Raw genomic sequence first — 118,704 nt, forward strand, 5'->3', positions numbered from 1 at the left:
AACAAAACGAATCAAAACAGAACCCTACACAAAACAAAAGTTATGGGATAAAATATTTTGGGAGAAGGTGGTGCCAGCTGTGCCTTTAGAGCTGGATAGAGCTGGATAGAGCTGGATGCCTGGTTGTTGGTAATGCATTCAATAGGAGGGGGCAAACAGAAAAGAAGAAGCTGGGTCTCAGGTTGAATAAATGCTACTCTCTACATCCTGTGAAAGGTGGACACTTCCAGCTTCTTCTGTGGGATCATCAGCCCCAGTCAAATGGCTTTGTGAATTTTGGCTTTGTGAATTTGGTGCCACCGTGTTTAATTTAGGTCTATTTACACGTATACATTTCCCAAGTCTCTTCGCACTTAACCCTACATTTCCCAAGTCTTTTCGCACTTAACCCCTGTTTGGTTCATAAAAATAAAGTGGGAATTAAAATCTAACAGCACAGGGATTTTAATGCATGAAGGGTCCCCTAAAACTAGAGTTAAACTTCTACTTTTTAATGCATCCACACAGGGTTTGACAACAATACAATTGTTTTCCTTGGCTTTTTCTATGATGTTTTTCCACTCTGGAACTCTGGCATCCCCTGGGTCTTCATTCAACCACCCTCCACTCATTCCTAGAGACTCTTGGGGAAGCCAGCTACATACTAGGTTACTTTGAGACACTGATATGTGAATATTTTTCATGCACTTCAACATTGGGAAGAGTCTTATACCAGTGCACTCCATCCCATGAGTGAGTAAAGAAACAGTCAAAGCCAAAGGACACTCCAAATTAATATCAGTAATTCCTTTGCTAAAACTGATCAAGATTTAAATTAATCCATAATTATTCCTCAACCAAAGTCTGCCAGATGCCTGTGAAAAGGAAGATTGCAACCAAGGTAATATGAGCGCTTCTTTCTTGCTATTTAACCTCAGCAACTCTGTAGGTATCATGGTTATTTATTTATATTGGTTAGATTGTCATCCTAGCTTTCCTCTAGGAGCCAAAGCTGGCATATATAAACATTCCTTTCTGAGCTGAGAGAAGGACAAACTTAAGGCCACACAGTGATTTTCCTTGGCTGAGGGTGGAGTTGGGGTTAGCTCTCCCTGGATCTTAGTCCAACACTTTAATCCTGACACATTTACTTTTATTCTGTTTTTGCTTCTAGAAAGGACAGAAATACTTAAAAGTGAGTTTCCTGTTTTTGTATTGTTAAGTTTAATTCTCTTATTTTGTTAACAATTGACTAAAATTCTTAATTCTCTTGTTTTGGTAACGTAATACTGACTAAAATTTGTATTTTTCTGCAGATTTTTCTATACATATTATATAAAAAAAATCTCTAAATACAGTCTTTGCGGTCATCCATAACCAATGCAATGAAACAAGACATGCTTGGTGCAGAATTTTATTATTTTTTATTGACAGTTTGCTTTGGAAATTTTGAGGGACAATTGATTTTCACTTTGTATATTGGTTAATAATCTGAACCTGGAAATTGTTGCATTCAGGTGCAAACCAAAGAGTTATCCTCACTGATATTATTTGCTCCTAATAAATGTTCTGCTGTCTCTTTTCTATTGATACAGATTTCCTGGACTGGTTAAATGGTATATTTCTTCCTGATAGGTGCTGTTCACCAAGACAAAAATCTATTTAATTTTTTCACCCTTCCCTACCCCACTCTCACCAATTTAGGCAGATAAAGAGGAATGGGAATCCTATTGTGAATGAGTGAATCCTACCTTTATCCTACAGACAAAAGCATTACCGTAGTAATTTCTATTTGAATATAACAATATTTTCCCTTGGAAGATGTCACCATAAAAAGGCAGTCCTGAACTTACAACAGTTCATTCAGTGATTTTTCAAAGTTATAACAGCACTGAAAAAAAATTACTATTTTTCACACTTACCGACAGTTACAGCATTCCCATGATCACATGATCAAAATTTGGGCATTTGGCAACTGGATCATATTTGTGTTGGTTGTATGTGATCAGTTTTTGTGATCTTCTAACAAAGACAATGGGAAAACCAGATTCACTTAACAACCATGTTGCTAACTTAACCACTGCAATGATTAACTCAACAACAGTGGCAAGAAAGGTCATAAAATCGGTCAAAACTCTCTTAACGCAAGTTTCACCTAGCAACATAAATTTTGGGCTCAATTGTGGTCGTATGTATGATGAAAAACAAAGAAACAAACCAATCATATGATTAATTTTAATAGGAAATGGAGAGAATGAAAGAATAAAATTCTGTTTCTTACATTTATAAGAAAATAAGTTTGTTACATGTTATTTTCCTGCTTTTAAAAAGTTCTGAAAACATATAGTCTGTCATTAACCTGTGTAGACAGCCTTATATATAGTATAGAGGGACAGCCTGCTTAAGCCCTGCTATATCTGCTTCTCAGGTTTTGTGGGATGAAGTCACGGCTAAAGATTTCAGCCCGTACTAGTAACCGTAATGGAAATTGTGTGAACGCATGATTATATAAATAGTTCCACTCCCCTTTCGTTTTCTTTTTCCAACTTTCTCGATCTTTGGTTTTGCACTGCCAATTTCATTTTCGTGAAGAGAGTCACTAATAAGAACTGAACAATCTATTCCCATAAAATATGCTCACACAATGATTTTTTTTTGGCTACATCACAATATGTTTATTCGGTATTCTCAGAAGACTGCACTTTCTGTATTGCTTTCCTGTAACATAATTAGTCTGATGCATAACCCTAAGTTTTCAAAAAATAGATTTTGGTCCCACCACCCCATTGCTTAAAAAAACAACCTCTTGTTATAACCCTGTAATCCCTTAATTTACGGATTAGAGTTGAGGTGATTGGATGGAGCTGAGCATTTACTGGCTGGTTGCCTTCCTGATGCCTATGCAGAATTTGTAGTAGATATTTTCTCTTTGCACCCTAGAAACATCTGCCACTACCTAGGATTGAACTCTCAACCTTCCAAGTGTGAGGCAAGTGTCTTCACCATTATACTACCATGCCTCTCACCATAATAATGCCTAATATCTATCAAAACTTTTTTAAAAATTTAATAGCCTCACAATGTTTTGCCCTGTTAGAAAATTAGGTTTCTAAAGGCCATTGAGATGAACTTATTTTGTATTAGGTTGGTAACCATGATTTTCTTCCACTGAATGTTGGTTCCATCCTTTTACTTGGTTTGTTCAGCAGCTCTAAATGTAACTTCTATTGATTAACCTTCTATTTAATTTAATTTGATTGAATATTAGTTCCTGAAAGCATCTTGTTTTTTGTATTTGTTCTTTAGATCTTTAAACAATTGAGGTTGATGAAATCTGCTGCTGATAGTTATGTTGTAGTCAATTTAACTGATAATTAAAACAATTGATCAACTTGATTAATCTAAGTTTAATATTCGAAGATATTTAGAATATTTAGATGGGTCCTAATTCATTAGTTATTTGTATGTCTTGTTCATCTGAGATATAGCACATTAGTCTAGATCAGTGGTTCTCAACCTGTGGATTGGAACCCCTTTGGGGGGGTCGAATGACCGTTTCACAGGGGTCGCCTAAGACCATCGGAAAACACATATTTTCGATGGTCTTAGGAACTGACACCAATTTTATGGTTGGGGGTCACCACAACATGAGGAACTGTATTAAAGGATCATGGCATTGGAAAGGTTGAGAACCACTGGTCTAGATGGATAACTGAAATCATATTGATTTCAATAATTAAATATAATTATAAATGAATATAATCCAATGCCTAAATGTGATAAATGGGAACTTTCCAGATCACAGTAATAGGCTGGGCAGAAAATGTTTTATGATCAGCAGTGTTTCATTGAAATACTACCATTATATTTTTTAGATCATTTTTCTACTGCCATTTGATGCTCTTATTTAATTCATGTCAATATTGGATGCCAATAAGATTTAATTCATAAAAATATTTCTCTCATTTTAAACATAAACTAGTCTATTCAGTACTCTCCCTACCAGGCATCTGGAAGCTTATAGAAGAGTAAATTTTAAAATTGCCAAATCTGGATGATCAAGATATAAAATAAAATTATGGATGATTAAAAGGTGAGATAGAGCACTATTTTTTTTGCTGTCATGTCCATTGATTATGTTGATTTGTGCAACCCATATATGACAGGCAATTCTAACAAATTCCAGAACAGTAGCTATATTAATTTTATACAAGAGAAATGGGGGGGGGGGGGGAGAAAGCTTGTAGCATGTTAAAAACTAATGGATTGTAGCATTTTTTGGGGCGGTATAGAATCTCTTCATCAGGGTCTTAATTGAAGTTGAGGATAAAAATGAAACTTGGAGATGGAGTTTAATTCAGAAAAGGGAAGATTATGTATTTAAATATACATAGTAAGCAACAATAAACAATTTTAATATCTCATATTAAACCCGGGGCTTGTTTTCAGCTTAACATGATGCGTGAACTCTTTGTCATGGTGGTTTCTAAAGCATGGTTTATGCATTATATGTGAACCATTATGTTTTGTTCTGTGAAATATTGTTAAAACTGTGCTTGATGTGTACAGCAATGGGACTTACTTTGAGTAATCATACAAAACTTGTATTTTAAGTCTTTATTGAATCATAAAATACCCTCTTCTTCTTGTGATACAAGGAGAATTTATCTAGTCTTTTTTTTTTTAAAAAAAAAACCTAAATGTATAAAGCATTAAAAAATTTTTTACCAGAACAAAATCATTCCCAGATTGTAAGAAGACTGACATATATTCTTATTTTATGGATTTAAAGTTTCAAAAAGAAAAGAATGACAAAAAAGATACTTTATTACTTTTATTTCCACTCCAACTGGCTGTTGCGGTTGTCTTACGATTTCCTTCCTGCATCAACAGCTACTAATTTTAGTTTCTAGAGTTATTGAGGTATTCCATTTCTAGGAAGCCATTCATGTTTTTGAGAATGTTCAAAGGTGACTTGTTCTGAGGGGAACAATATCTCCAGGCTAATTTTAGGGTTCTCAAAATGAGCTCCTTCATCAATACCTAATTTTCTTTTAAAAGACCATGAAGAGTGGGTAGATTCTACTACAATATGTATAGGAAAGAGTAAATGCCCATGTAATCCAGCATGTTCTTTTTCCAAATGATTAACTTCCAAAGGGAAGCCATCACATAGAAGTATCTCCACTGTTGTATCCAGGAACTGGTAATCTGTGCTCTTAACCTCAAAATCTAGAAATAGCAATTGTGTCTAGTAGCCCTCCACCAATATGTCCTCAATCTGCTTAATTTCCTTTTAAAGCCCTCTAGGTTGGTAGCCATCATGACATTCTGAAAAAGTTAATTTATAGTCCAACTATATTTCATGTGTTTTGCTCTTTTACTGTTCCATATCCCTCAACATTCAGTATCCCTTGTATTATAAGACAAATTAACAACAACATCATCTCTGTCTATTTTCTCTACATCATAACTGTCTATAATTTTAAAAGGTCTCTCATAAACTATTATTTTTTTCTAAACCAGACAGTGAGTTTTCCCAGTCTCCTTTCCTCCAACTTTTTGATATGTTCAGTACAATGTTTGCAATTGGGCACCCAGAATTACATACTCTATTCCATATATGGTCATACTGTAGATTTCTATGGCATGGTACAAACAGGCTTCCTTAATGGTTGGATACCAGAAACATTTTGCACCTCCTCATCCTTTGAGAGAGTGCAATGGTGGTTGGAAGAGAGGGATCCATGTCATGGAGGTCAGGAGAATTCCTAGGATGATAAGAAGAGCAGTTTGCTCTTTCATCCACAGTGAAGAAATAGCCACTTAAGCAGTCCTCGGTAGCTTTTCAAGCAAAGCCAAATTGGCCCAAGAGGAGCAACATGTGTCATCTCCTAAACTTCAGGGCTAAGCTTGACTCAGTTCAGCTTGATTGAGTCCTTATGATGAGAATAAAAGGATGCACAACAGTTTATTTCTCACTGCTAGTGAATAGTTCCAATAACAGAGAATATCTGTAGCTCAGGGTTGAACTACGCTCTCTCAGAACTGATGATGTTACCTAGATGGGTAATGAAACATCATAGTCAATAGTGATAAATAACTTCTTTGGCTCTCAGAACTTTAAATTTGAGGAGCCTCCTGCTACCCATTAAAATGATAGATATTTGGCATGGTCTTTGATGACTTCAGATCCAAGGAGGTACTGTGTGCCAGATTGCGGACACAACATATCTGGATTTAGTCATATTTTTCTGGCTGATCCTCAAAACTGGGTTTCCCCTTCCTTTATATTGATTGTGAGCTGAGGTATATCTTGTACATGCATCCTGTTGCTATGGTTCAGTTGTATACTTCCTTGTTGTGTAATAAGTTGGGCTTCATATATTGCAGTTTCATTTCATAATCTTGAATTGTAAAGTAACTTTATCATAAATCATTTTCCCTTCTGACTTGTTCAGTTGACTTTTGGATCTCCCCTAATTCAATGCGCACATTAATTACAATATAAACATTAGGATTAGAGGTTAGAATTAGAATAACAGAGTTGGAAGGGACCTTGGAGGTCTTCTAGCCCAACCCACTGCTCAGGCAGGAAACCTCACACCATTTCAGACAAACAGGCTCTCCAATCTCTTTTTAAAAGCCTCTAGTGATGAATCACCTACAACTTCTGGAGGCAAGTCATTCCACTGATTAATTGTTCTGTCAGGAAATTTCTCTTTAGTTTTAGGTAGTTTCTCTCCTTGATCAGTTTCCATCTGTTGCTTCTAATTCTGTCTTCAGGTGCCTTGGAGAATAGCTTGAGTCCCTCTTCTTTGTGGCAACCTCTGAGATATTTGAACACTGCTATCATGTCTCCCCTAGTCCTCCTTTTCATTAGACATACCCAATCCCAGCAACTGTTTTTTATATGTTTTAACATGAATCAACCTGTCAGAGGAAAACTGAGATTGTGGCTGCAACGTACTTTTTTCAATTTTATTCAAACAATGAATGGAGAACCTTCAGTTACGCTGCTTGAAAATGCAGAGTTTCCATCCTTTCTGCAAAGCATATATCCTTTTTCTTCAACTGTCATAGTAAACGGCGTTTTGAGGGAAATAAGACATGTTGGTCCGGTCTTCATTCATTGTTTTTAAGCAAGGAATTAGATTATCTGGTATTAAAGTCTGTTCTTGAATATCTTCATCCGAAAGCAGAAGCCTCAACTGGTGTGTCTTTTGGGTTCTTGGGTCTTCATCTTTTGAGCCGCCCCTGCTTTGCCCACTTCCACTATTCCTGAGAATAAGGCTGATTTTATCAAATAAAGACTTATTTTCATTTGGGTCGACAATAGGCCATGTGGGAGCCACAGGACTGGTGTAATCTTTTCTTAAATTGTTTATGGGCGTAACAATTGAAATTGATTTGGTGTCCCAGTTTTGAAAAGGTGTTTCACCGGTGGTGCTGGAACTAGTTCTCAATTGAGCCTTATTAGAAATCTGAGGTTTGTACCCATTTCTTGTAGTCACATCCAAATTGCTGGCAAACAGTACATCTTCTGAGCTACTGACTTCCTCAGAAACTGTTTTGCTTCCCTCCTTTTTTTTCTCCACAGCCCTATAGTGGTCCTGCCTCAATATTTCTTCAACTTCAGTTACCACAACATCCAAAAATGGCTCGGAAAAATTGTCTGTCACAGCATCATTTTCCTAAGCAGAAAAATAACATAGAAAGTGTTGAATATTCTAGCACTCTTGTGGGCACATCATAAAGGGTGGAAAATGGAGGGAGCAGACACCTATTGAGGTACTAGCAGCATCACAGGATTCTGAGTATAGATAGCTTTTGACTTATGATCACAATTAGGAGTTGTTGCAGTCATAAGTTGAGTTGGGCCCAATTTTATGGCAATTTTTACAGAGGTTGATAAGTAAATTCTGCTTATCAACCTCTGCCTTTGCCTTTGTTTGCCATAAATCAGCCAAATTGGTTGCAAATTGTGATTACGTGACCACAGGATGCTACAACCACTCGTAAACGTAACCTGGTTGCCAAGCACCAAATTGTAATCAGAAAACCATAGTGGTGATTCAACTGTCATAAGTGTGAGTACTGACAATAAATCATTTTTTCTGAGGCCTTTGTAACTTTGAATCATCATTAAATGCATGGTTGTAAGTTGAGGGATTTATATCATGCTCTGCTCAAAAAGGAAAGGGGAAAAATGGATATCTAAGTACTTCCTGGTTTCCTCAAACATAAAAACATTTTAATCCGGAGGGAGGAGCCAATGTCGCGATGAGATGGTTGTGTGGTCTCAATGCTCTGAGACCACAGCCAACACTTTTGCCACTGGGTGGTCCAAACGGACCTAAACCATCCCGAAGAGACAGTGAACAGGAAGAATACGTCTTGCTGATCTCAGGGATATCGCAAAATCCTCGAAAGAAGCAAGAGAAGTTCTTCAAGCTGGTGACAGAAAATCCAGCCAAGGCTGACAAAGTCGGGCGGCTCCAAAACAGAAGGATACGGAAAGAGAAAGTGTTTCCAGCTGGTGAGGAATTGTTATTGTTTTAAAAAAGAGACTGCCTATAAAAACTCAAAAACCTATTTAAATTAAAGAATAGAAGAATTGAATTTGAAATGGTTTTGGACAGTGGTTATCTTACTTTTTACATGTTATTTACATGGATCGAATCTACCTTTTGAAATTGATAGATTAAGTTTTCTTCTTCTACCTTCTCTTTGTGACTCTCTGTAATTTACAGACTAAAGTTTTCCTCTTTTATTGTTGTGGGTATTTTTCTAACTCATTTAAAGATTGGACCGCTTTTTCTAATTTGATATACAAAAAAGATACAAAAAGAAACTCTTTAATAGTGTCTCCACTCCGGAGGCTGGGAGGTATTGTTGATTGGAGTTTTGTGTATTCAAAATGGTGCCACAAGGCTTTACTGTTTGGCTACAGACTGATAAGAGCACACAGATGTCCCTTTGAAGTATGTTTTCGACCAGAGAGAAGTGAGAGCAGCGTTCTTTGTGAATCTATGTTTTAATTTTGTTGATCTTTCAAGCTAGAGTAGCTGTGTTTGTCAGAATGACACAATCCCAAGGAAAAATAGAGGTCTTGACTTTGCAAAATATATTTTCAGAACTACAGAAATTATCAAATATAGTAGAGAAAAAACTGGAATACCTAGAGCACATAACAAGAAAATATGATGAAACAATTGAAAATGTTCATCAAATGCAAAACGGGGTGATAGAAACTCAAAACACCCAAATGGAAAATGAATATAAAGAGACTAAACCTGCTGATATCTATGGTAATTGGTTTGTTCCTGAAAATGGAAAGACTGGAATACAGAAAGAGGAATTAAATGGAGAGGAAATCTATTTCAAAGTTCAAGATATAGAAGAAGATAAAATTAAAGAACCTATGGACTTAAAGAAAGAAATTCCACTAACAAAAGTTTTGATAACACTGCTGACAATCAAAGACAAACTGAATAAGGAAACAGAAAGAGGGCATCAAGATTATATGAGAGATCTTATAAGCCAGGAGGTGCTAAGAGAAGTCCATACAAAGCTGATCAAGAAGATGACTAGAGGATTGGTACCACAAATGGCAGAAGATATGAGATTGTTTTGTTATTGGAAAGATACAGGTTGATAGATGGAGGAATATAACTTAAAACTAGTTAAAAGTGAAATTTAGTGGTAATAGATATAGTTAAAGAAATAATTGATAATGATAATAATGTATACAATGTGTAGTGTTATGATAAGTAATAATTGGATATGAATATTGAATGGTACCCATGAAAGGAAGATTAGAAATCCTTTTGGATTATATACAAAGGTTAATTAAAATAAAACTAAATTAGATACAGTTAAATTTTGATTATTAGGGGGAAACTGTTATGATACAGGATATAGTCAAATAAAGGAGGGATAATGATGACAACATATGTATATATGGATACAATAAAAGGAAACTGGATGAAAATTGCAAAAAGTGATCTGGAAAGGAGGATTAGAAAAGTTTGTTACTAAATATTATGGATGTTTGGCTAGAATAGGACATAAGGATTCAGTGTTATTGGAGGATTTTAGAAATATTAAATGAAATGCCAGTATGTGGTTATGTTTAAATCTTGGTATATTTTATGATGAAGGACGTTTAAATAATTATAGTCAAATAAAAATGGAGGTATAAGAGTAACATGTATAAATATTTGAGTTAAAATACTTGAGTTAATATGAATTATGCTTGATGACTGTGGAAGAGATGCACAAAAATCTTTTGTAACCAACTGATACACTTTCTACTGTATGTAAACAAGGAAGATTTTATGTGTTGTGTTTGTTTTGAAAATAAAAATAAATTCTATTTTTTTTTAAAAAAATATTTGAATCCGAAGAATTACCTGGAGATATTTGATTACTTTGCTGTTTTGTATCTTGGGATATTCTTCATAAAGCCATTTTGGTGCTACCGAGCTAACCATTTTGTTAACCCTTGAAACAAAAACACAACATGTTAACTTGCTTTTTAAATGATGGATTAGAATTCACATTCTTAACTGAGAGAAATATCAATGTAATTTTCAACACTTATTGTGGCTGCATATTCTTGTCTAACTATAGATCATCATAATGCAGACCTAAACCGGTGTTGGTAAAGAGCTTTGAGCAGCTATTAAACCAATACGTCTTCTGCTACTAACTTTTATCCTTGCATATCCTCTTTTCACTCCTCTTTCTTTCCATTCACCATTTTTTTTAATCTTCAAAGATGATGGGAAGAATACGAAAGGAATGAGAGGAAGTGCTAGGAGCAAAAGGTTTCTTTTTGAAGCAGTGTTATTCAGCTCAAATGCTTTTCTATATCAACTTGTTTTGCAAGCTGCTTTTAAGACAGTCACTTACACTGCGAGACAAAGATTCTTGTCCTGCTTCAATAAAGGAAATCAAGATTGATACAAGGTAGTCCTTGACTTCAGACTCGTCACTTAGCAACCAAATGAAATTATCATGAACCAAAGCTACTTATGACCAGTTTTGAAGTTAAAGCTGGGGTGGAGTGGGTAGTAGGCACAAAGCCTTAGGGGAGCCCAACGAATGGGAAGTATGGCATGAGGTACTTCAGGGAGCCCTACGCCTCCCAAGCCCTCCTGCAGTCTCTGAGGCCTGTGCTAGACTTCCCAGGACATCTTCTACCCCTGAGGCACCCTAGTCTCTGCTCAACATCTATATCAGGGAGAGCAGGTGGGAATTGTTGAGTGGATCATGTGAGTGCCTCCCTTAATGATTGTCATGATTTGTACCTGTAATGGGCGGTCTTTGTTATGGTCATAACTTGAGGCCTACCTGTATTGGGCCTGTACATTCCCAAATTATGCTCTCAAGAAATGCGTGGTTACATTCATTTGACACATCAATAAATAAAACTAAACCTTCATTAACCAAAGCCTGGGACAAAGACTGATTGGTACCTTTTTCTGCACGATTTAATTGCAATCAAAGTGAAAACAGAGATTGATAAGAAAGCCACTCCAACACCAGTTCCCAACAGAATCCCAGTATCATAATCATCATTTCCTGAGAGAGAGAGAAAGGTGGGGAGGGAAAGGGAAAGATGAATATACAAATTTTATATCACATCCATGCATTCTGTATGAATTCAGAATAAAACAAGCAAGAGAGTGCAACTCCTGGGTTTTTAAAAAACAACAACAACTGGATAAGTGTTATCATCTGCTGGAGAAGAGGATAATTGCCAGATTCTAATAAATAAGACTCTAGCAAGGTCCTTTGTTTTAAAACAGTTTTACTACTGTTTCTGGCAGATAAGAAACAGAAGACTAGGGACAATACTGCAAGTAAAGAGCAGTTGGATACATGTTTTATTTTCTTTGTCAGCTTTTTAAACAGTAAACCACTCAACGCAACACTACTTGCGTTTCTAATTAAAAGCCACAGATTTCAGCCGAATATTTTTTTTTCCAGTTAAACAAAGAATAAAACTCAGTAAATTGTGCCCAGATTTATATACAGAACAGAAAGCTTAATGAGTTGTGGCTTCAAATCTGATTGGGCAATCTACAGCCCATTGTAGATCAATTGATAAAGTTAGTGGATTTTTTTTTTCTAGCATTCTGGCTCCCCCCCTGTAATGGTAACATTTTTTGACCAAGAGCTCAGCAGAGCTATCAATTGATCAGCAGGTGTTTTAAATAGCTTTTCATGTGGGATTTGTCATTTCTGGTAATGCCCTAATGATAGATTCATTCAAATTATTACATCCCATTTATTTCTATGGTTCTATGTAAGTTGAAACAATATTATTCAAAGTAGACATTATGGAGAACAGTGAACTCCCAAGCACCTATGTGTAGAATTGTAGTTATGAGGACTTATTAAAATTAAAACATGCTTATTTCCTTGATTGTTTTGGTTGTCTCATTTTGAAATGTTGCACTAATATTTTATGATCCAGAGTGTTATGAATGTGATCTCTCCATGGAGGGGATCTAAAGACAACTGCTTGGAATAAACCAAGTGAAATCAATGAAACTTCAGTTGACCACGCAAAAGAATTCCCAAAAGTTATTGAGGAATAATTGAGTTATTTCACTACAAAATTATTGAGGAATCTTTCTTAAGGAGGCTAAGATGAAGAGAAACATGTTTGGGTTGCAATGAAAGCAATCCTACTGCAGAGAGTCTTTTCTCATCTCACAGTGGTTTCTATTTGGTTTCCTGTTCTGTCTGTATTTAAATCTTTTTTTTAAAAAAGTCTTATTACTTCTTACACTTTTAATTTTTTTTAAAAAGTGCTTTTTGTTTAAGTAATATTTATTGTCCCACCTTTATTTTTGTTTTTTTTAAAAACTACCATATTTTTCGCACTATAAGATGCATCCCCCCCCCCACAAAAGTGGGTGGAAATGTTTGTGTGTCTTATAGATCAAATACTGCGCCTGGGGAGAGGGGGGTTGTGCGACAACGGCATTTGCCCCTGCTGTCTGTCACCGCCACTGCCTGTCACTGCAACCTCCTGTCACAGCTGCCGCCTTTCACAGCTGTTGCCTGTCATCACCGCTGCTACCTGTCACTGCCGCCACTTGTCACGACTGCCGCTGTTCGCCACTATTTGGGAATGCTGGAGCCTTTGCTGCCGAGCAGCTGATTAGTGATCGGATCAGCCTCTCGGAATACCGCCGATCAGCTGTTATAGGCGGCAGGGATCACAGCCACTGATCATCGCCATTCACCGCTGATATTCACTGCTGTCAATCACTGCTGATCACCACTGCTGCCAGTGATCGAGAGTGTAAGTAAATAGTGCCATCAGTGACTGGCGGTGGCACTGGTAAATGGCAGCGAATGGCATTGGCGATCAGTGGTGATTGGCGGCAAATGGCGGTGAATGGTGGCAGTAGCAAAAGGCAAATTGCAGCGGCAGCAGTGATAGGTGGTGATGATCCCCGCCACCTAGAACAGCTGATCAGTGGTATTTCGGGAGGCTGATCCAACCACCAATCAGCTGCTCAGCAGCAAAAGCCCCAGCATTCCCTGACAGTGGCAGAAACTCCGCTCAGTTGACTGGTGGTGGGTGCAATGGAATGGAGCCCTGATGAGCCATGTGCTGGGGCTGCGATAACGTGCTGACCAGGCTGTTTGCTGTTTGCTGCAAGGATGCTGGCCAGATGAATACTGGATGGATGCTGGGAGACAGAGGCAGAATTTTTTTCCTTGTTTTCGTCCTCTAAAGCTAATGTTTGTCTTATGGTCCGGTGCATCTTATAGTGCAATAAATATGGTAAGTTATCTTGTTCCCTTTCATGAGTTTCTTGACTTTGGTCATTAATGGGTTTCCAAAGATAGTTATAGTAATTTATTAAATTACATTTAATGGTAGAAGTTCTTGTTTTTTATAATTTAAATTCCCCCTGGACCTATGAGAAATGGAAATCAAAGCCCCCGGATTCCTCTGAGTGTCCTGCTTGCCCTGGAGGAATGATGTCCCACAAACCATTTACACGACATGACATGAACACATTATGTCATCCTCAATCCAGTGGTGGGATTCAAATCATTTAACAACTGGTTTGCCCAGGGTCAGGTTGGCTGTTGTGGGAGGCATGGCCATGAAAGGCATCCCTGTCCTTCAGCTCTGCTGCACAAACTGACCCTGCGTGAACAGGTTGTTAAATCCCCTGCCCATTCTCAAAGTAGACCCTGGGTGCTGCGCTGCAATGGGAAATGTAGCAGCCAGAATGAGGGAAGGAGGGGGAGTATGGAGAAGGAAGAGGGAACACGGTCTTCTTCTCTTATGCCAGCAGCTCTGTTGCCTGTTTCTCCATTGCAGTGCAGCACCCAGGATCCACTTTGATAAGGGTGGGGGTGGTAATTTAACAATTGGTTTGCCCAAACTGGTGTGAATCGGCTAAATCCCACCACTGTCTCAATTTATCCTTGAACACCAGAAAATCAGCCTCCACCCATCTTTCCTTGCACCAGTTCAAAAGTGCTCTGGCAAAGTAATTTTTCAAAGCTCCAATTCCTTCCCCCTTTCTAAAACTCATTGGCACCATTGTTGCCTTACTTTTTAAGTAGATGAAACCTAGAATCTAGCAAGTTCATCTTCTGCGTTTGGCCTCTGTTTTCCCTATTGATGGACTGACCTATGTCCTATCCCTGCTTCCCATCTCCCAATCAGCATTTATTGAGAACTTTTTGTTATCGTTCTCTTCCCACAGCGTTACCATTTCTCCTGTTTCTTGAGCAAAAAGGGGAGAATAATGGAACTCTTGTCAAATGCAACTGGTTAAATAAATGAACAAACAAACAAAAGACAGCCTCCTGCCACACTGTTCCATCAATGTCAATAAACAAATAAATAAGGTAGAAGGCTCAAGATTGAGGAAGACACATATTCTCCATGGGTGAGAAAGGACTTTTTTGTCTATCCTTTAATTATTTCATTGGTGAACTAGTAAAAAACAAAAGAGGGCCACCATTTCATTGTTTCATCAGTGGCAACGGAAAAACACCAGCTTTCCACTAGTCCACTACTGAATTTGTAAAAGAAAGGGCCCCAGATGACCAAGACCAGCATCCAAAAGGGAGGAGACATTTTTGCCAGAGCACACAGTAATCAAGTAGTGTGGAGAAGTTTGTCCACAATTAATTGAAGCGTAGCAGATGCTACATCCCAGAAGAAGAAAAAAGTCTGAAGGTGCCTTCTCAGTGGGAGTGAATAAAAGATGCAGCTGGCTTTTCCTAGCCATGAGAAATGCTTAATAGCCTTTACCTATGCTGACCATCACATGCCCCAGTTTTTACTCATCAAGGCTCCTGTGCAATTGCTCATATGGAACCTTATTGGGAAGAATATTTTGCAAATTGCCTAGGCAAATGTATTTATAGTAGGAGAATGCCATAATCTTGATTCACTTTACTTTGTGAAGAGACCTTTGCAAATTCACAGAGCACCATAAGCTTGGGTGAGATGGCAGATGGGGGTAGTGCAATCGTGATTGGCCAGCCTGAAGCAGGATTAGAACTGTTTGGCTAAATCCAAAGGACCAAACCTAAACAATAATTGACTGGTGGGGTGGTCTCTGAATTCCATACATATAAGACAATGACTTCCTGAAAGGGTTTGAGATCTTCAGATAGTGATGACTATGTGGAGGGCTTGGGAGCTGATTTTATAGTATGTCGTGAATTATATTATTGGGAAATGAAACAGCTTTCTCATTTCCTGTAGAGCAGGGATGTCCAACCTTGCCAACTTTAAGAACTGTGGATTTCAATATCCAGAAGTTCTGGGAGTTGAAGTTGACAAATCTTAAAGTTGCCAAGGTTGGATACCTCTACAGTAGAGTAAACCAAGCCAAGAACTCATTTTAATTATCATGTTGGTTTGGATGCACACATTTTCTATTCAAGAATTCGGTCAATGACTGACAATTTAACAGTGGAGGTGCCCATGTGTGTTTGTGTGTGTGCATGTGTCTGAATCAGGGGGTGGTTCAGGCTGGCTTTACTGCCAGTTTGTGCTTGCACGCACATGTGCAGTTTAATTAAAATTGTTCTGCACATGCGCAGAACTCAAAAACAAGATGGTGGTGATGACCAGGGAAGCGGTTTGGGGGCATGGCAGTCCTGGATCACTGCTGGTTCCAGCGATCAGGCCACCATACCGCTACCGGTTCTTCCGAACTAGTTTGAACCGGTAGGAACCCACCTCTGATCTGTATGTATGAAATCTAGATGGTTCCAAGTTGTGAGTAATCATAGGTTACATCTTTAGGTCTTTAATGTGTGTAAGCAATCTGAAGTTTTATTTTCTTGGAATCATGTCAGTGCATGCTATAAACATTTACTGCCACTTTGAAATGTCAAATGTTGCAAAAGCTGTGCATTCTGATCAGACAGAAAATCTCTCCCCCTGCCCGCCTCCAATTATTAGAATTCTTTCCTACCCCTGGTGACTGCAAGGCTCCTTTCTTGGGAAATGTCAAGTTCTTTCTTTTCTTTCATCAATGCTACCCAGAAAAGAGAAAAAAAAATAAGAAAGTGAGAATGAATGAATTCCTCTGTAATGTGAGAACAAGAATGATTCATTTAAAGTATCCTGCAAACATTATATTGATTTTGCATGAAAATCATCTACTCAGTCACTATGCTAAATCTTTGGCTTGCAGGACCTACAGCACTACTATAAGATCCAGCCAGCAGTCACACTTCCTACTGATCAGGTTTTTTGAGGGAAAGCCTAGAGAACTTTAGAAATAGCATTAATGCTGGGTTATTCCATAAATCTTGTCATCATGTGATTCAACAACTTTCACTTGACTTCCAATTGTCATTCAGCCCACAATTTGGATCATAAATAGTGACAGGTGAATGCCAGTTTCTGGCAAAACATCAAAATTGCAATCATATGATTCCAAACAGCCATAAATGCAGGCTGGTTGCCAGGCACCCAAAATGTGGTTACATAACCACAAAGAGGCAGATGTTGGAACTTTAAATCCAAATTTTCAGGCTCTAACTAAGTGACTACTTGTAAGATCACTTAAGGACTACTTGTATAACAACAATAATCATCATCATTCTATCCAGAAAAGAGAGTTATTTTTTGACTTTTTCATTTCTTCTACCAAGCAGCAAAAAAGTTTTAAATGCTCCTTTTAAAGAACATAATTAATTCTCTCAGTTTTCACATGAATGGACTAAGATGTCATCTTAAATTTGAAATGACATTTTGTTCAAAGCTGTGTTAGAATGAAAATTAAATTGCCAGAGTTTTAAAAGGGAAATTCTGTCACCAAGTTTTAAACAAACACATGAACAAACAATATCAAAAACACATTTCTGCAAGATTTTATCTGTGTAAAATATTTACCATCCTTGATTGGTCTTACAGGACCTATGGAGATACCATATTTTCACTTTGGGAAAAATGTCTTCTAGATGAAAATCTTGACAAAGATTTGATGAATTAGCAACAGTTTTACATCTAAAGATGAAAACCAGATACAGGTGATAGCAGTTAAATTAGACTTGCAATTGTTAAATTGTTTGACAATTGGAAACTTTGTAGGGGAGGCTGAATAGGCCTTCCATTAAAAAGATTTAATCACAATGGAGACGACACAATGGGTTGGTGATGGACTGGATCTTCTTAAGAACAATGAAGGAGCTTTAAGAATATACTTATTATATATAGCCAGAAGATAACTCTTGGGGGATGTTATGATTTGGTTCATAGGAAAACCTACTGAACAGAAATATTCTACAGAAATATTCTCAACCGAGACTGATGGCTTTGGGGAGTGAGATGTAACTATGTGGAAGATCCCAGTTATAATTTCAAGGAAAAGTTTATTGTCAAGTATCAATTGAGGATATTTGATTCTGGATGGCTCAGAGATAATGATTGCAGTAGGTTTATGGTAGTCTAAAAGCTGTTTATGGCAGTGGTGGGATTCATTTTTTTTTTACTACCGGTTCTGTGGACGTGGCTTGGTGGCCATGGCATGGTTTGGTGGGCATGACAGGGAAAGGATACTGTAAAATCTACATTCCCTCCCCATTCCAGGGGAAGGTTACTGCAAAATCCCCATTTCTTCCCGATCAGCTGGGACTTGGGAGGCAGATTTTATTTTAAATAAAAGAATTTTATTGTCATCCACTACAGTACAGACATATTGCAAACAAAAGTGATACAATGTCCTTTTTACTGAGTTCTGAATCATAATAACGTTTTTCCAGTGTTTTCAGTATCAGTATGATTTTTCTGTGGGTAGAACTAGAGAACAAATTTTACTCAATCTTCAGAATCTTCCACAAGTTACCAAAATACTATAAATGTATGATTTTATCAGAACTGCCAACTTTATTTATAAGAATCAGTTTCTTTTTATCACCAGAGCTGAGATATCAATCTGAATGGCTGTTTTTAACTTTTTATTATCGCAGTGGCTTAAGGTGATTGGATTTTGCACATCCTTATGAATTTATTTCTATTTCATTGCTTTTCTTCTTCTTCTCTATTTCATTGTCTGAAAACAGACTGTCTACGGATAGTCCTCGATTTAGGACTACAATTGAGCCCTACATTTCTGTTAATGAAACATCTGTTAAGTGGGTTTTGCCCCATTTTATGACCTTTCTTGCCATAGTTGTTAAGCAAATCATTGTAGTTGATAAGTTAGTAATATGGTTGTTAAGTGAATCTGGCTTCCCCATTGACTTCGCTTGTCAGAAGGTTGCAAAAGGGGATCACATGAACCTTGGACACAGTAATGGTCATAAGTATGAACCGGCAGCCAAGTACCTGGATTTTGATTACATTGTCATATGGATGCTGAAACAGTTGTAAGTGTGAAAAATGGTCATAAGTCACTTTTTTCAGTGCTGTTGTAACTTTGAATGGTCACTAAATGAACTGTTGTATGCCGCCTTCTCAGTGAAGGACAAGAAACTGAAAGATTAGGTCTGCATCCACTACTCTGTATTTCATTAGGTTGCATGATTGGATGATATGTTCAGTGGTGCACAAGAATTTTTAATTCTTTTGCCTTCTTGACAATACCTATACATCCCTTTACATCATGAATCCAGCAGGGAATTGTTGTTGTTGTTAGTACTTGCGAAGTCATGTCCGACCCATCGCGACCCTATGGACAATGTTCCTCCAGGCCTTCCTGTCATCTACCATTCTCTGGAGTCCTTTTAAGCTCATGCCTACTGCTTCAGTGACTCCATCCAGCCACCTCATTCTCTGTCGTCCCCTTCTTCTTTTGCCCGCAGTCTTTCTCAGCATTAGGCTCTTCTCCAGTGAGTCCTTCCTTCTCATTAGGTGGCCAAAGTATCTGAGTTTCATCTTCTGGATCTGGCCTTCTAAAGAGCAGTTAGGGTTGATCTCCTATAGGACTGACTAGTTTGATCACCTTGCAGTCCAAGGGACTTGCAGGAGTCTTCTCCAGCACCATAGTTCAAAGGCCTCAATTCTTTGGCGCTCAGCCTTTCTTATGGTCCAGCTTTCACAGCTATAAATTGCAACTGGGAAAACCATAGTCTTGACTATACGCATGGAATATTGAGAGGTTGAAAACAAATCTCTCTCTCTCTCTCTCTCTCTCTCTCTCTCTCTCTCTCTCTCTCTCTCTCTCTCTCTCTCTCTCTCACTCACTCACTCACTCACTCTCTCACACACACACACACACACACACACACACACACACACACACACCCTGCTTTCTGGATGACATAAAAAACAGACCTGAATTTAGTTTCACATGCTTTCATGATTGAACATTAAGATTTTGAATGCAAAATACTTTGGGGGTAAGACTCTGTTCTAGACAAGTCTTAAAAATAAAATACTATTTTGGATGAGCGTCATTCTTTGTTCCATCTGTAGAGAACCAGTTTGGTGTAGCTATTTAGGGCAGGCTGGAAACTGGGTGACTGCGAATTCTAGTGTTCCCTTAGGCACCAAGCCGAGTGGGTGACTTTGGAATAGTCACTCAATCTCATCCTTAGGGCAGAGTCAATGTCAAACCACTTCCAAATATTTTGCTAAGAAAACTGCAGGGACTTGCCTAGGCCAGTGATAGCTAACCTTTTTGCCACCGTGTGCCAAAAGCGCGCACACCCTTAATGCAATGTGTGTGCAACACCCCCCCCCCGGCACCCTGTTTTGCACCTGGAAGGCCTCCTGCACCAGCCTGAAAGCCAAAACAGGGGACAGGGGGATGCACGAGGCCCCAAAATGCAATGCAAGTGCCCCCCATGTATGCGCCCTGCCCCCTCGCACGGCAGAGACCTGAACACCAGCTGGCCGGCGAGAGGTGCACATGCATGCATGGTGGGGCTGGGCTGGGGTGATGGCTGGGTTGTCCGCAGAGAGGGCTCTACGTGCCCCCGTGGCACACATGCCACAGGTTCTCCATCCTAGGACTAGGCAATCATCTAGAGACAAGATTGACTGAAAGAAACTCATAAACACACACAATCTGTAGAGTACACACCCAGATAAAAGAAACCTATGGTTTGGACGAAATGTAGCTGGAAATTTTCTATATCAGTAACTATCATTAATCTTTTACAATTTGTCTGCTTGAGTTGTACTCACTCTGGATAGAGCTGGCTCGGCTGATGCCTTTCTGATACACAGCGTATACTGAAATGACAGAGTTCTCTCCCATTCCGATGCCTTCTGTGAAGGTGAAGTTTAAAACATCACATTACTTTTATGGAGGTTCGGTTCTAATACATACTCTTAAAAGGAATCGTCATCATCCAAAGAACCTTTTTCTAAGAAGGAAATCATGATTTAACTGTTTTACATGAGCAATAATAGCATTAACCTCAGGCACATCCATTCTGGAAATGCTTTTAATGAGTCCATTTACTTCCCATCCAAGTGAGGTCTAAATGGCTCTCTCACTATGTTCTTACAATAGCTGTATTCATCCATGTGAAAACTACTTGGGTAGCTGTAAAAGACAAGCAGGCAAATTCATGGAAGATAAGACAATTGATTATAATACTTATGACAGCCATCTGTTAACTCCAGATGTCCATGAATACCAGTTGTTGAGAGTCTTGAATGGAAAGACTCAATTGTACACGTCCTCCATTTGATTACTTGCTGTGAGAAATGAATGGTGACTTTCAGTCTCACCCAGCATAATAACTGTAATGTTCTTATGATTTTAATACCTTTTTTTAAATCCATGATTTATTAGATCGGGGTTTTCTTGGATTTAAAGCAGATCACACCTTTGAAAAAGCATTCTAGATTACTAGGATTCAAAATATATATGTTTACTAGAGGTAATCCTGTGTTATTAGATATTGTACAAGTAGTCCTCAGCTTACAACCGCAACTGAGCCCAGAATTTCTGTTGCTAATAGAACAGACATTTGTTCAGTGGATTTAGCCAAATTTTATGACCTTTCTTGCCACAGAATTAAGTTAAGCACTGCAGTCGTTAAGTTAGTAAGGCGGTTGTTAAGTGAACTGCCTTTGTTTGTAAGAAGGTCGCAAACAGGAGATACATTACTCTGGGAGACCATAATCGTCATAATTATGAGTCAGTTGTCAAGTTTTTGAATATGTGACCATCAGGATGCTGTAATTGTCATAAGTGTGAACATTTGTCATAAGTCACTTTTTCATGGCCATTGTCACTTCGAACAGTCACTAAATGAACTGTTATAAGTTGAGGATTACCTGTACATATCTATCTGTCTGTCTGTCTGTCTGTCTGTCTGTCTGTCTGTCTGTCTATCTATCTATCTATCTATCTATCTATCTATCTATCTATCTATCTATCTATCTATCTATCTATCTATCTATTTATCTATCTACCTATAAATCTTTCATTTCTATTGTGAAGACACCAAAATAATTGACTTGTAGCTTACCTTCAATAGAAGTTGATGTATTTTGGAAAGGGACTTTCTTCCATGCAACAATGCTATGATGAAAATGACTGAAGTTTGCAGAAATCCATTCCACTATGTACCATAAAAGTGTTTTTCCAATAGATTTAGGAGGTTCCCATTTAACAGAAATTCCTTTCTGTTTATCAGATAATATTTTGATATTAGTAGGGGGTGGGAAAGCTATGGGGAAAACACAGAGGGGTTTATATGTCAGCATATCATTTTTGTTACTGCATACTTCCATAACTATACTGTATATTGACATCATTCAAAAGGATTGCATTGACATAGTTAAAAGTGTTCTTGAAATTAGTGAACAATTTATAGATTCATTTCTGTAATGTGGTGACCTCCATATATATTGATTTCCATCTCAGACATTATGGAATTTTGCCTGGGAAATTGTAGGGAGTGGCTATGCTCAATCTCTTCCTCTTCCCATGATGCAGTTCTGGACTTTGCTGTCTCATCTCTCCCCCCCCTTTGGGTGAACCAGCAGTTTTTAAATGCTAAAAAAAGTAAAAAAACAAGTTCCAACAATCAACTGTGTGACAATCAGTTGTGCTGCATGATTGTCAGAACTTTTTAAAAACCCTTTAAAGCATTTTTAAACTACCAATTTGGGTGAACCAGCCCAAACCAGTAACATTTTACTCCTGGCATACATGTATTGTATGCAACACTATATTCAACAAGCCATAGCTAAAAGAAATTAGGACTCAGCTTGATGGATTGCTCATTTTCTGTTGTAATGCACAAGGTGAAATACCCTATTTCCCTGAAAATAAGACCTCCCCGGATAATAAGCCCAATTGGGCTTTTGAGCGCATGTATTAAATTAATCCCTCCCCCCAAAATAAGCCCTCCATGAAAATATTGCAACATAGCAGCAGCCATGAGGTGACCACACTCGCTGCCTCTTGCACCTCAAAAATAATAAGACCTCCCCCAAAATAAGCCCAAGTGCTTATTTCGGGAGTCAAAAGAAAATAAGACCCTGTCTTATTTTCGGGGAAACATGTTAGGTTTGGTGATACTCTTTCCCATGCTGTTATCCTCCGTGGTAACATTTCTCTGTGCATCCCACCTAAAACTCTAAAGCAGTGTTTCTCAACCTTGGCGACTTTAAGTCCTGTGGACTTCAACTCCCAGAATTCCACAGGACTTAAAGTCGCCAAGGTTGAGAAACACTGCTCTAAAGGGTGGCTTCATATATTCCAATGCAAATCATCGATTGGGATAGGATTTTGTGAGTTTTCTGTATTTTCAGAAGCTGCAGGAGTTGAATAATTGCTGGTAGGTCAAAAGGGTACATTTTGATAGAAAAGTTTATGTCATTAATGTCTATAAACTGATTCAATGAGGCAAACATATAGAACTTTGTACAGTATCCAGAGGTGAGTTTAAAAAAATATTGTTTCTATTAGGAGCACTCTTAACAAAGAATTGTTTTTTGAAATGTTTCTAAGAATGGTATATTTAGATTGAACCTGTAGAGGGCATTGTAGGAAAACTAGTCGACAACAAGGCAGACATGTGCTATGTAATTGTAATTCTTAGAGTGCGGAAATGATAAAAATATCAGTCTGACTACTATAGGCTGAACTGCAAAGGCATATTTCTAAGGCAGCATCATGACTATTAACTCATTTGTGGCCTGAAATTTAGCAGACACATTTTTATATAGATAAGGTTTTAATAATCACAATGACAGGAAACTAATCTTTTAAATATATTTTTAGATCCCAATTTCCTGCTATAATATTTATGCCTGCATTGGAATTGTATATTTTTCAACTGGATGTCTCCGAAATTTGGGTATATATAAATATACATACTTTATTGCAGTTATAGTCATATTGGAAGGAAGTAATCTGTCTGAATTAATTTAACGGCTTCAATCTGAAGATGGCAAAATTCAAAATGTATAAATATTTACAAGCGACCATTGCCATTTACAATGGCACTGAAAAAAGTGACTTACACTTATGACCGTCGCAGCATCTTCAAGGCCATGTGATCAAAATGTGGACACTTGGCCGCAGGCATGTATTTATACACCCGCTGCTGTGGCCTAGAGATGGAGCTCTCACCTTACAATCAGGGGGTTGTGAGTTCAATCCTAGGTAGAGGCAGATGTAGGGTCTCCTGCTTGGGCAGGGGGTTGGACTAGATGACCTGCAAGGTCCCTCCCAACTCTGTTAATCTGTTAATGACTGTGGCAGTGTCCCAGGGTCATGTGGTCACCATTTGTGGCCTTCCCAGTCAGCTTCTGATAAGCAAAGTCAATGGGGGAATCCTGATTTGCTTAATGATCACGTTAACTTAACTGCAGTGATCTGTTTAACAACTGTGGCAAAACAGTTTTTGCAAAAGTATGTGCAATTCATTTAACAACTGCTTTACTTAGCAATGGAAATTCTGGTTCCAGTTATGATCGTTATGTCAAGAATTACCTGTAATATATTAAATAGTAATATTACAATTGGGACATACATAAGTGTGAGAATAATGTAAGGGAGTCCCCAGTAGGATATTTTATTCCATTCCATTTAATATCTTTAAAAAAAAATTCTTATGGCCACCGATTCCAGAGGACTCTGAGTGTCTTATTATTCTAACACTGTTCTAACATAATATAACGCAATACCAATTTCTGAAAAATTTGCCTGCTTTGTGATATCTTACCTTGGTAATTGTGAGGCGGTTGTTTCACTATAATATTTGCTGGTTTGGAACTTCCTTTGGAATTGTGTGCTGTCACATAAATAATGGTCACCGCTGGGGGCACCCTCACTTTGCAATGTATTTCTGTTGTTTTACATAAATCCACCTTCTTTCCTTGTTTTTCATAAAATATTCTATAATTCAGAATTTTTCCTCTGCTTTCCTTTGGAGACAGCGGCTAGAGAAATGCAGAATTGCCTTTAGAGAACAGCAAAAACTAATACTTCATTATTTGTACATATAATGTTCCAAAAGGTACATAAATATGAAATCCAAAGGAAAAAAAAAGATTGAACTGACAGCTGCTTGGGAGGGCTAAATTACACCTGAAATGCCACCCAGCCCAGGTAACAGTAGTATTTGAAAAGATTCATGAAGAATTAATCAGAATCAAAGAAAAAAGTAGGGAGCCATTTAAGTATTTGACTGTCTGCCATTTCAGCTCTTCAAATTGTATCCCCAAGCAGAATTTTAGTAGGATTTTTAAAAATTTGAAATGTTTGGGATGTTCTCAAAATCAAGTGAGAAGAAAAAACTTCTTAATATGGATAAGTCCACCTCTTTCAAAGCAGGTGGAACTTTTCTTTCTATAAAGAAGTCTTTGCTATGTTCAATCTCACCATTACCTGGGAGGTCTTTACCTGCAAAGAGGGACTTGGATTTAAAAGACAGGTGGCCACATCCTATGCCCACTTCTTCAGAAACTACAGTTTGGAACTCTCCCTAGATAATCAAGCAAGACTGTACATCATACTTTATTTCTGGACATTTTTACTTATACTCTACTATTCCATAGAACCATCCCAATCAAATACAAGGTCCAAATCTGAGAGATTTTATCCATTAAATGCTTAGAATAGTTTTCACAGTGCCTTCGCAGATGTTCATTTGCTCCTCCTTCCCAAGGAGTGATCTGATTACTCAAAATGAAGATGCCAGCCAGCTATCTGGTCACTCAATAAGAGCACCCGTTTCAATGCTCTTATTGCCACAAAGTACGCCCTAACAACGGTTATTAGCTAGTCTCTGTCAGATTTATTCTTTGCCTTCCTCCATTGGTGCTTCAGGCATGTCTTGCATTGTTTCATCTCAGGAAATCCTTCTAAAAATTGGATGAATTCAATTCAAATCCACAAATGCAGAGAGCCAGAACAGGAATGATCTGATCCAAGGCTATCATTGCCTGCTCATTCCAAGTGAAGGCTTTCGACTAGCCATGCAACAGAGTTTAGGAATAAATCTAAGGTCTCTATGGAATCCAACTGGATTCATGAATTGTCTGGGGCAGACCAACTGAATTGGTACTTCCTTCTTTTAGTGGGAGTTAGCGGCATAGAATATCAAGACTAGGAGAGCATGATCTCTCCTTGATAAGATATTGATGTCAATACTCAACCAAAGCACACCATAATTTTGAGATGAAGAACAGATCTAGTAGCCCCCCCCCCCTGCACCTCTGAGTATGGTCCTTAATAATCTGGATGAAGTCCATGGATGCAAGATGCCTCTGTATCTGGGTCCACAGAAGGCAGGTTGAAATCCCTCAGAATCATGAGCCTAGAAAACTCCACCTGATCTCTCCCACAGAGTTGAGAAGTATAGGCAGGGAAGCTGCTACACAAGAGGAAAGTTGGTACAGAAGCAACAATCCCAATTGATCCCTGTAGTCCAATTTCACAAACAAGGTCTCATAGTCTATCATATCCAATGCAGCACCTCTAAAAACTTCCAAAGATTCCTGAATGATTACAGCCACACTTCCTCCTCTTTCCCAGAGTAATATCTGATGCCACATTCAAAACCCAGAAAGGCAAATTTCTAAGTAGGGAATCCTTCACCTTTGGATCCAACCAGGTTTCAATAATATAGAATAGATAGGTATTTTCTTTAAGAACAGCCCACACCTGTCTTCTGCTGCATTGCTCCATGCCACACCCTCGCACATACTAGTGCAATGTGATAGACACACCCACACATCATAGTTCTTCTGCCTAGCACTCAGCATCTGCTATGTGGGACATCTGCCCATATGACACTAGACATCCAACTCCACCCCATACATTATCTCCCAACCACCCTTCTCTCAGGTGATGAACCAGGAGAATAACCAGCTATACCCTCATTGGCCCAGATATGTTTTCCACTGTTTTTCCACAGAAGCAGGAGAAGAAATTACCACCTCGCCCAGTGCCCCTTTTCACAGCCATTTTAGATTATTAATCCAGCCCTTTTCTTTGAATCCTTTGGAACTACTGAGGTAAACAGATCAGGTCTGCTTCAAAGTGCAACCCATAAAGCAGTCTTCACCCCTTTTTAATGTGCATTGCATGACCAACAAACATTTAAAAGATTTGACTGTGTGGTCAAATCTTCCCTTTTTTCCTTTTTTGACCGACACTCCCACAGTGGTGCCTGGTTTTCATTTAATAATGATAATCTCTATTTTTTTTAAAATGGTGTTTATTATCACCTTGATCAAGACAGTCACTTCTTGGGTACTATTGGGATAAAGTGGGCCGAATTTCCTCCATACATCAAGTACCGCAGCTGGTTCTGCATTTAAAAAGGAGAGACACATATGACAAAAGTATATAAAATGACTTCTATTATAGCATTGCTCTTACACTGGGGAATAATTATAAAAATGGAGCAAATGAACTATTTTTAAAAATAGATTTTAAAAGAGAATAAGCAAGCATGGAAAATGAGAGTATGTTGATTTTGGAAAGATAGTGTAGGAAGCTACTATAGTACTACACTATATAGGAGGTTACTCTATTACAGCAAATAGATTTAACTTCAAGAGCTGTAGAAAATCCAACCATATACTATATAGCAGTAGACTTATATACCGCTTCATAGGGCTTTCAGCCCTCTCTAAGCGGTTTACAGAGAGTCAGCATATTGCCCCCAACAATCTGGGTCCTATAATCTATGGGATGGCCATATTTCCATTCTCCAATCAATGGTAAACTGATGCTTCCTTCATTTCTTTCTAGAACCGTTGCTGTATCATAACTTGCAATATCAGTCACTGAACCTGCATTGTTTGAATTCCCTTGGAGTTGTAATTCAATTCTATATGGAGAGTGACAGCTTCTCTGCCAGCTGGCTGGAGAAGAAAACTACCTATAACTTTCTACCTACCCATAAGTATGACAGTACTTATTACTAATACCCAGTAATTACTAATAAATTATGTAGCAGACCAGTAAGTAACTATTTGTTGCTGCTTCATCAACCCAAGTTCACACTTTCAGTTGAAACATAAAAGGCAGTCCTTATTCTCAAGACATATGGAATCACAATCTAGTCAATCACATTTAAGTTTAGTGTGTTATGTAAACTCATTGTTATCACTTTCTGGTTCAATGTATTATTCAGAGAAAATTGAGTCTATGGTGTAAACTAAGTTAACTTTATATAAATATGTTGGGTGATAGTACTGTAGTGGAAAACTTTTTAAGTATTTGAAGATATCATTTCTCCCCTCTTCCTGACAATGAGAACAGAACAACAACAGTATAACAATAAAAAGTATCACAAAACTGACTTTGCCATATAAGGGCTCCCAATAGCTAATACATTCAGGAACTGACAGTTTTAATCGGAAATTACAGCAATGGGAAAGAATTCAGCTGATGAATTTCAGATCAGAATGTAGCTACTAAAGGGAAAGAGGGCTTGCTAAAATAAAGGTGCTAAACGACTCTTGAATGGGAAAAGAAAAATATTTTTTTCTTACTTAGAACCCAGTTCTGTCAGCAGGGGTCACTAATTCTCTGATAATATATGGCTTCTTGTAATGTGCCAACTTTTATCTGATGTTGGCAAACAAGAGTGACACCGTGGGCTAATCAGAGTTTTATCTCAATATGTCACATTTCTTACTGAGGTTAGAAAGTTTCTCCTTAGAGCATGGAGCTTGTGGTAACTTTCAGAGGGAAAGAGCAGAAAAAGCTTGGTGGTATTTTACCACTAAAATTTTCCTCCTGTTTCTCAGTGAGATCCCACTGAGAACCATGGAGCCGAGATGGCGCAGTGGTTAAATGCAGCACTGCAGGCTACTTCAGCTGACTGCAGTTCTGCAGTTCGGCTGTTCAAATCTCACTGGCTCAGGGTTGACTCAGCCTTCCATCCTTCCGAGGTGGGTAAAATGAGGAACCGGATTGTTGTTGGGGGCAATATGCTGACTCTGTAAACCGCTTAGAGAGGGCTGAAAGCTCTATGAAGCGGTATATAAGTCTAACTGCTATTGCTATATTTGTTCTTTTGTAGAATATTTAGCTGATTAGGTCAACTCAGTTTTTAAACTTGCTTTCTTGTCCTCAGTTGCTGCTATTTTAACTATTTAGGTGAATTGAGGGAGCAAAAAGCGGAATGGGTTATCCTTAATTTTGACAGTAGTAGGATTGGCAAGGACCAAATAGAGAATAGGGTTTCTTACCTTGAACCTTTGCAATTTGATATGAATTATACTAGACACATTATTTCTATCAAATGATGAGGATTGGTTTCCTTCCCATGTCTTGCTTTTCCCAGTTTGAGGGGGGTTGCTCAAAGACAGGAGCACATATTGTCCTCAACCTGTCCCCATCATACATAAAGGCAACCTCCACCCTTTCTTTCTTGTTCCATTTCAGCAGCAACAACAATTTATTATGACAGTCTTAGACCAGCGACCAGAACAAATAAAAGCACTCAGTATATATACACTTAAAACTTCTACTATACAATAATAAATAACAACTAAAAACTATAATAAAATCCAGTGTCAATTATATATGGTCTGATTATAAGATAGTTGCCATCCCTAAACTGTGTGGCCCGTTGTAGGTTCAATGTTAAAAGCGAAGTGACTATGCAGTGCAAAGGGTTTGCCACAATTGTTATATAACATCACTATGATGGAGAAGACACGTGTTTGCAAGGAATCCCCAGTGCTGCTGCGCAGAATCTGGCCACCTGCGCTATAGTTATGGACTGTTCATCTTTAAGCAGCTACTGGAGATTCTATTTCAAAAATAATTTTTAACAACTTCTGCCAGCCAGCCTTAGACATTGTTGTATGGTTGAGCATCCTTTCTTTCTAGGCAAATATCTCTCTTCCAGTTGGCCAACATGGTAAGAAGACCACAATCTGTCTGGTCATTGGTTGCTATCTTCCATGGGCTTTTCGTGAAAGGCTTCCTGCTCCTTCTAAAAGGATATTCTTATTGTGGACCAGTAAAGCTCTGGACATTTGCCCTCCACTTGTTTTTAAAGGGTTTGGTGGAGGACTGGTGAAAAAGTAGACTTTTTCTTTAACAAATTAATCTGTGAAAGCATGATCCTTCCTGTCATTTTTTTAACCAGATGGAATTGATAAGCATTCTGCCAATTTCCTCTGCCTAAGCCCTATAGCAAAAAGCAGGGTAAAAGTGTATTTGACACCACACTTACCCGTTCAGTGGCAGATAGAGGGGAATGGGAAAGCATTGAGGGGGAGATAAATAGGAAGAGTCTTATGCAAAAGAGCTATCAAGGGAAAGTTCATGTCCCCAAAGATTGCCTGTGTAAAAGGAAGTGATTAATAGATCTGCTACTACCTGAGGAGCAAAACTGGCCAATCCTGTTGATTGCAAATATTTTAATGAATTTCTAGCACACATGACTGGAAAATGATAGGGTTAATATTCCATACATGCATTTTCCACAAACATCTCAAATTCTTAAAGACTACAGTGCTATGGTTATATATAACATGATGAATATAATACAGGAAACAAGCACAGAAAGATATAATCTAGTATTCCAGTTCCTGAGTGACAGCTTCCTTTTGCTGTATATATTTTCTAGTCTGTCTTTTTTGCTGAAAATACCCAGAAACCTGTAATTAGTTGATTTGTGGCGGCTTCAATTCTCTACCCATTCTCTGTTTTTTTACTTGAAAAAGATGTTCAAGAAAAAGCAGCGAAACTTACCCTTCTCTGGAGTAATATATACTGTAGATTCACTCCATCTGCTCCACAGACTTCTGGGCTGTGTTAATTTGCATCTAATTTGAAACTCATACTTCGTATTTGCATCTAAGTTGTACTCGGTGTTAAGTTCATTTCTTAAATTAGCATCCCAGTCTCTCACCTAAAACAGAAACAGTGAAATCCAATTTTGCACTCTTCTGTAGTAGGTAAAGGTAAAGGTTCCCCTTGCACATATGTGCTAGTCATTCAACACTCTAGGGGAGGTGGTCATCTCCATTTCAAAGCCGAAGAGCCAGCACTGTCTGAAGACGTCTCTGTGGTCATGTGGCCGGCATGACTAAACGCTGAAGGCGCATGGAACGCTGTTACCTTCCCATCAAAGTGGTCCCTATTTTTCTACTTGCATTTTTACATGCTTTCGAACTGCCAGTTTGGCAGAAGCTGGGACAAGTAACAGGAGCTCATTCCATTACATGGCGCTAGGGATTCAAACCGCCAAACTGCAGAGCTTTCTGATCGACAAGCTCAGCACCTTAGCATTCTTCTGGTCTTAGCCTAAATCTTTGGTTCCTACATAGCGTGGTGTGAACCCTGTGTGAAAGGCCTCCATCTGAAACTGATTTCTGATTTACTGTTGTAGCTTCTTTTCCTAACAGTCAACTTCTTTTTAAAATCAGTGATAATTGAATAAATCAAACATAAATAGAGCATTCTCAGGGCTAGCTTCCTTAAACAGGGAAATTAAAAGCAGCAATATAGGGGATAATGTTAGATTCTGGATGTATATGACTTAGATCAGGGGTGAAATCCAGCAGGTTCTGACAGGTTTTGGAGAACCGGTAGCGGAAATTTTGAGCAAATGCCACCTCTGTCTGGCCCCAGAGTAGGGTGGAAATGGAGATTTTGCAGTATCCTTCCCCTGCCACACCCACCAAGACACACCACACCCACCAAGCCACGCCCACAGCACCAGTAGTGAAAAAAAATGAATTTCATCACTGACTTAGAGGGCAATAAATATTATTTTAGCTGCATTTGGCAATATTCCTGTTAATTATACTTAATGGGACCTACTTTTGCCTCAAAGTCATGTTTGGATAATAACACTCAGTAGAAACTCAGAGGTTTCTGAAGTTCAATCCCAAACTATATGTACATCATTGGGTCTCTCAACATGTCTGTTAAGATAATGTACCTGAATTTAATGGAGCAATGATGCTTACTCACTCTGATTTGAGATTATCTGAAAAAGAACATTAATTTAAGCGAAAGTAGTGCTAAAGGAAAGCTTTAAAACAATCTTTCCATTACATTTACAGCTATGTATATATTTAATTTTCTAAAAATAAAATATGAAGATAATAAATATCTCTTTCCTATTATGTGGTTAGCAACATTTTGCTCACACTGCTGGAGGGAGGAAACATACTTATCTATAACAACTGACATTACATCAAAAATGACAAACATCATGCAAACTCTTTTTTTCTACACTTGTTCCCAAGATCTGAGTATGTTAGCTGTGTGTTTAGTGCCATGATATGAAACCTGTTTAGTCACTTTCCCCCTTGCTTCCCCCTATGGACCCCCACGTGTTCCTGTGTTTCCTAGTTTGTTGCTCTGGAGATGATACACTTTCTGGTGAAAGAAGAATCATCACAGATTGGGTAAAGAAAGATCTACTGCATCCCAGCACCATCAGTTTTCTATATCAGCCTGTTAAATCATAGAATAGCCAAGCATTCAACTCAATCAGTCTAAGAGTTGCATGGTGTATTGAAAATATAAGAATATATACGGTAGGGGTGGCATTCTTTCAATTGTATTAACAAATGTACTCCTCTATTATATATTTATGAAAAATATTGGAGACACTCCCTGGATTTATTTTTCTTACAATTTAAAATCTTTTCAAACCATATAACAGGGACTATATCAAAGAATAATCACTTATAATTCACTAAATTGATCATAGGACAAATATTCTTATCAACTTTGCCCTCCTGATAAGCTTTCAAGCATGATGGATTACAGTTTCTATAATCTCCATTCATCATGGCCAAGCATATGATTTTTATTGATGGATTGCATTCATATACTGCCACAATAGCAGTTAAAAGGGTTGTAGATTATGAAGTCCCACAACAGTGGTGCATACTAAGATGAGGAAAGCTGTTTTAGACAAACTGAATATGGATGGGTCTAATGTGAACCTGAGTTGTTTCATGGTTTTGTATGTTTTTAAAAAAGTAAACCTATCTTTGTAGCATCAAAGGCTGAAAAGCTATAAATCTGAATTCTATGCATATGAAAACAAGTTTAATTATGTGTTGTTTTGTCTATTGCTTTTTCTGGAATATAGGAAATATATATTCCTATATCTTTTCCTATACATTTGTATAGTGTAGTGTTTCTAAATATTTAAACTGTATCATACAACCACTCACCCATCCACATGCATACATATATATTTAGTTTCATATATATGTATAAACATTACACACACACACACACACACACACACACACACACACCATGAACCATACTAAGCATTGCTAATATTAACTGCCAGGATCCATTGTTTTGCCAACTTCCATTAATCTGAAGACTTCTGTAATTTCTGTGAAGAGAATATTTCTAGGAGCAAAAGCTCCTACCACATATATAATGAAGTTAAAATCCATTTTTGGGAAATACTGAATTGCGTAATATGAACCATGTGTGTAGAGGAAATGTTTCACCACAAAATCAAAATGCTGAGCCTACAAAGTTATTATCATCCAACTGAATTATGAAATTGAATGATCAATAAAAAATGTCACTGCTAATTAGAAGAAAGAAGGAAGGAAGCCAATGTCTCACATGCCAAATTTCACTTATTGTCTCCTTATATCGCTCCTCACAATGCGTCTCATTGATTGCTGTTTGCCTTTTCCAATGTATTATCGTCTTGAATGCTGGAGACTCCATTGTTTTATTTTGAACAACAACTGGGACAGCTGGTATTACTAAAGGAAACATGAGGATAGCACATCAAATTTACAACAATAACATTGTTAGCATTTCCCCCAACATACATATTTTAGAAGATTGTTCTTATACTTCAAAAGAAATACAGTAATAGCGGCTATAGTTTCTGCATCAGTTCATTTCTTAGATCTTTTGCTATATAGTTATTTTCCACAAACACATTGTTTTGTTAATATTTATGTATCAGTTCCACTGTGTTTTCCAAAGGGAGATTATTTTATAAAAATGCTATCACTATCCAGAATTCTTATTCTTACTTTGACAGTTCACTTAATAGTTATTGATGATCCAAGTGAACCTAATTCAAGAATTTTCGTTAAGTAAAGTGAGACATTTAAAAAAAGGACACTCAAATTTAATCAGCTGCCCTGTTCAAGTATCCAAATCAAAGGCTATGAGCTTTTCTATAATTGCACTTAACCATTTTATGTGAAAGAGTCTTTTTCTGCCTTGTCACTACAATATTGCCTTCAGCTTATCCCCAAGTCCATGAATAAGAGCACTGGTGATATTACGTAGTTAGGTTAACGGAACGTCTGCAAGAAAACAAGGAAGTTCAGAGAGCACCAAGGACTCCTCATTTCAAACCTGAGCTACAAATATTCTCCCGTATTGGTTCAGACATTCTTCTTAACTGTACCATTGTTAGATCATAATCTTTCCTCTTATTCTATCCACCCAAAGATTCTCTGGAAGTGTACAAAAGTAGATTTCTCAATTACTGTGGAGGGAGGTTGAATGAGTGGCAGTAACCCAATGCTGCCATAGGACAGAGATTGACAATGGAAATGTGAAGCCCATATAATTTTCTGCTGATACAAGAATCAGTGGATAGAACTTCAATTCAAAGAGATCCTGTGACATAGCAGAAATTAATCCTCAGTGTGTTCATATAGTTTGTTAAGAAAAATATCAAAAGTATTATAGCTCAGATGACACCCTCCAATCTAAGGTGTTTCACCATTAGAGATTTATAGCATTTTCATACCATTGTCCAGACATTGCTGAAGTAATACTAGCCTAACCTTAACCCTGACCTCATTCTGGTTATTTTAGCAAAAAGGTGATTGAATGCTTGTAGAAAACATTGAAAATCACTAGTAGGAAAATGACCTTCTTCAGCCTCACATACTTAGAAACAGAAGAAGATAGGATTATTTTTCATTAATATTTTTCAAGTCACTCCAGCTTACATCCTACATGGCACCAGTGGTGGATTAAGGCTCACTGGTGCCCTAAGCACTGACAAATCTTGCCCCCCCCTCCTTTGAATTTGAATTTATTGCACTTATATGCCGCCCTTTTCCCCGAAGGGGACTCAGGGCGGCTCACAATCCAAGTCAGGGAAGGGGATACAGATAAGGGATAAAAAAGATGAACAAAACAATACACAATTTAAAAGCACACAACAACCATACCATTCGAGGAGGGGGGCAAAATCTCTTTAGCCCCAGGCCTGTCGGAACAGCCAGGTTTTATGGGCTTTGCGGAAGGCCTGGAGGGTGGTGAGGGTTCGAATCTCCACGGGGAGCTCGTTCCAGAGGGTCGGAGCAGCCACAGAGAAGGCTCTCCTCTGGGTAGTTGGCTGGCGGATGGAATTCGGAGGAGGCCTAATCTGTGGGATCTAATCGGTCTATTGGAGGTAATTGGCAGCAGGCGGTCTCTCAAATACCCAGGTCCAATACCATGAAGGGCTTTATAAGTGACGACTAGCACCTTGAAGCGTATCCGAAGACCAATAGGCAGCCAGTGCAGCTCGCGGAGGATAGGTGTTACGTGGGTGAACCGAGGTGCACCCACGATCGCTCGCACGGCTGCATTCTGGACAAGCTGAAGTCTCCGAATGCTCTTCAAGGGCTGCCCCATGTAGAGCACATACTGTACAAATCTTCACTGGGTTTTTTTCTCTATCTCATCATCATTATAATTTATTAAATCTGTAAGCCACAAAACCCAACTCTGAGCAGTTCACAACGGAACAAAGAAATAATAAAATTAATAAACCCTAAATGGTGAATGTGTATAAAAAGATTGGATTCCTCTGCTTATGATACATATTGTTTAACTTTCATCAGATGAAGAATCAGGGTATCCAAGAATATATTTTCCAAGTCTTAAGCCGCCACTTCTAAAATTCCTTTAAAAGTTTTTACTATAACAATACTAGTGACAAATTTCATGGAAACTGTAACATGTACGTCTGGGGGAGGGGGAAATAGTTTTTTCTTTAAAAAAACACCTGAATCATATATTACCTATAGTGTTGAGATCAACATGAAGTTCTTCTGAACGAATTCCACCCAAATAATTTTCAGCACGGACAGAGATGGAAAAAGTTTGGTTTTTCTGTAGTTGATTCAACGGAATGGTAATTGAGCTATTGTTTGAGACAAATTCTTTGTTCTCTTCTGTGAATAAACTGTAAAGATCAAAGAAGAGCTTAAATAAAAACATAGCTAGTTAAATATTTGAATGTGTAATTAAAACAAGATCTGTAAATACTGTTCTACTAAAATCATTGTTATTCGGGGTCAGCATGTTTTCCCCACATGTTAAGCATAATCCAACCATTGGTAATTTTGTTTATATTATGCTGCTTTGTAATACAATATAGTCCTTTAAAATTTCTGCGCAGCAAAACTTATCATTTCCAAGGCAATGTTATTCATCAAATAGAGAGAACAATCTGTAATTTAAAACAAAATAGCAGAAAAATACTTAATTCTTATTCTGCCAGATAGTTTTTCCATAAATTTTCTTTCTTTGGCCATTAAATAAGTTTTTCCTGCTGAAAAACTTAAAACAACTGTTCATTTCTCTGCCTAAAATTCAAACTAGAGTTATAAATGTAGAGAGGGACCAATAACCTATTTTAGGGATATTCCTGAGAGTTTAGTAACAAATTAAGTTTGTTTACTTTTTCTCCTTTGAATTAAAATCATCCCACACTGCTGTTTATCACCCAAACCCACAGAAAAAAGTTGGAAGACCTGCAATTTTTCTCACTTTGGTTAACCTTGAAATTAAAATAGTCAAAGAATATGATGAGTCAACCTATGTTTTCATTCTAAACGACTAACAGGAGGTTGCACAAATATAATATTCTCAATGTCCTGACTCCTAAACGTTTGTGAAACAACTCCCTTACTCTCTACGCTACGCCACAAAAACAGGCATTGTTAATACCTTCATCCAAATTTAGTTTACATAAAGTGTATATTTATCTGATTTACATAATATGCACTCTGAGGAGAAAGGAAGATAGGATTCTTGCTAATTTCAACTGCTCATATCTAGGTTACTGTGCCTCAAATAATTGCTAGGGCCATAAACTATCAAATTAGCCTGAACTGGGAGCTGCATTTTAGATGGATTTTGACAGACAAAGTGTATTTGTCTGGTCATAGTTCAGAAACAAACATGTTTCTCCAAGCCCTCATGCCACTTTTCCCTTTGTAAATAGGTTACAATATTAGTTGGCAACCAGGGAAACTGTCTGAAGAAACAGTTGCCACTAATGATAGTAATAATAAAACATGTCAAAAGCTCTACTAAATTTCAGCACTGGCAATAGAAAGCTTGCCCCCTTCCTCCAACTTCACTGCCCAGTCATAATGAGGGTATGATAATACAGGACACAAGGGCTCAGAGCTGATTGAAAAGCTGGGGGACAAAAAGGCTGGATGGAATGATAAAAGGATGAATACTATAAAACTGAAAAGATACTGCTGAAGCAGCCTTATATTTCTACTAATATATACAAATCGCTCTGTGTGTGTGTGTGTGTGTGTGTGTGTGTTCCAGCATAACTCTGGAACACATCAAGCAATGTCAACCAAACTTGGTACACAGATGACTTACTCTCTGGAAACAAACACTGTGGGGGTTAAGGCACCCCTAAAACTCCTTGGTGTGTGTGTTCTGTTAAGATACAGCCTCTTGTGCCTTAAAATGCCTTCTATTGTATTGCCATAAAATGGATTCTACTGTGCAGTGCAGTGAGTTGCCATGGTAACAGCTTCACAGTACTCCACAAGGGGGCTCTGGTAAGGAGGAATATCCAACATTAGAAATTACATTTGGTCAGGACATTTTCCCCCCATAAATAAATACCTAGGCAATACCGGATTATTGACTAGTCTACTATATATAGAGCTCTCCAATGTGAAAGCCAGAACTGCCTCCAAACATAGAAGTAGGAAGAACATATTGAGATATATTTTCTGCTGGAATGGGAATATCCATTCCATGCATGACAACCCCTTTTCATCTTGAATGTATACAGTCAGCATTAAGGAGATGGCAGCACTGGAAACCTTTCTGACTGTCAATCAGTGGAATAGTCACCTGCTTTTTTATTTCATTTCCTCTGTGTGTTCTTTAAGCAAGTACTGATTTCCAGCTATTTATTTATTTATTTATTTATTTATTTATTTATTTATTTATTTATTAATTAGACTTATATACCGCTTCATAGGGCTTTCAGCCCTCTCTAAGCGGTTTACAAATTTTTTAGCAAATTGAGTCAGCAATTTGCCCCCACAGTCCGGGTCCTCATTTCACCCACCTCGGGAGGATGGAAGGCTGAGTCGACCTTGAGCCGGTGAGATTTGAACCGCTGAACTGCAGATCACAGTCAGCTAAAGTGGTCTGCAGTACTGCACCCTAACCACTGCACCCTAACCACCTCGGCTCTCATTCTCACAATAATTCCTAAACCAAAAGAAGGCAGCAGAAATCCAACTTAAGCAATATCCTTTATTTTGGCTTCTATTTGTATGGAAATATCCACTTTATTTAGAATGGAATAGAGTAGAATAGAATAGAATAGAATAGAATAGAATAGAATAGAATAGAATAGAACAGAACGGAATGGAACGGAATGGGAATAGAATAGAATAGAATCTTATTGTCACTTTAAATGTACACTAATCTACATTAAAATGAAATTTCATTGCATTTCAGCTCTCAAAAAATAGCCATTATGCATATACCCACATAATGACACAGAGAAACATCACAGTCTAGTTTGAATATATACATATACATGGCAAAAAGAGAGAGAATCCTGCAAATATACAAGATGGATAGCATAAGGGACAAACCTGTTACAGAATCGAGTAGTCCTGCTGTAAATACTTTGAAACCTCCTCCCAGAGGCGAGCAACGAAAAAGACTGTGAAGTAGGTATGTGGGATCTCTAACAGGGCTTTAAACTCTAAGCACATAGCATTTATAAAGCAGTATCCTGAATAACAGGAAGTGAGCATCCTATAATCTTCTCAGCTGTCCTTACCACTCTCTGTATGGACCTTCTATCTGAAGCACTACTACTACCAAACCAAAGTGATGCAGTTTGTTAAAACGCTCACAGTCGTGCTTCTGTAAAAAGGGGCCATGACAGAAGGAGAAAGATGTGCTCTCCTCATCCATTGCAGAAAATGCAAATGCTGGTTTGCATGCTTCACTAAAGATAACGTATGAAGAGATTGAGTCAGGTTGTTAGTTATCTGCACCTCCAGATATTTAAAACTGTTGACCACATCCACAGATACAGCCTTGATACAAAGTGGAGTATGATTATGCTGGCTCTTTCTAAAATGATCTATTTTCTTTTATTAACACTCAAAACCAAGTTATTTTTATTGTACTGGTCCACCAAAGCCTTCATCTCCTCCCTATAAGAATCTTCATTGTTGTCCCAGATGAGACCCACCACTGCTGTGTCATCCCCATACTTCACAATATGATTCGTAGCAGACTTGGCACAGCAGTCGTGGTCAGCAAGGTGAATAGTAACAGACTCAGGACACAGCCCTGTGGCGGTGGTGGGATTCAAATTTTATTACAACTGGTTCTATGGGCTTGGTGGGTGTGGCAGGGGAAGATTATTGCAAAATCACCATTTCCTCCCGACCAGCTGGGACTCAGGAGGCAGAGAATAGATGGGGGCGGGGAAAGTCAAGGTGGTATTTACCGGTTCTCTGAGCTATTCAAAATTTCCGTTACTGGTTCTCCAGAACTGGTCAGAACCTGCTGAATACCACCTCTGCCCTGTGGGATATCCATACTCAAGGAGATGGAATTGGAAACTTTTCTTCCAACTTGTACAAACTGTGGCATATCAATAAGGAAACCAAGTATCCAGTGACATAAAGAAGTACTAAAAACTAATAGGCCTAGTTTGTTCACCAAAAGCTGAGGAATGACTGTGTTGGATGCTGAACTGAATTTATCAGTCAACTTTCATGTGGTAGGAATAAACTTCAAAAATATGAAATATGAAAAATATGAATTCAAAAACATTGATTCTCAAAACTGAATTAATGTAAGGCACTGTATGTAATTATCCCTTTAGACAATTTATTTCTCCAAATGTCAACTTTTATGGTACAGGAATAAACTTCAAAAAACATATCATCATCATCATCATCATCATCATCATCATCATCATCATCATCATCATCATCTAAAACTCCAATAAATATAAAATATTTTTGTTGTTGAAAAAGATGCAAACTAAGAACCTATTGCAGTTTTAACATTTTTTTAAAAAAAATTGAGATTTATTCTTATCACATGGAATTCAACATCTGGCCAAATAAAATGGATTATCAGTAACTTACTTACAGCTAGTATAGAAGGTTTGTTGCTCAGCATTAGAAAGATAAACATATGGTCCCAGCTACCAAATGTAGAATTAGTGTTACTAGCAACGTATGAATCAAAAGCTTATTTATATAGATTAAGTAAGCTGATTATAATGAATGATAATTTCCATTGATTGAAATGTTTATTTTACTTTTATGCATGTATTTACATCTGTGAATATACTCTTTCTCTGCTTTTTTCTTATTTTAGTTTTTCCTTTTGCTTTATAGCAATAGCTGTAGTATTTAGGCTTATATACTGCCCCATAATGCTTTACAGCATCCTCTGGGTGTTTACAATGTCACATTATTCACATATTGCCCACAACAGTCTGAGTCCTCATTTCACTGACCTTGGAAAGATGAAAAGCTGAGTCAACCTAGAGCCCCATTAGGATTGGCAGAGTTTGTCCACAATACTGCCCTTTAACCACTGCCACACCGTAATTTCAGTTATGTATACAGTTAATAAAAACAGAAAAAAGTCACCCTGCACAATATACAAACCAATTTTGGCATCTGAGAGATACAACCTCACAGTGTTGCTGCCTTTTTCTAGGCATCCAAAACCTGGTGTCTGCATGGCTATCTTACTCTGCCCAATTAATCAGTGGAACAACTTGCTTCCAGAAGCTATGGATACTCCAACAGTGGAAATTTTTAAAGAAGAGATTGGACAACCATTTGTCTGAAATGGTATAGGGATTCCTGCCTGAGAAGTGCTTTAGACTAGAAGATCTCCAAAGTCCCTTCCAACCACTGTTCCCTCTAAGGTGCGCGGCTGCGCGGCCGCGCACGTGGCAAGAAACCCCCGCGCAGCAGTTTCTAACTGCCACGCAGAGATTTCTATCAAAGTAAACGTGGGGAAGTCCTTTGCAGGCAGCTAGAACTGGCCGCCCACAAAGGACTTCCCCAGACTGGGAGAGATATTAAACAAAAATGGCGGTCCTTCTAGCTCGCTTTGTTGCTTGGTTTGCTGCAGCCCTTTGGAGCCATGGAGAGGGCGAGTCAGAGACAGCCCAGCACCTGGTGTCCCATCCCCCTGGGCGGCACCGAGATGGCTCTCCTGGATGCCCAACCTGCCGGTATCTCTCCCCCCCCCTGCTTTCTGCCTTCCGGAAGCCCATCGCTTCGGGTGCTTCAGGCTCTTTTCTTTCCTCCCATCCCTTGCCCTGCTTTCTGCTCGAACGGAATATCTGCTGCTGCCTCCTCCTCCCCCAACAGCACTGCCAGATTTGCCGCCCAATGCTGCGGCTGAGGTGAAGCCTCCAAAGCTCCCGCCAGCACCCCTGCTTAGGTGAGGTGTTCCGAGCGGAGGGGGAGACAGGCACCACCGCCGCTGCCATGGGCATGGGCGCCAGTGGGAGCTTTGGCGGCTTCACCTCAGCTGCAGCACTGGGCAGCAAATGTGGTGGTGCTGTTAGAGGAGGAGGAGGTGGCGGCAGCAGTTATTCTGGTGGGGGGGGCTCGTCAGAGCAGTGATAAGGCCATAGATCAGTCATTTTTAGATGAAGGACATTTTCATACAGTAATGTAGAAAAAGCAATGCTGTCTGCCAAAATGCTGTCACTTAATGAATATGTATAAACATATCAGTGAAAAGTGGGTGAATGAAAGGCAGTAAAAATAGGAAATGTTTGCTGAAAGCAATGCAAACAGAAATGCCTTCTTGTTAAATTCTTCAAATACAAATTTTAAAGATTGTCTTAAATTTCTTGCTGGTTTACAGGCATTATTTTTTTTCTTCCAAAAATTAAGTTAGCCTCAAGGAATTTCATTCCCAAGAAAATGAACACAGAAATGAATGTAAAAAGAAACTATTAAAAAAAAACCTGTTCATTAATTATATAAAGCACTATTTTACTTACACTATTTTCTCCAACTACCATTTCAAATTATTCACCCTTTGAAGTTCCTATGTTTCCCTCTCTCCGTGTATGTGTGTGTGTGTGTGTGTGTTTAAAATGCAGGAATAAAAATGTTCAACACACCACAACTTTAAAGGCTATTTTTTGTTTCAAATGCCAGACTCTCTGAGCCAACATTTTGGTTGCTAAGCAGGAGTGTTGTTAAGTGATACTGATATTATATAACACTTTTAATTAAGCGGGTACCTTGAATAAACATAACTTTGAGTTTCAAATAACACTGATTTCGTTGTTGTCTTAGGTGACATCTGTGAAAAAAATTCAGGTGCTCAGGCATGAAAATATGCCGCTCAAACACTATACTTTTCTGCTCACACTGAAAAAAAATTAGAGGGAACATTGCTTCCAACTCTATTTTTCGATTATTTATTCAATGGTGTAATTAGACCTATAGTCAGGATAACTTGCCCAAGAACTCATGGCCATGGCACCCAGCAACTACCCCAGTTAGTCTAGCCAGTGGCTATATTGCAATCATGAAGGGAACTCTAGTCAAATACATATGAAGACAACTGGGAGAAAGCTGCTGCTATACATTGCCTTGTTCTCAGGAAATTAAGAAAAACCCATAAACTTGGGAGGTGCTGCATCTCATGAGTGGTGCCAGAGTTGCATAAAAGTGTGCATTGTATATCAAGTCAAAAACAATTATTTTGTTATTTCCTTAAATTAGATTTAAAAATAAGCTTTGTAACCTCTTTTTTTTTGCAGAAAATGTAAGTGGGTCACATTTTTCTTTTTCACTCATCAAAAGCATGGCATTAAAATGTTTGACCTTGGTTTGTGGCTCCAAGCAGGGAAACCACAGCACAGATACCATTCTTTCACATTTGTCAAAGTTTAGTTGAATTGGTAGCTAACCTAGTTTTAGGATGAGACTTTAAGCAAATACTTTAAGCAAATACATATCACAAAGTCCCAACCCTGCTGGACTCTGCTGGCTGCATTTGTCAGCAGAGGAGTCATAGCATGCTTAATGATATCCTGGCAATTACTTTTCCCCATAAAATTCCATCCCAAAACACTCTTCTCAAAAATTCCAGATACAAATTTATGCTTGTATATATATTTACATCAGAAACCATCTGGCTCGGAGGTGTATAGTAAAATGTCTGGTGATTAAACAATTCCCTTCCTTCTCAATCCTCTGCTGGTCAAAAGAATGACCTATGAAAATGTTGGAGTTTATCTTTTCAGAGAAATTGCTAAGCATCTCATCCTCAGTATAATTAACATGAATGATGACTGGAGCTTCAAAAATAGGGAGGGAGGGTGGAAGACAGAGAGAAAGGAGAAAGAGAGAGGGGGTGGGGAGATAAAGAGAGAGAGAGTGCATCATTTTATCCAAAAGACATTCAGGCAGCTGATAATTGAAAACAAAAACATTTAAGATCTGATAAGAATGTTAACATGAACCTATTAATTAATTCAAAGTAAAAGGACATGACCAAAGTGAAAGATCTTGAAACTTCCCTTAAAAACAGAAAGAAGGGTATCTGAGCACATTTCTGATATTATTCCATTGTTGTTTTTATGCTTTATCAAGAGTGGCCAAAATCTTGGAGTTTGACAAATGTTGCGAATTCTTTGTTTCTTGCATGAGGTCTCATAAGATCTCAGGCAAAAATATATGAATGCTTGTGAAAGGTCAGATATTTTACTTTTATTTTGGTGCACCTACAACATTGTGCAAAATTGTGTAATCATGCCAGTCAACTCTAAAAGTTGCTAATACTTGGTATAAAATGTCTAGCATGGGATAAAGACTTTTCTTACCTTTTCACATACAGAATGTAGTTAGTGTTTAAATGTGTTTTCTTTCCTGGTTCCCAAGTGCAGATCATATGACTTGATTGCTCAGGTTTCATGCAGGTTAAATTGGCTGGTTTTTCAGGCAGATCTATAAATCAAAGAGTTTGCAAAATTATGCTAATTTAAAACATACCCAGAGAATACATAATCATATATCTCTGTTAAATAAACATTTCCTCACTATCTCCTTTGGCATTTTAAATGAATATATTCAAAGTAGCTTTAAGTCCCCTTTTCGTCTAAGATGTGCCAATGAACACAGTTGCTTCAATTTGAATAAGATTCATTTGAAGACTTGCAATTTTCATCTTAAAATATAACTGATACTCTAATTGATTTTACAATACTTTTATTTGTCACAAAATACTTTATTGTGTAGCAATTAAATGTCCTAAAAACAGCATTTAGTTCCTTTGCGGCTAGCATTTTTTGTAATTTTGTCTCTAAAATTGTATCAATACTGGTCTTTTCAGAAAAGTGTCAAAACAATTCCTAAAAACTATTATCCAGCATTGAGTGTCATGTCACCCTACTATCATTCTGACAATATAAGCTATGTTCCCATGATTGGCATAGTAGTAGTTGGATGATGCAATAAAGTGCTATAAACCACCCACAAGAAAATGGCTATTAGCTCAGTCATTTTTCATTTGTCTTAACTATCTTTAATCAGTGACCAGGATTTCCCATTACTTCTCCAATGGTTATATATAGAGCAAAAAGTACATCTAGATGGCATATACAATCAGTCCCAATTAATGTGAAATTGCTGTCAATAACATTTCTACCTATTGTATAATTAGCAACATAGGCTAAAATTTATTGTTGGCAATACTTGTTTACCATTATTTGAGAAATAAACATGGAATCTTTAATACGTCTACCTGGGAGCATATAATGTAAGTTATTTGGACTATGCATGTTTTGGAGTCTGTCTTACTGACTTTGGTGATACTTACTTTAAAGTAGATGCAATTTAGAGTGCAACATGTGCATATTTACCCAGGATTAAGCCCCATTCATTTTGCACTACACGGCTTGGCTTGCTCCCTTAGTTTAGATAATGCTTAGACTACAAACCAAGCTATAATACCTCCTGAAAATGGACTATTAAAAAAAACATAAGTACCACCTCAAAAACATACCTTTAGATAATTGACTATACTAAATTAATTAAGGTATTCTAGAACGGCTTAGCTCATGCTGCATAGCCATGATACTTACATCCCATGCAAAATTGTGTTCCACAGATCAGTCGGCTAGCACTTTTGAGAAGGCATGACACTGTGGAAAAGGGCTTATTATAATTCTGAAGGTTGAGCTGGACTGTAGTTTGGTTTATAACTGACAGGAGTGTATCCTCAACTTCATTGTTATTTAAGATCAGAGATAGTTTTCCTTTCTGACAGTTTTCCATGCAATGGCAATTTATAGAAACATTTTGGCCCATTTGAATGATTGGGGCTGGTTCTGTCCACACACGTCCAGAACACTCTATGATACCTGAAAAGAAAAAGAAGAACAGGAGGAGGGAGGATTACTATGAATACCTTAGCAATTCATTAGGTATTTATTTAGGTATTTATTGGGATTTATATGCCGCCCTTTTCCCTGAGGGGACTCAGGGCGGCTTACAACCACAAGGAAGGGGAGGTGCAAGGTCAAAACAAAACAATATGTGAACAACAGAAAAGTAATAAAAACCCAACTTTCATTCAACAGTCAAACACTCGGGCGGGTAATTAGGAGCCTATCCCCAGGCCTGCTGGGAGAGCCAGATCTTGAGGGCTGCGCGGAAGGTCTGGATAGTGGTGAGGGTGCGGATCTCCATGGGGAGCTCGTTCCACAGGGTCGGGGCAGCAACAGAAAAGGCTCTCCTCCGCGTGGTCGCCAGTCGGTATTGACTGGCGGATGGGATTCGGAGGAGGCCCAGTCTGTGCGATCTAATTGGTCGATTTAGGGAGGTAATCGGCAGAAGGCGGTCTCTCAAGTACCCAGATCCACTACCATGGAGTGCTTTAAAGATGGTCATCAGTATCCTGAAGCGCACCCGGAGACCAACAGGTAGCCAGTGCAGCTCGCGGAGGACAGGTGTAACGTGGGCGAACCGTGGTGCGCCCACTATCACTCGCGCGGCTGCATTTTGGACTAACTGTAGTCGCCGGATGCACTTCAGGGGCAACCCCATGTAGAGCCCATTGCAGTATTCCAGTCTAGAGATCACAAGGGCTCGAGTGACTGCTGTGAGAGCCCCCCGATCTAAGTAGGGCCGCAACTGGCGGACCAGGCGAACCTGGGCAAATGCCCCCCTGGTCACAGCCGACAGCTGGTGATCAAAAGTCAGCTGTGGATCCAGGAGGACTCCTAAGTTGCGGACCCTATCTGAGGGGTATAGAATTTGACCCCCCAGTCTAAGCGTTGGTGTATTAGCCAAATTATTGGGGGGGAAACACAACAGCCACTCGGTCTTATCCGGGTTGAGTACCAGTTTGTTAGCACTCATCCAGTTCTTAACGGCCTCCAGACCCTGGTTCATCACGTCCACCGCTTCATTGAGTTGGCACGGGGCGGACAGATACAATTGTGTATCGTCCGCATATTGGTGGTATTTTATCCCGTGCCTCCGAATGATCTCGCCCAGCGGTTTCATGTATATGTTAAATAGTAGGGGTGATAGGACCGAACCCTGGGGTACCCCACATGTTAGGGGCCTCAGGGACGATCTCTGCCCCCCAACTAACACCGACTGCGACCTGTCCGAGAGGTAGGAGGAGAACCACCGCAGAACAGTGCCTCCCACTCCCACCTCCCGCAGTCGTCGCAGAAGGATACCATGGTCGATGGTATCGAAAGCCGCTGAGAGGTCCAGGAGAACCAGGATGGACGCATAGCCTCCATCTCTGGCCCTCCAGAGATCATCGGTCAATGCGACCAAAGCGGTTTCTGTGCTGTAACCAGGCCTGAAGCCGGACTGGAAGGGGTCAAGATAACTAGAGGTAAATTCTCCATGTTTTGGGGGAAGCACAGTGTGCACAGTTGTAGGGCTAGTCATTGTCCTGCAAGCCCTTTCCTGGCTTTCAATGAATTGTTAATGTTGCTTGCCACTCTAAAGTTTATATATTGTTTTATGGTTTTTAATATTTTCTTTTGTACAGTGCCCAGAGTCTCTCTGTGAGGGAGAGAGGCGGTTTTAAAATTTGATAAATAAAAATAAATAAATAATCTTTCAAAAGTACTTACCTAGAAATTCATTCTAGGAATTAAAATAATTCCAGAAGAGGTTGGCATTTTGCTTGACAAAAGGCTGGTTCCTTTATAACTAACTAACTAACTAACTAGCTAGCCAGCCGGCCAGCCAACCCACCCACCCACCAACCAAATGAACAAATAAATAAAATCAATGATATGTAAATGTAAGAGTAAGGTGCAGCAGGAAACCAGTGCACACAAAGGAAATAACTTATGGGTACATTGCAGTCTAGGAACCAAGCTGGGTATCCAAGTGTAGTAGAATCTAGCTGGTAAAATACTGATTGGCTGGGATTAGGAACACAAGAGGCATGGCTGTACATAGAAAAGGCAAATAATGTGATGTGCAGCATGACACCACAGTATCACTGTTATACTACACAAAAATTGTAGCATATATTATTATGGCAGTTGTAGTGTCCCAGGATTATGTGATAATCTTTTATGACCTTCTGAAAGCAAAGTCAATGGGAAGCCAGATTCACAGTAAACTTGTTACTGACTTAAGAAGTGCAGGATTCACTTAATAACTGTGGGCAAGCAAGGTCATAAAAAGGGGCAAAACTCATTTAACAACTGTCTTGCTTAGTAATAGAAAATTTGGGCTCAATTATGGTCGTAAATCAAGGACTACCTGTATTTAGTTTGTCCCATTGCCTACAAGGATATAATACTTACCTGGCCCTTTAGCTAAGCACCGATGAGAAAGAAGGCTTTGGGGGATCTTACAGAAAAGTACGTTTAAAATCAACAATACTTTAGATATTGCCATGATCTGGAAGATGTTGGACCTTTGTCAAAAGGCATTGTCTAAAAGAAAAAAAACAGCAATATGATTTTCTCTACCAATATTTCTTTAAAAAATGTTTAACATAATCCTACCAGAATGTTGAATGGGGAATATGAAACAGCTGGAAGGACAAATTTAGCTTTGGAAATAAATTCCTTGATTCTTTTTTGAAGTTTCTATTTAGCTTCCCATATTTCTCCTTAACAAAGCCCAATACCAGTGTTGGTTTACTACTATGACATTTTTGAACCACGTCTAAGCACAGCAAACAATGTTTCAAACATTTCATTCTGCTTGTCAGCAGCTATAAAATATAATTACTATTTTAGGTTAAGCTCCACAATTTTTAATTTTAAGATAAATATCAAAGATGCTATGAGGTTAGGAGTTTCTAGGCAAGGCAGTTCTTAGGCAATTTGCCAGATTGATTTACAAATTTTACAAGATGCTAACATCATCCCAAAGAATTTTTTTAAAAAAAAGGAAGAATGACATTCTTGAGTTACACAAGTTTAAAAAAATAAAAAGTTGCAACTTAAAAAAAAGATTAAGAGGTAAATTGTTAAGGTTCTTCAAAATCAGAATCTATTGAAATGATGGCGCAGTGGCTAAATGCAGCACTGCAGGCTACTTCAGCTGACTGCAGTTCTGCAGTTCGGCTGTTCAAATCTCACTGGCTCAGGGTTGACTCAGCCTTCCATCCTTCCGAGGTGGGTAAAATGAGGACCCGGATTGTTGTTGGGGGCAATATGCTGACTCTGTAAAGCGCTTAGAGAGGGCTGAAAGCCCTATGAAGTGGTATATAAGTCTAACTGCTATTGCTATTGATTTGGTTTATTGAACCAACATGGCCATAGGTTTGTTGTTCTGAAAAGCATGGTTGATAAAAGAGCACATTTACATAAGTACTTCTAAGACCATCGTTAGAACAAAGATGGCTGGTCTGAGCACATAACCGTACAAACTATGTATATCAGCCAGTATATCAGCCACTCCTAGCATGGCTTTCACTTCTCAGATGATTTTAGTCTCTCCAAAAGATAATTTGCTTTCTTCACAGCAACCATGCACAAGGGCAACAGATATCTTACAATACCATAAAGATTCCTTTCCTGCCCTTCAATTTCTTATCATTGCCATTTGGTTTTTTCCTGTGGCTCTATTCTGCTTTTCTTTGCAACCCTTTGCATGGATGCAGCTGCCCAGGAGCAGCAGACATTGGCCAAAGGTCATTAGCAATAGACTAGCTATCAGCAGAGCAATAGACAACTTGGTTTGGGAATGGGTGCTTTTGAGCAACTGTGTTGAAGTGGGATTTCTATATCCATTTGAAGCAAGGAGTTCATGCAGTTGCAAAGGTCCTGATCTGTTGTTTGATCATGAGTGGGCCCATCAAAATTAGGTCCTTTGTCTAATAATCCCTTCAGTGAACTGCTCATGGTTTCCTTCTGCTTCATCAGCAGTTTGGGTATGTGGTGAAAAGGAAGCTGAGGGGCAGAGACCGAATTAGTTAAGACATTTGTCTTACAGCTACTGCAATTTATTAGAGGTGAGGTGGCGCAGTGGTTAAATGCAGCACTGTAGCTACTTCAGCTGACTGCAGTTCTGCAGTTTGGCTGTTCAAATCTCACCGGCTCAGGGTTGACTCAGCCTTCCATCCTTCCGAGGTGGGTAAAATGAGGACCTGGATTGTTGTTGTGGGCAATATGCTGACTCTGTAAACCGCTTAGAGAGGGCTGAAAGCTCTATGAAGCGGTATATAAGTCTAACTGCTATTGCTATTGCAAGCAAGCTACTAGCTGACATGCCCCCCCCCACCACCACCACCAACCCCGGGCAACAAGGTTGTATAGCGAGCAACTTTTGTTAAAATATTTTTCAAGTGAAACAAATTTACAAATTTACTCTTGCTGAGTGATTTTTGATAGACATTTGTTTTATAAACCTAAGGTGATTCTGAGGGGTCCTTGGTGTTCTCTGAGCTTGGCTGTTTTCTTGCAGACATTTCATTACCCAAAGAGTGCACTGATGATGTTACCTAGTTTGGTAATGAAACATCTGAAAAGAAACAACAACCAGAGCACCAAAGACCCCTCATTACAACCCAGAGCTGCAAATATTGTCCTTTATTAGTAAGAAGATACTTTTCTTATGTATTTCATTTTTTGCTAACCTTTTCTCTTCAGGAGCAAAATATGAGTGCCCTTCTTGCCTTCTAATCTTATATCACTAATATCTTTAAGAACATTTGATAAAAAATTGTGACTGGCCCAAAATTACTCAGAATGCTTCATAGTTTAGCAAAGATTTGAATCTGTTGTCCCTGATTCTAATCTGATGCAGTAGCAGACTCTTCAGCAAAAACGCATATAGGTAATCCTCATCTTACAATCACAATTGAGCCCGAAATTTGTTGCTAAGCGAAACATTTGTTAAATGGGTTTTGCTCCATTTTATTACCTTTCTTGCCCCAGTTGTTAAGTTATTAATACAGTTGCTAAGTGAATCTGGTTTTCCCATTGACTTTACTTGTCAGAAGGCTGCAAGAGGTGATCACATGACCTTGGACACTGCAACTGTCATAAATGAGTCAGTTGCCAAGTGGCTGAATTTTGATCATGTGATCATGAGATGCTGTGAATGTGACAAATGGTCAGAAGTCACTTTTTCCCAGTGCTGTTGTAACTTTGAATGGTCACTAAATGAACTGTTGTTAAGCAAGGATTACCTGTATGTATGCTCTATAATTGCATTTTTATGGTTTTTCTTAATTTATCCCCAAAAGGTATTAAGCAAAACTGAATGTAAATTGCAAGGTCCTCAACCCCTCCCTGCCACAGTCTGTTTTTAAAAATCTTGTTAGAATGTCTGCTTTACAATCTACTGAGACAAAGCCAATCTTTGGAAGTTGCTTCATCTTTTGAATGAGAACATTAACTCCTTTTCACATTGGAATAATGCAGTGGTGGGATTCAATTTTTTTTACTACCGGTTCTGTAGGTGTGGCTTGGTGTGTGGGTGTGGTGTGGCAGGGGAAGGATACTGTAAAATCTCCATTCTCTCCCGATCAGCTGGGACTCGGGAGGCAGAGAATAGATGAGGGCAGGGCCAGTCAGAGGTGGTATTTATCGGTTCTCTGAACTAGTCAAAATTTCTGCTACTGGTTCTCCAGAACTGGTCAGAACCTGCTGAATACCACTTTTGGAATAATGGAAGCAAGTTTATAGCTTGGTATTACCAGGACCTTTTTTCTCTCTCTCTTCATCAAGTAGAACTAATCTATTTTCAGGATAATCATCTACACGGTTTATCTTCTTGACAAACAGTTTAGGCATTGCCCAACATTTTCTGCAGTGAAGACCAATGCAAAGAGTTCAGCTTCTTTGCAATTTTCTTCTTCTTAGTTTAATACTTGATCCCCTTCCATTGATGGCTGAATAGCTAAACAACTTTCATTGTTATCATTTTTGCATTTCTTCTTACGTTTTTATTTTGTGTACATGCGTATTCGCCAATCTTAATGGATCCCATTCCTTGCCATAACAATGTAATGCCCTGCCATAAATTGTGTCCTCTATGTAACTCTGTATTATGTGCTATGTCTCTATCATTCTCATAGTAAACTAATACTATGTTAAATATCTTGTCTGTACAAGGTGAACATAGATTTGAAATTGCCCTGTGTCCCAAAGACCTCCCCAGAGGTTATCTAAGGAGGGAAATTTCTAATGAAAGTCAAAGATGAGCTGATGACATAGATACTGCCAGGGGTGGGTTCCGGCTGCTGCTACTGCCAGCTCACTCAGGGATGTGCTGAGCACGCTTGATGTGTGCTACGTGCGCATGCGCAGTACTAAAAATGCTTCTGAGTATGCGTAAAAGCCCAGAACAAAATGGCGGCACCTATGGTGTCACCGAGAGAACCGGTTCAGGGGCGTGGCATGCCTAGGTTGCTGGCGGTTCCAGTGACCCAGGCCACCAAGTTACTACCTATTCAAACCGGTCCGAACTGGTAGAAGCCCACCTCTGGATAGTGCTGCCCCAAACAGGTGACTAATACTTCATTTTTGTTCTATTATCATAGAGCGTTTTACAATTTAAGGAGAAAGGATTGGGTGCTTGGGGATAAAGATTAATTAAATCACAGAGATAAAAGGGTCAGAGTCACCAGAACAAGGAGTAAAATTGGAGTTTCCAGGCTGCTTAACATATATTGCAAATTCCAGGGTGGAAAGGCTTTGAGTTCTCTTCCCATCCCCCTCATTAATGCAAGATTTCCTTTTTCTGAAGGAATCGTTTTCTCTTATTCACTTGTTCACTTGGTTTGGAAATCATGCTGAAGAATTCCTGAACATGAAAATTCTTTCCATTTCTGTATGTTAGACTGTAGCTGAAGGTCTATTGCTTTAGTATTTTCTTTGGAGATCTGAATGCTTTGATTTGCCCTTTTAGTTTCCTTCTTATCAATATTCAGGTGTTTTTTCTCTCTCCAGATTTTCACTTTGGAAATCAAACGTAACTGGCAATCCCCTAAATTTATCATTTTGGGCAATTGACTCAGTAGCATTTGCTTCATGGTATAAGATGAAAGCAACTAGGATTCAGATAAGGATCTCTTTCTTTTAGTTGATTTCTTAGCAGATTTTTCTATGATACAGATGTGTTTTATGACAAAGACAGAACATCTCGTATCTCTACAATAGTGCCAATAGCAAAGCTATAACTTCCTCCTCCTCCTCCTCCTCCTCCTCCTCCTCCTCCTCCTCCTCCTCCTCCTCCTCCTCCTCCTCCTCCCAGCATTGTAGTAATAGTAATGGCAATGGACTTGTTCATCTTTAAAACAATTAACCTATACACTAACAGTAGGTAGAAAAAAGACAGCCAGTCTGGTATAGTGGTTAAGGTATAGTGGTTAAGGGAAGGGGAAAGGGGAGGGGGGAAGGGGGAAGAGAGGGGAAAGGGAAGGAGAAGCTCAATATATAAAAATACTTTTTTACTTTTGTATTTATTGGGAAGAAACCAGTGGTGGGATTCAAATAATTTAACAACCGGTTCTCTGCCCTAATGATTACTTCCAATAACCAAACCGCTCAGTAAGTTAACAACTGGTTCTCCCAAAGTGATATGAACTGGCTGAATCCCACTACCGGAAGAAACAACTGGTTGTATTTATTATAGTTCTTAGTAAATATAAGTATACAATCAATTTTATTATAAATACACTTTATACTATAACATATTATAAGAACTGGCACAATTAAATAGATTCAGCAGTATCTGCAATCTGAAAAAGTAGACTTTGCAGCTATATACTTTTGCATGCAATATACTTTTGTTAGCGAATCAACATAGTTAACTCAGAAGGAAAAGGCTGTAATCATGTAACATCTGCTCAAAATGCTTCATAAAGATATTTTCAACACAAAAGAATAAAGGAACTAAACCTAATCTGTATTTTGGAAAAGCAGTTAAATATAGAAAATAGAAGACTTACATTAACTTTTTTAAAAAAATGTAAATTAAACCTTCACCCCTTCTCATTTACTATTATTTTATCTCAAATTTTAAAAATAAACACAAATAAATTGCTGTAGAAGATTTGCAGACACCTCTCCTCCCTCCCTCCCTCCCCTCTCTCTCCCTCTCTCTCCCTCTCCCTTTCCCATTCTGTCTAGAAAAGAAGAATTCATAGTTTCATTGCATCAATTACTTAAATATATTTTTACCTTTTTCTTCATACAGCCACGTGTCTCATTTCTGTGTTTGAACTTGATTTCACTCCTAGCAGGTGCTGAATGAAAGTCTTATTTCTTACTGCATGTATGCCCTTTAGAATTCACTGCTAGAGGCCCCAATAGAAAGAGAGGAGAAAAAGGCAGCTTCTTAGTCATGACCTACTTGAGTAAGAAGAACCTGTTAAGACTTCAGTGTTTCTTGCTTAAGAAATGTTTATTTTGTGAGTCACTCTGTGGGGAAACCCACAATTATCAAATTTCTATTGCTTTCTCCCCACTCCTCTCATGTCCTCCAGGTTCTATCAGTTCCATCTGAATAAAGTTTGTTCTGTATTTATAGTACAGAGCTGAGTTAAAAATTCATTTCTGAGAACTTGAAAACAAGGATTGGATCAATTTGTCTGATCAAAATTACTGTATATATTTTTCTTTTCAATTTTAGTTAGTAGCAAAACAGCTAACATTGGCACAAAAAAAAATTATTGGCAAGGTTACCTCCAAACAGCAATAAGAAAGCTCATCTATTTGCATAGCAAAGGATTCACTTCTTTATATGTGTATATATCTTATGTTTTACAAAACACATAAAAACAAACAAAAAGTAAGAGAGCAGAAGCAATAAAGGAAACAAATATAAGCAAATGTCTAGAAAGAATCATAAAGGAAAAAAAAGAACAAGCTATTTCCTTTGCAGAAAAAGTCAGTACATTAACAAAGTTCTCTCTTTTTCTTGATTACAGAAAAAAACTCACCTCACTTTTCTTTATTATCTAACTTTTTTCAAATCATCAGAACCATCTTTTTGCTTCACACAAAAGGTCTATAAAAGATTTTCTGTTTGAACATAAATGAAGATTTTTTTTCTCAATCAAAGAGTTTAATTTAGCCATCTCTGCAAGTTCCGTCAAGCCTTTCTATTTTTGAGCATATAATAGTCTCACTGCAGTATTATATATAAAAAACAATTCCGTAACGTTAAATATTTTAAATAAATATATCATAGGATATTTTATTATTTTTCTCTTGCATCTTGAGGAACAGCAAAGCCATTAAAAACTGTTCTATATTCTATGGTAGTGATGGCTAACCTTTTTATTGCTGTGTGCCGAGAGCACCCGTGCGCCCATGCAATAGCAAGCGTACGCGACCACACCATAATGCAATGCAGATGTGACCCCCCCGCATGCCTCTCCCCCGTGCATGCATGCCCGACTCCTGTGCATGCATGCACAACCCCCCTTTACCCATTTTTGGTTTCCAGATTGGTGCAGGAGACTTTCCAGGCCCAAAATGAGGCTTGGGGGGCCTCATGTGGCACCACAGTGCTCCATTTTGCTTCCAGATTGGTGCAGGAGGCCTTCTAGGCTCAAAACAGGGAACACAGGGAGCCGCTCTTGCCCTGATTTGGGCCTAGAAGGCCTCCTACACCACCATGGAAGTGAAAATGGGGCACGGGGACGCTGTGTGAGCCCCCAAAATGCAATGTGAGCATCCCCCACATGCACCCCAACCTGATGCATGCACGGCAGAGACCCAAAGACCAACTGGCTGGAGAAATGTGCACACATGCATGGTGTCAAGGCTGCTTCACTTAATAACCAAGAAAGAAACCACTCAACTCCATTTTGCAGAAATAAGAGTACTTTTACTGACTATAAATAAATAGAAGCTAAGCAAAGCTGGATCTGAGCAAAAGCGCGTGAAGGAGTTGATATCAATACATGACCCATTCCCCTCCCCTTGGTAACCCCAGTCCATAGCCCAATCCAATATCTCCACAGCTGTCAGCTGGGACACATCTTCAAAAATCATAATCAGGTTGGTATGCCAGACAGTTGGCTTTGGCGGGAAACTCCCCTCCTTGCCAAATGCGCAATAGATGGTGAGAACAATTCCCAATCAACAATCCTCCAGTACAGATTATTTCCACTCCCAAATACCATGCCCTCCCTCCCTGTTTCAATGGCAGCCGAAAAGCAAGCAGCAAAACAGAGGTTGACATATGGTGGAGCTGGGCTAGGGTGACACAGAGAGGGCTCTGTGTGCCACCTGTGGCATGCGTGCCATATGTTTGCCATCACGCTTCTATGGAATGTGAAACATTAACTTCAGAACACTTCTGTTGATACCTTAGAGTGAAAAAAAACATTGGACACGACAACTTTGAACAGCAATTCCATAGTAAATGTTTAGTATGGGAACAGTGCCACATGATATTTTATAGATATATAAGTAACTGTTTTATATACTTCAGAGTTATATAGACATATCTCAAAGGATTTTAGGGAATCATGGTGATAGTGAGTTCATCCTTTATTGATTTTGTTTTTTTTCCTGAAGCTGGATGATTGCTTTTACTTAAAAGAAATGTGTTAAGTTCAACAGGAAATGAATGAACCAATTTTTGAGATGCTAAGTTTGGGTGGTGGCAGGATTTGTAAGGCAAAAAAAAAAAAAAAAAGAGACCCAATTTTAGTTCTTACAATGCTGAATTTAGGCTGGGGAATCCCAGGTTAAAATTACCTTCACCCACTGAAACTCAAGGGATGTCTTTGAGAAAATCATGTTTTGTCAGCCCAACCTTTCCTACAGGGCTATTGTGAGAAAAGTTGGAAGTAAGAGTGTTATGGTCAATGCTCTGGGCTCCTTGAGAAAACTCAGAAGGTGGGAGGAAGGGAAGAAGGAAGGACATCTAAATTAGTCCTGTGCATAAAATGAAATATATATATTTTCAAAACTGAAATATATAATCATTGTATTCTAGAAATTCTACCATGCAGGTGGGATACAATTCAGCAAAACCAAATTTTAGTATATTTTGATTATTCTAGCTTTTCCCCAAAATCTAGAGTCATCAAGGCTGGTGTGCTTCTTACTTGTTTCCCATTCTTCTCTGCATGCTTTTCTGCCAGTTTGTTCTCTAATCTCCCCAGCATTTTCCTTTCCTGTCTCTAGTTACTCCCCACTACTTCCAATGTACTTGTATTTTTTTTCTCTGCTTCTTCCTCTCTGAAAAAACTCAGTGGAACATGCAAGTTTTTCTCCATCCCTGAAATCAAACAAGTATGCTTCAGTTCAAACTATCTTGACCCCTTCCAGTCTGGCTTCAGGCCCGGTTACAGCACAGAAACCGCTTTGGTCGCATTGACCGATGATCTCTGGAGAGCCAGAGATGGAGGCCATGCGTCCATCCTGGTTCTCCTTGACCTCTCAGCGGCTTTCGATACCATCGACCATGGTATCCTTCTGCGACGACTGCGGGAGGTGGGGGTGGGCGGCACTGTTCTACAGTGGTTCTCCTCCTCTCGGACAGGTCGCAGTCGGTGTTGGTGGGGAGGGAGAGATCGTCCCCGAGGCCCCTAACCTATGGGGTGCCGCAGGGCTCGGTCTTGACCCCCTGCTATTCAACATATACATGAAACCGCTGGGCGAGATCATTCGGAGGCACGGGATTAAGTACCACCAATATGCGGACGATACACAGCTGTATCTGTCCGCCCCGTGCCAACTCAATGAAGCGGTGGACGTGATGAACCGGGGCCTTGAGGCTGTTAAAGACTGGATGAGAGCTAACAAACTGGTGCTCAACCCGGAAAAGACCGAGTGGCTGTTGTGTTTTCCTCCCAAGAATTTGGCTAACGTTCCATCAATCAGGCTGGGGGGGCAAAATTTATACCCCTCAGACAGGGTCCGCAACTTGGGAGTCCTCCTGGACCCACAGCTGAGTTTTGACCATCATTTGTCAGCTGTGACCAGGGGGGCATTTGCCCAGGTTCGCCTGGTGCGCCAGTTGCGGCCCTACCTGAACCGGGAGGCCCTCACAACAGTCACTCGAGCCCTTGTGATCTCTAGGCTGGAATACTGCAATGTGCTCTACATGGGGCTGCCCTTGAAGAGCATCCGGCGACTTCAGCTAGTCCAGAACGCGGCCGCGCGAGTGATAGTGGGCGCACCACGGTTCGCCCACATAACACCGATCCTCCGTGAGCTGCGCTGGCTACCTGTTGATCGTCGGGTGCACTTCAAGGTCCTACTTACCACCTATAAAGCGCTCCATGGTAGTGGATCTGGCTATCTGAGAGACCGCCTTCAGCCAATTACCTCCCTGCGTCCCATCAGATCGCACAGGGTAGGCCTCCTCCGAATTCCATCCGCCAGTCAGTGCCGACTGGCGACTACGCGGAGGAGAGCCTTCTCAGTTGCAGCTCCGACGCTATGGAACAACCTCCCCGTGGAGATCCGTACCCTCACCACAGTCCAGGCCTTCCGCACAGCCCTCAAGATCTGGCTATCCCGTCAGGCCTGGGGATAGGATTTTACTCTCACCCCGCCTGAATTTTGAGTGAATGTTGTGTTTTATGGTTAATTTTTTTTACTCACGTTTTTCTTTTATGTCTTGTCTTGCACTCCCTTCCCCCATTGTTGTAAGCCGCCCTGAGTCCCCTCAGGGAAAAGGGCGGCCTATAAATGTTCAATAAATCTACAAATCTACAAATCTACAAACATGTACCAAGTGGAAATAGCTGATCCACATGGAGAACAATTGTGCACATTCACAGGCCAGATCTATATGGAATACATGTGACCCATTAGAAAACATAGCTGATGCTTTTGTATGTGTGACAAAAATCTACTCCATAATATAGTCTTAGAGGTTACCTCAGAAAAATTATGCAGAAAGGGTTACAACAACATATACAAAAACATTTTTTAAGCTCAGGAAACAAAGAAAACATCGGGAAGAAGCTAAAATGGCTTCCCTGGGATATAAGAGGGCAGGAAGAAAAGCATAGCCAGGCTTTCAAGATTCCTTCACCATAGCTTGTATTATTAAACATAGTTCCAGTCTCTAAACTTGTGGATTTAATTTCCTTGAATTGCTGACACATAAAGAGAATAGCAGAAGCATACATACATGTGATAGTGAAATAAGGAGCTGATAAGAAAAACGTGATTATCAGAACATTTAATATTTATGTAAGCTATAAATGGTACATAACAAGAAGTACTCTTACATTTTACATTGTGGTATTATTGGATATATATGCTTTTCAGTTTTTATAATGTGTGATGAGATATAGAGATATTTCTAGATGCTTCAATATTTTATTCTGAATATACAAGCATAATTCTGTGCATGTGTGTACTCAAGCTTGCTTGATACAGAATAACAGAATTGGAAGAGACCTTGGAGGTCTTCTAGTCTAGTCCAACCCCCTCCTCAGGTTTACAGCTTGAGGCTGTTTCTACCACCCCCACCAAAAATTGAATAAAATGCCCCTACATGGAGACCACTTCATGTAAAACAAGCTTGTTGCTCTTCCCTGACACTGTATGTATACTCATACCTCAATAAACTATAACTTTCATCTCATTAGCTTTTATTTTGCTTGCATAGACATGTTCCCAACCTATGTCACAAAGATCCTTTAGTGCACTGCCTCCACACAACATTGGAAAATTCTAGCAAGGCTGTCTTAAGAGTAGCAACTTACAGTAAGTTAGTCACCATAGTTTTAGATAGTAGTGATGACACAATAAAAGTAATGAGGTTCTATCAGACTATGACCTTCAGAGAACACCTAAAGCTATGTCACAGAAGCCAATCCATTACAGATTAAAGATTCTCTGGTGAGTCTGTCACACATCTGTCCTCTAATTTGGTCCAAGTTATTTCTTTTCTAATCCTTTAACTTGCTTTCAAGAGCAAGTCCTTGACATTTGACCTTCCCCAAACCTTTAGTTCAGAACAGCTTGAGTTTCCCGAAGGCTGTTTCTAGACTGTTTCACCAGACATGGTCAGTGGATCATCTGCACTGCAAATCTCATAACCCTGAACAATGACTGGAGAAAAATCTTTCTTGAAATCTTTCTACTGTTTAATGATGTAGGTATTGAAAATCTCCATGTTGCTTCTTGTAGCATGAAATTTGGTACTTGTCTATCACTTTTCCCTTGAATATGAAGGTACAGTATATATGCAATATAACACTGGAAAATGAAGATAGATCTCTCAAGGTGAAAAACGTCCATTATGCCAGAAAATTGACATGCAATAATTTTGCCACCAGGACTGAAATAAAGCCTGACTTTTAGCTTCTTTTATGTTAACGTTGTTCTTGTTGTTATAACAAGCCATTTTTGCCATATTCTCATAATTTAAGCAATCAAATATTTGAATAAAGAATATTCATTCATTATAGGTAATTCTCATCTTATGACCCCAACTAATTTATGTTGCTAAGTGAGAAATTTGTTAAGTGAGATTTGCCCCATTTTATGATTTTTCTTGCTACATTTGTTAAGTGAATTATAGCAGTTGTTAAATTAATGACACAGTTGTTAAGTGAGTCTGGTGGCCCCATTGATTTTGCTTGTCAGAAGATTGAAAAAGGCAATCACATGACCCTGGGACACCGCAACCGTCATGTTTGTTTGTTATGTTATGTTTATTATACTTATATGCCGCCCTATTCCCGAGGGACTCAGGGCGGCTAACAAACAAGTGGGGAAGGGGGAGATAGAAAAAAACAAACAAGACAAAAACAAGATACAAAAAACAGATTAAAAGCTACACAACAATCACAACAATTCAAGTGGGGCTGGGAACTCATCAGCCCCAGGCCTGCCGGAACAGCCAGGTCTTGACGGCTTTGCGGAAAGCCTGAAGGGTGGTGAGGGTCCGAATCTCTACGGGGAGATCGTTCCAGAGGGCTGGAGCAGCCACAGAGAAGGCCCTCCCCTGAGGGGTCGACAGTCGACATTGGCTAGCTGATGGTATTCGGAGGAGGCCTAATCTGCGGGATCTGATTGGTCGTAGGGAGGTAATTGGCAGGAGGCAGTCATAAATGTGAATCAGTTGTCAAGTACCTGAATGTACATCTTGTGACCATAGGAATGCTGCATCAGTCATAAGTATGAAAAATAGTCGTAAGTGACTTTTTTCAGTGCTGCTGTAACTTTGAATGGTTGTAAGTAACTAAGTGAACTGTTGTAAGTCGAGGACTACCTTTATTTCTTCTAATGAGATCTTTACTTAGCCTAATGTGATATTAGTGTGTTGAACTGTACACAATCGTCTTCTTGCACAATATTAACTATATCTATGCTGGATTCTGCAACTGTCTAAACTACACAATGTTAGTAAATCAAGCAAAATATGTGACATATTATGTGCCAGATCATTATCTGGGATGTGCTGTACATGATGTTCCTAGCAACAGTTACAGAAAGTTACACTTTGTTTTCAAAATGATCTCTGTGATCATTAGGATATAAGCCCGTAATTAAGTGTTTATGGGGAAACACACATGATAGTACCAGTATTGCTATTCTAATCTTGTGATAATATAATTCTGAAATTTGGGGTGTCACAATCCAGACAGCACTGACAACATCATTCCATAATATTTTCTTATAATCCAAAAGAAATGTATTATTGATAGCATGCAGTCTGAAGACTTTCAATTTGGAGATACATTAGAATGTAGATGAAGGTCCTGTCACTTGTAGCAGAGATAATGAAAGGATGGAGAGAGTGCAAGAAAATATACTGAATGAAAAGTTAAACAGGAATTGTATCTCAGTGGATACAGACAGATATTGAACCTGGGATCACATCTTCGAGGATCCCTAGGATGATTGTTACACAGGAAGAACCTGGGAGCCCTTTGGATCAAGTTGCTTCTTAGGGTTTTCTGCGTACTAGAAGATTTCAGGACTGAAGGAAATGTGGTTTGGACCAATCTAATCATACTTTACATGGAGTGATTTTTGATAAGATACAGTAGATGCAATGTCTTTATGAGATATTGGTTAAAAGAACACATGTAAAGTTTTAGTGGACACAGCACATGCATCTTGGGTTATTGAAATTTAAATTTGATTATGATCTGTGGCCAATATAGAACCACACACTTTTAAAACAATAGGTCACATGATAAAATGGGTGGAACATAGTGTAAACAGTCAGAGAATAGTTAACTTTATATTATTTGGATAGTAATAGTATAAACTTTATACTATTTGGATAGTATAGTAAATAGTAGAACAGTATAAATTCAGAGTTATAAGAATATGTAATTGGTAGCCTAATTCTAGATGAAGACAAAATGCATACTATCTGGGTAAACTTTGAACCACTAAAAATCACCTTATAAAATATTTCAATGATAGGAGAGTATCAGTTTATTAAAAAGTGATTCAAAATTTTTTGCCCCTACACAAAAGCATGCATGTAAGAAAAACATAACTATTCCACAAAAGTTATTACAAAGACGCTTCACAAGAAAGGGACAAAAAACTGTCTAAGGGAGGGGGGGGAACAGTTATTCATGACATTTTGGAGGAACCAACACAGTGGTGGGTTCCAGATCCCGTTCCAACCGTACTGGTTGGAATGGGATCCGGAACCCACCACTGTGTTGCGTGTAGCACGCATGTGCGCATGCTGCACACATCCATGTGGACGACGCCAGGCCCGTTCCAACCATACTAGTTGGAACGGGCCTGGCATCGCCCACATGGATGCGTGCAGCATGTGCACATGTGCAGTGCACGCACGCGGTGTACCTACCTGCAATGCCTCCGCAAGCCTCTGCGATGCTCCAGCTGCTCGGCAGAGTGTTGCGCAGGTGCTGCATGCACCATGCGTGTGCACTGAAGTGCCGAAGGCTTAAAGGACAGGTAAGGAGCTCGGGCGGGCGGGTGGGCCCTCCAGAGCACCGTGCCAGAATGGTACCCGGTGCTCCAGGCAGGCTCTGGTACACCTGTACCGGGGCGTACCACCTGCAACCCGCCACTGAACTTCCTAATCTTACATGGCCTCACACAAAATGTACCTAGATTACTTTATGATGGAGCTGTTGTCAGAACATAAAAAAGATGCACAGAAATGACCTGGAAAGCCCACTAGCAATCGTCCAATAGAGAAACCAGACAGGATTATAAAATTCTTATCAAGTAGAATATGCTGAGTTATTCCTGCTTCTCTATCCTGGCAGGGACACCATTGTTAGTTGCTAGGGGATTGTTTTGATATTTCTCCTCTAGCCCCACTGAAGGGAGGGCACTTCCATTGCCAGGGCAAAGGCTCTTCTGTGAGGCATTACGAAGGTTCTAAAACCTTCCTCATACACATATAACAGAACTTCACTGACATTTGATTTAGAAGGTCCCTTATGTGCTGCATCACTGGCAGTGTAGAGATCTACCTAGATCAGTTTGGCACTCCACATTCATAAATGTTGTTTAATGACAGGAGTTACCCGATCCATTTAACACTTTATGTGGAGAAAGGCATATGACTGCAATTAGCTTATAAAGGAACTCATTCAATAAAACTTAATTATCTAACAGTATCCGTCCTCAGGTAACATGAGAGCCGAGGTGGCGCAGTGGTTAGGGTGCAGTACTGCAGGCCACTTTAGCTGACTGTGATCTGCAGTTCAGCGGTTCAAATCTCACCGGCTCAAGGTCGACTCAGCCTTCCATCCTTCCGAGGTGGGTGAAATGAGGACCCGGACTGTGTGGGGCAAGTTGCTGACTCAATTTGCTAAAAAATTTGTAAACCGCTTAGAGAGGGCTGAAAGCCCTATGAAGCGGTATATAAGTGTAATAAATAAATAAATAAATAAATAAATAAATAAATAAATAAATAAACAAACAAACAAACAAACAAACAAACAAGACAGTAAATGACAACTAAGAGCCTCTGCCTTCTGACTGAAGATGTAAGAGATACATTCTACAAGTCCAGAGACTTTTGTTTTTAAAGAAGTGACATCCTTTTAGCTAAAATCTTTCTGTTAAACTTTGATTGCATATTTTAGCATTCTGGATTAGCAACTTTGCTTCCATAGTTCCATGGGTAGGGCATCAACTAGGCCAGTTTCATAAAATAATCCCTAAAAAGGGAAGGTTTTTGTTCATGAGCACAATAGATTCTTACACAATACTTTTTCTGAGTTTTATCTGTTTTATTTCTTTCAGAATTAAAGAACTGCCTCTCTAGAGAAAAGAGTAAATATGACCCAGAGAGTACTAGTAAAACTAGATGTGTTGAAGCGATATGAGAAGAAAAAACTGAGCAAATATGACATGGTGGAGGTAATTTTTGAGATAATATACAGCAGAAAGTTGTGATTCAGCTTTTAGAACATACAGTATGTTTTTTCCTATGAACTTCAAGAAAACCACAGGAACTTGGATTCATTAGGATTCTGAGAACTGATTCAAACTTCCTGTACATAAATAAAATGTGGGGTGAAACCTAAAAGTACCTCTCAGTTTTACTGAGGACAATTAATGTTTCATAACTGGGTTCTCATTTGAACAATGGCATTGCTTCTATCAGCAGAATGGAAAGGAGTGAGTCTCCTCCTCCCTGTGATCCACAAAGTGAAAAAAATGGCTAGATGGTGGCTACAACTGTGCAACTGAATTTCAGTCAGACTGTCGTGGCCACCATCTTGATTTTTTCCCCATCGCATCCTGTGGACACTCTTGTCTTCATCTCTTTTCATTCTTCATACATCCCACAAAAAAAACTGTCCTGGAATACTTGGGATTGCAGAGCAGAGGATGAATCTTTTGCCCCATTCTGATTGGAATGCAATTTCAACATTGGATGATCTGAATTTGTTGTTTTACCTGTGTGTTCTCTAAAATGTTACCTTCATTTTCATGTGTTTATGCCTTGTATGTATTTATGCTTTATGGTTCAGTGGCTAAGATGCTGAGCTTGTCACTCAGAAGGTTGGCAGTTAAGCAGTTCGAATCCCTAGCTCCATGTAATGGAGTGAGCTCCAGTTACTTGTCCCAGCTTCTGCCAACCTAGCAGTTCAAAAGCATGTAAAAATGTAAGTAGAAAAATAGGGACCACTTTGGTGGGAAGATAACAGTGCTCCGTGCACCTTCTGCCTTCAGTCATGCCGGCCACATGACCACAGAGATGTCGGACAGCTCTGGCTCTTTGGCTGAGAAATGGAGATGAACATCGCCTCCTAGAGTCAGAAACAACTAGCACACATGTGTGTGGGAGCCTTTACCTTTATGCCTTTAAAAATGAACCTTTTGAACAATAGGCTGCCTCTTTCCTGATAGGGCTTGTTTAAAAAGGAGTTACTTGAAACTATAGCTAGCTACTCACACAATCTGTATAAGTATTGATATTTTAAAAAACTACTCTGGTGCTTTACATAGTAGTGAAAAGTGAGTTTACAAGCTAGATACTAATGATTTCCATCTATGTGTGTGTTTTTTAAATCAGTGTCAGAATCTTGGGAAAATACAATTACAACCCTATCACAGAACTCCATTGACATTTGATTTTAAATTGTTTTATGAACCTACAACTAAGAAATCAAATATTCCAGCAATTCCGTCTTTACATAATTCATACATTACAGAAAAGGAGCAGAGTTTGACTATGATGCCTGAAAGGTAACACTTCTTTGATCTGATCTGAGCAGTATTTCAGTTTTGCTATGTATTGTCCACTTCTGTCAAGATCACAATGAGTGTTGAGTGTCATGTTAAGAGCCACATTTTAAAAGTAGCAAAAGGTTTTATGAAAGATCTTCCATTTTAAAAGGTATAAAGGGATGTTCTAAACATCTGCAAGCCACCCACCTTTCCAAACTACACACACATTTATACAACTCAGGGTAATTACATAAATCCACTCCATATTTTCAGCTTCACTACCATCAGAATCACAAAGCTGAATGAAAGGAACCAAGAATCACCACTACATTAAACATTGCTGAAGTAGAAATAAAGTTTCTTTTGTTACCGCTCCATGCAACAATGATATAAACCAAACTGCTTGTGCACATATGCCTCATACACATATTCACTTTGTACTATGTGCATATTTTTGGTCAGATCAGTGCAGATCTTTCAGAACTTGGGTTGGCTGCAATTGGGAGGCCAGGAAAGCTGACATGTGATGTAAAGGCAGACAGGTTTCACCATGGAACCAGTACAATATAATGCAATGCAATACAATAATGAACAATGCAACCATTGCAAAAATAGGAGAAAGAACCTTGAGATATTCATCCATATAGAACACCCTTATCCAAGAAAACATGGATGACTTTCGGTCACTCATACTTTCTCTGTCCAACCTTCCTCACAGGATTGTAGTTGTGGGGGGGGGAGGAAGAGGAGGAGGGAGCACTACCTATACACTTTCAGTTCCTAATATAATAAATAAAAAATAAATATTTGTTTACAGAGGCCTGTGAGCTCTTTAGAAACTAATTCCATGCGAGTGTGTGTGTGAATCTATCCTAAATGCTCACAAATTATTGAAGTTCTTTTCTTGAACTGTTGCAGGACATTTACATTAAGCCAATTTTGTATTTTACAGCTGGGATAGTTCTAGAACTTCAAGTTCTGCATTATCAACACACTTCTCTAGGAATAATTATTCTGACAAATCTGCTGCGAGGCCATCTAGTGCTCCAAGTTATCTGAAATGTAAGGCAAATGATCTGAAAGACATATTCATTATATTTATTTAGTAAGTTTTCAACTGGGAATCTATAACTGGCTTTTCAATCATTGCCAGCCACAGTTTACTTAATCGACGTTTATGCAATAAATCACAGTTGCCTGGGATCACATAATCCACTCTATCAAGGTTTCTTAACCTTTTTTTTGGGGGGGGGGGAATGGACCACTAATGGGGTTCAATTTTTTTACTACCGGTTCTGTGGGTGAATGTGGTGTGACGTGCCTTGTGGGCGTAGCAGGAGAAGGATATTGTAAAATCTTCATTCCCACTACTCTCCAGGGGAAGAATACTGCAAAATCTCCATTCCCTTCCCACTCCAGGGGAAGGTTACTGCAAAATCCCCATTTCCTCCCGGTCAGCTGGGACTGAGGAGGCAGAGAATAAATGGGGGCAGGGCCAGTCAGAGATGGTATTTACCAGTTCTCCGAACTACTCAAAATTTCCACTACCGGTTCTCCAGAACTGGTCAGAACCTGCTGAATACCACCTCTGGGATGGACCCTTTTAAGATCTAGTAAAACTATGGACCTCTTTTCAGAAAAAATATATATTTAAATGCTTAAAATGAATTAGTGAAAATCAAGTTGCAATTTTTTCCCTATCTAAATTCATGGATCCTCTGCTTATACACTCCAAGAAAATCCATGAACCCCAGATTAAGAACTTCTGCACTAAAACATAAATAACATATTTTCAAACGAGGAAAGCTGGGTTCACATAATACATTCAGAGATTCTCAGGCTTTTCAGTCCCTAAAATAATAAATGAATTTGCATGAGCCCCCATATCCCAAAAGGAAATGAATTATTTTGTTGGGATTCGGCTTGGGCAAGAAACAAAGAAATAAATATGCCAAATAATTTAATTTTTAAAAAGCACCTAGATATCGTAGGAGTTTGGGCAAAGCAAGAAACCCCAGCAAAGTTCTGACTGCACTTCTACTCTTTATGATTTGGTTAAAAAAAAGGAAAAACTATGTGACCTCACTAAGAAAATCACATTTTAAGCACTAAGTCACAAAGTAATAGTTTACCATGAAGTGGAAATCCAAACTTGCAAGGTAATTATTTTATAATTAATGAAGGATTCTAAATTTTAAATTCTCTCTTTCCTCTCCTCCCTCTCTGTGTTCTACCTACTTACCTACCTATCTTCCACAATTTTTAACTCATTTCTTTCACTCCTGCTGCTTCGTATGGCTTTTCTCTTTCCTTTTTTTAAGCCTATGCCAATGTTGGTGTTAGTATCTGGGAAAAGAGAAGTTTGTCATATGAGAAATATATTCAAATTCTATATAATTTGAAGGTTGTGGTTGAAATAAAGTGCCACCTCATTTACATTTCTTGTTATAATATACAAAAATTACTCTTTAATTCTATGTACTTCTTTTTACAATCCATCTGACATCAGCAATTCTTTTGATGTGGGATAGTACTTTTTAAACATTGCTGATAAAAACTTTGCAATGTGTTACATAATCCCTTTGAGTACATACAAAGAAATACCAAATTCTCTTTTAATATGTAACTGGCATTAACATTTATAATGTTCCCTAAATTCAGTAATGTGTTATCTACTCATAGAGCAACTTTGTCCAATGTGATTTTCAGATATTAGATTTCACTTTCCATAATTTCCATCTAGAGCAGTGATGTGCGATGAGGTTTATGGCTGCTGAGGCAAAAAGAAAGAAAGCGGCTTTTGGCCGCCCGGCCACCCCGGCGCTATGTCGGACATAGCGGCAGGGTGGCTTTTGCCCGCTTTCAAGAAAGCTTTCTTGAAAGCAGGCAAAAGTCGCCCTGGTGCTATGTCTGACATAGAGGCTTTCTTGAAAGCGGGCAAAAGCCGCCCTGCCGCTATGTCCGACATAGAGGCGTCCCACCTCTATGACATAGCGCCGGGGCGGCGGGTAAAAGACCCACCTCTGCTGGCGGGCTTCCCTGACAAAGAGAAAGAAAGCTGGAGAGCTGCCCTCCCTGCCTCTCCCTCTGAGTGAAGAAAAGGACACACACACACGCACACAAACACACACACACTACTTACAATTACTTACAAATTACATTAATTTTGAATTCCTCCTTCCGACCCACATACCTTTTCCAGCTGTTTCACAATCACAGAGGATTTCAACTCTGCTCTTGCCTGCCATGATGAAAATGTAAAAATATAAAAGGAAAAAAGCAAGAGCTGCTGAGGTCAGGCTGGGTTAGCTGCTGCCAGAGTCCCCAATGGATGACTCTGCTTAACTGTTTAAAAAAGCCTCTAAAAAAACGCCCTCTACAGGAGGAGGCAAGGGAACCACGTGCCTCATCTACATAAGGAATTTTTCGGCTTTTAACCCTTGCTTAACTCTGCTCAAGTGATCATAAAGTCAGACTAAATGAGGCACATGGTTCTCCCGCCTCCTCCTGTAGAGGGCACTTTTTTAGAGGCTTTTTTAAACAGTTAAGCACTAAGCAGAGTCATCCACTGTGACTCTGACAGTAACTACCTCAGCCTTTTTCCTTTTAATTTTTTTTTCTTTTCATGATGACAGTGGTGAAGCTCTGCCTCCCCTGCTTCCCCTGACTGCACGTCACTGATCTAGAGTAAATATCTCATTTCTCAAAAACCAATTCAGTATATTGTTTGACAATCTGTCTAAGCATTCCAGATTGATGCCAAGGTCATGTAGAGATGCCCTCTTTAAGGCAAGGCCAGCCTTGTTTTTTCCTGATAGATCTGTGCACTTATTTGATATTTATTCCTGTTTTATTCTGGCTTTTCTTTTCATAATGTATTTCTAAAAGCTAATTTGAAGACTGCAGATGGGAGCTTCTTAATCCTGAAAGAAAAGTTAAAGCAAAATACTGCTTATTCCACCTCAAAAGTTCAGAAAATACCAGAAACATCAGATGTAAGTTGTACTATTGAGAATGTCATAACTGTTTTCTTGAAAACCACAGAATTTATCATATAATGCCAGTATGTATGCCCCTTGCTCTTGTATGTCAAGATTTAATTTTTTCTTTTCCTTTTTAGAAATTTTTTAAAAATTCAAATCAACCTACAAAGCATGATCTCAAAAAGTGATAAAAGAATAAATGAAATCTGATGCCACTTCAATTTAGGAGAATATTCAGCAAAATGCCTTTTTAAACATGTTTTTCTTTTTTACAGCTGGTCATCTCAAGGAACATGTGATGATCTCAGTTTTGTTTCATTTTTTCCTTTCATTTTATTTAAATTCTACCATTTCTACTTCTTCCATTCCAAATCATAATCTTCCATATGTCACTGTTCTCCCAGAAAGATATAAAGTAATAACATCCACCACAGCTTCATTCTATCAAAACTTCCACCTAAAGATTCATAATAAGATAAAGAAGCTATAGCTTAGATTATCCATACTAATAAAAATGAGGCACAGTGGCTAAGATGCTGAGCTTGTTGATCGACAGGTCAGCAGTTCAGCGGTTCAAATCCCTAGTGCTACGTAATGGGGTGAGCTCCTGTTACTAGTCCCACCTTCTGCCAAACTAGCAGTTCAAAAGCATGTAAAAATGCAAGTAAAAAAATAGAAACCACCTTTGGTGGGATGGTAACAGTGTTCCATGAGCCTTTGATGTTTAGTCATGCCAGCCACATGACCACAGAGACGGCTTCGGACAGTGCTGACTCTTCGGCTTAGAAACGGAGATGAGCACCGCCCCCTAGAGTCGGGAATGACTAGCACATATGTGCGAGGGGAACCTTTACCTTTATCCATACTAATGCTGAGGTCAGTGCCTCTCGTTTTGGGCCAGGTTTCCTCAAATTCATCCAAAATTTTAGTTTTACCCCAAGGTTATCACATTGCTACTGTATGCATAAATTGGCATGTCTAATCTAGCAATTACTTGTAAAACAACATAATCTTGTTCACATGCCAACAACCAAAATGCAATCTACTGAATCCCAAAATTGAGGCACCAAGCAACTGAAAAGTGATGCAAAGGGAATATTGCACTTACAAGGAAAATAGTTGAAGGGGTTAATAAAGCTTTAAATGCAAATCAGCAGAAGACTCTCCCCCACATTCAAAAAAGTAAATTCTGAGGCAGGAATTAAAAACATCTTAAATTCAGAGCAGATTCACATTGTTTAGACTTGAATAATCAAAGCAATCCAATGTAAACTATTGACTTGATTTGGGTCTCAAAGTTGATTTGATTCAAATCTCTGAATTAAATTGTTGATTCAGACAATTTTAGGCGGGGGGGGGCTTTCAACACATGTGAGAAGGCTACTACCTTTCAACTCAATCCAGGGACAACAAGTTTAATTCAATAATTTGATCTGGATCAATGAACCAATTGAAAAAAATTAATTTGATTCAAAGAGTTTAATTGAACTACCTTTGAACTGAAACTCCCTATCAAATCTTCACATACTTGCAATATTCAAGGTTTTATCATTGACAGTGGAATGTTTCTAATCAATGTATCAGTTATAAAGCATGCATACACAGAGGTAATATGAATTATTCCTTTATTCTCCTTTGAATGTTTTGTTTTACATTCAGTTGTTTGCTGAAATGCCATAATTTTGCCTCTGATTACCACATTCTTCTATTTGTCCCTTCACATCGGTCTTGGTTCCCATGCATATCATTTTCTTGGCAACATTTTCAGACGTGGCATGCCATTGCCCGCTTTGTAGGGCTGAGAGAGAGAGTGGCTGGCCCAAAGTCACTCAGCTGGCTTTGTTCCTAAGATGGAACTAGAACTTAACATTTCCTGGTTTCTAGCCTTTAATTACTACACAAAATTGGCTCTCCCGTATTACACCGTGAAGCAAAAAGAACAGATTTTGGATTTCTTTCCGAAGAGAAAAGATAATGGTAGAAAATATTTATGTTCAAAAGGGTGGAGGTATTTTTCCCCCTAATGACAGGTAACAATAACTGTAAGATTTCTCCCTTTTCATCATCTTTCTTAAATAAAAGGAAATTGTTGATGTTTTAGGCACAGAAGATTGGATAATGCAGTTCCTGGAAAGTGTGGTTAAAAAATGTCAAGATGGTGGCTGTAATGGTATGATCAAAGCTCTCAGTCATGGCTGCCATCCTAACTTTTTTGAGCATACCCAATGAACGCTCCTGAATAGATAGCTCATGCAAACAACTATATCTGTTAATTGAAATTAATACGTAGACTGTATGTCTTTATAAGATAGCAACTAAAATGAAATTACCCATTTAGTCCTGGCGTAATTAACACACACACACAAACACACAAAAGACATGATCACAATCTGATTTAAATCCCAGCAGTTAAGCTTTCATTAACTTTGCTATGGACAGATTAGCTGGAGACAGCAAGGAGAAAGAGAAAGATAAAAATCTGATGAGTAGTCAGAAAAAGTGAATAATAACAGATAATAAACTCTTTCAACAGGTCCCTGTTAGCAAACAGAAAATAACACTGTACAGGGCCTCTGTTCTAATACTGCCATTTCAATGCGGGTTTATGCAATTATATAAGAGAGTACATTCAAGTATGTGTCTGGAAAAATGCCATTTTAAAAGGCTCCTGCAAATAAGAATCTGCTATATCAGAACCGTAGAGTGGCCGAGAGCTGTTCACGATTGAATGGCTGATGACAACCATGATTTTAGAACTGTTTAGAAAAGATTTTCTGAGAATTTTCCCATATTAAGAAAAGTGGAATATCAAAAAGTGATGCCTTGTTTGCACACGTTGATAACAGTTGTAATGAAATCTATGCCTCTCGACAGTGAAGTCCACTGTCAATCACGGAAGGACTTTGAGGAAACGAAATTACAGATAATCCAGAAATGGGTCACATGAGTTCATTGCAATCATATATCATACAGATATAGCTTCCCTGCCCATAACACCAAGTAAGATGATTGTAAATAATTGAACATGGTCATTCATGATGTGTAAAAGCATCTTTGCTTGATAGCGTTACATCTACCTCTGATATTTTGAACTTACGTTTAACATCTTTTCCAGCTGAATTTGTTGCCTGCAAGAACCTATATTAATTGGGATGGAGAGACATCTATCAGAGAGAGAAAAGGTTGGAGAAAATAAATACTCATCTTGAACCCCAGCAAATGCATTCAAATAACACATAGATTTCAGGAATGGGAGAACTGGTTCAGATATTCAATACAGCTGAAGGAATTGTTTTAGCATTGTATATCTTAAGACTGAACTTCAAAGGCTGAAAAAAAATTAGCTTGAATTCCTGAACAAATAGCATTTGGATTAAATTTGATTTATTTAAATGTACTTTATTTTCTATGACTGATGCATTTAAAATAAATGTAAAGACATAATATTTTGTTATAATCATCTATTTCAATATGCACCATGGATTCAAACAAGTGTGTTGCTTGTAATTTTGTTACAAGAATAAGCAACAATAGGCTGCAAAGTTTGGAAGTGAAGGAGTCAGTCACAAGACGTGGACCAGAGAAGAGAATGAATGAATGGATTAATTAATTAATTAACAAATACAAATAAACTAATGCTGGAGATTTTCTTCAGTTCAAATGTTACTGATAATGTTGAATATTTCCTAATGACTAACTCAAACATTAAACAAGATGCCAATCCAAACACATTTCCCCAAAGTGACAGATTTAATTCTGGATGAAAACATTCTTAGATGTGAATTAGCCTAATCTTAAAATGCAAACAAATGGACCAAAGGCCTGAAACTGTCTTTGTGACTCACTGGCTCCACAGGGTAAACAGCTTGTAGTTTGGACATTGTGATAGCATGTGAATCAATTCCAGATCAATCTCAATCATAGTTATGCTTCCCTTTAGTTATATCTTCTCCACTTTTTTCCAACAGTCCATCCAAATGTAAGCCAATTTTCCCTAACTTGGTTTCTGTCTGGGTAGACTAGAATTCAGGCCCTTTAATTCTCAAATCACTTGTAGTGCAAAATACCACGTTTCCTTGAAAATAAGCGTGACCCGTCAAAACCGCGCTCGAATAAGCCGCGCCCGATTAAACCGCGTCGCTGACGTCATCAACAGGGCGACAACAGCCAGCGCAGAGAAAGAAGGGTGCTTTAAATAGCGCTTTGAAAGCAAGCCGATTCAACTTAAGGTAAGGGTTAGGTTTAGGGTTAGGTTTAGGGTTAGGTTTAGGGTTAGCTTTAGGGTTAGGTTAAGGGTTAGGGTTAGGTTAAGGGTTAGGGTTAGGTTTAGGGTTAGGTTAAGGGTTAGGATTAGGTTTAGGGTTAGGTTAAGGGTTAGGTTTAGGGTTAGGTTTAGGGTTAGGTTAAGGCAGTGTTTTTCAACCTTTTTTGTGCAAAGGCACACTTTTTTCATGAAAAAAATCACGAGGCACACCACCATTAGAAAATGTTTAAAAAATTTAACTCTGTGCCTATATTGATTATATATAAAGTAATTTTCCCACGGCACACCTTACACTATGTCACGGCACACTAGTGTGCCGCGGCACAGTGGTTGAAAAACACTGGGTTAAGGGTTAGGTTTAGGGTTAGGTTTAGGATTAGGTTAATTTTAGGTTTAGCATTTACAGCGTGCTTCTGTCTCCGCGCTGTTGTCGCCCTGTTGATGACGTCAGCTTCGCGGTTTCGTCGAGTGCAGTTTAGTCGAACGCGGTTTTGTGGTGGAACCAAAATAAGACCTCCCTGGATAATAAGCCCAATTGGACTTTTGAATGCATGTGCTAAAATAAGCCCTCCCCCAAAAATAAGCTCTTCCTGAAAATATTGCAACACAACAGCAGCCATGAGATGACCACGCTCTTGGCCTTCTGCATCTCAAAAATAATAAAGCCTCCCCGAAAATAAGGCCAAATGCTTATTTTTTTTGGGGGGGGTGTCAAAAAAATAAGACCCTGTCTTATTTTCAGGGAAACACGGTATCTAAAAGGCATTAGGATGAGAATGTCCAACTGAAATGATTACACTAAGCATTTTTGTGTGTGAGAGAAACAAATGGCTTCTATTTGCTGATAGCACTGCATTTTTAAAATAAAATCTCCTGTTTCAGATGACATAATAAATCAAGCTGCTATTTATGCTGAGGCCAGAAGAGAACCTACTCAAGATCATTTGCGGTCGATTGGCCAGGATAAAAGGTAACTAACCATAATTAGAAAAAAAAATCTTTCTTTAAATGAGAGCTGTAAATCATTTTTTATTTTTATGTTTACTGGTAGAAATATTTGAGTGGTGCTCTTTATCCCATATCAGAGGGAAGGAACTGGCAAGGATACAATATAAAAATAGTGGGACACAGTCCCGCTCTAAAAGGAAATGGGAATTTCTTTAATTTCCTCTTTCCAGAAAAATAACAACAACCTTTCAAGCCCCACAATTTACTTACACATGTAAATGTAAGTTTAGGATTGTAAGCCACCTAGAATTATCTTTAGCCATGGTGTCTCATAATAAATAAATAAATCCTGAAAATCTTATCTGAACAAGCAATAGTTTTGGGACTAATTAGCTGAATCCTGAATTCAGGTATCATTTATATTGTGCTTCTTTCAAGGCAAAACCAATGCCTATTATAGCAAATAGATTTTAGACAATTCTTATTAAAAATATAGAGCTTATTAGGCCTTCTGTATTGACAAACAGCACTCCATGCGCCTTTGGCGTTGAGTCATGCCAGCCACATGACCACGGAGACATCTTCGGACAGCGCTGACTCTTCAGCTTTGAAATGGAGATGAGCACCGCCCCCTAGAGTTGGGAATATCTAGCACATATGTGCGAGGGGAACCTTTACCTTTATTGACAAGGATATTTAAAAGTAGAATAAAAAGTAGAAAAGTCTGTGACATCATCTCTCCATCAGTTTTGTGAAGAAAGCCTTTCCTTTCCCTTCCCATCAATCAGCACATCTAAATCATAAAATAAAATGAAAACTTAGAATAATTTTCTCTTAGCTATTGAAGTCTATTCTTATTTAACACAGCATTGAAAGCTAGAATATTAAGACTTAATGTTAAAAGAAACTGACATTTTGTTTATATAGAAATAAAAGACAAATCAAAAAAGGAAAACAAACAAAAAGTGCAAGACTTTAAAAAAGTAAAGTTAAGAAATTTGTGACTTCTGACTTTTTCAACAGATAATGGGATTCTTATTGTCCTTCCTTCATTAGATATTAAACAAATCCATTTAGCTCCTTATTTAATCCATAGTCTTCAGATCCATAATACAGAATAACAGAGTTGGAAGAGACTTTGGAGGTCTTCTAGTCCAACCCCCCCCCCCAACGCCCTGTTCAAGCAGGAGATCCTATACCATTCTGGACAAATGGCTTTCCAATCTCTTCTTAAAAACCTCCAGGGATGGAACAGCCACAATTTCTGAAGGCAAGCCATTCCACTGGTAGCAAATTTCTCCTTCGTTCTAGGTTGGCTCTTTTTGTTAAGCTTCCATCCCATTACTTTTGTCTTGCTCTCAGGTGATTTGGAGAAATAGATCATGATGTCATTTCTTCTTCAAGAAAATGTTCTTATAAGGTTTTAAATCTTTCAAAAAAGTTTGTTGCTTTTTCTGTGATCAAACAGGTCAGTTTTGCCACTTCTGCAAATTCTGACATCTGATTCCTCAGATCTTAACGCTACACCCTAGTTATACCCATTAAACTCTTAAAAGAAGTTTTTTAAATACTGGCATTCTTTACATCAAAAGCTGGCATTCTTTATACGATTTCTAGTGCAAAGGTTCTTAGGTTCAATGTTAAAAAATTTAATTCTTTATGTTGGAGCTCCCTCTTGCAGTTAAAAATAGAAAGACATAGAAGTTGTCAACAGACAGCAGGGATGATTAATGTAGGAAAGTAAATCCAAATGTGGCAAAGAGAATCATAACCAAAATACAGATGGGTAAAATTCTCATTGGTATAATATTGAACCTTAGATAACTATGTGATCTGCTGTGTTATTATTTGAGAGAAAGGTCATACAGGATGTGATCGAAATATATGTTAACATTTAGGCTGATTATAAGTTTCGTTTTAACCCCAATGCTGGATGGTCCCATAACCTTCTAAGAAGATCTAAGATCATTTAAGAAGAGCACATAGCATAAATAAAAATAATGTGATGGCTTCAATAGTAAGCCAATAATTACTTACCTAAACAGAATGACCAGTAGACATGGGAATGATGTCCTATTTCCTGCTGGTTTTCCCATTGACTTTGCTTGTGTGAAATTGACAAGAAATATTGGAAGAACAACAGCCATGACTTCATGTATAAAATTGGTCTGACCAACATGGAAATTTCAATTCCATAGAAATTAAAAGTTCTGAATTTTTATGCTTTCTTTAAGTTAGTGGATTTTAGGTACCGTGATTCAAACATAATTGCAGTATAATGTACCATTTGGGCTAACTTGAAGGTACAAATAGACAGAGGTAAACCCCCCAGGACAGTTTTAATAGTGTATAGTTGAAGTCTTTTTTAATCAATCCATGTCTCTCTTTGGCTTTCTCACAGAAAATTAGTAAAACAAAACCAAAGAATACTGCCTTTTCCTCAGTGGTGGGTTTCAATTTTTTTAAGAACCTCTTCTGTAGGTGTGGCCTACTTTGTGGGAGTGGCTTGCTGGCCATGTGACTGGGTGGGAGGGGCGTGGCAGTCATGTGACTGGGTGGGCGTGGCCAACTTGTAAAATGTGGTGAAGCTCACTTAACAATGCTCTTGCTTAACCAAATGTTGGCATTTGAAGCACACAAGTCTTAAAGCTGTCAAGTTACAAGATCCTTGCACCCCTAACCCTTTAGGAAAAAAACCCCAGGAGTATTCAAACTTGACAGCTTTAAGTTGTGGACTTCAACTCCCAGAATTCCTCCTTTCGCTCTTCATCTTGATGATGTGCAGATGGGCGGGGGGAGGGAGCTGGGACCGGTTCTAAACGGCACTGTAGATTTGTGGAACCTCTTCTATAGGAGAGGTTAGAACTGGCAGGGACCCACCCCTGCTTCTCCTCATAAAAATCCTTGTTATGTATGTTGATCAATTACTGTATAACTCACAACAGCCCTTTTCCCTTTTATAAGTAAATGCACTTCTAAAGCTGTTACAAAAATCTGTTTAATAATTGAACAATCAGAAGGTAAAAAATAAACCCAGAATCAGCTTGAAAAGTTAATTACAGTTTGAGATCCCAGAAACATACAGTCATAAATCTCAAAATCAAAGAGAGGACTTCAAAAGAGATATAATGAAAGGAAAAATAAATGGACATTTTAATTAAAACCTGAAAGGCACCTTAGTTGACTGCCATTGCTCACCACTCACCAAAACTGTAGAGGGCTTTCAGAGAATATTTGACGATTGTATAGTTTTCTAGTCTTCCACAGAAAGAAAATTGCTGTTTTGCCAGATTTTTGAAAATTAATGATGATTAAAAATATTTTTCTATAGTCCGGAAAGAAGAAATCTGAAACAGTATATCCACTGAAACAACTCTCTAATGAGCTGTCATCTTGAAAGCCAAAGACTGTATTTAATTGTAGGCTTTTCTTGTGATTTGTACAAATGTGACAAAGTATTCCTGTTTCCAATATTATTTATACAGTGGAAGCTCTCTATTAAAAATGCACACAAAAGTTCATTCTGATTTTTAAAAAAACCCAATATATAGATATCATGTTCCCTACACATGATGGATTCAATGTGGCAAACTTATTTTCAAGAGAAAAGAACAGCTGAGAAGAAAAAGGATGTACCTTGCTAAACATTCAGCATCCTAACCTACTCCTTGCTGACTGAGGATACATAAATATATTGTTCAGAAACTGTCCTATGGTCAAGGAAGTTGAGACAAGTCCTCCCTTAGTAACTGGGTGAGGCCAGCAGATCTTGCAAGATGTTGTCTAACATATCCAGATGTTTTGCAACACCAGGGATTTAAAGCTTTTTAAAAATTGGGCTCAAAACCCAACAGGTAATAAGGACTTAAAATAGGTTTTTATTCTAACTTGATGAATTAACAGTCTTCCATTGTATTTTCTGCTAGCTGTAGAGTTTGTCTCCAACCCATGTATAGTATTGTCCAGTAATCCAACTGTGAGGTGATCATAGCACATTAGCCCAATTAGGGTTGCAACTGAAACATTTGCTGGAGACCAACAAAGGCATGTCCCTTGGCTGTGGTTTTCACCTGCTATCTAAGCAGAACTAAGAATTAACTACTAGTAATACAGTATTATTCATTTAAACGTTGATTGTCTAGTGATTATTCATCTTCTTGTTTAAAAGGAAAGCCAGTCTTCCCAAAGATTATTTAATTAATGATGGACAAAACATTCAGGCTGGCTTCATCCATGACAACAAAAGTTTAAAAAAGAAGAAAATGCCTCTTCTGCCTCTGAGCATTATGGATGAATTAGAAAATCCAGACTGCAAAATAATCAGTGCTGGTTGTGTAAAAGTAGAATCACAAAATCAAATGGTATGTGCTATTTTGTTTCCTTTTGTTCTTTAACCATTATTGCTGTTGTTAAGATTTTCTAAGCTAATAACATTTTATCACAAAAATCCAAATTTCCTTGAGTTTATGATGGATCCTTTTGGAGGGGGAGGTGAGGTAAACAATAACTTTTATGAATCTAATACAGAAGATGTACTAGCACAATCAGTTTTATTTGTTATGCTACTATTGAAAAATGCATGTTACTTATATCAGTGCAAGAAATGAAGTTGGAGATTGTGGGTTGACATTATGAAAGTTATACAGATGGAAATGTTTAGTAAAATTAGAGCATGAAGTTGATTACAAAATGAATTAACGGTTCCACCACAAAACCGCGGACGACAAAATCGTGCTTGACGAAAGCGCGCATTTGACGTCATCACAGCGCGACAAAAACATCGCGCTGTGATCAAAAAATGTAAAAATAAAGTGAAAACCTTACCCTAACCCCCCCAAACCTAACCCTAAACCTAAGCCTAAACCTAACCCTTAACCTAAGCCTAAATCTAACCCTAAACCTAACCCTTAACCTAACGCTAACCTTTAACGTAACGCTAAACGTAACCCTAACGCTCTAAACCTAACCCTAACCCTTAACCTAACCCTAACCCTAACCCTAACCCTTACCTTTATGTGAATCGGCTTGCTTTAATTTTATTTTTATTTCAATTTTTAATTTTTTTCGTCGTGCTGTGATGACGTCAAATGCGCGCTTTCGTCGATCGCACTTTTGTGGACCGCGGTTTTGACGGGTCACGGAATTAACGGGATCACTTTAAATCCTGCCCAGAAATCAATTGGACTCCAGATTCAGAATAAATATGCATGAGAATTTCTACCAATTTATGATTGGTGAACTCAACCTAGGGAGCAAATTCACTTGAGTGTATTAGAAAGTATTTATAGTTGAAAAAGGTGATAAATAGGCTTGTGGCGGCTTGGCTTTGCATCAGTCTGGCTCTGCCCACTATGGAAACAATGGGATTCTTGAAACTTCACCTTGTTTCTGAGCATCAATGGCAGTTTCCATAGCTGGAAAAGGCTTTTACCAAAGTGGTTTTACATAAGAGGCATAGTGAAGCATTATCACTTTGTCTTCATACACAGCAAGATTGCACACTTTTGCAAAACAACTTCAAGGGGGGGGATCTTCTTCTTGCCAAACTCCATTGAAAATTTGTGCATCCTGGCAATGGATATTTGTCTTTAAATTAGATCTTGCCTCCCCCACCCCTACTCTCCAATCACTGTAATTAAGTAAGATTATAAATTAGAAGATTTTGGCTATGGTACTGTTTTTTTTTTAAAACCACAAATGACTAACTTACTTCACTTTTGAAAAAGAAAATATTCAAAACATCCAACTACTATAGTACTAAGGCTACTCTGGATTTATATGTAAAAAAATCCAAGTGTGAGCCGTTGCTGTCTCTAAACTTCCATTTATGGTTTTGGATTAAACTTTTAAAGCTTACATTTCTTTGCAGGGTTTGTGTGAGTCTGGATATAAATTTGAACTTCTTGAAAGTTATATGAATGTGGTTTCAGGAATGTGAGTGTTAGGCAACAGATAGTTTCAAATAATTTCAAGAGATACAGGTGTCAGTATGAGCTCTCCCTAAGTATGTGTAACAGTTGTGTCCTAGTAGTTGGTATAAAAGTTTCACTATCTCTTTCTTTTTGTAGAAAATGTGTGAATCCTTTCCCATCTTTAGTTATGAAAGGAGCAGGTGGAAGTTTGCTTGGAATCAATGGCTTTTGTTATATGGAAAGAAGACACTTGATTATTTGAATCAGGACAATGAAGCATGTATGGACCTAAACCCAGTTCTACAAAATAATTATGATGATTCCATTGCAATAATCAAAAGTAAAATATATCCTCATTCTAATCTGAGAGCACAGAGGAAGAAAAAACCCACTTTTACTAGGAAACCAAAACGCATTACCATTCAGATTTTATCTTTGGAAAAGCAGTTAAGTAATCTTTCTGTAAATTCTCAGAAAGGGACACCTTTGGTTCAGAAAACCCATGGACATTTCACCAAAACAATTACCAGGCATGTTGTAACTGAGAAAAGTATTCTTCAAAATATGTCCCAGCGTAACAAAGACATTCTTATGGCAGACGGAAAAAAACCTATAGATAATACAGAATCCAGTCTCTCAACTGTATCAAGAATAAAATCCTCACTTGCAAAGTTTTTGAAAAAACCACTGACTAAAAGTAAAGAAAGACTCAAAAAAAGCAACACAATTGGCAATTACAAACCCTTCCCAAAACCAATTCCAGTTTGTGAGACTCCAGATGGGTTACTTGTCCATAAAGTGCGCTTTTTAGCGGATTGTTCCTTAAGAAAGCCCAGTGACAAACTATCAGCTGATAGAAGCAGCTCTGACCAGGATCCCTTCTTAAATGAAACTATATCTGACATAGAACTCAGAAGCCAGGATCTGGACTCTTCAATGAGAAAAAGTGGAGAGACATCTAGCGAGATGACAAATTCATCCTTCCTGCTAGACTTCCTAAACGAAAGCCTGGAGTCTGAGAAATCAGAAAATGTAGCTATATATTCAAAAGATGAGAGCAGTGGAGAATCTTCTACAGCGATAAGTATACCAACAGCATCTTTAGAATCTCCATGCCTTTCAAGGCCTGGAACAAGTAACAGCTGCAGTAGCAAAACAACATAGCTCCAACCTCCGAAAGTTACTTGTTGTTGTGTGAAAAGTTTTCAAGACAATAAATATGTACACATCACACAGTGGATTAGATTTATTGCCATGTTATATCATGTCATTTGCTGCAATAATTGAAATACAAGTGAGGCATTGGAATATAGCAATTTTCAGAGAGAAAATCAATATATATTGAGAATAACAAACAAGAAAAAAATGTGCATGTAAAGGGTATTTTAATTTTACTGTTGTTACTTTCCAATTTGCAAAAGAATGCAGCTCTAAAGAATTAGAATCTTCTGCATTGCCTTTCCTTTCGTTCTGATGAAAGAAATGTCCTTCTGGGTTCGGCTCCAAGTGGGGAAAAAGACACTGGAGACATGGAGGCTGCTTGGAAAGATGGTTTATTGTTGGACAGGACCACATGGCTTGAGCCCTGAACAGAAAAGGTGATCACATGCTTCAAGGTTGGTGGAGAAGAGGAGGAGGGAGGGGCTTTCTAGGCTTTTTATAACCTGTTCAGTCCCACCTCTCTGTTTCCTGTTCCTGTGTAAGAAATGTATTGATTGGTTGTCAGACTCCCATGGGGCCATGCAGGGGCTACTCTCTAGGCTGTGTTTTGAATCCAGGTTTGGTTGAGTTCTCAGATGCCATGTGGTTAGTTGAGTAAAGGGCCAATATTATCATGCTTTTACTCCCATCCCCCTGGAGCTGCAGTGGAGAAGTCTTTATTAGGTAAAGTGGACTAGCTTGGCTTTCTTAATGGCCCATTAACAAGGTGGGGATGGGCAGGAAGCTACAGGCAGCTATTCTGTCTTTTAAAACATGTTTCTTTCTTTTCACATCCAGAGAAATATTCTGCCTTTTCAATAGGATATTTCATTTTTCTGGGAGAGGGCTGGGTAATAACTTCCTACAGTTCCCTTCATCCTTTTTTTATTACTTTTCTGGCAGTGGGATAATAGAGAGAAAAATTCTATTCAGAGGGTTCTTTCAAAAGTGTTTTTTTTCAAAAGGCATCTAGACCAGGGGTCTCCAAATTTTTGGACCTCAGGGACCACCAAATCCATAATTTTAAATCCCACGGACCACTGGGAGGGGGAGAGGCTCAGCTGCCTTTCAGGCCTACCTTTCTGTTTCTGCAAAGCTTCTGGGTGGGAGGCCCAAGAGAAAGTGCCTGGTCCAGGCACAAAGCCTAGAAACCTTCTCTCAAGAAGCTTGGTCAATCTGAGTGAAGGAAAACAAAGATGGGGAGACTGATGGCCAGCATCCCGCCTTTGCTGTGGTAGATTTGCGCCTGCTGGTGGCGCCAAGGCAACCCTCGTCTCCTGCTGCTCGGGGCTCGGACTGGTAAACCCTATCCGGGAAGCACTACAGCAGAGAGAAGCAGCTAGAGTCAACCCTATCTTTGCTATCCATTGCAGATTATAGATCGTCCCCCTGCAAACTCTCGTCTCTCGAGGAGCCCGGCAAAAGTTTCCTGTGCCGCATCAGTGAGCACTCCTTGAAAGATCAGAGTTTGCAGGAGGCTGATCTAGCATCCACAATGGGCATTAAAGGTAGTGTTAACCCTGGGCACTTCTCTCCGCTAACAGGTGGCCAAGCTAACTGCTACATCTTGTCCCTGGGAGTCAAGGCACTGAAGGGCAAGATGCGCAGGAAACCTTGGCTGGGCTCCTCAAGAAAAATGCAAATATTTCTCTGCGTACCACCAAAATTTTGTCTCAGACCACTGGTTGGTGACACTGATCTAGACTGTTTTTTTCCTTGAGGAAGAAGAAAACATTTTTCTTAAAAAATTATTGAATGTTTAATCTTTAAAAACAGTAAAAAACGTGACCCGTCAAAACCGCGGTCCACAAAAGCGCGCTCGACGAAAGCGCGTACGTGACGTCATCACAGCGCGACGAAAAAAATTAAAAATTGAAATAAAAATAAAATTAAAGCAAGCCGATTCACATAAAGGTAAGGGTTAGGTTTAGGTTTAGGGTTAGGTTAAGGGTTAGGGTTAGGTTTAGAGCGTTAGGGTTACGTTTAGCGTTAGGTTAAGGGTTAGCGTTAGGTTAAGGGTTAGCGTTAGGTTAAGGGTTAGGTTTAGGGTTAGGTTTAGGGTTAGGTTTTGGGGGGTTAGGGTAAGGTTTTCGCTTTAATTTTACATTTACCGATCACAGCGCGATGTTTTCGTCGCGCTGTGATGACGTCACGTACGCGCTTTCGTCGAGCGCGCTTTTGTCTACCGCGGTTTTGTGGTGGAACCGTAAAAAAGACACAAGGAAAAAAATAAAATAAAACAAAACACAGAACATACATAACAATATACAGTAATTTTACAGCTTTCAATATTGGCTTTCCTGCTTAGCTTTTATAATTCTCCCTTCTGCATTGCCTTCCTATCACTATAACTTTGTCCTATAAGGTAGCAAATATAATATTAACTTATAATAATATTCATTATTTGTATCTCCATATATTTGTATTCTCTATTTTGTTTTGGCTTCTGATTTCTAGCCACTTGTACATTTTATTCCATACTTTATAGAAGTCCTATTCTTCTCTTTCTTTTAGTTCTATTGTCATTTTATCCATTTCTGCGCATTCGAGTATTTTCCTGATTGTAGTTTCATCTGAAGGTGTACTGATTTTTTTCCAGTTTTGTGCAAAAGCAATCCTGGCTGCAGTGAGTATGTGTATGATTATGTATTGAGAGCGCCTGGGGGCAGGGGAGGGCAGAAATGAGCAAAAAACAGCACATTTTTTGCTCAATTTTGCCCCTCCAGCCCCTAGGAGCAGTCTGCAAGCCCCCTAAAGGCTATTCATCCCTTCTTTGGGGAAAAAAACAGGGCCATTTTCATGAAAAACGGGCCATTTTTGAAAGGTTTGCAGAGTACAAAAACTTTTTTTTTAATTTGCCTCTTCAAAACCTTGGTGTGTCTTATACTCCAGTGTGTCTTATACTCCAAATAATACGGTAAGTTAGTAACATGGTTGTTAAGTGAATCTGGCTTCCCCATTGATTTTACTTGTCAGAAGATCGTGACCACATGACTACAGAATAGGTGACCACATGACCCAGCAATGGTCCTAAATATGAACCAATTGGCAAGCATCTTAATTTTGATATCACATGGATAGAATACTTTGTCACTTTGAATGTTCACTAATCGGCATACATTAAAATGAAATTATGTTGCATATAGCTTTCAAAGGGTCTCCCCCAGAGGTTGTATTCAGCCAGTTCTGACCGATTCTGGACCCGTAGCGGGAATTTTTAGTTCGGAGAACCGGCAAATAGGCTGGCCTTGCCCCTTTCCCCCCGCTGATCTTCTTTTGTTGCCTTCAACAGGAGAAAAGAAGTGGAAAGCAGGTTAGTGGGGTGCAGTGGTGGGTTCCGAATCCCATTGAAACCAGTACGGCTGCAATAGGGCCTGGCGTCCTCCACATGAATGCATGTGGCGCACACGCACATGTATCTTACCATCCAGAGATGCTCCCGCAAGCCTCCGCGACACTCCAGCTGCTTGGTGGAGCGTTGCGCAGGCGCTGTACGCACCATGCACGTGTGTGGAAGCGCCGAAGGTTTTAAAGACAGGTAAGAAGTGCAGGCGGGCAGGCCCCTCCGGAACACGGTACTGGAACAGTACTAGGTGCTCCAGGCCTGCAACCCACCACTGGTAGAGTGGGAAGGGAATGGGGATTTTGCAGTATCCTTCCCTGCCATTCCCACAAAGCCACACCAGGCTTACCAAGCCATGTCCACAGAACCGTTAGTAAATGTTTTTGAATCCCACCACTTGTCTCCACCTGTAATATAAAGATAAACATGACCAGATAAATAAATAAATACAAAATTATGCATATACAAACACACACACAATTTGGGGGAATACTACAAAAGGATGTGGTCGTAAATGTGAAAAACGACCATAAGCCGCTCTTTTTCGAGTGCCTTTGTAACTTTGAACTAAATGAACTGTTGCATTGGTTTGACTCGCCCATTAGCTTTGAGTATGTTCTACAGTACTGAAGTACTAAATGAAGATGACGTGACTCATCGTCCATCCTTTCTGGAAGATACGACACGGAGGGAAGCCGTCCTACAAGTAACGAGGATCTCCCTCCGTCAGCTGTTTCTCTCCCACCCACCCCGACCTCCTCTTCCTCCGAGAACTCCGGCAAGGCCGCCCACTTTCCCGCTCCAGCTACGAAGCGGCCCCGAGCTCGCGCTCTCCTCCATGGCTCCGCCCCCCTCCTCGACGTCCCTCTGGCAACCATGTCGGCGGGCGTGCGCAGACGTCAAGCAGCTGGCGTGAAAGCAGAAGCTCCCTCGGTCGCCGTAGTAGCTGCCCCAGCTAGCGGAGATGAGGAGCCGGGCATGGCGGCGGCCCCGAGCCTCTCCGCCTGCCTCAAGCTGCTGGCGGCTGCCTTCTACGGCTTCAGCTCTTTCCTCATCGTGATGGTGAACAAGAGCGTCCTCACCAGCTACGGGTGGGTAAGGAGGCGAGCCCGGGGCGAAGTTCATTGGCGCTGGCCCCGGTGGAAGTTTTAGGGGGTGGAGGCGGGCGCGCTATGTGGTGTGTGTGTTTGCAGAACGATGTTGAAGGCCGGTTGACGGCTCCTTCTTGCATGAACCGCTAAGATTTGGGGCTGTATTCTTGCAAAGCCCTCCCCCCCTTCCCCCGGACGTTGCCGTCGGAGAAAAAGCCGCCTCCATGTTAACGGAGAAAGGGGAGCGACGCCTGCTCATCTCTCCAGTGTGGATGCCCGGCGGGAGGTTTTGCTGTCCGCCTTTAGCGTCTCGTCCGATGAAACCACTTGCAAGGAGGTCTCTGGGCTGGGAAGTTGCCTTTTCTTCTCCAGGATTCTGGAAATGACAGAACTCCCTTGTCCTACAGGTAGTCCTCCACTTACAACAGTTCCGTTCAAAGTGATCGTGGCACTGAAAAAAAGGGACTTATGACCGGTTTTCCACATTTGCAGCATCCCTGTGATTCAGATGCTTGGCAACTGGTTCATATTTATGATCGCTGCTGTGTCCCAAGGTTGCGTGATCACCTTTTGCAAATTTCTGACAAGGAAAGTCAACGGGAAATGAGACTCGCTTAATGAAAGTGTTGCTATGTTAACACCTGCAGTGATTCACTTTACAACCTGTGGCAAATGGGGCAAAACCCACTTAGTAATTGTCCCCCTTAACAACAGAAATGTTGGGCACAATCATGGTTGTACGTTGAGGGCTACAGGTAGTCCTCAACTTAGGACCATAATTGAGCCCCAAATTTTATGACATTTGTTAAGTAACTTTTGTACAATTTTATGACTTTTCTTGCCACATTTGCAGTTGTTAAATTAGTAACAATGATGTTAAGTGAATCTGGTTTCCCCATTGACTTTGCTTGCCAGAAGGTTGCAGAAGGGGATCACATGACATCAGGACACTGCAACAGTCATAAATATGAATCAGTTGTCAAGCATCTAAATGTAAATCATGTGATCATGGAGATGCTGTAATAGTCATAAGTGTGAAAAATGGTCATAAGTAACTTTTTTCAATGCCATTGTAACTTCAAAAGGTCACTAAGTGAACTGTTGTAAGTAGAGGAATATCTGTAGTTGTATCTGGGCCGCTGGGTTGGAATAAGCTTCACTGACTCCAGCGAGTTGCCATGCGCAACACCCTAAATTTCCAGAGAACTGACTGACCAACTGACTGACTTGGGTAGTTTGTGGTTGCACTTGCCCTGCCATTCTCCCCCTTGTTTTAAAGATTGCTTGGAAATCTTCCTTCCTTACATGTTTTTAACTGGCCTCCTGTAGGTGCCCTGTAGTTTTTCTTGTTGATTGTGTTCTGTGTCCTTGCACCTTGATGTTCTTCTGGAATAAGTACTATAAGAAGTGCATCTGTGCTGAACATGTTAGGACTACGTTTGCAAGGGCGTTGGTTGCAAGGGCAAAGAATATGAAGTGCATCCCTTATTTTAGAATAGTTTTAAGTGAGGATAAAAGTAGAGGCAGGCCGTTTTTCCTGCCACCAATTAACATTTTCCTTCCTGTATGATTTTTCAAAGTTTCTCGGCTGTCTAATACAGTTTAACATGTTTGTGGTCTGTTACAGATTTCCTTCCTCACTCTGTGTGGGACTAGGCCAGGTTCGTTGAAGTCTGTGTTTCAGAAATTCTTTAAATAGAGTGGGCAGGGAGAATTAGAGGCACCCAATCTAGTGATTTCTCTTTCGTCTCTTACAGATGCTGGCTACCATAGTTGTCCTTTGGGTGGGAAAGGCACTCAGGGTGGTCAAGTTTCCAGATTTTGATAGACATATACCTCGAAAGGTACGATATGTTTCTTGTCTCGCTCTCCTTCCTCTCTCCTAAAACTAATAATTATTGAGATGGAAGTAATGAATAATCCTTTCATTAAGTATTGTTTGGTGTATTTGGCAGAACATACTTTAAAATGTGTAAAAAGTGCTGTTAAATATGCAGAATTCTAGCCTTTATTTTGTAGAATTCTCTTAATAGAGGGATAAATACTAAATGTATATTTGCTTTGCATTGGCAATCTTCCTAAGAGAGGACTAAGTCTCAGTGACCCATTTTCTATACTTCTAAAAAAGCCGTTGGAGCTCGTGGAGGAGTAGAAATACTCTTTGAAACGGAATGCTTTGCAGTATACTATGTCCCTGTGTGTGCGTTTAAATTCTCCCCCCCCCTTTTAAAAGAGGTGAGGGAAGTTTCCACACAGGCTCCCATTGCCTCTTCCTGAAGTGATGTAAAATTTTCCCTTTAGAAATACAATCACTTAAATGGAAAAGGACTTACTTCCAATTAATATTCCCTCAAAATACAATCTTCTGTATGCTGGAATAAATAAATTAATGATCCTATTTCTAAGTAAACTTTGATAAGATTTTGCCTCACATAGCTGAAATGTTTATTTGTGTCAGAACTCCCCAGTTATGAGTCTTGAGGCTATTTACATAACTTATGTATTCGAAGAACTTGTTTAGCAAACCATGGTACAGTATTAAGAGTGGCTGTTTTCTGTATTTATACCGATATCATGTCATAGATTCTTAGTGTGCTGCTAATGTACACATATGAACAAATGACTTGATTTAAATGTGACCTCAGTTTATGAATACATGCCCAACATAACTTGAAATAATAGATGTTCTATTGATGGCTTCATAAATGAACAAAGTCTTGAAGAAAAGGAGGATGCATGTGCTTGTGTTGTAAATTGAATTTCAAAATCATATTTCTGTGACGTGTTAAAGCCGTTAAACCACACTTAAACAACATTGGGCTTGTGGTGTGCCTGATGAAAGTTGTTCATTATAAAACTGTCATTGTTTAGAATGCTAGGTCTCAAACTGACGATATCTGTTCATTGAGTCCTGTTTTATCCCTTTTTATAATTTTCTAGACTTTTCCACTACCTCTTCTCTATTTTGGGAACCAAATCACAGGACTGTTCAGCACAAAGAAATTGAAGTATGGATGACTTTTATACATTTGTGAGGTTATAATTTTATTATGCTTTTATTAAAACTATACATTTGTATAACAGGAGCTCTAAAAATATTTCTTCTGATTACTTCAGAATACTAGTCGATCTTAGAATACTAAGGTGGAGGGTATTCTTAACAAATGGAAGAATGGATAAACCTGAAGAATAATGAAAGGACTGATGTCAGCTAGATTTCTATATACATTATTATCTTGCATCTCAGTCATCTAGTTATTGAACTCAGAGTAAATTATGTTAATGTTTACTAGGATTTTCAAGTAAGAATGTGTCTTTGGCAAGACACATAGATTAGTCTGCAATATTGCATGTGTAATCAGGAACATAAAAGTGGAAAAATTACAACAGAAAATGCATATTCTTAAAATGCATATACTTTCTCAAATTAGACTTCTGTGACTCTATCCATACCGTTAGCAATTTTACTGAAAGTAGTTTGCTAGTGTTTCTTCCAAGTTACATATTTTTTCTTCTACGCCTAGCTGGCTATTCATCCTGGAATATCTTGATTTAATCCAGTCCCAGATTAACCATTAAGAAAATAAATACATGCTTAGGCAACCAAGGGAAGGGTGGGCAGAGAGTTTCCTCCTTATCCTAGTGTGCCTTTATTTTTTTCACTGACACACTTGACTTTAGTTATCAATCCTTACAGAGTCTTCATAGCTTATCAGTTAGGCCAGTGGTTCCCAAACCTTTTCAGTGCCCCCTTGGTGCTACAAACTGATCCTCAGTGCCCCCCCCCAGTGGTGGAATTCAATTTTTTTTACTACTGGTTCTGTGGGCGTGGCTTGGTGGCGTGGCTGGGGGGGTCATGTGATTCGGTGGTTTGCACCACGGAAGGAAGATAGTAACAGTAAAATTCAAAACTGTAACAATTAATTGCACATTTATTCAAAATCCAATTTAAAAACCTTTTTAGTTAATGTTAATTCAACAAAATTGTTGAACATGATCCAGTTATACCAGGTTTTCAAAGTCTGATAGTCATTTATCAAGAACCTTAGTAACTAGTAAACTCAGTAAAATTTAGTAACTACTTCACTGTTCTTAGTAGATGATAATTCCTGTGTAGATATTGAAAGAAGTAATCTCAGTAAGGTATTATCACAAAGCACAAAACTGCAACAGATATCATTAAGATATCACAAACTTACACAAAAAGATGTTCTTGTAAGAAACCCAAAATGGATAATAAACACTTTTGTCTTTTATCTAAAGTTTTTCATCTTTAGATCAATGACCTTAATTATTTTTTCTCTCCCTCACAAACATACACATATACCAGTGGTGGGTTTCAAAATTTTTTACAACCTGTTCTGTACGTGTGGCCTATTTTGTGGACATGGCTTGGCGGTCATGTGACCGGGTGAGAGTGGCCAACTTGTAAAATGTGGTGAAACTCATTTAACAATGCTCTTGCTTAGCAACCAAAATTTTGGGCTCAATTGTGATCATAAGTTCTTTCTTTCTTTCTTTCTTTCTTTCTTCCTTTCTTTCTTTCTTTCTTTCTTTCTTCCTTCCTTCCTTCCTTCCTTCCTTCCTTCCTTCTTATATCTCTCTTTCCCTCTTTCCTTCTTTCGTTTTCTTCCTTCCATCCATTCTTTTTTTCTTGTGTGTCTCTCTCTTTTTTCTTTTCTTCCTTTTCTTTCTTTCTTTCTTTCTTTCTTTCTTTCTTTCTTTCTTTCTTTCTTTCTTTCTTTCTTTCTTTCTTTCTTTCTTTCTTTCTCTTTCTTTCTTTCTTTCTTTCTTTCTTTCTTTCTTTCTTTCTTTCTTTCTTTCTTTCTTGTCTCTGTCTCCCCCACTTACTTTCTCTTTCCTTCTTTTTCTTTCTCTTTGTCTCTCTTTTTTTCTCTCTGTCTCCCTCTTCCTTCCTTTTATTCTCTCTTACTCTTTCTCTCTCTCTCTCTCTCACCCACACTCTTTCTCTCACACACACATACCTTCCAGTTGGCAAAAAAATCTGTTTTGCCAGCTGGGAAGCTGGCAAAGAAGCCTCATTTTCCCTGCCACCTGCAGCTCTTGGAGGATGAAGGGAAGTGAGCCCCGGGCCTCATCTCTGCCTCCTTCCTCAAGAGCTGGCTTCGGGGATGGCCAGCCTCTCCCATCACTGCACCCTTCACTCACCTTTCACCCAGAGGACTGTCAGTGGGGTGCCTGCCATTTCATCTCCCGAGAGAAGCTTGGGAGAGATATGCAAACGGTCGCAACTCGAGGCTCCTGAGTAGAATGCTGGACACCAGGGGTGGCAGTGGCGCCCGCTGCTGCTCTTCTGCTGCTCCCGGTAATGCAGACTTCTTGGAGAGCATTAAGTTGCAGGCGCACCGATTCCAGCAGCTGCGTTTTCCCTTGAAATTTGCTGTCCCATCAACCCGAAGGGGACAATCTCCCAGCGGCATCTCAGGCGCTCCCACCCTTAGCCGCAAGGGAGTAAGGATGGCTGGGTGCAGTTTGGCACCTCCCGGCTCCCCTCAGATCATCGAGGGGCCTCGCGCACCTGCTCGCTCACATGGCCTGCGTGCTTCCAGCAGAAATGGGAAGCGTGGGGATCTTAATGTAGTAGGGCGGGGGGGGGGGGCTGGAGTGGGAGATTAAATAAATAAATTTGGCTTCGCTTCTTTGTGCGGCAAGAGAGAAAGGGGCCTGAGATGCTCCTGGGAGAATGTCCCCTTCAGATTGCTGGAACAGCAAGTTTCAAGGCAAAACCCAGCTTCCTTGCGCGGCAAGAGAGAAAGTTGCCTGAGGCGCCGCTGGGAGGATGTCCCCTTTGGGTTGTACCCTTAGCGCCCCCTGCCTCTTAGCGCCCCCCTGCCGCCCCCTTGCCTCTTAGCGCCCCCCTAAGTCATCCCACCGCCCCCCAGGAGGCGGTACTGCCCACTTTGGGAACCACTGAGTTAGGCAATGGAAGGCATGAAAAGCACCATTGTTCAGCTGTGTTTAGGGCCTCGGTTGGCCTTAATTTGCCACTAAAATCCCCTACCTAAGTCTTGAGATAGGGGATTAAGTCATCCTGCTTAGGCACTGCTACCTGCTGAGACATTATTACAAATAAAAGATAACACTGTGATTTGAGCCCTACCATCTGTATGCATATTCTGTCTCTTTCCTAGTTCATTTGAATTGCTCTGGTCAGTTGTGAGTGACTGGAACTGGGACATCATCAATGCCTTTCGAAGTAAAGAGGAATGCCTGTCTTGAGGGAGGTACAACGTGCCCTTTCTTGATGAGGCCTGCCATAAAACTGACTACTTTTGGGAAAAAGAAGGTGGTGAATGTTCAGTTATAGAGAATCCCAGAAGAATACTTTACCTGGATAAATATCAGTCAGATTTTCATGCCTAGACCTAAACATTGATCATGGTGGTTGATGATCATCTGTGACTTTGATAAGGGGAAGACTCTTTTGGTGCTTTCAGATCTTTTGGTGGGGATTTAGTCCGCTGACCATGGCATTTTGCTGAACCACTTATAAGGGTTTCAAATTGGGAGTACAGTTTTATGGTGAGTTTAATTTTATCCAGTGAGTTGTCCAAGTCAGTAATAATAGAAGAGTAGCACTCAAGCGTGTAGCCATTCCATTGTGGAGTGTTACTCCTTTGTGTTGTTCAACATCTCTGTAAAGCCATTGGCAAGGTTCTGTCACTTCAGGATTGAATGTCATCAGTATGGTGATAACACTCATTTTAATATTAGTACCTGAGTTGAACTACTGGTGTTATAAACTGCCTGAATTGATACCTGAAGTTCATTATTGTCTGAATGAAGCAGAAAACTAAACTAAAATTCAATTACATCAGTGCCAAAGTTGCATTTGTAAAAATCAAGTTGATCCATTAACAGTGGATCATCCTGAATGGAGCTGTCCTCCACCCGAAGAAGTTGGTCTGTGAATGGGGTCCCCCTGGATTTATGGCTTCTAATTAAATAGCTGATCGATCAGGATGTCCTAACAACGGTAACTCATGGCCTAAAACAACATGTGGTTGAACAAAGTGAAGACATTCCCCTAAACTCCACTGAAGATGTTACCTAGCCTGATAACGAAATGTTCGGAAACCAACCCACAAGCTTGGAGAACGAACCTTCACCCTCAAGCATTTAAAAGCATTCAGTTGTGAGAACTTACTTTTTATCCAGTTGACAAACTGCTATGCTACTATCTTATCTAAAAAATACAATACATTGTTATGTATAGCAAGATACTGGAACATGTTACCTTTATCAAATGGTTATGGAATATTGTTAAATATAATCTTAAACTCAGAAGTTTGTGAGTTTATCTCCTTTCAAGGGAATAGGATTTGAAGCAAATACATATATTCCTCAACAATCTGTCTATATACAGTTTAGTAGAAATATGGTACTTTGATTATGTTTTTTAGCTTCATATTTATTTATAAAACCTTTGTAGGAAGTTAGCACCCACCCCTCTCCCAGAAGATTGAAATATTCTAGGAAATATTAAAGGCAGAATATTATATTTCCCTGGATGAGAAATGGAGAAACATGTTTTTTTTGGGAAGGAAGCAGACTCACTTTTAATAGCCCCACCCTCCTCAATAGCCCACAGCAGATATCAGCACTTAAGAGATAAAGAGATAGTTAGGTCTGTTCATAAGCAAATGCTCTCACCCAAGATCCAACAAAGATAGGATTAGCCGTCTACCCATCTAGCAACAGAACTCACCACATGGCACTTGGGGAGATTACATCACCCAGCAAGATTCAACCAAGCTTGGAACTCAAGACACTACAAAGTTGCCCCTGCATGGCCCCATGGGAGTCTGATAACCAATCAGAATACATTTCTTACACGGGAACAGGGAGCTCCAAGACGGCCCAAGAGAGGGTATAGATCTTATCTCTCCTCCCCATGTGCTTTTTCTTTGCCCAGGACCAAAAAAGACATGTGGTCCTGTCTACCATTAAAACATTTTTCCAAGCAATCTCCATGTTTCCAATGTCTTTCTTCCCACTTGGAACTGAACTCAGTTCCCAAAACCTTTTATCAGTTTCGGGGCTATTGATACTAATGCAATCTTGACAGATTCTTGGTCTTTTTCCTTGTTACTCTTTCTGGCAGTGTTGGAGGCAATCTTTCCTGCTTATATTTTTTGGGGGGTGCTATTTAATGTTTATAATAGTTTATCTAGTTTAGCTTCGTATGAAAGTATTGATTTGGGACATCTCAAAATGATTAGCTTATTCAAAACATTCTTGTTTCTTTTTTTTCTTAGTCTGCCAATGTTTACAGTCCTGAGACGGTTTTCCATTTTATTTACAATGTTTGCAGAAGGAATCTTACTCAAGTGAGTTAAAAAAGAAAGATATATATTGTTTCATGTGTATGTGTTGGTGGGCAGAGTTCTGCCAAATTTATTATGCTTCACGGTTATTCTGTAGGAAGCATGAGAACTGCAAAGCATTGTGGAACCATCTATATATGAATTTTATTTTCAAAGAGCAGCATGGATGTGTAGTGTATTTTTCATATTGGAAACTCCAGCAGATTCTTTAATTCTAATGAATTTTAGTGCATGCTTTTGTTTGTTCTTTGTAGATAACCATACATTTTGTGTGTAGGTTCTGGGGTTAAAGACTTGAATGTGCAGTTTGTAAACACGGTCAGGTTGCTTGCAAAGTCTGGATCACCTTGGTGCTAAGTGCAAAGAATCCAGAGAAACAAATACTAATCTTTCCTCTCATTGCTATAGTAACATACACAGGGCTTGGTAGAAAGCTCATCAGTTTACCTTACTTTCTTGAAAGTTAACTGTTTCCAGTTAGAAAAGTACTGAGAATTGCTGAAAATTTGCTTCAGTAATGACTAAGCTTTCTTTTTAGGAAAAAATTTTCTTGGGGAATTCGGATGACAGTATTTGCAATGATAATTGGTGCATTTGTAGCTGCAAGGTATGGTTTGATTTTTTGCTAATGCTTTTGTCACATTTTCATACCACAAAGTTAAATAGTTTGCTATCGTTTAGATTCCATCCAATGATGAAAAGAGTGCGCAAATGTAGGTTATTTCCTGTTATTGTAGAATTGACATAATACACCATTAAAGCAGCTGCACTGCTGAATTACAACAAAAATGGAAAGTTTGATTCTCTAATAGATAAATTCCCATGCAAAGAATTAAGCAATAGAATTAGAAAGTATTGAATGAGCGTATTGTCTGAATTTTAAAAAAAAATTATGTGCAATCTAGTAATACTTCTTACAGCTTTTTGTATTTTGTATTTTGTATCACAGTCAGCAAGATATGTTAGCAAGACAAGCAGAAAGTTGTAGTTCATTAACATCTCAAGAGTTAATGGCCACTTATGTAAGCTAAGGAAGTTGGCCATTTTCTTCTTCTGCTTTCAGCCACTTGTATAGTTTTCCTGGTCCATAACAAATCTGTGATTGTCTCATTCTATTTATTTTAACTGGCAGGTGGAATTAATAGGATTCTTTAAATCCACTTTGAATTATTTTAAACTTAGAGCAGTGTTCAATTAGATATATTTACATTTTGTTGGGTGGGGTCACTCACTTTTTAAGAAAGAACAGACTGTTACAGGAGATGTTATATATTAAAGTGCAGCATTAGTCATATTTATAATCAGTTAGAGCATTACATATCAGGGTTCATCAGATGCCTAGCCTCTTCTGCAATACTGTTTCCAAAATGTATCCCACTTGTAGGATTGTTGTAAATTATGTTCTATATTTGTAAATGTTACAAATTTTCTGTAACTTAAATGTTGTCTCTTCCATAGTTCTGATTTGGCATTTGATCTAGAAGGATATATTTTTATCTTGATCAATGATGTCTTGACAGCTGCAAATGGCGCTTATGTAAAACAGAAACTAGATTCAAAGGTAGGGTTCATCTCACTGCTGCATGTTGCTATGCTGATCAATAAAAGATAAATAAAAATATTTTTTTGTTCCTGTGGGATAAGATATTCCACAGGTTGATCTGTTATGTATATAGTAATGTGCAAAATGTTTCATTTTAAAATATTGCAAGCTCAAATTTCATGAAACATTCTGCCTCAACACTGAAACAGTTTGTTCCAATATTTTGGAAGCATCTCAAGCTTGAAACATCAACCTTCAAAAATATTTTTCCCACTTGAATAGGCTTGAGATGGAGCATCTTGTGAAATGTCATGCTTGAAACATTTTAAAAGCTTCCATTTATAATCTCTCAACGTATTATTTAGATTCCTTGTTGAGGGAGATGTAATTTAGCTATATCTAGTAATATCTTCCTCATTGCTATTCTAAATCAGCACTCTGTTTTTACCAAAGACAACCACAATTCTGTTGGTGTTCTTGGATTAAATAACTTAGTCATAACACCAGGAGCATTAACACATTCCGCAGCACAATAATACTCAACTATTTTTACTGTGAAGTTACTTCCTGCCAAAATTAAAGTGGCAGACTTCATATTTAGCTTCAGAAAATCTTGAAAACCTGCAAATATGGTTTTTAAGGTTAGCTGAAATGGTATTGGTTACATTAATTTACAGGATAAGCAACTAAGCTGAGGCTCCCAAAATACAATAGTATACTAGTGTTACCTAGCCATTATATTGATTACTTGGTTACAAACACATATTTAAGGAACTGTTATATAATTATAAGATGGTTTAGTGACTGTCCCCCCTTTAAATAACCAGCCTAACTGGTTCCTTTCTAAGCATAGTGAATCAAGAGCTAGCTTGCTAGCTGTGAAAGTGGATGAAGGTTGATTAGATGATGCGGTTTTAGATTTTGGATTAAGTGAGTTAACTTGCTGTGGTTATTTGGGATAGATTTCTTGCGTAGTCATTTCAGGCAAACATGCAGTCTAAGGGCAAATTTAGGTTTATTCTCCATATTTAGCGGACAACTACTAGGCAAAAATCTGTCCAGTTTACAGGCTGAATTTCTGTGGGTAAAAAGCAGAGTTTCCTCTGAATATTTATTCCTGTTAGATATTGGTTGAATGAAGAATAAAATTTGTGATCCTTATTTCACTTAAACGTTCATTTAATGTATTTTTAAAGTAGGCACCAGTCTGTAGAAGACATGAATTATGTAGCTGCACAAGATTTTCTGTTATACTCTTGATTTGTGCTAGAGTATGAATTTGGTTTGTGTCTAAGGATATGGGGTGTGTGTGTGTGTGTGTGTGTGTGTGTGTGTGCGTATGTATGTATGTATGTATGTATGTATGTGTATGTTGTATTTGTGCTGATAAATAAATAAGGGAAGACTAGTATCGATCTATTTCAAGCTATTTAGCTCTCATCAGCTAGCCATACCCTTACTGGGATTTGAACTGATGAGAGCTAAATAGCTTGAAATAGATCTACACTAGTCTCCCTTTATTTATTTATCAGCACAAATACAACAAATGTAACAAAAAAGGCAACAGTAAAACTATTGGGTTTCTTCCTGGATAGTCTCTTGTGACGAGCCGAAGGACAGAGAATGGAAGTAGTGATCTTCCTCCCATATTTGGGCATACCGGGGGTTGTAAAATCTAATATATATATATATATATAAAATATACACATACACATACATACATACATACATACATAAATTATTTTGAGGGCATATCTACAGTCTTATTTGTGTAGCTTTCTATGTAACATTGTATTTTTCATTTAAGATATGTTTCTGTTTTTTTTCTTCCATTCCCAGGAGCTGGGAAAATATGGTCTCCTTTATTACAATGCACTATTCATGATTCTTCCTACTGTGGGCATTGCCTACTTTACAGGAGATGCACAAAAGGTAATTATTTTACACCAAAATTATATAAATAATTTCATTTTATGAAATGTATTTCTACCTATCACTTGGAAATTTAGGAATAGACTATTGCTTTTCAATATTGTTTGCCAGTATATCTAAATGTGGCATACTTTGATTCTTTTCTTTTAGGGTCCTAGTTTTTTTTTTTTACTTATATGCCTCTTGCCAAAACAGCTTAACATTTAAAAAATGAGTAGGTCAAAATAAAAGGAAAGAAAGCACTTACCAACTGTTTAACAAGGTTGCAGTTGAAGAAGCACAATATATATGGCACATGTGAAAGAAATTATATAAAAATCTGAACTTGGAAAATAGCCGAACATTAATAACATTAAGAATAAATAATAATAAACACAACTAACATAACAAATGAATGGAGTAACTGCACTTGATCCATTAGGTATCAGTTGCAGCTAAAATATAAATAAGAGAAGTCTAATAAGTGCTGTTTTTGTGATATTGTATTTGCACCCAAAAGGAACAGTGCTTGTATCTATCTACTGGGTCTTGCAGTTTAGCTTCCACAGCTTAGTGGTATGAGACCATCCTGGTTGAGAATTATGGAATTGATAGCTGAACAGCTCTGGACACCAGATTAGAATATTGTTGCAATGATACTTGAATGGCATGCCTAAGTCCAGTGACATGCAGTGAGGTTTATGGCTGGTGAGGCACAGGCACAGGGGTTTCAAATTTTTTTAAACTTGAGGACTTCAACTCCCAGAATTCCACAGCCAGGCATGCTCAGTTCTGATTTAAAGCGACAGCATTTTTTCTCCTTTGCGAAATAAGTTTTCCTTCATTCTTTTTCTTCTCCCTCCCCCCTCTCTCAAACAGACACATGCACACAGAGAAGTTGGATCCCTCTCTCACTCACTCACTCTCAAACAAACACAAACACCGAGGTTGGATTTGATATATTTTCCAATGGCTTGAAAGCAGCTCCTCTACCATACCCTGCCCCCCCCCTCATTCCTCTGCTGTCTTCCGATCCGAGCCTTTGATTGCAGGTGGAGCCACGTTGCCTTTTCAAACTTGTAATCAGTGAAGCTGGGCTTATATACTTTTATCCAGCTGTTTGTGTGTGTGTATGTGTGTGTGTGTTTGAAAAGGCAACGTGGCTCTGCATGCAATCAAACTTTTTGAATTCCCCCCCCTCCCCACACACGCACCTTTTCCAGCTGTTTCAGAGAGGATTTCAACTCTGCTCTTGCCTGCCATCATGAAAAGAAAAAAAAAAGTAAAAGGAAAAAGCCATGAGCTGAGGCCAGACTGAGCTAGTTGCTCCCAGAGCCTCTAAAAAGCCTCTAAAAAACACCCTCTACAGGAGGCAGGAGGACGATGTCCCTCATCTACATAAGGAATTTTTCGGTTTTTAACCCTTGCTTAGCTCTGCTGAAGTGATCACAAAGTCAGACTAAATGAGGCACCTCATTCTCCTGCTGCCCCCTGTAGAGGGCACTTTTTTAGAGGCTTCTTTACACAGTTAAGCACTAAGCAGAGTCATCCACTGTGACTCTGGCAGCAACTACCTCAACCTTTTTCCTTTTACATGTTCTTTTTTTTTCATGATGACAGTGGTGAGGCTCTGCCTCCCCTGCGTGTCCCTGCCTAAGTCAGCATGATAAATAAGCTTGTTCTTATGGTAAAGCTCTATTTATTTTTGGTATCTCACACTTCCTACAAAGGTACAAAACATGAATCTCTGTATAACAAGTAAATTATTTTTAGGTTATTATGAAGTTGCTCTAATTTTGTCGACACACATCATACAGCATTTTATTACCTGCTTGCATTTCTTAGGATTTTATAGGATTACCTGTATCATTTGTTAGGATTGCAGGAATATATTTCCTTTGTTGTTAGTATTTCAGTTCATCTCTCCAGCTCCCTGCATTTATATTCCTCCCGAAATGCTTCTTTGTCTTCATGATTTTAGGACAAAAAGCAAGAGTATGGCTGCATGTATGTGACAACTTCTATTGCAGGACTTACTTTGTCTTTCTATACTGTTGTTAACAAGGTGTGCTCCTAGAATATAATTCAAATACATTATTCTTCATTTTAGTAGCTTTGAGTTATGTTTATTTTTTAAAAATAAAACATTACATCAAATATAAAATCTGGCATGTTTTTTCAACTGGATTTTCCCTCAGCTTGTCAAAAAACAAAATAAAGAGTGTAGGGTTACATAGTTTAACCAAAACAGCCTTTTGTACATGAATATGTATAATTTGGCCTTCCTCATCCTAGTTAAAGAATCTTTCCTGCTCTAAGAGACAAGGCACTTAGAGATGGCAAGGCCTAGCACGTTCTGAATGGCAGCCAGCCAGACTACAGACAATACCGAATTGTTTATAGTTGTTTGTCACTGAAGAAATCTAAGGGAAGTGTTGCAGGTAGTATATTTACCCAAAATAAAGATAATCCTGAATTTAGACTCACAAAGGAGTAGTAGATAGAAAAAAATACACCTATGATTCTCACAGAGAATCAGCTTTCCAATCTTGGTAATCCTTTTCAGTTCTAGCAGAATCCAGTCTTTGAGATTCCTCCTCCCCAAATAAATGAATGTGTGTCTTGTGTATATTTTCCGGCATTTGTGTATGTAAACATTCAGCCAGAAGCTGTAGAGAACAAGGAAGATGGCTTTGATTGAGATATGCAGAAGTCGTTTCTCAGGGGGAAAGAGTTGAAGCGCTTTTATTATTTTTTTCCCAATTTATTTTTATTGTTTTTATATTTAAAACAATGCAGTACCGCGAAGTCGGAGTGACCATACATTCACGTTATATACAGCTAGTCACAACCATTGACAATTAGCCTACATCAGGGACGTGCAGTCAGGGGAGGCAGGGGAGGCGGGGCCTCACCAGTGTCAGAGGAAAAGAAAAGAATTTTTAAAATAATTAAAAAGGCCAAGGTAGTTGCTGCCAGACTCCAGAGTCACAGTGACTCTGAGTCTGCTTAGTGTTAACTGTAGGGAGAGGCGAGAGAACTATGGGCCTCCTTTGCATAAGGAATTTTTAGCCTTTTAAGAGTTAAGCAAGGGTTAAAAGGTGAAAAATTCCGTATGCAAAGGAGGCACGTGATTCTCCCGCCTCCTGATCTCGGAGCAGCAAATCATGCCTTGCAGCCTTGTCTAAGTAAGTTGCTTTTTTATTTAATTTTTTACACTTTCATCATGGCGGGCGGACAAGAGGAGAGTTGAAATCCACAGCTGGAAACGGTATGTGGTTCGGATGGAGGGAGGGGGGGATTCAAAATTATTTGTAATGTAAGTAATTGTAATTTGTTTTTATTATGTGTGTGTGTATGTGTGTGTGTGTGTTTTACCTGCCTCTGCTGGCGCGCGGGCTGGCAGACCTGGGTATGGTGCTGGCTGCAGGCCAGGGCAGCGGGCGGGTGGCGGCAGCGGGGGCGACGTGGATGTCGGCCTCGGCAGTGGCGGGGCACTTTGCATCACGGGAACTTAAATCGGCCGCCGCTGCCGCTTCCTCAGCTGCCGCCGCTTTCCCCTCTGCCCAGACCACGGCTTATGCCATGTGCGGAGTGATACCCTTGGGCAAGATGCAGAGCCCAGAGTCCCTGCTGGACATTGTGGCGCGGTGTGTGGCAGAGAAGTGGCCCTTCCAGCGGGTTGAGGAGCGGTTAGAGCTCATCCCGGAGCCTGTGCAGCGCCGCATTGTCTACTGGTCCTTTCCCCGCAGTGAGCGAGAGATCTGTATTTGGGCTCCGGTGGGTGGAAGTGGCGACAGGAGGGTGATGCCATCCCCCCTTTCCTCCTCCATGCCCCCCTTTGCTTCCTGTCCCAGGGCTTCGGGTCACGGTCTCGTTGGAGTTCCTCCCTCCCTCCCGCATTCTTCAGGCGGACTCTGTTGGCTCCTTCACCTGTACAGTTGGGCGCCCTCCTCTTGCTTCAAGCCGCCCGAAACCTCCCCGTGAACCTTTCTTCCTCTTAAGTTTTCTTTATTCTCGTTCCCTCCATCAGTTCCCTAAGAATACAGCCTGGTTGGGCACCTTCCTTCTCCCTGCACCGGCCCTCCCCTCCTGGTAGCTTCTCCTCCTTTAAATCTCTTGTTGCCCGCTGTCAAGCCGCTTTTTTTCTTTTTGCCTCACCAGCCATAAACCTCACCGCACGTCACTGGCCTACATAATACATTATCAATCCTTCTGTCCGAGTTGAAGCGCTTTTAGAATGGCCAGATAATATTTGGAACAGGGACGTGCAGTCAGGGAAGGCAGGGCCTCATCACTGTCATCATGAAAAGAAAAATTAAAAGGAAAAAGGCTGAGGTAGTTGCTGCCAGAGTCACAGTGGATGACTCTGCTTAGTGCTTAACTGTTTAAAAAAGCCTTTTAAAAAAGTGCCCTTTGCAGGAGGAGGCGAGAGAACCATGTGCCTCATTTAGTCTATCTTTATGATCACTTGAGCAGAGTTAAGCAAGGGTTAAAAGGCGAAAAATTCCTTATGTAGAGGAGGCACGTGGTTCTGTCGCCTCCTCCTGTAGAGGGCACTTTTTTTAGATGCTTTTTTTAAACAGTTAAGCAGAGTCATCCATTGGGGACTCTGGCAGCAGCTAACCAAGCCTGGCTTCAGCAGCTCTTGCCTTTTTCTTTTTACATTTTTACATTTTCAGACAAGAGCAGAGTTGAGCATCTCTCCCTGTATGTGTTAGCTTATTATGCATTGATATGTAAGTGCAAATTATGACCTATGAAAAGAGTGGATTGTTGTATTTTTTGTTGGTGAAGTTTTAACAAGAGGAAAATATTTTGTCAGTGAAATTAATAGACTGTCAGCCATGAACAATTGTGGCATACATTAGTTATCTCTGTGGTTCCCATGGGCTGAATATGTTTTGTGCCATAAAACCTAATTATTGCTGCGTTTATAAAACTGATGATAGGTATGTTCCTGTTATGTTTTTTTAAACCCTATTTCCCAGCTTATCTGTGGTTAGGGGTCAAGAAAAGTTTTTCTATTGCTTTTTCTTTTAACTAAGTACGATAAAGAGAAAAGGCACACAATATACTTTTGTAGGATACCATTCTTTTAGGCTGATGAAATTTTGTGATCATAATTCTCCCCAAATGGCTGCAAGAAGATTTTGTTCATTCACAAATATGTTCAGCATGGGTTATAACAGACCTGCTATTTACGGCCCTTGGGCCACATCCAGCCCTTTGGCTGTCACTGTCTGGCCTGCTTGAGGTCAATTGGAAATTAGAAACCAAATGTAAATAAGTGCACAATAAAACTGCATTGGCTCCCCCCCCCAAATTGTATATATGCACGCATGCATTTACAACTCTACCATGTTACCCCAAAATAAGACCTAACCAGAAAATAAGCCCTAGCCTGATTTTTAGTCGCTCCTAATATAAGTCCTATCCAGTGGTGGGTTTCAATTTTTTTTCGAACCTACTCTGTAGGTGTGGCCTCCCTTGTGGGAGTGGCTTGCCGGCTATGTGACCTGGTGGGAGTGGCTTGCCGGCTGCGTTCTCTCTCTCTCTCTCTCTCTCTCTCTCTCCTTCCTTTTGTCTCTCCTACTCTGTGGGTGTGGCCTCCCTTGTGGGAGTGGCTTGCCGGCTATGTGACCTGGTGGGAGTGGCTTGCCGGCTGCGTTCTCTCTCTCTCTCTCTCTCTCTCTCTCTCTCCTTTTGTCTCTGTCCCTTTTTCCTTTTTTCTTTCATCTCTCACTTTTTCTTTCTTTTTTTCTTTCTTTCTTTTTCTCTCTCTGTGTGAGTCTGTGTGTGTGTGTGTCAGTGGTGGGTTTCAAATTTTTTTGGAACCTCTTCTGTAGGTGTGGCCTGCTTTCCGGGTCCACTGGTGGAACCTCTTCTAACCGGTTCAGTAGATTTGACGAACCAGTTGTACTGAACTGGTGCCAAATGGTAGGAACCCACCTCTGGTCCTATCCCAAAAATAAGCCCCAGTTAAGATCATCATCAGCCGAGGTAGGGTGTGGGTGGATGTGGCCAGCACCAAAGGCAGTGAGGGCACAGAGGCTAATGGTGTTTGGCAATAGCCACACCCAGCATAGTGCAGGCAAGTTGATTACCTATCCAAGCAGCAGGCAGAGGTGTGTGTGTGGGTGATCTGGATGTGTTTTCTGTGTCAGTGTTTAGCATTATAACATCCCCCCCTCCAATCAAATGTTTCTTTTGATTTTATAGACATTCACTGGGAAATTATGCCTAATAAAGTTTTTCTTAACAGTCTAAGATTTGGTGGTTTTTTATAAATGTAGTGCTTAATACCAAAGTAAACATATTTTATTGATATGTTTTTTTAGTATCTTATTTCTGTTTAATGTTTTATTCTCTTTCTACTATCTTAGGAATTACGCTTCAACTCTTTACATACTTCACAAATCTATTTTATCTTTTCCTTGGGTCCTAATTTTTTTTTGATACTTTATAATTTTGGATTTGTGTAAAATATTGAATCAATGCCTGTAATAAACTTGAACTTGTGGAATAAATGTTGCATTCTAAAGCAATCACTCTTTGAATCTTTCTTCTGTCTGCCTCTATACAATGGTAGATGTGGCAAAGCAAAATGCTAATTAAATTGAGCATTTTCAGACTGTAAGTTCACCTTTTGTGCAATAATGTCTGCAAGAGGAAACCTACACCGCAAGCAAATGTTTGGGTTAGAATTGCTCCTATAATGAGCTTTTCATGTTACTTCATGAAGTTTCCTAAATATGGATTAGGGTGGGATCTGGTTCTCCATTCTGCTCTACATGAATGAATGCTGCACATAGAAAGCTAGTGGAGAAAACATCCCTCTCTCCCAAATATAAAGATAGCAAAAGTAGGAATTTATACTCCATTTTTGAACTGTTTTATTTGTAAGTAAAACTTACAAATCTGACATATCAGACATAAAGCTTTTATGTGCAGGATATTTAAGTTATGCATTTAGATTTAGGTTAGATTTGGAAGAAGCTTGTGAGAAGCAGTTTATATTGTGACTTGAAAAGTGTCTTTTGGGGTGGGATTTTAGTGAGGAAATCCAAACTGCTGTCATTTTATTTCTTTCCCACCTTTTTAATTTTTTTTTACAAATAAATAACTCAAGCTAGCAAACATATCCAACATACGTACCTTCTTCCTCCTATTTTTTTCACAACAACCCTGTCAGGTGGGTTGGGCTGAAAGAGAGTGACTGGCCCAAGATATGCACAGTATTGCCTTGCCTTGCAGAAAGATGGTCAACAAGCAAATTTAATACGTAAATAAGTTTAAATAAATCAATACTGTATTATACTACATTGTTGTCATAAACAAATCTCTGCTAGACGCTGTTCAATTATCTTTCAATAGGAAGGTATTACGCTGTATTGCAATGGAATGTGAAAGATTTTAAAAGACATAACAGAAACTCAAAGTAATTGTTCACTTGAAATAAGACCCTTGTTAAAAGAAGCAATACAGTTTCTTCCCTATTGTGGAGATATACATCGATAAAAAGGTGTTTACTTACTAATCAAAACTTGCATTCATGAGTTGGAGGAGATAATCTTGTTTTGTGAGTAAAATTTGCCAAGATGTAGTGAGTAGAACTGTGGGACTTTATTGACATGCATTCCTTAGACATAATCCGCTTTCTGTATTAGAGCTTTCCTTGTGTAGCATTTCCTTTGCACTTTTAGGCAAAATCCCAGGTGCTCTGAACTGGCTCCTGCTGCAGATTGTATCAGTCCATCATGAGTTTTCAGTCATCACTGCTTGTAGTTGTGTGGCTTTAATAAAAGGGACTATTCAAAGTCCAGTTACTCCTCAAAAGCTTATCTAGAAATTACTTCTAACACGTAAGGAAATATTTTGCAATCAAAACATAAAACGTTTTCATTTATGGGTAGGACCTCCTGTCATTTTCATTATAGACCATTGAAATTCACAGATCTTTGGATAATTTGTTCTGATCTTTACTGTGATTTGGTATGTTCAATGTAGAGCTCTAATACAGAGGCAGCTGAAAAAAAATAGTATGCTTGAATATTGTATTATTATACAATAATATGTATAATAATAGATGGCTAGATAAACTATTATAAAGGACTATGATAAACTATATTTTCATTTTTTTTTCATTTTAACCACTCAATCTGCTTATAGGGAGATGGATGACATACAAATTTATTAAATAAATTTTATGAAGTATTTATATTTTTCCTTAAGCTTAACAATGGTATTATATTAAAAATATATTGTATTGATAGGCTGCATTCTATCTTAGGCAAAATGTTTGACAGGCCTTATGCACATTATGATACACATTGTTAAACAAATCTGCTATAATTTATAATTACTGTTGTCTTTTTATCAGGTACAGAGTAATACAGGATGGGATTTTATTTTCAAATATTAGTTTCTGTAGAGATGAACAATTCTTCACTACGTAAGATTCCATACAAAAGGCATTTACACTTAGTTTTTGATCTATGAATTTTGACACTATATTTTTTTCAGCTTACTTGGATGAAATAGTATGAAAAATATTCCTGATTATTTGTCTTTCTATTAATAAATAGACATACAATTTGTTTTCAGGCAATGGAATATAAAGGTTGGGCAGATACCCTTTTCCTTGCACAATTTACACTCTCTTGTGTGATGGGGTAAGAATACTTTATTTTTGGCTTCTCCAATGCATTAAAGTCTTTCTGGCAACTTTATTTTAGTGTATAGTATTTTCTGATATAATCAAATACAGCAGGCAGGTAGAGCATAAGAAAACAATTATTGTTGATATACAATACCTCATGCCCATTTCAGTAGCTTTAAACTCTTAACACAAATATAATAGCAAAAAGGGGCAATGGCCGATTCCAGTATATCCCTTGGAATATATTCTGGATTGTTTTTATTATAGTTCTTCTGGAGTAAATCTAGAGTGAGATTTTAAAGGTAAAAAATCCTTCCTTCTCCTCCTCAATGAATTTGTGTCACATCCTCCCAATAATTGATAGATATCCTGACTGTTCTGACACTGCTTATCTCCAGTGGCTGCTTAAGGACAAACAGACTGATTACAGTGCAGGTGGCTAGATTCTACATAGCAGCACTGGGGAATTGTCCGAAACACGTGATTAATCCACCATAGCTATTTTACACAACTAATGTAGCAAACCCTTTTGCATTACTGCTCTTTTGCATTTTAGTAATTAGTGACTATGGGCTTCACAGTTGGATTGATTTATAGTATAGTTAGGCCATGTGTAACTAACATATTGGATGCCAAATTGTGATTTTAATATAGATTTTAATTGCTATTTATTATTTTATTCTAGAATTTTTAGCTGGCTATTCCTTGAGTGTTTCTATTTGTTCTGGTGTTTGACTGTAATAAACTTGGTCTTTTTTTTTTTTGAATTTTTGATAGGCCTCAAAGACTCTGGATCTTATTTCATAATAGATGTATGGATAATGACAATTGGGAATTTTGCTGCGGCATCAAATCACATCTAATGATTGTGGGGTCTCTAGAGACTCTAACCCATTATTGTTAAACATTCTTTCCAAAAATTCAGGAATTATGTAGTCAGTTTTTGGTTTCCCAAAAACTGACTACTCATCTGTCTTTGGTCCATGTCTGAATTATATTAAACCGATTGTAAAAATCTTGTTTATCTTATATAGGTTTATTCTGATGTATTCAACAGTACTTTGCACTCAGTATAACTCTGCCCTTACAACTACAATAGTTGGCTGTATTAAGGTAAGCTCTTTAAATTTTTAGAACCAATAAATAGGTATCTCATTTTGCAAGTTTTCTTCAAAAAACAGACCCAATTCAGCCCTACTTTTTTTCAGGGTACATATAGGAAAGAAAATCGTAGAAAATATTGTATTAGCCTGATATAGAAAAACTTGTGACCTGAATTGGCCTTTATGTATGTGAGAGAGAAATGGTAATTTTTGTTTAACAAATGCAGTATGTGTGGGAAAAGCTGACAGATGGAGGTGATGTGGTAGAGCTGTGGGGCTTCATGCAATTTCTTATAGAATTGTAACTACTTAAATTTAATTTTTAAGGTAATCAGATTGCATTTGTTTCTTTTACTGGTGGGACAGCATTTGTGATTTTTTTCTTCATTGTTTTATAAATATTTTAAGTATTATGGCAATTTATGGACATAATATCTTCTATTTGACAAGTCTACTTAAACACTCTGTTTAAAAGCTTAAATTCTGTTTATTTGTTTACTTCCAGAATATACTAATAACTTACATAGGAATGTTCTTTGGAGGAGATTATATTTTCACATGGACAAATTTTGTAGGATTAAATATTAGGTAAGAAAAGTAATCTACCTTTTAAAGAAATAAATGGACTAATTATACAAGTTAATTATGGATTTTATGAAAAGGTGCGTGAAAATAAATCTTATGGAACTTGGAAATATATTACATTTAAGGAACTGTTAACATTAATACTATGATATACTTTTCATATATTGGTACACATTTTTGGAGCTGCAGATGAAAATGTAGGGAATATATGTGTGTATATGTAGGTTCCACCACAAAAGCGCGTAGGACAAAATCGCGCTCGACAAAAGCGTGCTGTGACGTCATCACAGCGCGACGAAAAAGTTCGAAAAATGTAAAAATAAAGCGAAAACCTTACCCTAAGCCCTCCAAATCTAACCCTAAACCTAACCCTAAACCTAACTCTTAACCTAACCCTAAACCTAACCCTAAACCTAACCGTTAAAGTAACGAAAAACCTAACGCTAACCCTTAACCTAACCCTAACGCTAATGCTAACGCTCTAAAGCTAACCCTAACCCTTAACCTAACCCTAACCCTAACCCTAACCCTTACCTTTATGTGAATCGGCTTGCTTTAATTTAATTTTTATTAATTTTTATTTGAATTTTTCGATCTTTTTCGTCGCGCTGTGATGACGTCAAAGGCGCGCTTTTGTCGATCGCGCTTTTGCCGTCCGCGCTTTTGACGGGTCACGGTATATGTATGTATATGTGTGTGTGTGTGTGTGTGTGTGTGTATATATATATATCAAATCCCAGTAAGGGTATGGCTAGCTGATGAGAGCTAAATAGCTTGAAATAGATCTATACTGGTCTCCCTTTATTTATTTATCAGCAGAAATTAAAAAAACAACATTTATATATATATAAAGATTTTTTACAACCCCTGGTAAGCCCCAATTATGGGAGGAAGCTAACTGCTTCCATCATCTGTCTATCGGCTTGTCACAAGAGTCCATCACGACAGAAACCCAATATTTTTACTGTTGCCTTTGTTATATTTTGTGTTTTTTTATTTTATTTGTGCTGATAAATAAATAAAGGGAGACTAGTATAGATCTATTTCAAGCTATTTAGCTCTCATCAGCTAGCCATACCCTTAGCTAGCCATACCCAGGTTCAAATCCCAGTAAGGGTATGGCTAGCTGATGAGAGCTAAATAGCTTGAAATAGATCTATACTAGTCTCCCTTTATTTATTTATCAGCACAAATAAAAAATAAAAAATAAAAAATAAAACACACACACACACACACACACACACACACACATATATATATATATATAGTATTTGTGCTGATAAATAATGGAAGTAGTGATCTTCCTCCCATATTTGGGCATATTGGGGGTTGTAAATTATATACATACATACATACATATACATATACATACACACACACACACACACACACACAGAGTATATACCAAAATATGAAATGTATTCGAATATGCTACTGTGCTGCCTGATACTACTGAATATATTGAAGATCTTTGTTGTCTGAATGATATTCGTAGGCGTTGCTTGCCTTCTGGGATTATTTAATCATACGACTGCTAGTTAACTAATTGTTTTTTATTGGTATATGAGTTTTAAGTTTGTTCACACCGGTGTCTGTTTTTTCTGCTATGAGTTTTTCTTATCTCAAAAAGTGTATAAATGATGTAATTCAAGGATATAGCCCACTCATAGTGCAATAGGTGGCAAATAAATTTAATAAACACATAAATAGCAGAAAAACAATGACATATCTCATTTGGGTACTGTGTAAACTTTTAATTTGCTCAGTCTGGCCTTATGTGGGTTGGAATGAAAGCCTTATAAGATCAACATATATACTAAATTATTTCTGAATCAAAGCTTGATTAAGAAATTAAAAATGAATTGGAATTAAAAGAAATTGGAAGACTGGAATTAGAAAGATCTTAATATGAAGTTAACTTTAAATCAACAATTCTGATAAAATTTCATTTTTTATGTAATCAAGTTCAAGTATTAAAATATGGAGGTTTTTTTCATTGGCTATTTATAGATGGCTGTTAAAATTTTCTTCTAGTATTCACTATTGTCTTAAATGGGAACAACTTCTGTAACTTCTAGAGTACTGGTGGGAACATCCCAACATGCCTCTGACATATACTCACAACATGCCCTCATAATCAAATCCTTCTATCCATCACCATATCCACAGTACAGAATGAATTGAAATAATTCCACTTTTGTTTCTATGTCTGAAATAAAATGTGGTAAATATATGCAGTTTCTGTGAAGGAAGAAATGCAAATTGGACTGTGGGTGTGTGTGGGTGAGGAGAAATGATATCTGGCTGGGGAACACAAAGAATTTAGTGAGGGTCTTGTGGGTGTCCATGGCTGCTACTGTATTGACCACTAATTTAATATTTCATGAAGACATTTTTGTTTATTAATTCTAAATGCTAATGTTTTGCAGTATTGCTGGAAGCCTCGTATATTCCTACATCACTTTTACAGAAGAACAAATAAATAAACAGTCTGAAGCTAGCATCAAGATGGACATTAAAGGGAAAAGCGCTGTATGACAAAAGGCATGCTTACCAGAGTAACTCTCACTTTTTAGCAAGATGTTGACAAATCACTGTAGTATGCAGTCTCTGAATGGAATTGGATGGTTACTTCGTATTTGCACAATCTGAAGATTGCCACATTTGGAATCAATTATTTATACTGGACTGCACATACGATGAATAGATTGCATATAGGCTGCAAGGAATTATATATGTAGTGAAACAGGATTAATAATCTCAAATGCAGCAAGTGTTGTTGGTCTAGATTGGGTGCAGCAAGAAAATGCATCATTGAAATCAAGCAAGCCTATTGTTCAGACTCTCATGACTTTGGCTTGTTGATCCCTTCCAACTTTAACTGCATTTTCCTTGAAGTCATGCAATCTGTGTGAATGAAATGTAGTTCCTACATCTCATTGCATGAAGCTGTATATAAATAAGATGATACTCTAAGCTGCAGTTTATGGGGAAGGTAGACCTACATTCACAATCAACAGAAATGTTACCCAAACAAATGTCCATCTAATTTTTTTTCCCTGAACCTAGCGAAGCACTTTTAAGTGTGTGTTACACATTGTTTGGGTTATCTTGGTCAGAATTGTTTTTAAACCTTTATAGACTTATCAGTACCTATTACAGATAAAGAACAGATAAATGTTCTAAAGAGTAAGGTTTTAAATGCAGTTTTCTCCTGAAGAAATGAGGAAAAGCAAACTACAGTGCTAAAATGTGGGTGTTTTCCCCAAGTAAAAGGTTTTCTTTTATTTACTTGGCTTTTTTTCTATACAATCAGAATCCTTTTTTAAATAAAAATCTCATCACTGGTTTTTTTTTAAAGGTGGTAGCTTTTTAAAAGATTGTTATAAATGAGAGTTTGCCCTTTGGTGATTTAAGTGTTTTGAAATGCACATTTATTTCTTGGAAAAAATAGTTTTGCAAAAGTTTATTGCAAGCTTTTTGAATATAGAAAAAGCATGCAGTTGGAAGTTATACCCCCAGTCTATCAAGTCTAGCTTCCTTTTTGAAATAGGTTTACATATCATGCTAAATCATTAAACAGGTCCCATTTTGAAGAAAGTGAATTCTGGGGTGTTCGCTTTGATGTGGTTGAAGCTGTTTTCAAAGGAACCTCACCAGCCTTGCAAATGAAGCTTTTGTATCTGTGTGGGGTTTTCATATTGTTGCAAAGCAAATCAGATTTACAATGTTGTAAACACAACATTGTACACAGCAAACTTGTAAACACAAGTCTTTAAAAGAAATGATAGTATATTCTACTATCAGTTGCCCTATCATAGGCCTCACACCCATTTACACTGAAACATGAGAAAAACTGTAGTATCTGGATAGTGTTTATCCAGAAAATTCTGAATTTTAAGGAGCTGTCAAATTGAAAAATGGCTCAAATCAAAATATTCTGCTGAATGAAATCCAGTTTGCTTTTCACTAAAGAAAACCTAGCTTCAGTTTATTTGACTCAGTGAACCACAAATTCCTGGCCTTGTATATAGAGAGATTGCAAAATATAAAAAATCTCTTTTAAACATTAAAGACATTGTAAAGGAGAACTCTGTGAGATTGGCAGCCAAAAATCTATGGTAGATGGTAGGACACTTTTTTTTGACTAACAAGATTTTATTAAAAGGCACATGCTTTCATGAATTTTAGCTCACATTTGCAATATTAAAACAAAACAACCCCAGAATCAACTCACATAAAATATCTTCAGGCTTTCTAAGGTTTAACAAACACAAAAGATTTTAATACATTACTATTACTAATTCATGAGGTACTTATAATTTGTCCCACATGTAACTTGCATATGCATAATTACCCTTTTCTCTCCACTTGCTGCATTTTCTTTTCTTTTCAAATCCTCCTTCTGTTTATCCACTTCATGCATCCGATAAAGTGAGTACAACTCATAAAAGCTTATGTCTTTTAATAAAACTTGTTAATCACCTTTTCATTATTAAAAACATTCTAAAGCATTACAGTTTTTCTAAATTTCAAAAAGAAATAAGGTTAAATACTAAAATTATCAGAACTGAAAAGATTTCTCATCCAAGATGCTGAGATTGTAAGTGAATATCTTCCTAAGGAAACATTTCCACCCTTTTGTTCTACTGCCAGGACAAATCCTGGTTCATGACTTTGCATGTAAGGTACAGTTATGTCCTTAATGGGTTTGTGGGTTAAATTTAACTCTAAATTGAAGTCTGTGAAACAGGTAAATCTTACATATTCTGTGTTAAATATGCAGTCATTCCTGATCTGGCACCAAAAGCCAAATTATGTGTACTGGAGACATTATTTAGCATGTAATTATTATTGTTTTGCATATTTATGCTTTTTGTTAGAGGAGGGGGGCAAAGAACTATGCTGGACATTGTAACAACACTAACAAGAAATCCTACTCCAGCAGTATGTTGCTGTCTGGGATCGCACAGATTGTTTGCCGCACTTTAAAATACATTCTCTTAGCCTTAAACTGTTGAAAGTAAACACAGAACTTCAGAATGCATACTTGTAATATGCAGAGTGGGTAACTGACAGTTGTTCTGGAATAGTCTAATGTAAAACAGAAAAGAGAATCCTGGAGCTTCACAGAAACATGATGGTCTTGAGCCTTTTTTGCAGCCTCGGAAATACTCTCATCCATAATGTTGCAAATTAATTGCTGTTTTGAGATATTAAGTACAAGTGCACTTCATATCTTCTATAGGTTTACTGCAATTTGGAAAACAAGCCCTGTATTCCCCATAATGAGACACCCCCTCTCAACAATTAGCAATAGGCGCTTTGTAAGCTTTGGCCAGTAAGAACATTGTCCATTCAATCAAGAAGCAACTTTTTAAATGTTATGGGCTCCATGCTGTCTTAGCCAGCAACAATTTGGGGAGGGGGGGATAGAGGGGGGAATAGTGAAATTTGGATTACGTCACCCTTTTCCTTGTTTACATATTTTTTTCGGAGGGTTGTTTTCAATTTTAAATCATGAAAGATTTTCCTTCATTTATTACTGCTTTGCCGTTGAATTTAAACACTATGATTGTAGCTGGGTTTGCACATCACAAAAGTGTCAGTTCTACAGAGAGATGTGTAGTTTCTCCAACTGCTATAAATCATCAGAACCAATATTTTAATCAAAATGATTTAACTATAGATTTTGCACCTGCCAGCTATTTAGAAGAATGAACTATCTTGACTTTGAAGGTAGATTAAAGGGATCTATTATATTAGAATTTTATTTTCTTGTCTACTTATGCTGGCTTGTTAAGTAGATAATGGTAGCATTTAGGTGATGCAGGCTAAAAAATGGATTACTTCGCACACAGCTGCCTTCGTCTACTGTTACCTTGATTATACTGTGCACCAAAATTGTCATAAAATGCTTGTGGACAATTTATGCAAATAAACATGTAGAATAAGGGATGCTGTTAGACTGGAATTCTCATAATTCAGTCAAATTATTGTATTTTTGCTAACTTGCTCTACTGAGGCAGTTGCTCTCAGGTACTTGTTAGACAAAATGTTAATCTACTGGATAGATTTACTGCCATATTAAATAGTTCTCAGTTCATTTGCTTTTTTGTAATATACACATTTTTAGTGCCAAGTTTTAGAAAATATATATATACTGCCTAGGTAAGCAAGTCTTATAGTTTTATTTTCTACACTGTTAAACTTCCTGTTACTATTTTTCCTATATAGAACAATTTAGCATTAGGAATAAACATTTTTAATGTATAACTTTTATGTGCTATGTATTTTTGTACTGGCTTAAATAAATCTAGATTGTCTCCATTTACATTTTTTTTCTGGCTTTTATAAGACTTCCAATATTTTAGTGACAATAGATTTAGGAATGCTATAATTTAGGTATTATACTATTAATTATCTGAGGCTTTGGCACCACTTTTTAATGAACTCTTAACGATGTAACAAATTCAATAGTACTTCCCTCTCATTTGTAAATCGTCATCTGTATTTTATTTTATTTTTTACAAATAACTCAAGGTGGCAAACATTCAGCACACCTTCCTCCTCCTATTTTCCCCACAACAACCACTCTTGTGAGGTGAGTTGGACTAAGAAAGGTGAATTGGGTCCTCTGAAGTATGATGTATAATATGTGAGAAAGCCTGGAGTTGTCTTCCAGATACATATACATCCTCCACACTAAATTGGTATATGCCACTTCAAGGACTTTGTTATTTCTCTCTTCAAAAAAAGTAGATGTAGTTTTTAATATTGAGAAAATATTTTAGGATATATGAATAAAAGCATCTCTTCATCACATTGTGAAGTGGTTGAGCTGGCCCAGAGAAACCTGTGTTCAGACTGACCTTCAGCGGGTTATTAAACCATCATTCAGTTCAACCTACCTTACAAGATTGCTGTTTCAATAAAAAAATCACCCAGTGTAAGTTTCCTACCTTAAACCTTTCGAGAAAAATAGGCTATATATTTAACAAATGAGTACAATCTATTTAAAAAGGCCAAATTGTTTTTGTAATGTTGCCAAGAAAACTACCTGTTTTCCCCAAAATAAGCCCTCCCTGGATAATAAGCCCAGTTGGGCTTTTGAGCGCATGCACTGTAATAAGCCCTCCCCCCAAAATAAGCCCTCCCTGAAAATATTGCAACACAGCAGCAGCCATGAAGTGACCATGCTCGCCGCTGCCTCCACCTCAAAAATAATAAGTTCTCCAGTGCACTGCTCGGAGAGTCCAATAGTGGGTTAACACAGCCTATCTGCCCTTGGACTGAGTGATGTTTTTCTGTTGACCACGCCTCCCTTTGCCTCTGCATGCTCAGTTTGAAAACTCAGTCCGCCCGTTGGGACTGTTTTGGGAGTGCTCCAGTCTAAGGTCAGATAGGCTGGAAAGTTTTCCACTTTGGACCACGTTTGGCTTCTTAATTTAGAGAATTATCTATCTACTACAAGAACTGTCAGATTGATTGGAGGTTTGTGTCGCTTTAAGGGGGCACCCAGGCCTCCTCTGCAGCTGCTGGTTGCAAGCACTTCAGCGGACTGTAAACCCTCGCCCAGCGGCTGCTGGCAAGCGGCAGGGGTGGTGGGAGATCTTCCCAACCTGAGCCCAGGGGTTTAAAAAACCCCAACCGAGGTTCTGGGAGCCTGCAGGCTTCTTAGCTGCTGGCCATCTCGGCTCTCAACTCTGCCCGGCAACAGCGGCGACGAAAACCTTTGCGCGCTTTTTTGGGCTGTGAGGCGAAAAAGCGGGAGGCAGCTGCGCTCGCACCCGCCATCATTTTGGATCGCTCCGGAGCGAGGCTGAGAATGGAGAAAGCAGGAGGAGCGGAGAACCCAGACAGCCCTAGCGGAGCTACATCCAGCCCTCAGCGACTGCAGAACACCGCAGGGAGGCTGGAGACTAGTCTGGGGAGCCAGCTAGTCTCTCCCTCCTGAGAAGAAGCTAAGTCTCAGGGACCCGAGGGCGGTGGGAGGAAGGAATCCGACCTACAGGCGGCCCTTCCCTCCTGAAGAATCTGCAAGCGTCATTTGAGCCATCTTTGGCCAGCGCGTGCCCATCCCAGTTCCAGCTAGCTTCCAGGCCCCGTAGGTGCCCTGAGCATGGCAGAGGAATGCAGGGAGGCCTTAGGGGAGCAGGCAGGGCCCTCCAGCAAGCGCAGCAAGCTGGATCCCTCAGCTAAAAAAGGCAAAGGGCACAAGGGCTCCAATGAAAGGTCTTCACCAGGAGCCACAGTGGATCCCAGGGAGGTCTCTAGGCCCCATCAGCTCGAACCTAGCCTGAACCATCGCAGCAGGGAGTTAGCTTCCCCTGATCGTGAGGCCCAATCCCCTGGGGACAGTGAATTTCTGTCTGGGGATGACTATAAGGCAAGGGATCCATCTCCAGAGGCTTCTTGGGGGTACCCTGACTCCCCTAGCTCCTCCATTGGGGAAGAACGTGACTCCATCCAGGATTCCCAGTGTGAAAAGGGTGAATCCAGGTCAGGCAGGGCTTGCCATCGCAGGCCCAGCAAGCAGAAACTGAAGAGGGGTAAAAGGCCTGCTCTCGGTTGAGATGAGGGAGGTGATTTCCTTAGCCATTTCTCAGGGGATAGCTGAAGGAATTAAGCACGGGCTCTCGCAAGGCCAAGGCCCCAAAGAAAAAGCGCCAACCTAAGGCCTCCACCTCCAGAGAGCCTGTATCCTCTTCTGGATCCTCCAGCCCATCTCATTCTTTCCAGTTCTGAGCAGGAGGAAGGGGAAATTTTTGTCCTTTCTGAAGACGAAGACCTTACCCCTGACAAACCGGCCTTCACTTCCATCTTGCACAAGGCCATGACGGCTACGGAGCTAGACCCCACTTCCAAGCCTGAGGCCACTCAGGCTTCTACATCCAAGGATCACAAACATGGCCTGTTCAAAGAAACAGTAGCAGCACCTGAGGTCATTCCAGTACCTGACCTCTTTATGGATGCGGTGCAGTGCCAGTGGCTACAGCCAGGCACGCTGACCAACCCCAGTGGGGGTGACAGGGCACTGTATGCCCTGGAGGGGAAGATGGAAGACATCCTGAAATTCCCTGAAGTAGATGCCCCGGTTGTGTCCCTGACTTCCAACTCAAACCTGCCAGCGGAGCTCCTAGAGGGACTAAAGGCAGAAGATAAGAGGTCGGAAAAGGCGTGCCAGAAAACACACATGGCGTCTGCCTGGGCCATTAAGGCATCCACCTCTGCTTCATTCTTTATCAGGGCCACCTTATTTTGGCTGCGCCAACTCAGATCTCGGCCGCCCCCCAGGAAGTCTAGATGGCACCATGAGCTGACCAAAATTATTACTGCTGTCGAGTACTCGGCGGATGCCACCTTGACAGCTGCCAAATTCTCATCCAGGGCCCTCGCCTCCAATATCACTTCATGCCGCCTCCTATGGCTTAGGCATTGGCAAGCTGAAATGAAAGCCAAATGGAAGCTGGCATCGGCCCCATTTAAGGGAGGCCTTCTGTTCGGAGAGGCTCTGTACAAGTTTGTCACCGAAACTAAAGACAAACGTAAAATCCTTCCTGCAACTCTTAAAAGGGATGACCGTAAAGAGGCAGGGTCCTTTCGTAAGAGACTTTACAGAAATCAGGAAGCAGGGCAATCTTCTCACCCTTCTTCCTACCAGAGATCCTTTCATGCAGGGGGGGATAGGCATCAAGACAGATCCTCCTTCGGTTCTCGTGCCAACCAATCCCAGTCTTCCTTTCGGAGACCATTCTGAGGAGGCGGAAACAACAGTGGTAGCTCCCGACCCTTTCGTAAGGGAAAGTGACGTTCGCAGGGATTCCCCTTATCGGAGGTCGGCTGCGACTGTATGCTGACAGGTGGGAGGAGATAACATCGGACAAGTGGGTCCTCAACACCATTCGGAGGGGCCTTGTCCTGGACTTTCTAACCTTCCCCCAGAGGAAGTTTCTTTGCTGCCCTACCCCCAGGAACCCAGAGAAGAGGGAGCGCATGAGAGCAGAAATCCGCCATCTCCTACAGATAGAGGCGATAGAGCCAGTCCCCAGGGATCAGCAGGGGAGGGGCTTCTACTCTATCCTATTTCTTGTGCCCAAGAGCTCAGAGGGGTGGAGGGCCATCTTGGACCTCAAAAGCCTGAATCAGCATCTGGCTTACAAGAGGTTCAAGATGCAGTCACTCCACTCCATCCTGGACTGTGTAAGGGAGGGGGACCTATTGACCTCAATAGATCTCAAAGAGGCCTACCTGCATGTCCCCATCCATGAGGCCCACAAGTGGTTCCTGAGGTTCTGTTTGGAAGGGAAGCATTATCAATACAGGGCGCTTCCCTTTGGGCTATCATCTGCGCCCAGAACATTCACCAAAATACTGGCAGTGCTAGCGGCTCACCTCCGCAGTCATCCGGTTCATCTGGAATGTTATTTGGACGATATAATTATTCATTCTCTCACCACCAAGCAGGCACACCGCGATGTCACTCTAACTGTGCAGACGCTGCAGCAACATGGCTTCTGTGTCAACATGGAGAAGAGCCAGTTCCGGCCGTCCACCT

General features: G+C 39.0%; 3 protein-coding genes across 3 annotated transcripts; 2 read left to right on the top strand and 1 right to left on the bottom strand.

Moving 5' to 3' along the window:
• Positions 1 to 4,595: 4,595 nt before the first annotated feature.
• Positions 4,596 to 53,970, bottom strand: IL23R (interleukin 23 receptor). The gene is made up of 15 exons (XM_087719496.1): positions 53,821 to 53,970; positions 47,983 to 48,114; positions 45,280 to 45,558; positions 44,020 to 44,143; positions 35,921 to 36,084; positions 33,498 to 33,643; positions 30,636 to 30,795; positions 27,143 to 27,225; positions 24,634 to 24,850; positions 21,925 to 22,125; positions 20,627 to 20,710; positions 16,464 to 16,526; positions 11,463 to 11,568; positions 10,395 to 10,485; positions 4,596 to 7,673 (listed from the first exon to the last, which is right to left on the bottom strand). The coding sequence occupies exons 2-15, from the start codon at positions 48,074 to 48,076 to the stop codon at positions 7,050 to 7,052; spliced, it is 2,436 nt and encodes an 811-aa protein (XP_087575622.1). The 5' UTR covers positions 48,077 to 48,114; positions 53,821 to 53,970; the 3' UTR covers positions 4,596 to 7,049.
• A 5,375-nt stretch (positions 53,971 to 59,345) lies between these two features.
• On the top strand, positions 59,346 to 81,591 carry LOC148044570 (uncharacterized). Its single transcript, XM_087719535.1, has 9 exons — positions 59,346 to 59,460; positions 63,820 to 63,936; positions 65,099 to 65,271; positions 66,206 to 66,315; positions 69,142 to 69,248; positions 72,352 to 72,418; positions 74,383 to 74,470; positions 78,617 to 78,809; positions 80,517 to 81,591. The coding sequence occupies exons 2-9, from the start codon at positions 63,856 to 63,858 to the stop codon at positions 81,522 to 81,524; spliced, it is 1,827 nt and encodes a 608-aa protein (XP_087575661.1). The 5' UTR covers positions 59,346 to 59,460; positions 63,820 to 63,855; the 3' UTR covers positions 81,525 to 81,591.
• Positions 81,592 to 85,764: 4,173 nt separating this feature from the next.
• Positions 85,765 to 114,476, top strand: SLC35D1 (solute carrier family 35 member D1). The gene is made up of 12 exons (XM_087719502.1): positions 85,765 to 85,994; positions 87,622 to 87,655; positions 87,752 to 87,838; positions 88,935 to 89,002; positions 94,274 to 94,345; positions 94,881 to 94,949; positions 95,801 to 95,903; positions 97,725 to 97,817; positions 106,404 to 106,471; positions 107,493 to 107,571; positions 108,067 to 108,149; positions 110,576 to 114,476. The coding sequence occupies exons 1-12, from the start codon at positions 85,780 to 85,782 to the stop codon at positions 110,682 to 110,684; spliced, it is 1,080 nt and encodes a 359-aa protein (XP_087575628.1). The 5' UTR covers positions 85,765 to 85,779; the 3' UTR covers positions 110,685 to 114,476.
• Positions 114,477 to 118,704: the final 4,228 nt, after the last annotated feature.

Source organism: Thamnophis sirtalis, unplaced genomic scaffold (genome assembly GCF_051295495.1).
Source record: "Thamnophis sirtalis isolate CommonGarterSnake01/CBP01778 unplaced genomic scaffold, rThaSir2_p1.2 scaffold_7, whole genome shotgun sequence".
Classification (NCBI taxonomy): domain Eukaryota; kingdom Metazoa; phylum Chordata; class Lepidosauria; order Squamata; family Natricidae; genus Thamnophis; species Thamnophis sirtalis.

Excerpts from the sequence above, each read along its gene's own strand:
- IL23R (XM_087719496.1), bottom strand. The coding sequence starts at position 48,076 with ATGGCAATATCTAAAGTATTGTTGATTTTAAACGTACTTTTCTGTAAG. Across the intron at positions 27,226-30,635 it reads ATATATTACTCCAGAGAAGG|AACCAGCTGCGGTACTTGAT; the intron begins GTAAGTTTCGCT and ends TTTTAAATGCAG. Across the intron at positions 20,711-21,924 it reads TACATCAACTTCTATTGAAG|AAGGCATCGGAATGGGAGAG; the intron begins GTAAGCTACAAG and ends TCACCTTCACAG.
- LOC148044570 (XM_087719535.1), top strand. The coding sequence starts at position 63,856 with ATGACCCAGAGAGTACTAGTAAAACTAGATGTGTTGAAGCGATATGAG. Across the intron at positions 69,249-72,351 it reads AAATACCAGAAACATCAGAT|CTGAATTTGTTGCCTGCAAG; the intron begins GTAAGTTGTACT and ends CATCTTTTCCAG. Across the intron at positions 74,471-78,616 it reads TCGATTGGCCAGGATAAAAG|GAAAGCCAGTCTTCCCAAAG; the intron begins GTAACTAACCAT and ends CTTGTTTAAAAG.
- SLC35D1 (XM_087719502.1), top strand. The coding sequence starts at position 85,780 with ATGTCGGCGGGCGTGCGCAGACGTCAAGCAGCTGGCGTGAAAGCAGAA. Across the intron at positions 89,003-94,273 it reads TTCAGCACAAAGAAATTGAA|TCTGCCAATGTTTACAGTCC; the intron begins GTATGGATGACT and ends TTTTTTTCTTAG. Across the intron at positions 107,572-108,066 it reads CAATAGTTGGCTGTATTAAG|AATATACTAATAACTTACAT; the intron begins GTAAGCTCTTTA and ends GTTTACTTCCAG.